General features: G+C 44.6%; 2 protein-coding genes across 3 annotated transcripts; both read right to left on the minus strand.

The window, feature by feature from the left end:
- Positions 1-13,620: 13,620 nt before the first annotated feature.
- Positions 13,621-60,940, minus strand: atg14 (autophagy related 14). 2 transcript variants are annotated; one of them, XM_038779413.1, is made up of 10 exons: positions 60,700-60,940; positions 49,609-49,671; positions 49,388-49,430; positions 45,298-45,379; positions 33,207-33,444; positions 32,040-32,269; positions 28,556-28,673; positions 26,374-26,464; positions 26,030-26,115; positions 13,621-14,884 (listed from the first exon to the last, which is right to left on the minus strand). In XM_038779413.1, exons 1-10 carry the CDS (start codon positions 60,921-60,923, stop codon positions 14,575-14,577), a joined length of 1,485 nt encoding a protein of 494 aa, XP_038635341.1. In that variant the 5' UTR covers positions 60,924-60,940; the 3' UTR covers positions 13,621-14,574. The 2 variants fall into 2 exon arrangements, with proteins under 2 accessions (XP_038635341.1, XP_038635350.1); XM_038779422.1 differs by lacking the exon at positions 13,621-14,884 and adding an exon at positions 16,884-17,291.
- Positions 60,941-62,815: 1,875 nt separating this feature from the next.
- On the minus strand, positions 62,816-107,159 carry tbpl2 (TATA box binding protein like 2). Its single transcript, XM_038779433.1, has 7 exons — positions 106,645-107,159; positions 100,747-101,156; positions 98,917-99,004; positions 94,903-94,994; positions 94,615-94,782; positions 66,481-66,575; positions 62,816-63,076 (listed from the first exon to the last, which is right to left on the minus strand). Exons 1-7 carry the CDS (start codon positions 106,687-106,689, stop codon positions 63,000-63,002), a joined length of 975 nt encoding a protein of 324 aa, XP_038635361.1. The 5' UTR covers positions 106,690-107,159; the 3' UTR covers positions 62,816-62,999.
- Positions 107,160-144,179: the final 37,020 nt, after the last annotated feature.

The following is a 144,179-nucleotide window of genomic DNA, read 5'->3' on the forward strand; positions in this document are numbered from 1 at the left end:
TTTGGAAAACTGAATACATTTCTCAATGACCTCTGAAATCTAGCCAAAAAACAATCGGACTCTGACCATCCAAGGTTTGGAGGAAAAAAGGAAAATTACTAGAGCCTCTAATTAGATGGTGACTGGACACAGTGAAAGTTTTCACTGATCTGGGAAAGCCATTGTGGATTTGTAGACAATAGGACTTGTCTGATGAACCTGTTTGAATCCTTTTTGAAAAGGTGACTGAAGTAGTGGAAATGTCGATATATTTTACCTGTATGGACTTTTGATAACATCCCCCATAATTAACGGAATTGAAGGCAGATTATTGACCTGGTTAGCATTATAGGATAAACAGGAGGAGACAGAGTAAGGATAATGAGCAGATACTCCAATTGGCAGAATGTGATTAATGGTATCACGCATGGTCCTTAACTGTTAACCATATTTATTAATGATATGGATACAGAAAATAAGAGTAGGCCATTTGGCTCATTGAACCTGCTGGTTCTATTCAGGCTGGTCCTATATTCCTCTATCTCAACGTTAGACTCCCATGCTCTCCTCGTACCCCATGACATCTTGGGAATCTAGAAATCTACTCAATTTCTTCTTAAGTATATTCAGTAATTTTTCCTCCACAGCCTCTTCTGGTAGAGAATTTTGCATGTTCGCTACCCTCTGAGTGAAGAGGTTTCTCATCTCAGACCTAAATGGCCGAACCCATTTCCTGTGACCTGTTGAGCAAGGCGCCCCCGCAAGAGGGAACAACATCTTTGCACCCAGACTGCCCAGTCCTGTCAGAATTTTAAAACGTTTCAATTAGATCTTCTAAATTCCAGGCCCAGTTGACTTGATCTGTCCTCGTACGGCAACACTGGCATCCAAGAAATCGGTGAGGTGAATCTTCGCTGCAGTCCCTCTATGGCAAATATACCCTTCTTTAGACAAAGAGACCAAAATTGCACACAACACTTGAGTTGTGGTCTCACCAAGACCCTGCACAGCTGCAGTGACATCCTTGCTCCTGTATTCAAATCCTGTTGCAATAAAGGCCAACATTACATTTGCCTTCCTAACTGCCTGTTTTATACCTGCATGCTTGCTTTCAGTGCCAGCCTCCCCGGACAGGCGCCGGAATGTGGCGACTAGGGGCTTTTCACAGTAACTTCATTGAAGCCTACTCGTGACAATAAGCGATTTTCATTTTCATTCATATACTAATACCCTGCCATTCTGTTTCTCCATCTGAAGTGGATAACTTCACATTTATCCACGTTATACTGCATCTGCCGTGTATTTGTCCACTGGCTCAACTTGTCTAAATCACTTGAAGCCTCCTAACATCCTGCTCACTGCTCTCCTTCCCACCAAGTTTTGGGTAATTAGCCAACTTCAAACTATTTGTTTTGGATGAGTGAACCAAATGTTTGATGTATGATATGAATAGCTGGGGCCCAAGCACAGAAACCTACGGGGCCCCAATAGTCACCTCTTCCACTTTGAAAAAGACCCATTTATCTTTGTTACTTGTCTGCAAACAAATTCTAATCCCCTGCACTTTAATGTTGCACACTAACCTCTTATCTGGGCTTCATCAAGAGCTTTCATAAGAACTGGGAGGAGTAGGTCATCTGGCCCTTCGAGCCTGCTCCGCCATTCAATGAGATCATGGCTGATCTTTTGTGGACTCAGTTCCGCTTTCCCGCCCGAACAGCATAACCCTTAATCCCTTTATTCTTCAAAAAGCTACCTATCTTTATCTTAAAAACATTTAATGACGGAGCCTCAACTGCTTCACTGGACAGGGAATTCCATAGATTCACAATCCTTTGGGTGAAGAAGTTCCTGTGAAGCTCAGTCCTAAACCTACTTTGCCTTATTTTGAGGCTATGCCCCCTAGTTCTGCTTTCACCCGCCAGTGGAAACAACCTCCCCACATCTATCCTATCTATTCCCTTCATAATTTTATATGTTTCTATAAGTTTCCCCCCCATCCTAAATTCCAATGAGTACGGTCCCAGTCTACACAACCTCTCGTCGTAATCCAACCCCCTCAACTCTGGGATTAACCTAGTGAATCTCCTCTGCACACCCTCCAGCGCCAATATGTCCTTTCTCTGGTAAGGAGACCAAAACAACACAATATTGCAGATGTAGCCTCACTAACACCATATACAGTTGCAGCATAACTTCCCTCGTCTTAAACTCCATCCCTCTAGCAATGAAGGACTGAACTCCATTCATCTTCTTAATCACCTGTTGCACCTGTAAACCAACTTTTTGTGACTCATGCACTAAGATACCCAGGTCCCTCTGCACAACAGCATGTTTTAATATTTTATTTAAATAATCCCTTTTGCTGTTATTCCTACCAAAATAGATAACCTCATTTGCCAGACCCTAGCCCATTCACTTAAATTATCCAAATCCCTCTGCAGACTGTCAGTATCCTCTGCACGTTTTGCTTTATCACTCATCTTCGTGTCGTCTGCAAATCTGGACACGTTGCACTTGGTTCCCAACTCAAAATCATCTATGTAAATTGTGGGGCCAACACTGATCCCTGAGGAACACCACTAGCTACTGATTGCCAACCAGAGAAACACCCATTAATTTCTACTCTTTGCTTTCTATTAATTATATTCTGAGCAAGTTTCCTCTCATAATCTATCTTACTCTTCTTTATAGCTTTTTTTAAGGAACTTTCTGTTGCCCCCTAAAGATTTCCCAATCCTCTAGTCTTCCACTAATCTTTGCCACTTTGTATGTTTTTTCCTTCAATTTGATACTCCCTTATTTTCTTCGATATCCACGGTCGATTTCCCCCTCTTTCTACCGTCCTTCCTTTTTGTCGGTATAAACTTTTGTTGAGCACTGTGAAAAATCGCTTGCAAGGTTCTTCACTGTTCCTCAACTGTTACACCATAAAAGTCTTTGCTCCCAGTCTACCTTAGCCAGCTCTTCTCTCATCCCATTGTAATCTCCTTTGTTTAAGCACAAAACACTAGTGTTTGATTTTACCTTCTCACCCTCCATCTGTATTTTAAATTCCACCATATTGTGATCGGTCCTTCCGAGAGGATCCCTATGAGATCATTAATCAATCCTATCTCATTACATAGGACCAGATCTAGGATCGCTTGTCCCCTCATAGGTTGCATTACATACTGTTGTCGGAAACTATCGCGAATATATTCTATCAACTCCTCAAGGCTGCTGTGACCGACCTGGTTAAACCAATCGACACGTTGATTAAAATCCCCCATGATAACTGCTGTACCATTTCTACATGCATCAGTTATTTGTTTGTTTATTGCCCGCCCACCATAATGTTACTATTTGGTGGCCTATAGACTACTCCTATCACTGACTTTTACGCCTTATTTTTCCTGATTTCCACCCAAATGGATTCAACCTTATCCTCCATAGGACCGATGTCATCCCTCACTACTGCCCGGATGTCATCCTTAAATAACAGAGCTACACCACTCTCTTACCATCCACTCTGTCCTTCCGAATAGTTTGATACCATTGGATATTTAATTCCCAGTCGTGACCATCCTTTAACCATATTTCAGTAATGGCCACTAAATTATAATCATCAACTCATTTACCTTATTCCAAATACTACGAGCATTCAGGTAAAGTAAAAAATGTTGGCTTTACACCTCCATTTTGAATCTCAACACCTCTATCAATAACCTCTCTCAAGTTATTTTTCCCTCTTAACTTTTCTCCTAATTTTCCTTATCGTTGAACACATATCTTCATGTATTAATCTTCTGAAAATCTAAATAGACCGCATCCACTGGCCATCCTTCGATCTGCAGGGACTGTTACAGAATCTAAAGAACTTTGGAAGATGGCAACCAATGCATCCTTCAATGTAGATTATAGGCCCTGGGGATTTATCAGCCCCATTAATTTCCCAAGCATCCTTCAGTAATATTAATTTCCTTCAGTTCCTCCATCTCACAAGACCCTTGGTTGCTAAGCATTTCTTGGAATTTTTTGTGAAGACAGAACTAAAGTAGTTTCATTGCTCTGCCATTTCCTTGTTCTGTGCTATAAATTCTCATTTTTTGGACTCTAAGGGACCTGCATTGTCTTCACAAATCTTTTTCTTTTCATATCCTTGCGGAAGCTTTTACAGTCCCCTTTTGCTTGCAGGTTTTCTCTCATGTTCTATTTTCCCTCTCTTGGTCCTTTGCTAAATTTTGAAGTGCTCCTAATCCCCAGGCTTGCAAATTTTTTCTAGCAGCTTTATATTGTGGTTCTTTTGCTCTAATCCTGTCCTTAATTTACTTTGTAAATTGGGCTGCTTTTCTTGTGTTTTTGCACCACAATGTAATCATTTTGCATCATTGCAATGTATATATTAGTTCCTTAAATATGATCCATCGCCTATTCAATGTTGCTGTTCCCTAAAGGACCCGGACAACAAGATTATTAATTAGCCCCATCCCATTGCATAATACCCGATTATACTAAAATAATCTTGTACACACTCCAGGAATTTATCCCGCACGGTATTGTTGCTACTTTGGTTTGCCCAATCGATGTGTATTGGATGATGGGATGGCGAGCCACGTGTCCAATTCTGATGATGAGAAAAGGATGGGTTACTTTTATCAAAAAAATGTAGATGGAAGTGCAAAATCACATATTAACAGATTAAGTGAATGAAATAAACTCTGCAAATGGATTTCAACATATGCAAGTGTGATTATTTTTTGGTCCTAAAAAGGATAAGTGTTTCTAAAGGGTAAGTTACAAAGAGTGAAGGTCCAAAATAGGTACCGATAATAATCAAAAATGGCAATACCCAGTGGACACCTGACACTGGAGGCCAGAGGAAGCAGTTGGGGGTTAGAGTCAGAGGGGAGGTGAAGGGGATAGCTGAACATAAAGGTTAGAGGAGATTTACAGGGCTGGGTGTTAACCATTAATTAAAGTCCCTGTATTCTGAGCCAGAATCTGCCAAGGTGTCAGCAAAGTTAAAAGGTCAGGTGAGTGGAAGACGTACTTCTATTGCAGTGGTTCTCAAACTGGGGTCTAGCGCGACTTTCTCAGGACCATGAAATAATATGAAAGCACTGACTTAACAGAGTTGGCTTAATGCGTGGGCGACCACCCTGGGTGCCGTTATCAGGGCTTGAAACTCCTCTTGATACGTGTGGCTATTCCTTTTCTTCAGTGAAACCCTTCATCCGCTCCCATAAGGGCAATTATCTAATATTTGCTCCCTGAAGTACAAGAGGTGCACGACCGACACAAAAGTTGATTTAGTTTTTTTACATTATTTCAAGGGATGCAGGCTAGCCGGCATTTATTGCCCATTCCTAATTGACCACAAGGTGGTGGTGGTGAGCTGTCGTCTTGAATTACTGCAGTCCATATAGTGTCGGTAGATGCACTAGGATTTGATCCAGCAACCGTGAAGGCATGGCAATGTATTTCCAAGTCAGGATTGTGTGTGGCTTGGAGGGGAAGTTGCAGGCGGTGGTGTATACATGCTTCTGCTGCTGTTGTCCTAGGCGGTAGAGGTTGTGGATCTGGAAGGTGTAGTCCAAGGAGTCTTAGTGAGTTGCTGCAGTGCATCTAGTAGATGGTACACACTGCTACCACTGTATTGGTGGTGGAGGGAGTGAATGTTTAAGGCTGCTTTGCCCTGGATGGTGTCGAGCTTGAGTGTGGGAGCTGCAATCATCCAGGCAAGTGAGGAATGTTCACCTGACCTGTGCCTTTGTAGATAGTGGACAGGCTTGGGGAGGGGTTTAAGGAGTTAATCATCACAGGATTCAGTCTCTGGTCTACTCTTGTAGCCTTCCTATTTATATGCTCGGTCCAGTTAGTTTCTGGTCAATGGTAATCCGCATGATGTGATTCAGCTATAATACCATTGAATGACATCGGCGATCATCAGACCTGGCTGGTCCATATCAAGCACTTCTAGGCCCTTTATCATCTGCCAAAATTGCCCATTACTCTAGAAATATTGTGGAGAGAAAAAAATAATCCCCAATTTATTTTATCCACTGGCCAGTCCTTTCACCTGCAACAACGCGCCAGTTCCCTTCAGCTTCAACACGCATGCCAAATGGCGTGTCTAAAATCAAAAGTCAGTTCCGCTACCTCCGTTCCACTCTACCCCCGCCGCTTCCTTTGCATTGTGCACAAATTCTGCCCTGACTCTGTCCATACCCTAACCCTGGATTCCATCTTCTTTATTAACTTTTCTCTTTGCGCCTTCCTTCTTTCTCCAAGCTCATTTGGCCATGAGACTTGCCTGTTTTGATTATATTCCCATTCGGAACGCGTATCTTCCTTCAGTGAAAATGGTTTCCTCTTAAATATTATCACCCTCCTGTTAAATGTTATCTCCCTCCTGTTAAATGTTATCTTGACACCATTCTTTAAAACCGCCCTTGCAATCTCTCTAACCTCACTTTCTTCAAGTTTTTGAAAGACCTCAAATCCATGCCCATCTTCCCGATAATCACAAACTTGAATCCACTCCAATTCGATTTATGCTGCTCCTCCAATATTGAAATGCCCCGAACAGAAGCCACAAATTACATCCTTTGACTGTGGTGCATTCTCTCTCCTCGCCCCGTCTGCAACTTTTGATACGATTGACCTTCTTCAAAATCTCTCCCGTGTTATCGAACTGTCCTGATCCCACTCCTGTCAATCAAGCGACAACTACAACAATTATGAATCTTTCCACTATCTACCTCTGGTGTCCCATAAAGATCCATCCTTTGATCCTTTCCTTCATTTTCATGCTGCTAGTTGGTAAGAGCTTCCAACATGTATATTATACTGGTGAGACTAAGCTCTATCTTTCCACAATATCCTCCGATTACTTTATTGGACTAATAATTCAGAGGCCTGGACTAAAGACCCAACAATATAAATTCAAATTATACCTCAGCAGCCCCGGGGAATTCAAATTCAATTAATCAATAACATTTTAAATAAAAAGCTCAGTATTGGGAGCCATGAAACTATTTTTTCCCTATACTCTCGCTTCCTCCCCCCCCCCCCCCCCCCCCCCAAAGTCCAATTCACTAAGGTGCAGGAAAACCATCAGTGATTCTTCCGCCTATCCTTGGGTTAACTGTACTGCAGACCTTCAGTCAGAAAAACCACCTTTCATCACACTTTTTTTTCTCCAATTTTGTATCCGTGCTGCTGCTTCTCTCTCTCCTCTCCCCCCCCCCCCTTCCCTTCATCGAACACCTTTTGGAAGCTTAATTGGTTCTAGTTTCCTGTACTTGAGTTCTATATTTAAAAGGAAGGTAGAACATAAACTGCCTGATATTCCAGCACTATGCTAATGATTTTGTAAATGTTACAGCGCCTCTGCCATCTCTTCCCCAACTTTTAATGTACACAAATACAATTTATCCAAACTTAATTTTGATTTGGTTTCATCAATTATCTTCTACCCATCATAGGTTTTTTAAAAATATATAATTTTTAAAGTGTCCTACCTCCCAACGGCAAAGTGATAATTTCTACAATTTAACCGTGCGAGTTTATGTGCATCTCTCCGTGGCACTGGTCCTTATCTGATTTTTATTTTGTGTTTTAGAATACTTTACTATTTTCTTTCATCATCATCATGCGTGCTCGACCCAAAGGTAAGTCTTTGCTGCTCTTATTTCACTCTAAACTAGCACCACAACGGAAGATAATGGCTACCATTGAAAACCACTCATGGTGGGATCAGCACAAATAAACACCAACAGCGTGGACAAAGGACCAATCCTTTGGCAAGGAGTCTGCCTTCTCAGGTCGCCGTCCAGAGAATCCCTATATACATTACACACGTACATACAAGCTTGGCCGTTATCAAACGAATACGATGTGGAATACACAAACCATGAACAGGAAAGCTAAAGAAATGGAAAGGGAGCAATTAAACATCCTATTTAGGTTATATTATGTATGGTGGTGAGTTACCGACTTCATGAGTGATAAAGCGAGAATGAAGAGGTAAAGAAAGGAACAAGAAATAACAGTAATGCTAGACAAGGAATCTGCCACATGCATGAGAAGAGGGTCAGACTGATGAGTGAAACTAAAGGGTCAGCCGGTAGACATTACCGTCATTCAAGTATATATGCTCACAAGTGAACGCCCAAGTGATGAAATGCATTAGAGCTAATCAACTGGCGTAAAGAGCTATGTGGTCGTTATGGGTGATTGGGACAGTGTTGCTGAAGGAAGAGTTGGCAGAAGTAGGGCCGTATGGACTTGGTAAAGAAGCAAATGAGGCCACAACGGTTAATCTTTGCGGAAGAAACAATAACAAGTACACGGTTGAGGCATAATAAGACAATGTCCATGGAAACTGTTTGGCGCGTCAGGAAGATTTGACTATAATAATGAGACAAAGGTACAGGAATAGCGTCAAGAACTCAACTAGGGAGCCTATCATAATTTCATTAAAATGGAACAGTACTCTGGCGAAGATCATCCAAAGTGGAATGCATAAACAGCAGACCTAAGAGTGGTTTCTTTTAATATTCTTTGACAATTTAATTTTGTTTTTCTTTGCCTTCTAGTTTTGTTGATGTAGTTCCTACTGTGTTCCCTTTAGTCATCCCGTTTTTGTTTTCTTAGTTTGCCTTTTTTCTTCAGTTTAAATGTTGCCATTTCACAGACGAACTTGCTTTTTAGTGATTTCCATTTATCGTGGACAATCTTGACCACTATTTTAAATGTTTCCCACTATTGCTCTATTTCTTATTTCCTAAATAATCTGCAATGCCCAAATTATGCTGACAACTAATTTAAGATCATCGAGGGTCACAGTATGGCACATTTGCGTGTACTGGAAGCTACAAGTACTAATACATAGGGCCCTAGTCTTTGAAACACGTTTCAGCTAAACAAAGTAAGTGATAGTCATTTCCTGATTCAATCCCCAGGGCAATGCATGGAGTCAAGCTGTTTGGTTCAAATTTCCAACCATGCTTGGTACTTAACTGTCAGTTACTATCAACTGGCACATTCTCCATGGCAACCACTCTACCAATGAGTCCACTTGCCAACCCATCAGCACACTCTTCTCGTAGAATATAAATTGGTATTTTCCTCATACTGGTATTCTTGCAAGGTGTCCTGATGAGTGCAAGAATAAAAGCTTTGACATGCATGTCTTTTTTCAGCATAAATATTGGGCAAAGATTAAAGTTTATTCTAGGATCAGTGTGAATCAAAGCCAGGTGTGAAATTTGCTGCAGGGCAAAAATCAAATAAAGATGGAATTTGGTGATCACAATAGATAAAAGTCAACGGTAGAGGGACCAAACTTTTGATCATCACAACCAGATTGTGGGAGAACCAAGGATGGGAATGAGTCACAGGCCAGGAATCAGCCAATCTGGGTGAAGTAGAAGATTGCATTTTTAAAAGCATGAAAATCATACATGAAAATAATACGCTTTTATTGTCACAAGTATGAAGTTAATGTGAAAAGCCCCTAGTCGCCACATTCTGGCGCCTGTTCGGGTAAGCTGGTACGGGAATTGAACCCGCGCTGCTGGCCTTGTTCTGCATCATAAATCAGCTGTCTAGCCACTGAGCTAAATGATGGAAATAAACATATCACAACACTTGCTTCCCAACTGTCATTTACTTTGCCATATACTCAGATCACATTTTGTTGATCGACTCAAAGTAAAACTGCAGCAAATTCAAATATTGGAAAAACATCAAGAAAACCTAAACAAATAAGACCCAAGAGAGAACAACCGATCCTGAAACTCAATCTGGGGTAAATTCAAAACTAATCTGCAGAAACTCAGATGACTCCCTCAGGAAACGATGGAAAGAGTTTGTATTGATTCATTCAAATGCAAATTAACTTTAATTCAGAAAATAACAATTTGGAATTCAGCATAAAATGTTATTTGAGGCATGTGTTAAATATAAATAGTATATTTTGCAGGCAAAAGCACTCGGCTTTTCATTGCATCATTTCTGGGTCTATTCTTGTCTGAAGGATAAGAAACTGATTGTGATTACTCAACAATTCCATCATTATGCTGCCATACAACTATCAGGCCAACTAGATCTTTATCATCTAACAATTCCCATGTTCCCAACTGCCCTTGGTGTTGCCTAACTATCCGTTCTGCTCTTCATTTCAAATTAGCATAAAGTTATTACTAGCATTGTCACAAATTATTTTATTTGTTGATCTTGGACAGACTGATTCAATCAAGTTGAAGCAGAGAAAGGAAAAATCACAATGCTTTGTCAAAAAAATTTAACTCAAGTTGGACTTGCAAGATTGTCGAGGATGATTCTTGCTCCAGGAATTAAGATATGTAATCTTTCACCTTGATGTTTAACAAATGATTTGGCAATTCCTTTAAATTATAAATTCATTCTCAATTTATTTTTATGTAGCGTACTAAATTATAAATATAGAAGTATATATTTTTTTTAGCAGCTCATTACAATTGCTATTAGCGGAAAATGAAAAGAACACAATAAATAAAGCAGGAGTAGACCATATGGCCCAACCTGCCTGCTCCATAATTCAATAGGATTATGGGCTGCAGTTCTAATTTCTCGCCCACTCCCCATATCCCTTAATTCCCTGAGACACCAGAAATCTGTCTACAAGAACAGGAATTTAACCCATGCAATTAATGTTAAATGTTTTAAATGCAAGATCAATTCTAAGGACTGATCTTTAGTGTTTTCACAAGTTGGATCATTACGCCATTCTCTGACCACTCTTGTGGATGATCTTGTGGACAAGTGGGCTGTGCCTGATTGAACACTTCAACAGTTATGCTAAACTTGGATTCAGGCTTTACAATCTTCTAAACATTTTTGATGTAAAAAAATTCTCACGGGCAATTGGGAATGGGCAAAAAATGCTGGCCATGTCAATTAATAATAAAAAAACTCCCTATCAAACCAGTTAATTAAAAATAAAAATGTGAATATTAAAAAGTTTGATATTTTCTGTCAACTGTGCCAAATATCTAAAATATAACTCAATTAGACTTTTAACCTGCCAGCTTAACTACGTAATTTTACTGAATGCTGCTAACTTTAAACTTAGTTTTGTCATTATTTAACACAAGTGATTTATGCAGAGCTGTGTAAAATTTTTAAAGTGAAATTAATCATTTGAAATTAATGTCGATCAAAACTCTGAAGCTTTGTCTTCATTCCATCTGATCACAAGGAGTGATGGTAATCAACATGATTCAAAAGTTAAATGTTGATTGACTCATGCAATTGCTTATACTTAATTAGCAAACGTTTACATGCTTCATTGCCTACAGCAAACTAAATTGACCCAGTAAAACAGATGGTGGTAAAATATCAGAATAGGCCTATTCTTTAAAATGTACTTTGGCATAATTCTGTCTTGTAGGGAAATACATACAATTTCACATTGGGTTTGATTTTTGAAAGAAAGAGAAGGAAACTGGAGGCATAATACTTTTTATGCAAAGTATGATTCCTTCAACTGGAGGGGGGCTAATTTCAGTGGGTTGAAAAGTTACCCCGGTGGATTAAAATCAAAGATTGACTAGTAAAACAGCAGTTGAGCAATGAGAGGCCTTCAAAGAGGTAAATTGGGTACATCTAGACACCTTTCCATGAGGGGATGTAGTAGGCATCCTGGATGACTGCAATTATAAAGACTAAAATTAAACAAATAAAGCTTATGATGTCAGGTTGATAACTCGTCAAGACATTCTGACTGAATACAAGTACAGAGTGAACTGAAGAAGAAAATCAAGACAAAAATAGTGTATGAGAGAATAGTTGGTAATATAAAAGGGCATCCAAAACTTGTCTATAAATATGTATAAAAACAGTCCAAACGTGGGGTCAATTGGGGTTTGAAAATTAGATCTTGTGGAGAGCAGAGAGCATGCCTGAGGCCCAAATGAGCATTTTTCATCTGTCCTCATTAAAGAAAGGAATGTTGCCAATGTCACAGTAAAGGAGTAGGTAGTAGATAAATTGGATCGGACAAAAATAGGCACAAAGAAGGTACTTAAGCCGGCACTCTAATTGAAGGGTCGCCCAGTCACTATGGGATACATCTTGGGTTCCTTAGAAAAATACAGGCGGAAGAGGCTTTTGGCCACAATCTTCCAATCCTCCTTAAATATGGAAGTAGAGCTATAGGAGAGCAAATATTATACTGCTGTTCAAGGAAACCAAGCTATTACAGGCCAATAGCTTAGAGATGGAGATAAGCTTGGAGATACTTTGAAACATTAATCCAGGACACAATTAATTGGCACTTGGAAATATAAGGGTGAATAAATGAAAGCCAGCACAAATTTGTTACTGACCAATCTTGTTTGACAAATGAATTCTGAGGTGTGAGGATGGATTAGCATGGTACAGCTGATGTCAAGACATTTGATACAGTGCCTCAAAAGATCTGCTGGCAAAATTGAAGCCCATGGAATTGATTAGATACAAAATTAGTTGAGGAAAACATTTCAGCAGCGGTAAACATTTTTTCTAGGAAAGAATGAAGAAATAATGCATTTATACTAACCATAGTCCAGGGTTCAGTGTTAGAACCACTGCTTTTTGAATATGGATCAAGAACCTGAACTTGAGTCAAGAAGGAAAAAATTCAAAGTTTCCATATAACACAAAATACAAATGTTGTAAACAATGAGAAGTATACTAACAGAAGTATGAAGTGATTCATTTTGGTAGTAAAAATGAAGAGAGGCAATACTAACTTGATAGCACAATTTTAAAGAGCTGCAGGAACTGAGACCGGGATGTATAAAGTTTTTTTGAAGGTGACAGAACAAGTTGAGACAGCTGTTGAAAAGGAGATGTGATATATATTATATAAATAGAGGCATTGGTTCCAAAAGCAAGGAAGACAGTGCACTTTAGAAACAATGGTAATAGCATAAAGAGTGCTAAAATTTAATAGCATGGAACTAGGGATGAAATACTTTAGTTATGCGGAGGAACTATAGGAATTAGATATAGATATAGAACAGTACAGCACAGAACAGGCCCTTCGGCCCTCGATGTTGTGCCGAGCAATGATCACCCTACTTAAACCCACGTAACCCGTATACCCGTAACCCAACAATCCCATTAACCTCACACTACGGGCAATTTAGCATGGCCAATCCACCTAACCCGCACATCTTTGGACTGTGGGAGGAAACCGGAGCACCCGGAGGAAACCCACGCTCACACGGGGAGGACGTGCAGACTCCGCACAGACAGTGACCCAGCCGGGAATCGAACCTGGGACCCTGGAGCTGTGAAGCATTGATGCTAACCACCATGCTACCGTGAGGCTCCATGAATTGGAGTTGTTCTCCTTTGAGGAAATAAGGTAAAAGGAGATTTGATGCGGTAAATAAGGAGAAATTTTCACCTGTGGCAGAAGGGTTACTAGTCACATTTAAGGGTGTGGACAAAAGAATTGGAGGCAAAATAACAGCTGGTTGTGTATTCCCCTTAGAGATCTGCACTCTGGGTGGCAACAATTCAATACATTTTCAAATACTTGGAAAGGAAAAAATGAATGGGATATGGGATAAAGCAGGTAATGGGGATTAATTGGAGAGCAAAATTTTTCATACAAGAAAATAATGGCTATAGCACATGCTTCTTTATTGTTTTATTTATAAAAGTAAATTTTATCACTGACCTGCTGTTTCAGAGACAGCATTTCAGGTGTCTGTTGTGATGATAATTATAGGAAGCATAACTGGGCAGAGGTTAAGTGCCAATGGAAACATCCCAAGAGGTAAGCAGATTGCATCTAATTTGATGAAACTACATTCTAAACTGGATTCCCCTTGCTCAAGGTGACATTCATAGAATCATAAAATTTACAGTGCAGGAGGCCATTCCACCCATCGAGTCTGCACTGGCCCTTGGAAAGAGCATCTTACTTAAGCCCACGCTTCCACCCTATCCCCGATATCCAGCAACCCCACCTCACCTTTTGGACACTAAGGGGCAATTTAGCATGGCCAATCCACCTAACCTGCACATCTTTGGACTGAGAGAGGAAACTGGAGCACCCGCAGGAAACCCATGCAGACACCGGGAAGAAGTACAAACTCCACACAGTCAACAGAGGCCGGAATTGAACCCAGGTCCCTGGAGCTATGAAGCAGCAGTGCTAACTGTCGCCCAGAACTTGCTAATGAAGTTACACACTGCCCAGCAACCTCCTTGTTCTGCCAATGCAGTCTATTATAGAAGGTCTGACTTATGGATCACAATGTCAGTAATAAAATTGATTTTTTAAAAAACAAAATTTACAGAGATCACTATTTTTCTATAAAAACGTGTAATACTCAACCAAAAAGTGCTCGGAGCAATGCCAATCTCACTTTCCATCACGCACTAATTTACTCAACAGAGAATATCGTTCCACATACTAAATTTGGCCACTTGCAGCTTTGTGGTTTTATGCTTCCAATTCATATAAACACAATTGTCTAGTTTTGTTATTGTGTTTTATAGGCACTATTCAAGTGTTGTTTTCACATGTTTTCTTTTTACTGGAAGTTTATCTTGTAGTTCAGCAAGTCATCAGCGGTGCCCATAGTATTGTTTCCACCATGATGTAACAGAAGCTGCCGCAGAAGAGATCATACCACCCGTACTGTTGCTATTGCTGATTGGCTGAGATGCTTGCATGGCTTGGCTTTGCAATACTTCCACTGGCTGAGAAGGAATATCATAAAATTTGGGACTGGGTACAGTCTCCCAATCTGTTCCCAAATCAGTCTCTTCATCAGTTACATATTCATCACCACTCTCATCTGTCTGAGCAGCAATATTAGGATCTACCAACTCCATTGAATCTTCAAGATCAGCACTGATTTCGAAAGGTCCGGATCTAAATTCAAAAACATTACAGTTTACACACAATGTACGGAATCTCAAATATTGATTTTCTCTTCTAAGCAATGTTGCAAATTATTACAATCAAATGTACAATTATTCAAATTTATCTATGGCAGTATAGTTTTAAAATATCAATGACTTCTGCTTGCCAATGGATGAAAATCACATTTTGAAATATTGAATATCTGTTCACATGTCTAAAGTACATTTCATTGTGGGCAAATAAAAATCATGATATAGTTTCTCATGTATATTCAATCTGTACCAAAGGAAAATGATACTTGGTGTGAAGTTTACATCTTTCTTCTCTGACCTGCCAAGAGCCAACAGAAGATAACATCTTGAAGGAATATGTTCAGATAAGGGCAGAACCAAAGCAGACATGAAAAGTCTGGAGCTCTCGATATTCAGAAACTATAGGGGACAAGACATTACCAATGCGCATATTCAAACTGAGACTTGAGTGAGGATAATGCAAAGTAGAAATGTAGAGAATTGATCATTTAGTGGGGTAAAGCTTTTCTTAATTCTTTTCTCCAATTTCTTCTAGAAAGATTGGATGCCAATCAAGATTGGAAATCCTGGCTAAATTTATAATGATTCACTCACTACACCTAGTGAGTTACTTTAAAAACATCGCATATATGGCAAGTAATACAATGGTTTTTTCTGACTGGCTGGCTGCAGTCCATGTCTGTTGCATTCACATAGAACATACAGTGCAAGAGGACATTCGGCCCATCGAGTCTGCACCGACCCACTTATGCCTCATTTCCACCCTATCCCCGTAACCAATAACCCCATCTAACCTTTTTGGTCACGAAGGGCAATTTATCATGGTCAATTCACCTAACCTGCAAGTCTTTGGACTGTGGGAGGAAACCGGAGCACCCGGGGAGAACATGCAGACTCCGCACAGACAGTGATCCAGCGGGGAATTGAACCTGGGACCCTGGCGCTGTGAAGCCACAGTGCTATCCACTTGTGCTACCGTGCTTCTCTTTCATGGTAATAATATTATTGTCACAAGCAGGCTTACATTAACATTGCAATGAAGTTACTGTAAAAAGCCCTCAGTCACCACACTACGGCACCTGTTCGGGTACACTGGGGGAAGAATTTAGAATGTCCAATTCACCCAACAAGCATGTCTTTTGGGAATTGTGGGAAGAAACCGGAGCACCCGAAGGAAACCCATGCAGACGCAGGGAGAACGTGCAGACTACGCACAGACAGTGACCCAAGCCAGGAATTGAACCCGGGTCCCAGGCACTGTGAAGCAACAGTGCTAACCACTGTGCTGCCATAAAACACATTCAAAAACACATTTTATATTACTGCCTGTTCCTGCCTATCTGGCTCCAGATGCTGCTTCTCCCTATTCATTGAGCTCGAGCTGTGCACCCCTCACCAACCATCTCTTCTCCACCCCCAAACCAGTTGTGATGTGCTTCCTGTGAAACTATGGGGAAGCATTGGCGCAACAAATACCTCAAGTTCAAAAATGGTATCAGTGGTGTGCATGCCCCTTGCGGACGAATCACACTGGACACTATATTAGTGCACTTGCAAAAAAATGTCTGCTAAAAGTATCATGACATCAATCAGTGTACAATGCTGATTTAACCCAAAACACATTTTCACCTCACACGTGTGAAAGCATGTTCAAGGCCCCACTCAACCTGCTGACTACACCAGCACTATTTAAATAGATCAACAAGTTGAAGGTTAGTTTCTGTTGATTTCTTCTGACTTGCTATGATTTCTACATTGCTATCTGTCTCCCTCCCTTTAGGCAGCTTTCCTTAGGCAGCAAGATGGCGCCGGAGCGAGGCGACTCTCTGCAAGCTCTCCCCAACAGATCCACTTTTAACTTAACTTATACTCGTTCTAACCTTTTAAAAATTAATTCTAAAGCTAACATTATTACTAACCTCTCTCTTTTATCTTCTCTTGCCCCTATTATGTATTCTCATGTATTTTCTTGAATTTTGTTTAATTCCCTTTTCTTCCATGTACTGAATGATCTGTTGAGCTGCTTGCAGAAAAATACTTTTCACTGTACCTCGGTACACGTGACAATAAACAAATCCAATCCAATCCAATCCTTAGCTGCTTAAAATTGCAAAAGTCTACATAGATTGGTGTATAATGTGCTGACGGGCTATTTGCTGAGTTCAAGGCTTCTACAGAAACTAGTTCCTCCTGGACATGGGTGCAATACTAGACACTCCTCTTGGAATACTGCATGACTTAACAGAAAGAGCAGAGGAGCTAGAGAGCAGGTGGGAAGGAGGAAGAATGGATGTAACCTGTAGAACCTCTCTGTTCAGGTTGTTTGGTATTTCACTTGGATGAGTTCTTTACAATCACTGTAACCCCAATTGTCCGACAGTCTTCTATAAAAGCAAAAACAGAAAATGCTGAAATACTCAGCATGTCTAAAGTATAGTTAATGTTTCCAGTTCATATAGCGCTTCTTCAGTGCCAAAGAGGTGGAGAAATGTGATAGATTTTACACTGGGTAGGAATGTATGGAGCAGATGGAGCACGGATTCTTGTTCTGCTATTAACACATTCTGCTATCTTATCTTTGTCACTATCAATACCATCTTTAGTTGTAAACTCCTTTGTCCTGTGCCGATGATATCTTTGTCAAATATCTCCCGAGTCCCACCTATCCCTGACCACCTATTTTGCTTCACAGATTTCCAGAGGTTTGCTAGATTTGGGGAAGATTCCATTTGATTGGAAATAGCAAATGCAACTCCTTCATTCAAAAAAGGGAGGGAGAAAGAAAGTAGAGAACTACAGGTTAAATAGCCTAACATCTATCAGGGAAAATGTTAGAAACTCTTATTAAAGAGATTATGTAGCAGGGCATTTAGAAAAATTCACGGCAATCAAGCAAAGTCAACACTGGTTTTGTGAAAGGAAAATCATGTTTAACCAATTTATTGGAGCTCTTTGAGGCAGTCACATGTGCTGTGGATAAAGGGGAACCGGTGGATGAACTGTACTTACATTTTTGAAGGCATTAGATAAGGTGCTGCATCAAAAATTATTGCTTACAATAAAAGCTCATGGTGTAGGGGGTAACATGACCATGGACAGAAGATTTGTAAGCTAACAGGAAACAGCTACCATAATGTAATGACTGGTGTGCCAGGGATCAGTGCTGGGGCCTTAACCTTTTGTGATTTATATAAATGACTTAGATGAAGTTACTGAAGGTGTGGTTGCAGAATTTGATGGATACAAAAATAGGTTGTAAAGTAAATTGTGAAGAGGACATAAGGAGGCGACAAAGGGACATGGGATAAGTGAGTGGGCAAAGATCAGGCAAATGGAGTATAATGTGGACAAATATAAATTTGAAATCTAAACGGTGAGGTTGCAGAGCACAGATTCCGAGGGATCTGGATGTCCTAGTGCATGAACCACAAAGGGCTAGTATGCAGATAGGAAGCTAATAGAATGTTATTGTTTATTGTGAGGGGAATTGATTAAGAAAGTATGGTTTATGCTTCAGTTGTACAGGGCGTTGGTAAGATCACATCTGGTGTAGTGTACAGTACTGACCTCCCTATTTAAGGAAGGATGTAAATGGATTAAAAGCAGGTCAGAGAAGGTTAACTTGACTAATTCCAGGAATGATTGGACAGGTTAGGCTTGTATTCATTAGAGTTTAGGCGAGTAAGAGACAACTTGATTGAAACCTTTAGGATCTCAAGGGTTCTTGTTAGGGTGGATGTGGATAGGATGTTTCCTCTTGGGGAAGGATCTAGAACTCGTGCCAGTGTTTCAAAATAAGGATTGCTTGTTTAATGAGATGAGGAGAATTTTTTTTTCTCTTGATGGTCATGAGACTTTGGAACTCTTCTTTGTTTCTATTGCATTGTAAAGTTCCAGAGTCTTTGAATGTTTGGAGGTAGAGTTAGATAAATTCTTGTTTAAGAAGGGGGCGAAAGGTTATCAGGGGTAGACAGGAATGTGGGGTTGAGGTTACGATTCGGTCAGCCATGATCTTATTGAATAGCACAGCAGGCTCAAAAGGGTAGAGTGGCTGACTCCTGCTCCTAATTCATATGATAAATACAGTAATACGAGCGAAGATCAAAGGCTAGGAATTCTCCATAGAGTAACTCATCTCCCGGCTCCCCACAAGCATTCACTTGGTCACAATATAAAAGTAAACAGCACCACAAAATAAATGAACCTCCAAAACTAAATTTATAAATGAAACCCTGCCATTTTGTATACACAATCAATTAATCGCTCTTGTACATTTTCTCAATGGCAGTCTCAGTGTGCCTTTGCCTATGCAGTGTTATTCCAGTGATTGCAGGATAGCTGGGAAAGGCTGTTGAATTTCAGTTGCGGGGGACTGCATCAACTCAATATGGGTTCCAGCAATCCAAGCTGGCAGATTCCAAACAACAGCGAGGGGCATTGGTGGATGGCCGGAGAAATGCAGTCTTCCTGAGAGATAACAGGTTTGTGCTCCGTGGAATCACTGCCACTCCCCCAGGGCGGCACCTCCATAATCATCATAACGCAAAGGAGAATTGATTTCTAGACTGTTGGGACACCCTGCACATCTCTTCACATACTGTAAATCTAGTCACAATGGTGGCACTCTGAACTTGTATGAAGAACCTACATCATTATCTTACGTAGATGTTCATAACAGCCATTGCTATTTCTATATTATCTGCTGGTTTTAAAATATTTTCTTTCATCATTTAAAAAATGTTCTTGGGATGTGAGCATTACAAGGCCAATGCATTTACTGCCCATCCTCAATTGCTCAAGAAGGTGGTACTGAGCCAACTTCTTGAACTGCTGAAGTCCATGAGGTGTAGGTATCACACACTAGTATTAAGAAGGGAGTACCAGTATTTTACAAACAGTGCAGATCCAACAATATAGTTTAGTGTGTTGACTTGGAAGGGAACTTGCAGGTGGTGCTATCTCCGTGCATCTGATGCCCTTGTTCTTATAGGCTATGGGTTTGGAAGGGGCTCACAAAATAACCTTGGTGAGTTGATGCAGAGTATCTTGCAGATATTGCACACAGCTGCCACTGTGAACTAGTGGTCAATAGAGTGAACGTTTAAGATAGTGGATGAGGTGCGTTGTACTGGATGGTGTAGAGCTCAAATATTGTTGGAGTTGCACTCGTCCAGGCAAGTAGACAGTATGCACTCATCCAGGCAAGTAGACAGTATTCCATCATACTCTTGACTTGGTTTCTTAAGTGGTGAACAGACTTTAGGGAGTTAGGTGGTGAGTTACTCTATGCAGAATTCCCAGCCTTTGATCTTCTTTTGCATTACAGTATTTATATGGCTAGGACGGTTCAATTTCTGGTAACCCCAAGGATTTTGTTAGTGCAGACTTGAGCGATGGTGATGATATTGAATGTCATGGGGAGATCTCAATTTGATTATCTCTTGTTGGAGATGGTCATTGACTTGCATTTGTGTCGTGTGAACAGTACCTGCCATTCATCAGCCCAAGCCTGAATATTGTCCAGGCTTTCCTTCAGCAGCAAGGAGTTGCGAATTTGTCTGGCTGGTCCAGTTCAGTTTCTGGTCGATGGTAACCCCCAGGATGTTGATTCTGGGGGAATTCATTGGTAATGCCAATGAATGTCATGGGGAGATGGTCAGATTCAGTCAATTGCGATGGTCAAATGCCTTGCACTTGTGTGGCATGTATGTTACTTTCCACTCATCAGCTCAAGCCTGAATGTTGTCTTGCTGCCTATGGACAGAGATTGCTTCAGTATCTGAGGAGTCACAAATTATGCTGAATATTAATCTTCAGCAAGCATCCCCACTTCCGACCGTATGATGGAAGGAAGGTAATTGATGAACCAGTTAAAAATGGTTGCGCATAGAGCACTACCCTGTGGAACTCCTACAGCAAATTCCTAAAGATGAGAAGTCTGGCCTCCAACAACAATATTCCTCTGTATATTCCAACCTGTAGAGATTGTCTCCAGTAGAGACTTAAATTTGTCGTGGCTGATTGAGAGTAGACTGAAGGAGCAGTAGTCATTGATTGGATTTGCCCTGTTTTTGTGGACTGAACATAGTTAGAAAATAACATTGTCGGATAGATGCTAATGTTGTAGCTGTACTGGAACAGCTTTGTTAAGAGCATAGCTAGTTCTGGAGTGGAAGCCTTCAGTGCTGTAGCCCAAATGTGGTCAGGGCCCATTGCATTTGCTGTATCCTGCACCTTCATCCTCTTCTTGATATCATGTGAAGTGAATTAAATTGGCTGAAGAGTGGCATCTATGATGGACCTGGAGGAGGATCAAGATGGACCAGCCAATTGACACTTTTAGCCAAAGATGGCAGCAAATGTTTCAGTTATGTCTTTTGCATTGACATGCTGGGCTCTGCCACTATTGAGGAAGGAAATGTTTTTGGGGCCTCTTCTTCAGGTTAGTTGTTTTATTTTCCAGCGTCATTCACAATTGGAATGCCTGGATGAATGCAGTCCCAAGAATACTCAAGCTTTAAACCATTCAGGACAAAACAGCTGGCTTGATTCGCACCCCTTCCACAAACATGCACTTCCTTCACCACTGAGGCACCGTGGCAGCAGTGTGTATCATGTACAAGATGCACTGCAAGAACTCACCAAGGCTTCAGAGACAGCACTTTCTAAATTCATGGCTGCATAAAGATACCACCTGGAAGTTCCCCTCCAAGTCACTTACCATCCTGACTTTGAAATATATTGGGCGTTGCCGGTTCGGAGAGTCGTCGGAGGGGGGGGTGAATCCGGCACCGGCAAGAATCGTGCCGCGCCGGTTGGCGGCTGCTCGCAGCGGCCCCCCCGGCGATTCTCCAACCCACGATGGGCCGAGGTCCCGTTCACGCCACTCTGTCCCGTCGGCACCCCCCGCCCCGCCGGGTACAGGAGAATCCCGCCCATTGTCTTTCCTTCACTGACATTGGGTTAAAATCCCAGAACTCGCTTCCTAATAGCACTGTGCATGCATCTATTTCACATGGACTGGAACTCACCATTACCTTCTCAGGTGCAATTGGGGATGGGTAATAAATGATGGCCTAGCTAGCGATGCCCACATTCCTTGAATGAATTTTGAAAAACTGGATGTGGCAGGACTGCGTGCTTTGATCTGATCGGTTACTACATTTAAAAGAAATTATTTTTAATTTACCACGCCATCCTTTGATGCTTCCGTTTACTTTTAATCTCATTATTTAACCATGGAAATGTACTATTTGATGTATCCCATCTTATTTGGTAATTGACCCATCATCACATCTTGCACTTATTTTCCATCAACCCGTTTTCCAGCCAAGTTTTTAACCTCTTTCTTCAAGACCTCAAATGTACTTCTATCTAGGTTATTAGTTCCAATACAGACCATGATCTGGACTGTTCAGTGTGCCTTTCCAGAAGAGGTACTACCTATTTTGCTGAACTTCACATCAGAACCAGGCAAAATACTAATTTGAACATCTAGTCCTAAGTGCAAAAAGGTTGACTATAGATTCTCCCTCTATTATTTTGGCTGTCTATCTGTCTCTTATCTACCAGGTAGAACCTTACTCCACGCTGACCACAATACTGTCGAGAACCACCTCAGTCAATATCCACTGTGTATTTGTCCAATTCCAGCAACTCGAGATCCCTACACCTCTGAATCCCGTCTCCATCTGCTGTAACTGAGAATAGTCATCCAAAACTCTTAACATTACCCTGAAATATCCAGCATTGCTTCTTGGATGATGACATTCTGAAATGTAGTCTAGAAGTCCCTCATCCTTTCAGATTTATTTGTTGTTGTGTTTCTGTTCCAGACTTCATTTTCTAATAGTGCAAATACCCTGTTGTTGACACTCAATTCAAAATGTTCAGCAAAAAGACATTCCATTGAAAAACAAAGCTCAGCAAGAAAGACCCATCCCATGCACGGCTCACTCAGCAAGTTAGGGGTAGACTTAGATTGAAAGAAAGGCTTCCAACTTTGCGGATTTAGAGCATTTTAGAAACAAGCAAAGGGTTTCAAAAAGTTGCTAAAAAGGAAAAAAATAGAATGAGAGTAAACTGCCAGAACAGATTGTAAGAGCTTTTCGACAAGTTTCTTCCGGGTGCTGGTTCCTCCCACAGATGTGCAGGTTAAGTGGGATTACAGGGATAGGGCGAGGGAGGTAGGGTGCTCTTTCAGACTTGATGGGCCAAATGTAACAGACTTGATGGGCCAAATGGCCTCCTGCACTATCGAGTCTATGGATATGAAAAGAATAGTTAAAGTGAGTATTGACCCCTTAGAAGCAGAGGCATGAGGAATAAGGAAATGGCAGAGGCATTGAACAAATATTTTGTTTGTCTTTACAGTTTAAGACATATCTTTCATACCAAAAATTGGCAGTAACCTAGAAGTGAGAAAATTAAGTAATATCAGCAGAGGAAAAAGTGTAGGAGAGGCTTAAGGGACTAAAATTTAACAAACCCCCAGGTCCTGATGGCCTACACCCTTGGACCTAAAAGAGATAGCTACAGAGACAGTGGATGTGCTAGCTATGACTTTCCGAAATTATTTAAATTTGGAAATGGTCCCATCAGATTGGGAGTTGGCAAATATTATGCAGCTTTTCAAGAACGGAGGGAGAAAAAACAGTGAATCATAGACCAGTTAGCCCAACATCAGTTGTTGGGAAATGTTGCGAACTATTATTAAAGAAGTCTTAACAGCATACTTAGAAAAGCATTGCATGATTAGAACAAGCCAGTACGATTTTACAAAATGGAAATCCTATTTTATCAATTTATTGGGTTAGATGAGAAGAAATATTTTCTTGCACATGGTTGTGAATCTTTGGAGCTCTCTTCCACCAGACAGCAGTGGAGGCAAGGTCAATGAATATTTTGAAGGCAGAGGTAGATAGATTTTTGACCAACAAGAGTCAAAGGTTATCGGGGTTAGGTGGATTGTGGAGTTGAGCCACTATCAGATCAGCCATGATCTTACCGAACGGAGGAGAAGGCTTGAGGGGCTGAATGGTCTACTCCTGCTCCATGTTTGTAGGTATGTATTTTTTCAGGATGTAACTCAGTGTAGGTAAAGGAGAACCAGTAGATGGGGTATAATTGGATTTCCAAATTGCATTTGATAGAGTATCATAGAATTTAGAGTGCAGAAGGAGGCCATTCAGCCCATCGAGTCTGCACCGACTCTTGGAAAGAGCACCCTACTTAAGCCCACACCTCCACCCTATCCCTATAACCCCAGATAATCTTTGTTTTGGACACTAAGGGCAATTTAGCATGGCCAATCCACCTAACCTGCACATCTTTGGACTGTGGGAGGAAACTGGAGCACGCGGAGGAAACCCGCGCAGACACGGGGTGAACGCGCAGACTCCGCACAGACCATGACCCAAGCCGAGAATCGAACCTGGGATCCTGGAGCTGTGAAGCAAAGGTGCTAACCACTGTGCTACCATGCTGTCCAGCACTACACAAAATGTTAATAGGCAAGATAAGGGTTCATGGGGTTAGCATGGAGGGGGGATTGGTCAATTGTTAGAAAGCAGAGCTGGTATAAACAGAGCATGTTCAAGTTGGCAGGCAGTGAATAGTGGAGTGCTACAAGGATCAGTGCTGGGCTCTCAGCTATTTACAATTTATGTTAATGACCTGGATGAAGATGATGTATCTAAGTTTGCTGATTATGCAAAGCTGGGTGAAAATGCAAGTTGTGAGGAAGACACAAATATTGCAAAGAGATATGGAAAAATTGAGTGAGCTACAAGATGGCAGATGGAGTTTAATGTTGGGAAGCATGAGGGTTATTCACTTTGGTAAGAATTGAAAAGTTGAATATTCTATAAATGGTCAGAAACTTGTAAGTTCAAAGAGACTTGGGTGCGCTTGTACAAGGAATGCAGAAAGTTGTACAACAAGCAATTAGAAAGGCAATTAGTTGGCCTTTATTGCAAGTAATTGGAGTACATGAAGAAACAAGTCCTGCTACAATTTTGCTGGAAAAACTCAAGTCTGGCAGCATCCTTGGAAAGAAAAACATGGAGTCTGGATGACACTTCAGCTCTAAAGCTTCAGAGTTTTTCCAGAATTTTGTTTCTATTTTGGTCTTCCAAACATCCTCCAGAGGTTAGAGGCATCAGTGACTGATCCGTGTTATTAACTATCACCTGTATATCTCACTTACAGGTGTCCTTGGACGCCCAGGAGATAGTGACTCAATGACCGATTCAGTATACAGGTCTCTGTGTAGATGGCTGCCATCTATCAGATGAACATGGCCAGCACAGATTCCTTTTTAGTAGAATCCAGTATTTTCCCAGTCTGGGTGCTGCTTCCCAATATCACAATTTTAATTGTTTTCTTGAAGAAAGCAGGTAATACTACTTACGACATTAAGTATTTTCAAATCTTGTACCACCTTTACTCAAGATCTGAAAGTGAATTCTGCCAGAGTCTTGCTATTTCTACCCTAGAATTTTCAAGTACTCTTGAATGCCCACCATTTGGTTACTGGACTTTTGCCCTGGGAGAGTTGGGTGCTCCTGGTTAGAAAACAGATCCCATTACAAGATCAGAAAATCATAATCCATCTGAATTATACAGGCATTTACAGATCAAAATAACACACAAAGTGTAGTTTGCAGATCAGTCCACTCCATCATGGCACACAACCCAATCTCCAACATTTGTTTACACAAGTTACAAAGAGTGAAAATGGAAGACAATCATGGAACCTGACTGGAATATATTATAGTGAGGACTGCTTTTTAACGAGAATTCAACATAAGCTAATACATCACTTTTCCTATTGCTGCTGACCATTCTAAAGCAGATATGTCTCAATGAGTCTTGCAGGAAAGATTTATTCGACCCACTGCCCTCCCCCAATGTATGTTGCATAACCGTTGCTCTTTACATGGAAAGCATTTAATACCATTAATTAAGCACTTTTTAAAAAACAAGTCAATAGATGCATAATTTGAAGAATTGTACTTGGAGGAGTAACAAATTCATTAGAATCAAACTTTGAAGAATCATTTACCTGAAGTTACAAAGACTTTAAATGTTTGTTTTCAAACCTACTAAAGATCCAACTTACCTCCCCAGGTTTTTATTTTCAGGACTGACCAAATGCATAATATTTCGGAGTGTGTGCAAGGGATGCAACAGCTCTGGGTTAACATGCTGTGTGACAAGAAAATGTTCCAGAAGATTAGCAAGATTTAGAAATTAAGTTAATGTGAACTAAGAATTTTGAAATGTTGTAAACATGGTTTGAACAAAAAACTGAATGACTGCATTGCTGCAATTTTCAGCTTTTAGTAACTCAAAACTGTGCTGAGATACTGAAGACCAATACAATTACTCAGTGCAAAGCCAGTTAAGAATTGTTTTAAAAACAAATTGTAACTTTAAAAATTATTCAGCATTGAACTGTGGTACCTGGGAAAAGCAGAGATGTAGAATGTTTGTGTTTAGCTTATTCACTGCTCGAATGAACTTCTTCCTGCTCATATTCTCTTCACAAAACTCACTGCAGAAGACAAATCATCTTAGTAATACAAAACCTCTTATTCCATTTTTGCGAATCTATGATAAACAAGAAATAATTTTGTTTTCTGAAAGTGATCAAAATAGGGAACACAGGAATTAAGAGCAGAAGTCGGCAATTCAGCCCTTCGAGCCTGCTCCGCCATTCAATCAGATCATGGCTGATCTCCTGGTCTCCCTACCTGTTCCCCATATCCCTTTAACTCTTTTTTAAAAATCAGAAATATATCTATCTCCTTCCCATACCAGCCTCCCCGGACAGGCGCCGGAATGTGGCGACTAGGGGCTTTTCACAGTAACTTCATTGACGCCTACTCGTGACAATAAGCGATTTTCATTTCTTGAAGGCATTTAATGAGGCAAGATTCCATTGCACTATTGACAGTGAGTTCCACAAATGCATCACCCTCTTTGAGAAGTAGTTCCACCTTATCTCAGTTGTAAATCTACCGTCTCTCAACCCACATCTGTGACCCTCGTTCTAGATTGCCCTACAGGGGGGAACATTTGGTTTACATTTACTTTATCAATTCCTTTAAGTATGTTATTTATCTCAAAATCCCCACTCATCCTTCTGAACTCTAGCGAGTACAAACCCAAATGGTTTAATCTCGCCTCATAAGTCAACCCTTTCATCTCTGGTCTATCTCCTCCGAACTGCCTCCAATGCCACTACGTCCTTCCTCACATAAGGGGAATTAGTTCAAACTATTAGCAACATTGCCTTTATGCAGTGAAATTAGTTAATCCTGTAAGTTTAAGGAGGCAGATATATTGATGCTTCACACAAGTGGAGTTGGACTAAAAAAAACTGGGAACAATTACGAAGCCTGTGTTAACCTTGACAGGTCAAAATCTGAATTCCTTTCCACACGATTCAACAAGGGCACCATATAATGTGGAACTGAATTGTATATACCAAAACATATACCAAACAGTAAATACTAGGTTAACTGATGCACACAAAGATCGTTTGAGAGCAAATACACTTCAGTCTTCCCAGCCTGGAAAAGGGAAAATGAGCTTGGATGCCAGCTTCTTTTGGAATCAAGTACCATGTTCTCCATGTGGATATCAAGTGACAACAAGACTGATGCAAAAGTAACGTACTGCAGGTGCTAGAAATCTGAACTAAAAACAGAAAATGCTGGTAGTCTTCAGCAGGTCTGGCAGCATCTGTGCAGTGTAACAGGGGTCTGAGGCATTTCATTCTGTTTCTTTTTCAAGATGCTGCCTGGTTTGCTATTATCACCAGCATTTTGTGTGTATATTTTCAGAGCAGGATTCAGTTGGCTGTAATGTTCCCCACAGTAGGATAGCCTAGTGCTCACTGTCCAATCGCTATCAAAAATGGTAATGTCACGAATGTCGTGGAGGGTGCTAATGCTTATTGAATCACATCCCAACCATAAGGGATCACCTACAGGAGAGAAAGTGTAAAGGAGAATATATTAGAGAATTCCATTTCTGCTACATTTAATTTAGTACTTTTAGCACAATCGTTTGCCAATTCCATCAAGTCATCAAAAGAGGATGAATCTCTCTCAAAATGACTTTTCTTGTCAGAGGACGTTTTTTTTCGTATTTCTTCTTAGTCACCCTTTAATACATTAATTTTTGATTTTGAAAGTCAGGGTCAAGGCATTTGGGGCGGCACGGTGGCACAGTGGTTTGCACTGCTGCTCGAGTGCCAGGGACTCAGGTATGATTCCAACCGTGGGTGACTGTGTGGAGTTTGAACTTTCTCCCTGTGTATGTGTGGGTTTCCTCCAGGTGCTCCGGTTTTCTCCCACTGTCCAAAGATGTCAGGTGAACTGGCCATGCAAAATTGTCCTCAGGTGTTCAAAGGTTAGGGCAGGGAATTGGACCTCGGTAGGGTGCTCTTTCAGAGAGTCGGTGCAGACTTGATGGGCTGAATGGCCTCCTTCTGCACTGTAGGGATTCCATGATTTCTAGTTCAACTGCCATTGGATTGGTCTTAAAATAGTAAAACAGACTATATGCTTCTTGGCCAGTTTAATTTCCATGCTTTTGAAGATTCACCATTGTCATTATTGAATTTTAGGATACTTGCCTGTTACAAAGTCTTTTGGGAAGATTTACATCAAGAATGTGAGAAAGTATATTTGCCAGTTGTGTAGCATAGCACAATGCTGCACTGATAGTATAGGCTGGGTTACTTTGCTCCATATCTGTATATAAACAACACAGGGCAAGATATAAATTGAAAAAGATCTACAAAAATGCACTCCAAAATCTTTAATATCACAAAACTAGGGGCTTTTCACAATATCATTGAAGCCTACATAAGCGGTTATTATTATTTTGAGAGCATCAACTTACATAGCGTCTTTAACACTATAAAATGTCCGAAGCATTTTAGCAGGAGCATAACCAAAAAGCATTTATATAGTGCCTTTAACGTAGTAAAATGCCCCAATGGAATTCAACAAAGAGTTATCAAACAATATCAGAGATTGACCAAAATCTTGGTTGAAGGTGGTTTTAAGGAACAGGGTATAATAATGCCTGATAACAAAAGAGGTCTGAAAATTAATGGCCAAAGACTAAAAGATCTGATTTTTGATTTGTGACAATCAATCATGTACACACTAACACATAAGCAGCAATGCCACTATTTAAAGAGCCCAAAGGTTCTAGCACTTATAATTATCTGTAGTGAAATACAAATGCCTTAAAGGCTTCATCAAGCTATGTTTCTATTGGTAGGGTAAGCAAGTAGTTATCAGATCCTGAAGGGAGGTACTCGTCAGGCACAAGATAATAACAAAGTCATCCAGACTCGAAACGTTAGCTCCCTTCTCTCTCCAAAGCTGCTGTCAGATCTGCTGCGATTCTCCAGTATTTTTGTACAAGATAATTATGCATGTTTAAGTCCGAGACCAGAGATATTTTGACAATGTAAATATCATAACATGTTTATTGCAAATTGTAAATATTAACCTTCATATTAACAACTGAAAGGACAAAAGGAAAAATCACAGCCTCCAACAAATCATTTCAGTACATTTTCTCTGCATTGTGAGTAAAGCTATTTTTATTTTGAGGGAGCATTTCTGTCCATTTTTTGCTCGTGATTAAAGACAATTTCTAGACAAAATGTTCAAAAATGTTTTCTCAACGTACAGCTGCTCATGAGGACGAAGTATTTTACAAATAACTTGACGTGAAAAGAGTAATCAGCAAAATCATGGGAAATATTTGTATCTGACCACATTCCACACATGGGTAACTGGGTTGACTGCTCTAAATACTGGTGGCAACCATTTAATGACTGCTGCAGTTGCAAGTGATTTGACAATTAGTTTTGTTCAACTATTAACTACTGTAAACTGGTATATTTTAAACAGCAAACCTTGGAACAACACAAAAGTAACATGTGACACATAAGGAATTGTAAAAGTACCATGAGACGATAACATTTGGGCTTATTTTTGGACTCTAAATCCAGCAGCCATCTGATCTGGCTAAGATGCTGACTTTCTAGTTATCTCATTATAAAGGAACAGAACACATACCCTACTAAGTATCAGTGATACCTGAAGAGGGAGGAGTAGAAAGTGGGAGGTGCATGAGAAGAAATGGAGGAAGAGGAGAGAGGAAGATGTGGGATTGAGTCCCCTGTGGTCATTGCATATTAGCCACAATGTGAGCACTCAGCACATCTCCAAGTGAATGTTGTGCACAGTCCTGTGTGGGAGGACAGGCAGGTTTGGGATTTTGGGAGTAAAGGAGTTAGGAACAAACCGCCTCCTTCTTTCCTCCCTCACTAAACCACCGCAACCCCACCAAGAATCTGCATGGCCGACCCTGTACCTGAGCAGTCTAAGTCCCACAAAGTGCCACAGCACTCACCCTGCTCAATATCCCCACACCAATGAATAAATATTTCACCAGTGGCTTAACCTGGTATCACCGGAAGTTTTTTTTTCTTATAAATTTAGAGTACCCAATTCACTTTTCCAATTAAGAGGCAATTTAGCGTGGCCAAGGGCAGCACGGTTTTGCAGTGGGTGCCCTGCTGCCTCACGGCGCTGAGGTCCCAGGTTCGATCCTGGCTCTGGTTCACTCTCTTGTGTGGGGTTTGCACATTCCCCCCGTGTTTGCGTGGGTTTCGCCCCCACAACCCAAAGATGTGCAGTGTAGGTGGATTGGCCACACTAAATTGCCCCTTAATTGGAAAAAATGAATTGGGTACTCTAATTTTTTTTTTAAAGTTAGCGTGGCCAATCAACCTAACCTTTGGGTTGTGGGGGCGAACCCCACACGAACACGGGGAGAATGTGCAAACTCCACACAGACAGTGACCCAGAGCCGGGATCGAACCTGGGACCTCAGTGCCGTGAGGCAACAGGGCTAACCCACAGCGCCACCGTCCTGCCCTGTATCACTGGAAGTTAACGGTAGCAATTAGTGACCTCAGATTCACAAGGAATGGCTTGAGCTGTGGCTACAGATAGCAGCCTGTTTCAGGCTTCTAGGAGACTGAATAGCAGCAGTCGGATCTGGCCATGAAGCTGGGTGTGGATCCCACAGGCCTGCACCTGGCCCTGTTACAGGCTTTTGCAATTCTCTTCCCAGCTTTCACTAGCAAGGAGGAGTTGGAAAGGAAAGAGAAAGAAAGAGAGAAAGAAAGAAAGAAAGAGAGAAAGAGAGAGAAAAGGAAAGAGAGAAAAAGGAAAGAAAGGAGACATCACTTTTAAAAACTGATTACAAAGGTTTTTGAGAAACACTTCTGTATTAGTTATCCATACGTATTCTTCACAACTTGTAACAAACCAAGATTTCATTTATCGTGTAAGTTTGTAACCAGGACAATATTCAACTTTGAATTTGGGTGCACAGGGCATAGGCTTATGAAACTAGGTGCTTCATATGGGTTTATACATGCCCCTTTATTTCATCGATGAGCAGCATCATGGGGCAGCCATTTACCATTCCTATATGCAATTTACACATACAGAATTGAACTAGAAATAATTAAATGTAGTCAAACTTGAGAATAATTTCTCAGCTGAATACCATCAAATGTTCATTGCTTTGAGAAAGAATGGATTTTTCTGATTAGAAATCAGAGCAATAGAAAGCTTTTAAACTTTTCACAGCCTGTTTCAGACATTCCTAGTTCGATGGAGGTTACGCTCGATCAAAACAGTTAGGCGCAAAGGAGCTACATTACTGCTTTTTGGTATTTCAATTTTGCACACCATCAATGCCGATGGCCACCAAATGAGACCGAGGGTCTTGCCCTTTAGTTTAAGCTTGCCAAATGTGCTTCACTAATGGCTCTTACAGACAAAAATAAATGATAGTTTATTACTGAATCAGTCTCCGTGAGATACTACACATACATAACTTTTTAGTGCATCATTATCTGAACTCCTACTGCATTATATTGAACATATAGAATCAAAACAACAATTTACTACCCTGAAGATTGTGATAATGAAAATATTAGTGACTTTCAGAGTTACTAAACCAACTTGAAAATTGAATGTACAGCCTTTAATACACAAAAGCACACTTTAAAACCTCACCTGGCCCTTGTGCAGTTTTCTTCTCTTCCACCCAGTTATAATAAGCTGAATAATCCCCATTGCTGGGCAGATATATCCAGCGGCCTACAATCCCTATGTTGGTTTCTCCATTGTTATCATCACAGATCCATCTTCCAGAGAGATAAGTAGTTCTTCTTGCCTCTGCCAGTTCACTCACGGTACTGGAGGTCATGCCACTGTCAGATTCAAATGTTGCATCTGCTGAATCTCTAGCAGAACAAATAAAAAAGCTCATCAATAATGCATATTTCATTACAATCCCTAATTAATTATTATGGATCACTGTGGTATATCAATAAAATATAAAATCATACTTAAGCAGATTATATGCATACAAAAAGAAAATCTGTGAGAATAGAAAGGAAGGATTTACACTAATATCACTTTTTGTCAATTTATTTAGTTACTAGGTATCCCTTTCAATTCGAAAGCAAGTTGTTATTCAAATCTAATATTAAATTCTGACAACTTAATGAACTAATTTTAACAACCCAATTTCCAAAATTCATAAAGTGTTTAATTGATCCAACATTTTTAAAATAATTAACCCTCTTGAGTTATCAATTGTTAACTGTGCAGTCTTGTGTGGAGACAAATCCATGGAGGCCAGGTACTCCTCTACATGTAGGGATTAAAAATTAGTTGCATAGTAATTCAAAACTAGATTTGTGCATATCATCGTGACCAATCAGAGAGTGAAAATTAAAAGGTACTGGGAAAACCACTAATAACCACGACTGACATGTGGCATCAAAATTAAAGGAAGTAAAATATTTTCTCTTTACAGTGTTCAAATTGTGCCATAATTTAGACCAGCTAAGTTGTTACGGTCACAAAAGAGCACTAGGTTCATCTTTAGGATGCAAACTAGTTTCTACCCATTCAATCATTTTAATGCTCTACATTTTGAAGTTGGAGAAGGCTGCTGCAGCATTTTAACCAAATTATTTAAAATGCTATACATTTATGTAAAAAATATATATGTGGGTATTAACTATATCTATATACTGTACTGGGGTATTAACTATATACGTGGGTATTAACTATCAAAGTACATGTAACCTTGAAGTTTGCAAAGAGCATTTAGTGTCCTTAAAGGTAAAGAAACATTAAAGCATTTCTAATTCTTGTTTTAATCATCCCTACCTCATTCCTATTTTCACCTCTTGTAAAGGGAAAATCACACGTGTTAGTTCCAGGATGTGTGTCCAACGGTTGCGGGCTAACTGTTCTTGTCGATTCCAGAACTCAATATTTTTCTTCTCAACCAAATCATTAAGTTTACGGATGAGTCTCTGAATTTTGTCCTTTTTTTCTTGATGCCGTTGGGCCCGGCGTTGCAACTTTTGGTTGTCTTCCTGATTTTTAAATACCAATTCTTTCTCTGAATTTAGAAACAAAGTTAAATATTAATAGTGCTACTTTATTCTTCATTTTCCAATGTTATAAACTTCTACTAAAAGTATATTTTAGTATTTCCCTTCTATGTTCGAGGCACATTTCCTGACCTCAGCAAATGATATTTTAAACCAGGAGATGTGCAGTAGCAACCCAGGATTATGTTTTTTTGTACTATAGCACTGTTAGAACTTCCTTGTCCTATATTTAAAGATTTCTGTTAAAAATGTAATCTTTTAACAGATAATCACAAAGCATGATGGATAACCTCAGCTGAATGCAAGTTAAACTTGAATCCCCAGGTACCTAAAACTCCCTTTCACCACTTTGAACGGCATCTCCCTCAGTCTCCTTTCTTGCCCCTGAGCGTGGATCACAAAAACCTCACTCTTACCCATATTCAGCTTGTATCCTGAGAACCGGCCAAATTCCTCCAGTATCCCGGTAATTCCTGCAATCCCCCGGCAGCGGGTCTGTTATATAAAGGAGCAAGTTATCCGCATAGAGCGAGACCCTATGCTCCATCCCCCCTCTCACTATCCCCTGCCAAATGTGCGATGCCCGCAGTGCCATTGGCAAAGGCTCTACGGCCAGGACAAACAGTAGTGGGGAGAGTTGCACCCCTGTCTCGTTCCCTGGCACAGACTAAAATATTCTGATCGAATAGGTGTGGGGGAGAGAGAGAGAGAGAGAGCGAGAGGGAGAGAGAGGGAGAGAGAGAGGGAGAGAGAGAGAAAGAGAGGGAGACGTTTTGGCCTTTGCCGCCCTGGTGGCCCGGAGACTGATTCTGCTGGGATGGAGGGACTCGGAGCCTCCAAAGTCGGGGTTTTAGGTCAGTGACATGGCAGGGTTTCTTAGGCTAGAGAAACTTAAATTTGCCTTAAGGGGTTCATTACAGGGGTTTGCTCAGAGCTGGCAGGCGTTCAACAACTTCTTTAAGGAGAACTGACTGTCAGCAGGAATGGGGGGAGGCAAGGAAGTGACGAATAAGGGCAGTGAATCTAATGTATGGGTAGTTATGTTATTGTTTGGTTTTTTTGTGTGATGGATTTCTTTGTTGTTTAAAACGTTAAAATTATAAATGCCTCAAAAAAATATTTTCTAAAAAAAAAAAATTTCACATGCCACTGTTTTGCTCACTTAAAATAAAATAGAATGAACATACAAATTAGGAGCAGAAATAGGCCAATCAGCCCTTCAAGCCTGCTCCACCATTCAATTAGATTGAATGTGGCTTCAACCACATTCCTGTCTAACCCCTACATTTCAACCCTTGTTAATCTATCTAGTTCTGCCTTAAAAATATTCAAAGACTCTTTCGCAAAGGCTATGGAAGTAGAGTTCCAGGGTCTCACAAACCTCATTTGTCTTAAATAAGCGACCCTTTATTTTTAAATCGTGGCCCTTAAGATTCTCCGACAAGAACATAGGAACGAGTAGACAATACAACCCTTCAAGCCTGCTCCGCCATTCAATCAGCACTGATCTCTCATTGGTCTCAAATCCACCTCACTGGCTGTTCCCCAAATCCCTTTAACCCATTTTAAAAAGATGAGAAATATGTCTACCTCCTTTTTTAAACCATTTAATATTTCAGACTCCACTGCACTATGGGGCGAGTTCCATAACTTCACCATTATCTGCAACAAGTAGTTCCTCCTCTTCTCAGTTTTAAACCTACCAACTCTCAACCTGTGTGTGTTCTGGATTGTCCGACAAGGAGGGAACGTTTGGTCTTTACTGTCAGAAGTAGGCTTACATTAACACTGCATTCCGACGCCTGTTCGGGTACACAGAGAGAGAGTTCAGAATGTCCAAATTACCTAACAGCATGTCTTTGGGACTCGTGGGAGGAAACCGGAGCACACTGAGGAAACCCACGTAAACACAGGGAGAACGTGCACACTCCAGAGAGTGATCCAAGCCAGGATTCGAACCTGGGACCCTGGAGCTGTGAAGCAACAGTGCTAACCACTATGCTACCGTGGCCAAACTGTTCAATCTCTCATATGTCAACCCTTTCATCCCCGGAATCAATCTGATGAACCTCCTCTGAACTGCCTCCAATGCCACCACATCCTCTCTCAAACAAAGAGACCAAAACTGTTCACATATTCCAGATGTGGTCTTACCAACACCCTATACAATTGCAACAACACTCCTCTATTTTTCTCCTCCAGTCCTTTTGCAATAAACACTAAAATTCTATTTGCCTTTTTAAAAAATAAACATTTTATTAAGGTATTTGGTATTGTAACAAAAACAAAATAAACAATGTACATGAAACTATAAACATAGAGCCGTGTCCCTTCCTTATAGGTCCCCCCCTTTATTAACCCCCTACTCTTAAGCTAAACTAACCCACCCCCCTCACCTTCTGCTGACGATTAATTTTCCGCAAAGAAGTCGACGAACGGTTGCCACCTCCGGGTGAACCCCAACAGTGACCCTGTCAAAGCGAACTTGTTTTTCTCCAAACAGAGAAAGCTAGCCATGTCCGATAGCCAGGTCTCTGACTTCGGGGGCTTTGAGTCCCTCCAAGCTAATAGTATCAGTCTTCGGGCTACCAGGGAAGCAAAGGCTAGAGCGTCTGCCTCTTTCTCCTCCTGGATTCCCGGGTCTTCTGACACCCTGAAAATCGCCACCTCTGGACTCGGTGCCTCCCTTGTTTTTAACAGCGTGGGCATGACATCTGCAAACCCCAGCCAAAATCCCCTAAGCTTTGGACATGTCCAGAACATGAGGACATGGTTCGCTGATCCTCCCACACATTTTGCACACCTGTCTTCCACCCCAAAGAATCTGCTCATCCGGGCCACTGTCTTGTGAGCTATTTTGCCTTTTTAATTACATGCTGTACCTGCATACTGACTTTCTGCGATTCATGAACAAAGACTCCCAGATCCCTCTGCCAAACCCAGTTTGAATCTGTTTTCCATTTCTTTCGGTCAAAATGGATAACCTCACACTTATCCACATTTTACTCCATCTGCAACATTTTGGTGCATTCTCCTAGCCTAGCCATGTCATTCTGTAAACTCTTCATCTCCTCTTCACTGCCTGCTTTCCCATCTAATTTAATATAATCTGCAAACTTTGCTGTTACACTCTGTCCCTGCTTGCAGATTATTTATATAGATTGTAAACAGTTGAGGTCAGAGGACTGACCTCTGCGGCACCCCGTTAGTTACAGTTTGCCAGACAGAGAAGGACCCATTTGTCCCAACCCTCTGCTTTCTGTCAGTCGGCCAATCTTCAATCCAATCTAGTACTCTACCCCCAATTCCCTAGTATTTGCCTTTATGCTCTTTTTGACTTCCTTGTTTAGCCATAGAATGTTTTTCACCCGCTTACAATTCCTCTTTCTCTCAGGAATATACTTTAATTGAGAGGTATTTAATATCTCCCTGAACCTCTGCTATTGTCCCGCAACTCTCCTACTCTCAATTATTTGCACCCAGTCTACTTGGGCCAACTCTTTCCTTAGGCCTGTATAGTTGCCTCTGCCCAATGCTAAAATTCTAGTTTGGCACTCTGTCCTCTCTCGTTTAACCTGAATTTGAAATTCTAGCATGCTGCGACCATGCCTTCCAAGAGGATCCTTAACAACACGACTACTTATCAACCCTTCTTCGTTACATTACACTAAATCTAAAATAGCGTGTTCCCTGGTTAGCTCCATAACATATTGTTCCAAGAAATAGTCCTTCATACGCTCTATGAATCCCTATTGAGGCTACCTTTGCCAATTTGATTAATCCAGTCAATATGCATGTTAAAATCACCCATGGTTACCCGTTGTGCCCTTCTCACAAGCCCTTGTTATTTCTTGGTTTATACTATGCCCCATTTTGGTAGCATTGCTCGGGGGCCTGAAAATTACTCTTACCAAGGAGACTTTTTCCTTTAATTTTTATTTCCACTCAGGTCAATTCAACATTTCGGCACTTAGTGCCAATATCATTTCTTAATACAGCCTTGAGGTCATCTTTAATCAATAAAACAACTCCACCTCCTGGCTACCCTCCGGCTTGGACATTTAACTCCCAGTCCTCCTACAACCATGTTTCAGTAATCCCCACCAAATCATACCCATTTGTTTCTATTTGTGACGTCAGCTTATTGACCTTATTCAAAATACCACGGATATTTAGGTACAAGGTTTTTAAGTATGTCCCACTGATTTCTTTCCCTTGCAGGAATTACTTGTGCACTATGCTTTTTCACAAATTCTGACCTTCTTTATTCATCTCTGATAACACAGTCATCCCCAACTTTCACTCACGCATCATCTTACATTTTGAGTTAACTTTCCTGTCCCCTCCGCAGTTGCTTGAGAAAACATCCTTTCCACATCAACCCTGTCAATAAACCTCTCAGTTTAAAGGTTTCAATCCAGTTGCCTCTTACTCTTCTAAACCAACCAACCTTTCATCATAAGACTACCGCCTATTCCTGATATTAGTTTGGTAAACTTTCTCTGAACTGCTTCAAACACATTTACATCCTTTCTTAAATGAGTCCAATGCAGTCCACAATACTCCAGATTTTGTCTCATTAATGCCCTGTACAACTGAAGCATAACTCCCCCCCACCTTTGTAATTAATTCCCCATACAATAAATTACAACATTTTATTTGCTTTCCTAATCCCCTGCTGTACCCATATATTAGCCCGTGATTCATGAATAGGCACCCAGAACCCTCTGCCGCTGAGCTTTGCAATTTCTCACCATTTAGATAATAAACTTCTCTTTTATTCTTCCTGCCAAAATGGACAATTTCATATTTGCCCACATTATACTTCATTTGCCAGATTTTTGTCTACTCAGCGTATGTCCTTTTGTAGCCTCCTTCCGCCTGCTTCACAATGTACTTTCCGACCTACCTTCATGTTGTCAGCAAATTTAGCAGCCATACATTGTAAATGGTTAGAGCCCCAGCACTGATCTCTGTGACATGCCACTCACCACACCCTGCCAACCAGAAAGACATTTATGCCAACTGTTTCCTTTTAGCTAGCCAATCTTCATTCATGCCAATATGTTATCCCCAACACCACCAGCTTGTGAGCTAATAATGAAAAAATTCTTATCATGATATCCAGTCACAATTTATAATCACTAATAATGACACTGCAGCGGAAACTTCAAACAAACTGTCTTCTCCATAACTGACTTTAGCCACCAGATAAACCTTACGGCAAATATGTGGAATATACTTTTCCTTTAAGTAAAACAAAAAAGCCAACATACATTTAGAAATTTAAAAACTATGAAGTAAATTATTTCAGTTCAATTGGGCAAAATTCTTAAATTGCTGTACCGTGCGGGCGGCACAGTAGCTTCACCACTCCAGGGTCTCAGGTTTGACTCCCGGCTTGGGTCACTGTCTGTGCGGAGTCTGCATGTTCTCTATGTATCTGTGTGGGTTTCCTATGGGTGTTCCGGTTTCCTCCTACAGTCCAAAGATGTGCAGGTTATGTGGATTGGCCATGCTAAATTACCCTTCGGTTAGGTGGGGTTACGGGGATAGGGTGGAGGTTTGGGCTTCAGTGGGGTGCTCTTTCCAAGAGCCAATGCAGACTCGATGGGCCAAATGGCCTTCTTCTGCACTATAAATTCTATGATTCTAGGAGTTTAAAAAATGGAACATTTTATAGACACTGGCTACTCAAGAGCAGCCAGGTATTTGATTAACTGATATTCAAGAAGAAGGTGGGCAGCACAGTGGTTAGCACTGCTGCCTCACGGCACTGAGGACCCAGGTTTGACACCAACCCCAGGTCATAGTGTGTGGAGTTTGCACATTCTCCTCGAGTTTGCGTGGGTCTCACCTCCACAACCCAAAAAGATGTACAGGATAGGTGGATTGGCCACACTAAATTGCCCCTTAATTGGAAATAAAACTTGAGCACTCTAAATTTTTAAAGAACAAGGGACAACTTGGTAGGTTTTTGGAAAATGGGTAAGAATAGATGTAAAAATTACTTTTGTTCTGTAATGTCTTAGTCTTGTTTTATTTTAAAGCTCCCTCTTTACTGATATCATCTTTTTATCTACTGAATCAAGTATTTTGTACAGATTTCTCTGTACCTGAACTATACTTAAAGTCATCCCAGCTCAATTTCTATAAAAGCTGGTACTGTATGCCACATCGCCCAATAGCCATAACCTCTCAATCAACTTTCCACCATGACACACTTCCATTTAGTCCCACCTTCCATTTATTCCAAAATCCCGACAGTACTTCCAAATCTCATATTAACCGTCCTGATGTTCTGAGATTCAAACGGTAATCTACATTTCCATTCCCCAAGATTTCTACATGCCTCAAAATGAACACAGTAAAATTAATAGGTGCAATAATGGCAGAAAATATGATATATAATGTCCTGGAACAAAGTAGCACCAAATTTAGTCTGGTACAGCAGCTTGTGATAACATAACTAGACCAGTAACCTAGAGCTTTTTAGTTCAATGCACACCATGAAATACATCTGGTCATTAGCAACTAGTACTGGAAAAATAAAATGGTGCTAGGTGCCTCAGCAGGAGACTACTTCTAGCTGGAGATGGTTGCAAATGCTTCAGATTTGACTTCTGTACTTACACCATGGTGGATAGGGATGTTCATGGCGCCTCCTATCATTATTAGCTGTTTAATCATGCACTAACATTCAAGACTGGTTGTGCCAGGACTGCAGTTGGTTGTGGGATTGCTTATTTCTAGCATGCTGCTTCTGCATGCATGTATTCTTGTGTTGTGGTTTCAATTAACTACAAATGAGATTGGCTCATTTTTAAGTACATCTGTGATGTTGTTCCTGGAACCTTCTTCTACAATTATTGAGCCGGGGTTGCGCCCGAGTTTGATGGCAATGGTAGAGTGGGGAATATGCCAGGCCATGAGGTTACAGATTGTAGTTGAATATAATTCTATTGGTCACAGCAACTCATGGATGCCCAGTTTTGAGTGACTAGAACTGTCTCATTTAGCACTATGGTATTGTCACAGACACTTGCCAGTGGAGTGGACATAGTCTGCTGGATGGATGGAAAACGTTTCAACCCCAATCTGTTGAAATCCAAGAAGAAAACGATATACATCACACTTAAGCGTGCGGATGACATTGCCATCTCCACTCTCTCAGAAGAGAATCTCCAAGCTGTGCTTGACATCTTTGTGGAAGTATATCAAGAATCAGTCTCGGTCTCAACCTCAAGACAAAATCCTTTACCAACCCGCTCCAGGGCAAGATCCGGTCTCTCCCTCCATCAAGATCAATACAGAAACCCTACCAAACATGGAACATTTCACCTAACTGGAGAGACACCTCTCATCTAAGGCTGGCATCAATGCAGAGATCCAAGATTGTGTACAATCCATGAACGGCTCCTTTGGACACCTAAGGACATCTGTGCCGACGCCAAGATCTCAAGTATACGGCAGCTGTCCTTCCAACTCTGATTAGTAAGTCTGTGGATGACACAAAGGTTGGTGGAATTGCGGATAGCGATGAGGACTGTCAGAGGATACAGCAGCATTTAGATCGTTTGGAGACTTGGGCGGCGAGATGGCAGATGGAGTGTAATCTGGACAAATGTGAGGTAATGCATTTTGGAAGGTCTAATACAGGTAGGGAATATAGAGTGAATGGTAGAACCCTCAAGGGTGTTGACAGTCAGAGAGATCTAGGTGTACAGGTCACTGAAAGGGGTAACACAGGTGGAGAAAGTAGTCAAGAAGGCATACGGCATGCTTGCCTTCATTGGCTGGAGCATTGAGTATAAGAATTGGCAAGTCATGTTGCAGCTGTATGGAACCTTAGTTAGGCCACACTTGGAGTATAGTGTTCAACTCTGGTCACCACACTACCAGAAGGATGTGGAGGCTTTAGAGAGGGTGCAGAAGAGATTTACCAGGATGTTGCCTGGTATGGAGGGCATTAGCTATGAGGAGCGGTTGAATAAACTCGGTTTGTTCTCATGGGAACGACGGAGGTTGAGGGGCGACCTGATAGAGGTCTACAAAATTATGAGGGACATAGACAGAGTGGACAGTCAGAGACTTTTTCCCAGGGTAGAGGGGTCAATTACTAGGGGGCATAGGTTTAAGGTGCGAGGGGCTAGGTTTAGAGGAGATGTGGGAGGCAAGTTTATTTACACAGAGGGTAGTGGGTGCCTGGAACTTGCTGCCAAAGGAGGTGGTGGAAGCAGGGACGACAGTGACGTTTAAGGGGCATCTTGACAAATACATGAATACGATGGGAATAGAGGGATACAGACCCCGGAAGTGTAGAAGATTTTAAGTTTAGACAGGCAGCATGGTCGGCGCAGGCTTGGAGGACGGAAAGGCCTGTTCCTATGCTGTACTTTTCTTCGTATTTTGTTCTCTTCTATGCAGCTCAGAAACTTAAGACTACGTACAGATGCTACCAAAAGCCCTGGAGATGTACCATCAATGCTGTCCAAGATGGATTCTCCGCATTAGCTGGGAGCACAGGTGTACTAACATCAATGTCCTTGAAGTAGCCAAGAGCACCAGCATCAAGGCCATGATCATCCTAAACCAACTCCGCTGTGCCAGCTATGAGCTTAGGATGTCAGAGTCCTGACTGCCAAAGCAAATATTCTTCGCCGAGCACAAGGAAAGCTGCGAACAAAAGGAGGACAAGAAAGTGCTTCAAAAACACCCTGAATGCTTACGTCAAGAAATACAACATAGACGTCAATGCCTGGGAGATCTGAGCTCAGAAAAGACCTACTTGAAGAACCTCCGATTGAAGGGACACACATCTTTGAGGACACCCTATGGCAAGGGAAAACCTGGAAAAGGAGCCCAAGAAAAGAATACCAGCGATCTCGAGTCCAAGGGCTGATCTCACCTCCCAAAAACACCCGCCATGTGTGCGGTCAAAAATATGGCTCTAGGGTTGGGCTCATCAGAACCCATAGAATCCATGACCAGTAACACAGAGTTTCTTAGGTGGACAATCACTCTCGTTAGCCAGTGATCACTGAAGAAAATAAGTGTCTCAGAACACAATGCAGTGCCCTCAGCGTGAAGATGGGATGTAATCGCAATACAGGCTACTTGGTGGCCTTGCGCATCAATCCTGTCATGGACAGATGCGTCTGCAACAGAGATTGGGTTTTCCTTCGTGTTGGTTCTCATTACCTACTGCAGGAGCAGTCTGGCAGCCAATGTCCTTCAGGACTCAACCAGCTCATTCAGCAGTGATGTCACTGAGCCACTCTTGGAAATGGGCATCGAAGTTCCCACCCAGTGTACCCTTTCTATGCCTTTTCTACCCTCAGTGTTTCTTTCAAGTTGCTTCAATATGGAGCAGTACTGATACATCAGCTGAGGATGGTAGAGAGTAACCAGCAGGAGGTTTCCTTACTCATGTCTCACCTTATACCATGAGATTCCATGGGATTTGGAATCAATTTTCAGGACACCCAGGGCCACTCCCTCCTGCCTGTATCCCAGTGTGCAGCCACCTCTGGTGGGTCAGACCTGCCCGTGGGGCTGGACATACTCTGGTATAGTGGTGCAACACTAGCTGAAAGTCTGCAGGGATGACTGAAAGACATTGTTCTGATACAAGATGTCAAACTGTTGCTCGACTGATCTGCGGACCAACTCTCCCAATTTTGGTACATAGCACACGTTACTGAGGAGACCCTTTCAGGATCTACTGGGTTGTGAGCCTCTTTGGCGTATCTGGTGCCTAAATCAGCTGTGTGGTCCATTCGGTTTTATTCTTAGTCTTTATCATAGTGCTTTGGTACAACCATGTGACTTGCTTGGCCATTTCCAATAGAAGCTCACAATTAACCACATTGCTCACGAGTCACATACATCATAAGTGTGGAAGGGTTCCTTCCCCAAAGACATTAGCCAATTTGATACGTTTTTATGCTAATCTAGTAGTTTCATGGTCACCATTATAATACTGGTGTTTTATCCCAGATTTATTTAATTAACTGAACTTTCCTCAGCTGCCCTGGTGGGATTTGAATTCATGTCACTATCATTAGTACAGGGCTCTGGATTATTAATATAAGAACAGAAAACGCAGCAGGTCTGGCAGCATCTGAATGGATAAACAGCATTTATGTTTCAAGTCTGTATGACTTCTTCAGATCTGGATTGCTACTTCAGTAACAATCACTATCCTACCATATATTTTGAAGTCTGCATCTGTTGGACTTAAGGGAGCAGAGATGAGGGTCATACGGGGAGAATAGTCATGATGGCTATAATGGTGTTAATGAGGACTAGGGCATCAAAGATGGCTAAGCAGACCGGCAGCTACAGAAATGTTGCGAATGGAGGACCAAAGGGAATTTGAAAGCACAATACTAAATTAATTGGAAGAGCACTTTCCATGACGCAGACGCAAAAGGAAATAGGGCAAGATGAATAGCCAGCCTACTTTCAAGATTTTGTTTGCTGGACTATGTATGATTTTTCTAAATGTGGCAATTGATCAACCGGTTTTCCAATTTGTAAATAACTTTGATTAATTTCAAATTAATCATGTGAGGTTATTAAAAAGATAACTACAAGCAACACGGTGGCACAGTGGCTAGCACTGCTACCTCACAGCACCAGGGACTCGGGTTTGAAATTGACAATGGTTTTCCTGGAGGCGTGAGCATCTCTTTCCTATCTCACCAAATCTTGAAGAATGGGAACCATCCAAAAATAGAGACTTTTAAATGGTTAATTATCTTGGCTAGTTACCAATAGATGGAACTATACTCCCAGACCTGGCCTAACCCTATACCTAATATGGAAGAAAGATTTGACCAGGTGGGAGAACACCCATTTCAAGCTTTGAACTGTATAAAAGTTTGTCTGAGAACAGCCATTTTGTGCAGAGCACCCAGCAGATCTCTGTAAGACTGTTTTGGTCCACAATTCTCAGCTGGAATAACTGTGAACCGCATGAGAGAGGTGGATTTTCTCTGCCAATGGGAATCATAGAGGAAGTTGTCCAGCAATCATCAATGTTCTGCTGAAAAAGGAACCCAGGCAGTCTTCCAAGTGTTGTACCGCCAGAGCCACTAGAGAAAGGGGACCTTCACTTGCTGCCCAAACCTACTGAGTCCACCTGGAAAGGCAACCTCTAACTATTCGACTATAGAAGTCATTACAGCAACACTATTAATTGTAAGCAATGAGCGTGTAACAACATCTTAAAGGACTAAACTGAATTTCATCTAAGTATCATTTATCCATATTTGCATTTAATCTTTGTATGTATTTTGTTAGTAACTGTATTTCTACTTAAGTAACATACAGCAGCATTTTGTAAAACGATAACCTTTTCTGGTTCAAGACTAAGGCTTTGCTGCTGGTTTATTATTGAATCACTCACACATTAGAAAGAGGGCTACATATAAACACAAATTCGTAGCTTACTACTGGCCACCTTGAGGAAACAGCTTGTGTGTGGTTGTATCAAAAATGCACAGTAGAAAGACCAGATGCAAACCTCTGTTCATAATTTCCCATTTTCAATTTTCCAACAATGTCATGCCAAGTACCTAGTCATATTTTAATACAAGGACATCCTGAGTGTCAGCAGGAAAGGAAAATCAAAAGCATGTTAACTTGACTGCTTTCTTGCATCCGCATGCCATTGATTATAGATGTAACTGACAAGTAGGTGTTGAGGCATTGCTCCAGTCAGTAAAGTGCATAGGGAAGCAGCAGGTAGAAAAAAAGATCAATACTGGATTCAAGATCAATACATCAACCAAAACAATAATTTATTCACAATTATCTTCATAATCTAAAAAGAAACTTTTACTAAGCTTCTGTACCTCTTTGTACGTCCTCATTTCCACAACAAATTGCATCCTTTAACTGTTCAATCCTTATTTGGCATGACATAATCTTCCATCTCTGAAAATAAGATAGAATTTATTATCCCATTGCTAAAGTACAGTTGTGGACTTCAAAGTGGCAGATCAAATCAAACACAAGATGTAACTGCTCAACATAGAAAATAGGAGTAGGCCATTTGACCCTTCGAGCCTGCTCCGCCATAAAATTATCATGGCCGATCATCCAACTCAGTAACTTGTTCCCGCTTTCCCCCTCATATCCTTTGGCCCCTTTAGCCCCAAGAGCTAAATCTAACTAATTGAAAAGATATAATGTTTTGGCCTCAACTGCTTTCTGTGGTAGCAATTGCACAGGCTCACCACTCACTGCATGAAGAAGTTTCTCCTCATCTCCGTCCTAAATATCCTTAGACTGTGACCCCTGGTTCTGGGCTCCCCTGCCATCAGGAACATCCTGTCTAGTCCTGTTAGAATTTTACAGGTTTCTAGGAGACCCCTCTCATTCTTCTAAACTCCAGCCAATATAATCCTAACCAACTCAATCTCATCTCATATCACAGAATAATACAGTATAGAAGAGGCCTTTCAGCCCATCAAGTCTGCACCAACACATGAAAGACAGCTGACCTGCCTAAATATCCTTGCACTGTGATGGCCAACATACCTTTTTCATTCTTTACCGCCTGCTGCACCTGTGTGCTTACTTTCAGCGACTGGTGTACAAGCACATCTAGGTACTGCTGCACATTCCCCTCTGTCATTCCCCTCTCTCAATGTATAGCCATTCAGATAATAATCTACCTTCCTGTTTTTGCTACCAAAGTGGATAATCTAACATTTATCTATATACACTGCATCTGCATTGCATTTTCCCACTCACTTAATTTATGCAAATCACATTGAAGCATTTCTGCATTCTCCTCACAGCTCACCCTCCCATCCAGCTTTGTGTCATCTGCAAATTTGGAGATATTATATTTAGTTCCCTTATCTAAATCATTAATATATATTGTGAACAGCTGGGGTCCTAGCACATATCCCTGCTGTACCCCATTAGTTACTGCCTGCTATTTGGAAAAATAACCGTTTATTCCTAAACTTGCTTCCTGTCTGCCAACCATCTCAATACACCAGTACTAATCCAATGTCCTTACATTTTACATACTAATCTTGTATGTGGGCCTTTGTCGAAAGCCTTCTGAAAGTCCAAATAAATGACATCATTGGCTCCCCCTCATCAACTCTACTATTTGCACTTGCGAAGAATTCCAGTAGATTTGCCAAGCATGATTTCCCATTCGCAAATCCATGCTGACTCTCTGATTCGGCCACTGTTTTCCCAAGTGCTAGAGTCATAGATTCTGCTATTGAATCTTTTATAATGGACTCTAGTATTATCCCCACTGCTGACGTCAGGCTGACTGGTTTATAATTCCCCGTTTTCTCTTTACCTCCCTTTTTAAATAGTGGTGTTACATTAGCTATCCTCCAACCTATAGGAACTATTCTAGAGTCTCTAGAATCTTTGGAGATGACCACCAATGCATCCAATTTCTTAGCTCTTTCCTCTCCTCACCTCACAGATGCTGCCAGGCCTGCTGATATTTTCCAGCATTTTCTCTTTTGGTTTCAGATTCCAGCATCCGCAGTAATTTATTTTTACCCCTATTTCTAGGGGCACTTTCTTAAGTAATCTGGGATGTAGATCATTAGGCCCTGAGGGTTTATCAGCCTCCAAGCCCATCAATTTCTCTTACATTTCCCTACTAATCCTGATTTCCTTCAGTTCCATCCTCACAAAACCCTCTATTGCCCAACATTTCTTTGTGCCCTCCTTTGTGAAGGTAGAAGCAAAGTATGTATTTAGTTGGTCAGCCATTTCTTTGTTCCCCATTATAAATTCTCCTGTTTCTGACTGTAACAGACATTTATCTTCAATATTTTTCTCACACATATCTATAGAAGCTTTTACAGTCAAGTTAATCTCTGGTGTAACTCCGTGATTAACAAGTGTAACTGAACTGAACATCACAATCATGCACCCCCTCTCCCCCACCACATTTAATATTGTAACCCATGGTCAGAAGGTATACTGCTTTAACTCAGGCAGCTAAATTCCTTTAAAACTGATGTCATTAAAAAGTAGTGAAAGTTGAAACAATTTTTGATATTGGATGCTGTAGAGATGTTGAAATTGACTGGACGGCTTTTTGCTGTTTTATTAATAAAATCAGTGTTTACGAGTTTAAAATTAAACTCATTACGAGTTTGAAACTATTCTCAGTAATTGACTTATTTGGTCCCTTTGCTGATGCTTTCCGACCTCTGGGAGTTCCAGCATTTTACTGTAACTTCAGTATTCTGTTCTGGTAGAGTTTTCTTGCTCTTCGAATCACAGAATCAAATCTCTACAGTGCAGAAGGAAGCCATTCGGCCCACTGAGTCTGCAACGACCCTTCAAAAGACCAACCTACCTAGGTCCAACTCCAACCATAGTCCTGAAACTCCACCCTTAGGGTCAATTTACCATTGCCAATCCACCTAACTTGCACATCTTTGGTTTGTGGGAGGAAACCGGAGCACCCGGGGGAAACCCACACAGACACGGGGAGAATGTGCAAACTCCATATGGACAGTTATCCGAGGTCAGAATTGAACCCAGGTCCCTGGCGCTGAGGCAGCAGTGCTATCCAGTGTGCCACCCTTGTTGCATTCTTGTCACAGTGTTTTTCTGCAGACTAATTTCTATAATACCAGTGGTGAATTAGAAAGTGCATGGCTTTACAAGTACAGAAAATGGTATGTTTATTTCTCTTCAATCTTGAAATGAATAAAAGATTCACTTAGAATTCAAGTTGCTGGTGATACAATTTCAAAGTATTGAGGGAACAATTCAAAAATCTGGAAGTTTTTTTTAAAATTTAGAGTACCCAATTCATTTTTTCCAATTAAGGGGCAATTTAGTGTGTTCAATCCACCTACCTTGCACATCTTTGGGTTGTGGGGGCGAAACCCACGTAAACACGGGGAGAATGTGCAAACTCCACACGGAGAGTGACCCAGAGACGGGATTGAACCCGGGACCTTGGCGCCGTAAGACTGCAGTGCTACCACTGCGCCACCGTGCTCTGGAAGTTAGTTTGAATGTGCCGGTTCTGAAATGTTGACTCGTGGGTGTATTTTGAGAGGGATTCCTTAGACCTTGGAAGAATCACAGTGTAGTTCAATAGTCTGGAAATGCTGTTGCAAGTTCAGTAGTAGTGGTGGGAAAAGGATGTGTGGGGCATTGGTGATGGGGTGATTGTGAAATATAGAAGCACTGGGTGATGGTTGGTATGACAGTTTTGGGGAAGGTGTGAGAGAAAGTAGTTTGAGAGAATCCTAAGGAGTAAATATTTCAAGTTTTTGGAGCTATGGTAACAGTCAATTGTGGGTCTGGAAGTAGAATTGCAGAATTTTAAACGAGCCAAGGTGTTAATGAAACTACCAAAAACTACTACTGATCAGGGAACAAACAAATAATCTGTAACAATTGTTCAAAGCAAGAGTTCTGAAGAGGTTTGTGCAGTAGGAGAGGGGTGGGAAATGATTACCACGCCCCCACAAAGTCACTACTGCCGTGTCCTCTGTTCAGCCGTGAAGGGCTTCTCCTCTATCGTTAGATCGGGGTGGAATTGTTCAGTGATGTATCTCCATTACTTTCAGTTGCATTCTTAATATCTCCAATAATGATGTAGTTCATGCCGCTGAGAGCATTGAAAACATCCAACATCAGGCTGATACATGGTAAATCGGATTCACACCATGCAAATGCCAGGTAATGTCCACCTCCAACAAAAAGAAACCAAACCACTTCCAGTGACCTTCAATAGCTCCAACTTCAATAAGTTACTCACCAGGGGTGGGGTGAGAAAATTTAAGTGATTATAGCAATGAAACATTTAATGTCCAAATTCATGATTATAGAGGCAGATCTGAACGGTCATTCAGCAATCTGAATGACACACACACATCAAGCTACTCAGTTGTTACCAAGTACCAGACTGCATTGTATAATAAAACTTACCAATTGATCGGTTTTCCACTTGCCTTCAATAGCTTTTATAACTCTGCAAAATAAAATGAACAAAATTGAAAACCAAACTCATCATACATATGTATGAGCATTAATGCCATGCTAAATATATTTTATTTGCTCTTGAATATAGGGAATTAAATGTCAATAGTAAAATTTCAGCCATATATTCAAGCAAAATAAAGTGTCAGAACTAAAACATCAATTCTTACTGTTGCTGATAGTTTTCCTTCTCATTCCTCAAATGTTTTAACCGTTCCATCTTGTCAGCATACCTGTGAGAAATCAAATCTTAGATTCTAATGATTGACTGCTCAGAAATGCACAATGAAATTATAGATTTAATATACAGAGTTCAAAATGCTTTTTAAAAACAAACTGTGGACGTTGAAGAATTTTATAGCAAATAAACTGCCAAGTGACAGTTTTCCACAGTAAATTTCTTGGATACTTGTATTTAATTTTTAAAAGCTATGTTAGGACAATTTAACCACAAGTCGTTAAACTTGAGGTAGCCTGAAACAATTTCCTGACATTTTAATGATATTCATTGCAACCTTCCACATCCTGTGCGTAATACTGCTCACAAATGTTCTTACTGTTTTTTGAAATTAGACTTGACCTTTGTCAAAATATAATGAAAATAATTACAACAGGAATCAGTTGTGAATTGTGTACAGGAACCTTATACTTCAGAACAATTATCATTGTATTTATTGCTACCCCAACTTCTCTTGCACATTTAGTCTTACGAAATAACTCAGCCTGGTTGTACATTTTAGCTGTTTATAAAAGTCAGAGCACTCATGAGATTTCTATACTGTCCTGCACAACACACATTGAATGTTTAAATTTTGGAGCAAATTGAATCATTCAATCAATGACACCAATTACACTTGTCTCTTGTTCTAAACAGTCAGAATCATTGAAAATAGTGTAACGGGATTTCAAACCACATGGAAGGATGTCAAACCACAAGTCACCCCCATGATATGAATATCTAAAATCAGTGGCAATTTGATGAAGGTTTTTTTTTTAAAGTTTTTTTTATTGGTTTGCATTTATAATAACATTGCAAGGAACATCACTCAGTAATGAAAATATATCTACAGATTGGGTTCACAAGATGAAAAAATAGGGACATAAACAGGTATGTATAGGTAACGTGTTTACAGGGACCCCTAACTTTGCACCCAGTGAACGGTTACCACAACCGTGCCATTGTTGCCTCCTGGTATTAAAACATACCAGGGGCTTCTTTGGCACCACCAGGGTGCTGTTGATGTGGTCTCACCCAAGTGCTTCCTTGCCCGTTGCCCCCTCTGACTTGCTTGCTCTGTTTCCTGGTTGGTGTCTCTCACCCCCACCCCCTCTTCATGTTAAACCATAAACCATTATTTCAACTGGATAGGTTAGGGAGAACCAGAGTAATGCTTACAGGTTACTTAAGGGCAGAACAAGGTTTAATATTAGGCACAGTGCTCTTCACCCAATGAACAGAGAACCCATGGAACACATTGTCAGCTATTATAGAGAACATTTATATGCTGTCTTCCTTCAAAAGAAATTGACTGGTTTCTGGTTGAAATTACTCTGCACAAGAGATACATCGCCCGGAACATAAATCAGGTCCAATATGAATAGTAATGATTGCATGAAGGGGTCAGGGAGAAGTTATCGATGTTTCAACCCCCCACCAACCAATTGGTCTGGATTTGTGAAGTGCCTGGAGACTTTCAGTGAAGACACCAAATTGTTGTTTTTTACCTGGTTTATCACCTCTCCCAGGAGATCACATGCTCTGAGTGGGATAGGTAGTGTCTATGGCAGTGTTTTTGAAACTTTGTTTCCTGGAACCCACTTTTACTAACCGGCCAACCTTCGGGACCCACACCCGCCAGCTTTCAGAACTCTCGCCAGCCAACCTTTGCAACACACCATTTTCGCTTCCCTTAAATAAGACAGGTAAGCCTGCTTAGTCCTCATTCCAATCAGGTTCACAGGAGGGCAATGCGCATATCAGGTGTTGAGTTCAGCCAGTTCCTTTGTGCGGTCTTCACACTCAAGGGCGTAAATCCAACTTCGCACATGTAGGTCGTTATGAAGGGCATCAGCGACAAAATGCTTGTTTGACTCAGCACTGGATACTCATCGGAGATGCTACTTCAGAATGCTGACAGTCTCATGGATTTGTGGGATCTTTTTAATGTGCTGTCACGGGTGAGGCATAAAAGTTCAGTCTCATCATTTGGAATCAGCTGCAAGTTAGTTTTTTTTTAAAATAATTTTTATTCAAATTTTAACAACAACAAATTTTCTCCCAACAATAAACTAAACAAGGTGTAGAAATAAACAGAAAGAAGGACCCCCCAATACAAAGCAATAAATTAATAATACAAAAAAGAAGAAAATAGCAAACACACCGTCGCAAAAACAAACCCCCTTGACAGCCCACTAACTCCCCTCCCTCCCCCCCCCCCCCCCCCCCCCCCCCCCCCCCAAACCCGGGTTGCTGCTGAGATTGACCACCCTCTAACCCTCCGCCAGAAAATCGAGAAAGGGCTGCCACCGCCGGAAGAACCCTTGTACCGACCCACTCAGGGCAAACTTGACCTTCTCCAGCCTGATGAACCCGGCCATGTCATTAATCCAGGCCTCCGGGCTCGGGGGCTTCGCATTCCTCCACTGTAAGAGAATCCTACGCCAGGCTACTGGAGACGCAAAGGCCAGGGTACCGGCCTCTCTCGCCTCCTGCACTCCCGGCTCCGATGCTACCCCAAAGACCGTGAGCCCCCAGCCTGGCTCCACCCTGGAACCGACCACCTTGGACAAAGTCCCCGCCACCCCCTTCCAAAACCCCTCCAACGCCGGACACGCCCAGAACATGTGGGAGTGGTTCGCCGGGTCTCCCGAACACCTCCCACACCTGTGCTCTCCCCCAAAGAACCGGCTCATCCTAGCCCCAGTCATGTGCGCCCTATGCAGCACCTTCAGCTGAATTAAGCTGAGCCGTGCACAAGAAGAGGACTAGTTCACCCTCCCCAGGGCGTCCGCCCACGTCCCATCATCGATCTCCTCCTCTAGCTCCTCCTCCCACTTTGCTTTCAGCTCTTCCACCGAGGCCTCCTCCTCCTCCTGCATCACCTGATAAATTGCCGAGATCCTACCCTCACCGACCCACGTCCCCAAGAGCACCCTGTCCTGCACCCCCTGAGGCGGCAGTAGTGGAAACTCCGCCACCTGCCACTTGACAAACGCCCTAATCTGCATACACCTGAAAGCATTCCCAGGGGGGAGGCCCCACTTCCCCTCCAACTCCTCCAAAGTCGCAAACTTCCCATCGAGGAAAAGGTTCCCCATCCGTCTGATGCCTGCCCTATGCCAACTCAAAAACCCACCATCTATTCTCCCTGGTGAAAACCAGTGATTGCCCCGTAACGGGGCCCACACTGAGGCCTTCACTTCCCCCCATGCCGCCTCCACTGCCCCCAAATTTTGAGGGAAGCCACCACTACCGGAGTCATAGAGTACCTTGCCGGGGGGATTGGGAGCGGGGCCGTCACCAATGCCTCCAAACTCGTACCCACACAGGACGCCACCTCCAACCTCTTCCATGCGGCACCCTCCCCCTCCATCACCCACCTACGTTCGCAGCCCAGTAATACCCACACAAGTTGGGCAACGCCAAGCCGCCTACCTCCCTGCCTCACTCCAGGAAAACCCTCACTCTCGGGGTCTTCCGCGCCCAAACGAACCCCAGAATACTTTTATTAACCCTCTTAAATAAGGGGGCTGGTTTAGCACACTGGGCTAAATCGCTGGCTTTGAAAGCAGTCCAAGGCAGGCCAGCAGCACAGTTCAATTCCCGTACCAGCCTCCCCGAACAGGTGCTGGAATGTGGCGACGAGGGGCTTTACACAGTAACTTCATTTGAAGCCTACTCGTGACAATAAACGATTTTCATTTTTCATATGGGGAGGCACTGGAAAAGAAACAAAAACCTCGGGAGCACCGTCATCTTAACTGACTGGACCCTACCCGCCAAAGAGAGTGGCAGCGCATCCCACCTCCTGAACTCCTCCTCCTTCTGTTCCACCAGCCTCAAAAGTTTAGCCTATGCAGGGCTCCTCAGCTCCTAGCTATCTGGACCCAAAGATATCTAAAGCTCCTCTCTGCCCTCTCCTATCTCCCTCTCCTGGTCCCCCAGGTGCAGCACAAACAGCTCACTCTTCCCCACGTTGAGCTTATAGCCCGAAAAATCCCCAAATTCCCCAAGTATCTTCAACACCTCTGGCATCCCCCCTGCCGGATCCGCGATGTACAACAGCAAATCATCTGCATACAGCGACAACCGGTCCTCTGTTCTCCCCCCCCCCCCCCCCCTCCCCTCCGCACAATCCCCCTCCAGTTCTTCGAATCCCTCAGCGCCATGGCCAAGGGCTCAATCGCTAACGCGAAGAGCAGGGGAGACAAGGGGCACCCCTGCCTCGTCCCCCGGGAAAGCCGAAAGTCTCCGACCTCCTCCCATTCATCACCACACGCGCTACCGGGGAGCTATACAGCAGCCTCACCCAGCTAATGAATCCCTCACCAAACCCAAACCTCCTCAGTACTTCCCACAGGTAACTCCACTCCACCCTGTCAAAAGCTTTCTCCGCATCCATCGATGCTACTATTTCCGCCTCCCCATCCGCCGACGCCATCATCATAACATTAAGAAGCCGTCGTACATCGACATTCAACTGCCTCCCCTTCACAAACCCCGTTTGGTACTCATGGATAACCATCGGGACCACATCTTCCACCCTCCTGGACAGTATCTTAGCCAACAACTTTGCGTCCACGTTGAGGAGTGAAATCGGCCTGTAAGACCCACACTGGAGGGGGTCCTTATCCCACTTCAGGATCGGTGAGATTATGCCCTAGATATCGTCAGGGGCAGAGCTCCCCCCTCCCTCGCCTCATTCAGGGTCCTCACTAACAGCGGGCCCAGCAGATCTGAAAACGTCTTATAAAACTCCACTAGGAACCCGTCACGTCCCGGTGCTTTTCCTGTCTGCATGTTCCCCAGCGCCTCCATCAGCTCCTCCAACTCGATTGGGCCCCCCAGACCCTCCACTCGCTCATCCTCTACTCTTGGGAACTCCAGCTTATCCAGAAAGCGGTCCATCCCGCCCATCTCCCTAGGGGGCACCGCCCGGTACAGCCCCTCGTAAAAGGATCTGAACACCCCATTAATGTCCCTGCCACTCAGCACCAAGTTCCCTCCTGCGTCTGTGACTCTCCCCGTCTCTCGCTTCCGGAGCTAGTGGGCCAGCATCCGACTTGCCTTCTCCCTGTACTCGTATACCGCCCCCTGCGCCCTCCTCCACTGCGCCTCCGCCTTCCTGGTGGTCAGTATATCGAACTCCGCTTGGAGACTGCGACGATTCCTCAAAAGCCCCTCCTCCGGGACATCCGCATACCTTGTCCACCCTTACCATTTCTTCCACCAACCTCTCCCTCTCAACCCTCTACCCCCTCTCCGTGCGCCCGAATGGATATCAGCTCCCCTCTAACCACCACCTTCAGTGCTTCCCAAACCACCACCTCCCTGTTATCATTAGCTTCCAAATACCCCTCTATACCCATACGGACCCACCCACATACCTCCTCCTCTGCCAGAAGCCCCACATCTAACCTCCACAGCGGGCGCTGATCCTTCCCCTCCCTCAGCTCCAGGTCCACCGAATGCAGAGCATGGTCAGATATGACTATCGCCGAATACTCCACCCCCACCACTCTCGGGATTAGCGCCCTGCTGAGAACAAAAAAGTCAATCCAGGAATAAGCCTAGTGGACATGGGAGAAAAAGGAGAACTCCCTACCTCCCAGCCACAAAAACCTCCAAGGGTCTACCCTTCCCATCTGATCCATGAACTCCCTCAGCACCGAGGCCGCCGCCGGCCTCCTGCCCACCCTAGACTTCGAACGATCCAGAGCTGGATCCAACACAGTATTTATTTATTTATTTTTTTAAAAAAATTTTAGAGTACCCACTTATTTTTCCAATTAAGGGGCAATTTAGAGTGTCCAATCTACCTATCCTGCACATCTTTGGGTTGTGGGGGTGAAACCCACGCAGACACAGGTAGAATGTGCAAACTGCACACGGACAGTGACCCAGGGCCGGAATTCGAACCCGGGTCCTCAGCGCCGTAGGCAGCAATGCTAACCACTGTGCCACCGTGCTGCCCTGATCCAACACAGTATTAAAGTCCCCTCCCAAGATCAAGCCCCCCATCTCCAGGTCCGGGATCCGGCTCAACATTCGCCACATGAAGCCCGCATCGTCCCAGTTGGGGGCGTACACATTAACCAGAACCACCCACTCCCCATGAAGCCTACCACTCACCATTACGTATCTACCTCCACTGTCCGCCACCACATTCGACGCAACAAACGACAAGCTCTTGCCAACTAAAATCGCCACCACTCGATTCTTCGCATCCAGCCCCAAGTGAATCACTTGCCCAACCCAGCCTCTTCTCCGCCTCACCTGATCCGCCACCTTAAGGTGCGTCTCCTGGAGCATAGCCACATCCGCTCCCAGCCCCTTCAGGTGCGCCAAGACACGGGACCGCTTCACCGGTCCATTCAGCCCCCTCACGTTCCATGTGACCAGCCAAATCTGGGGGGTCTTCCCCCTCCCTCTGCACTGGTCAGCCATAGCTCTCCCTTGGCTCACCACGTGCCCGCAGAACCCCCAGGCCCGTTCCCCACGGTGGCGGACCCCCCCCCCCCCAACCTCCCCGTTCACCAGCAGTTCCCCTCCGGCCCCTGCAGCAGCAACCCGGTACCCCCCCCTCACCCACCCAAGCTAGCCCCCCCCCCCCCCTAGCTGCGTAACCCCTTCCATTGTACTTCCGTAAATCAGCCAATTCCTGCTGGCCCCGCCATCCCAATGACCCCCCCCCCCCCCCAATGCAACACAACCACCATTCCCCCCTCCCAGTGCTGGCCCCGCCCACTGCTCCTCAAGCACGAGAAGGAAACCCGCGCTTCCATCCCAATCCCCGCCCCCCCAACACGTGGGAAAAAGACGGGCACATGACCCAGCGGGACCGCGAACAGCTCCCCAACCCTCCACCAGTGAAAAAACAAAAAAGCACCCAAATAAATAAATAACAGCCCCAAAAAGCGAAAAAGGAGAACAGCAAAAAGGCAACATCAAACACAGCCAATAAAAACGAAAGGATACCAAGGAAGACTGAGCCTCCGGACTATGTACATCATTCCCCAGCCCCCCAGTCTTCAGTTCGAGTCCAACTTCTCTGCCTGGACAAAGGCCCAAGCCTCCTCCTGAGAATCAAAGTAGAGCTGGCGGTCCTTGTAAGTGACCCAGAGGCGAGCCAGCTATAGCAGGCCAAACTTGACCCCCTTCCTGTGAAGCACTCCCTTCGCCCGATTGAAACCAGCCCTTCTCTTCGCCACCTCCGTGCTCCAGTCCTGATAGATCCTGATCTCTGCATTCTCCCAATTGCTGCTCCTTTCCTTCTTCGCCCATCTCAGCACGCACTCACGGTCAACGAAGCGGTGAAAACGGACCAGCACCGTCCTAGGCGGCTCTTTCGGCCTGGGCTTCCTCAACAGCACTCGATGGGCACCCTCCAGCTCCAAGGGTCCTTGGAACGACCCCGCGCCTATTAACAAGTTCAGCATCACAGCCACATAGGCCCCCAAATCCAAACCTTCCAGCCCCTCCGGGAGGCCCAGAATTCGCAGGTTCTTCCGACGGGAGCGGTTCTCCATCTCCTCCATCCTGGCCAGCCATTTCTTGTTTAGTGCCTCGTGCGACTCCACCTTCACTGCCAGGCCCAGGAGTTTGTCCTCGCTCTCAGAGGCCTTTTGCCGTAGCTCTCGGATCTCCGCACCCTGAGCCGTCTGAGTCGCGATGAGCTTGTCCAGCCAGTCAGATTGGCTTTCCCATCACTTGTGATTCCTCTGCAATGAACCCAGTCGAGCCCACACTTTCCAACCACAACTATTCAACACTTCATAAATCTGTGTTCCAGTTGCGCTGGTTGGTAAGATCAGGCTGCACAGCAAATCCTCCATTAATTTCTTGTGCCAAACATACCCAATGTAAACTAGCAGGTTTGCACAATCCAAAGTGTCTATATTTTCATCCAGTTGTATTGAGACCTCCTGTGCGGACTTTAAACAAGAAATAAGCCAGAATTCTAAATTCTCAGCAATATTACAAATTCAGCAAGCCACTGTTATCACTGGCTGCATTTCAGTCAACTCGGACCATACAAGCCATGTCTAATGCTGCAGGGAGAATATAGTGGGGCATTTTCTTTAGCTACACCATAAGCTACCACGTAAATGACTAATTGTGCTTTGTCATTCAACATTACATTACTGCTAAGAACTTCAGCTGATGATTTAAGGTTAAGTTCTCGCTGCATTCCTTGAAAAAAAATCAAGAGGTTTAGTCCTTGAATTTGCCATTCAAGTCTTCAAAAGCCTTTGAAGTTTTGGCGATTTTAAACTTTCATTTAGCAGTACTTACCTGCATAGAAGACACATAGGCTTTGCATCCGCACAATTAACGAAGCCACACCTCAAGAAATCATCTTTCTACTGCATTGTTCCCGATTTCAGTTTATTTTTAGTATACTGTTCACTAGAGGCCCTGGAGCTCTGTATATAGCTCAAACTAGTACTGCTTTGTCTTGCCGTGGACTCTACCGCGCAACTCACTCCAGCAGATTCAATTGTGCGATCCTGGCCTGTTTGTGTCTCTGATCCTCTCTTCCTTATAACAAAATGACCCATCTTCAGCTCTTCACAGTTCCATTGCTTTCTTGCTCGTAGCGAGAAAAGGGATGAATCCCTCCTCTGTGATTTTGCACCAAAAGTACGGATGTTCAGGGCCTGTGACATCAGTGTATGTGCAGGTGTAGGCGGCCTGCTTTCTGCTGCCACTTCTGGTGGGTAGACTGCATTGTTTGCATTTAAAGGCCCATCATAGAACATACAGCGCAGGCGGCCATTCGGCCCATCGAGTCTGCACCGACACACCCGGCATTCCTAAAGTCAGTCGCAGCCTTTGGACGCTTCTGCCCGCCATCGGGAACGCTGCAACCAATTGTTCCGTGACCCGCCCGCAACCCACCCAGGGGTCGTGACCCACAGTTTGAAAAACCCTTTTGCACTACACAACTAAATGTTTAATTTCCAAGACCAACTGGAGCACTCAATGTATTGCACAGATTGTACTTTATTGTCTCATCCTACAATGAAACCTTTTGCCATTTAATCTCTTCTTACCTCCACCCCATCACCAACCTCTCTTTTTTTAGTTCTTATCACACTCCCTGATTTTCCATTTGTTCAAAACCTATTACATTTCTCTAGCCACAGATGCTGGCAAACCTGAACATTTTCTGCTTTCATTTCAATTTCCAGTAGTTGCAGTATTTTGCCTTTGTATTTGTGCCTACACATTGTGATGGATATCACAAATATAAACAACATACTGAATGGGCAATCCAATCTTTCCCTATCATTTTTGAAATTAGTTTAAATTGTGAAAGCAAAGGAACACAACTGTAAAATAAAAAGTAATTCTGCGTAACTTTAATGCTTGCAATGTCAATTTTGGAAACAAATTGATTTCTATAGGCCAAGTACATAAACTATCTTTCAGAAATGATAAATTGCTTAAAGCTATATTTTCAGTTGTGGGTGATTCAGTCACCTGGCTCAGTAAAGCTGCAATAACAATGTCCCCATAAACTGATAAAAGAAAACAAAACTAGTGGATCAAACTTCACCAGGAAGACAAAAAGTAAGTCTGGTTGCAGAACAAACCCTAAAGATACGAGAGTGGAGACCATTATAATTAAGAATAGTTTTTTTGAACCTGTTGCTTTATGTGCGGACTGATCACCTCAGCTAACGTTAAGATGGTAATGATAAGTTGCATGTATCCAATTTGTATCTATTGTCATACGATCAGTATCGAAGTACTAGAACTGTTGGTGTTAGTTATTGGAAGTTTCCTAATTTGGCCATCTAGTGACAATTTCAAGCATGGTGTTGGCGTATCACAGTTGGAAGTCATTTAGCTTGCGCCAGATCTGTCACAGCAGTCGCAAACCAAGAGCACTGTTCATTCTATCCCATAACCCCTCTATCTGTGTCTGCTTTAAATATATTCATCCAATTGTTCCTTAAAGATGCAAATTTCTTGAACTCAACCAGTTATGGTTCCTCTTCTCCACTTGATTTCCCCAAATCCTTCCTTCTACCTCTCTCGTCCCACAAACAGCACTAGGATGAATGTCCAGATAATCTCCCTTAATTCTGCTGGTAGTGGGGTGGTCCAGACCATGGAGGGAACATCCGAAAGGTGGTACCTCCAACAGTATTGCACTGCACTAAACTGTGAAGCTAAATAATGCGCTAAGTCTCTGGAATAGTTCTGATAGAGGTAAGAATCGCAATTGAAAGTGATCACCTTTTGCCTACACTATCTTTCAATTGTGGGTATGTCCTGCAGTTCCAGATAGGCATTATAAAACGTTAATGTTTCTTGCACTGCAAGTCTAATTTTTAAAGTTTAATTTTACATTATTTGAAAAGTATTTTTCATGACTCCTGCAGCAACCCAGCATAATCATGATGAAAAAGTTCGAAAGGGATAACCCGTCATATGCTTTTAATGAAGTGGAATACTCATTATGGCGATATATCTAAATCAAAGCAGTGTAGGGTGATCAAACTGTGATTAATCTTTATGTTTGGGGGTACTGACTGGCCCTCTGGCATATCCAACAGTGTGTTTCAATTTCCAATAATTCTGCTTTGGATTTCATGGTATCGAAATTGGAACAACGTTAAAATCGAAAGCATAAAATAAGTTCCATATATTCAGAATGCTTGGCAGCTCGGAGTCTTTTGGTCTTCCGCAAGAGTACAAAAATTGATACATGCCCAAAATTGTACACATTAGAGAACTGTGCAACTTGGGAGCGGCAAGGGATTGCACAACAGCAAAGTCGTATTCTTTCTTCAGCCAGGCTCTTGGCAGAATTGGGATTGAGGAGGGTGGGAATGTCCCGCTGAACATTCGTGTAAGACATGTTTAACCAGAGATCCTTACCCAACCCAAGAAAACACCGCTGTGATTTAATGCTGCATTTTGGACAACTTGGCCCAGGGGGCTTGTGAGGGGCCTTTAAGCCGGCCGCGGGCCGCCCTGCTCCTTTTGCAACAACAACATTCGCGGTCTCACTGCTGGTAAACAATACCTCTCCGAGTTCCTGCTGTCGAAGTAAACAAAATCTCCGGCCAGGATGCATTTGGCGCAGGTGAGGCGCCTTCTGGCGGTGTTGCAGAGCGGGCACCGCTCCACGGCCACGTACAGCCCCTCGGCATCGTCCACCGAGTCGAGCAGTGGCGGCGGCGGCGGTTGGTCGCGTGTCTGGCCGGCTCCGGCTCGCGGCGCCCTCCTCCGCTCCATGGAAGACGCCATACTGAGCGCGCGCGCTGCAGTGGGTGGGTGGGGGGGGGTCACGTGGTTTTGTTTAACTAGGGTGCATTGTGGGTGCAGTTGGCTGGTGTCACGTGCCATCGCCCACCAATTGCCTTCGGCGCGCGGGAGCGCGCCAAGCGCTGAGTGGCTGGGGCGAGAGGCCGTTTCTTCCCCTCCACATAGCGCAGGGACAATTAAAGACTAGTGAACGTTCATAGTGTTGTGGTAAAAGCGAATTAACTCTACCGTGGGATATAATCTCCCTCTCTCCACCCCTCGATTGGAGCCCCGAAAAGCTCAGGGATGGAGCTTCTGCCATTTAAAAGTTTTGGAAGGGGACACAGCAAGTATAAAGCCCAAGTTAAAAATTGAAGCTGCTGCAAGTACACACGAGGTCGACTAACGTCTGAAAGACGAAGATTTACAAGGTGGATGTAACCCTCTCCTCATTGTAATTAAAACGCAATTTTTAAACTTCATTCATACGAGTAACTCCACTGGTCACTTTTACCATTATCAGTATTACTGGGCGGCATTTAGGACAGATACAAGAAGAATTTGAGAGTTGTGCACTTTTGGAATTCTCATCCTCAAAAGCAGTGGGTATTTAATATTTTACAACACCAGGTTAAAGGCCAACAGGTTTGTTTCGAATCACTAGCTTTTGGAGCACTGCTACATCCTCAGGTGCAGGAGCAGTGCTCTGAAAGCCGGTGATACGAAACAAAACTGTTGGACTTTAATCTGGTATTAAGAACTTCTTACTGTGCTCGCCCCAGTCCAATGCCAGCATCTCCACATTAATATTTTGCAGTGGATGTAGAAGTAGGCACGGGAAGCAAAGTTTATGGGGATAGACAGGAATGTGACATTCGAGACAAGCACATCAATCACGAACTTATCGAATGGCAGAGCAGGGTCTGAATAGTATGTTCATATGACTCTGGCACAACTACAATAATTCAAAAGTATTGTGGCCTGTTGCAATACCCATACCAGAGTTAAACCCAGACTGGGGATTGAATGAGGGATGTAGTTTGTATGTTTCAACTATTCTTTGTTAACATAGAGGTTGAAACCTCTGTTTCTGAAGTTACGAGACTGGCCATTTGCAAAAGCATACTCTGCATACAAAAGTGATGCATGCTGAAGAGGTATTGACTGTAAATGATTGCAAGGATGATTTGGCTGGATGGGAAGACAAGGAAAATTAAAGACATTTCTACTTGGTTTAAAATTTCATAGTCTTGCCAGCAAATTGGCCTAGGAAAAATTGCAACAAAACCAAATTTAAAAAATTTGAAACAAAATACAAATCTAGAATATTTACTCATTTATTTTCTGCAACAGATTGCTTTCAAAATACAAATTTTCATCTAATCTGGATTCTTAAAGCCATACAAATAATGTACAATATACTGAAAATACACTTTTCCTCCACCCATACTGAAATCAGCAAAAATTTGCATTGTTTTATAATTAAATAATTTATTCCACAAAAAGGACATTTTATATCTGTTCAAGCTGTTTGAATGTGCTGCTTCATAGAATGAGATTGGAATCTCATTTAGAAACTCACTGCTAATTACTTAATTTGAACACAGCACTTTATTAGGAACGACAACTGACAAATAAACTTAGGAAATATATAAGTGGGTAAAATAATGACATATGGAGAGGATAAACACGTCTCAAAAGGAGGAAACACTGATCTCAGTAGTTATACAGGATAGCAATTAGTATAAACAAAGTTAATTCAAATTAAGCTGCAGGAGTAAAGTTGGGGACAAGTTCAAACGAGTAAAAGGAAAGTATAGAATTGCCACTAGTAAGTTGTTCAAACAAGGCAGAGTGATTAACATATGGAATGGAAATACTTGCTATGAAAACTGTAGATTTGTTTGGTTGGTTGAATTAAAATTCCAGAAGACCCATCCTCTTCAATCTTGTGTTATAATTTTGCACATTGCAAAATATGTAGTAGCAAGGAAGTGATTACTTTCATCTGTGCTCATCCACATATCAGTTCTTGTTTAGAGATATACGAATGTCCGTAAAGGAATTTTGGCTTTGCGACTAGCCCTTCTTAAAGCCCTTCAAAATGGGGTAAATGTTCTCAAATGCGTCATAGATCTCTGAACGGACTTTGGCACCTACAGGATAAACAAACATTTTTATTTTGAGTACTACATAGTTGATGTTCCTATTCAGGCATGTCATGAATGCAGGATTTTAGATTATTAGTTTATAAATATTTTGCAATTCAAGGGTTAACAGCCTGGGTTAGTGTGTTTGACCACAGTACTTATGCTTTAAAGGAACCTTGTTCTGCAAAACCAGAAAACATTTAGGGGCAGCACGGTAGCATGGTGGTTAGCATAAATGCTTCACAGCTCCAGGGTCCCAGGTTCGATTCCCGGCTGGGTCACTGTCTGTGTGGAGTCTGCACGTCCTCCCCGTGTGTGAATGGGTTTCCTCCGGGTGCTCCGGTTTCCTCCCACAGTCCAAAGATGTGCGGGTTAGGTGGATTGGCCATGCTAAATTGCCCGTAGTGTCCTAAAAAGTAAGGTTAAGGGGGGGGTTGTTGGGTTACGGGCATAGGGTGGATACGTGGGTTTGAGTAGGGTGATCATTGCTCGGCACAACATCGAGGGCCGAAGGGCCTGTTCTGTGCTGTTCTATGTTCTATGTATGAAACAAGAGGTGAAATTGATCATTGCAAAAGCCTTGGCAAATGCACTGTTGTTTGATGCTGAGAGTTGATGTGTTTACAGTCTGGGGAGGTTGCTGGGTGGGGCCAAGGTATTCAGACATTGAGGAAGTTTTTGAGTTGAAGTCTGATCTGGCTACTAGTTTCTTTTTATTAATTATTTAAAGCTACAAAATTAAAGCTGTTAAAGTCAAGGGGGAAGCTGAAACAAACCAATTGAAACAGCTTTTTGAAGATATCAAGCCAAAGTCTGCAGAGGTTCTAACAGGAGCCAAATTTGTTCTGGAAAGCAAGTATTGCTGTGCTATTGGAATGAGAGCTTGTGTTTTTTTCTTTCTTGTCGTCTTAATTGGGAATACAAATAGTAATGAAGGGTATTTTACTTACTGTGTGGAGAAGTATTGTTTAGTAAAACGTAAAGTCGCCTTGGTCCCAGATGACCATAGGCTGCTTTCCTCTTGGGAGGGGGAAAGCTGACTGGTGGTGATTTAACTCTAGGATCATCATACCTCAGGCGAGTGGAAAGGTTGAGAACGTGGGCCTTCATGAATAACCTCAAGCTTGTATGGTAATTGAACCCACGCTGTTGGCCTTACTCTGCATTGCAAACCAGATGTCTAACCAACTGAGTATTGTTTAAGGGGTAATGGTAAGCTATTTTCAGGCGTGATCATAGAATCCCTAGTGCAGGAGGCCATTCGGCCCTTCCAGTCTATACCAACCCTCTGAAAGGCCAACCAGGCCCACTCCCCACCCTATGCACATAACCTCACCTAATCTGCACATCTTTGGACTGTGGGAGGAAACCCACACAGACACAGTCAGCCAAGGCCAGAATTGAACCCAGGTCTCTGCGCTGTGAGGCAGCAGTGCTAACCATTGTGCAACATTACCACTTATGATGTTAAATTTTGTTTTCAAATACCAAATCCCTATTTCTTCATGCAATCAATCCTGGAGCAAGTATTCTTTCCGCACAGTCTTACAAATAAACTAAAGTACTGGGGTTTTGGTCCAGCCATTGTTGGGTTCTGGTCTGGGATCATAATGGGAGTCAGTTATTACAACTAAAGCATGAAGCTCATCAGGGATAGGCAGGAATGTGGGTTGAAGTTACAATCAGATCAGCCATGATCTTACGAATGGTTGAGCAGACTAGAGAGGCTGGGTGGCCTATGCCTGCTCCTAATTTGTATGTTAAAAAAAGATATGTGTATAGAAATATTTTGAGTCAGACAAAGTACATACAAATGAATAAAAATCAGCTTTTTCCATTATGATTTGGTTGTGTCAATAGTATTTCAGTTCATTGAAGTGGCATGCTTAGGAATTAAACATTTGCACAGGGCTCAAATTAGGGGCAAGATTCTCCATTTGGGAGACCATGTTCGACTGCCAGATCAGTTCTGGTCAGCGCTGGTACTAGGAGTGGCGCCCAAAAGTGAGTCACCCTCCCCTTGACATGCAGTTTTATGCATAGAGGGGAGCTCGAGGGATTCCATTCCTGCTATCTAGCTGTGAATTCCTTAAGCAGTTAAGTGCCTTCTGTTGAGGAAAAAAAAGTGAAAGCACTTAACCATAGTTAAGTTCAAAGCAGGGTACTTGAGATGCATTCAAGCGTAAAGGGAAATGGAAATAAACCATCCAGTGACCTATCTGTCTGGAAGCTATTACTCTCTCAATTACAACTGACTAAAAGCTATTTCTCTTTTAAGGTGAATAGAAGTCTAGCAAATCAAAGGATCTGACGGGGTTTAAAGCCTTTTGATGTATTTTAGGTTTCAAATTACAATAGCTGCCGCTTCTTACCATCTGATGAGGCAGCAGGTGTAAGGATAGGCAAGTGAAAAAGCAGTGCTTTATCACTTTCTGCCTGGACTGCTTTTTTGCTTCCAGGCAGGCGTGACTGATTTTTTGGGGGGCAGGGGGCTCTGATGGACATGGGGCACCTACGTTAAATACTTATCCACTTGGCCCACAATGTCAGAGCCACACGGACAAATCCATGCCCATGTTAATCCCAGCCAAGGGGGCTGGAGCATCATAGAGGAGACATAGAAAGTCCGGTGTCCAGCCGGTTAATAGGATGCAATTGACCCATTTGTAACCCCCGTCAGTGAGGGTGTGAACCTTAATGCTGTCATCTGCAGGGAGCAGGTCCAGTTTTTTTGCCCATTTTCCACCACATTGAGAACTCCGCTACGAGCAGGGGGCAGATAGTCCCGGCCTAGATATGGCGAGGTTATTTTATTGACAATTACTTGTATAAATGACAAAATGCTGCTGGAATATATAGTCATTTCCTTACTGCATAATATTCACTAAATCTGTGTAAAATTAATGATCTCCTATTTTCCGAAATTAGTCTTGTAGTTTCTCTCATAAATCATTATATAGAATTTATAACACCAAAAGAAAGTAGGCCCACGGTAGCTCAATTGCACAAATACAAATTCATCTTAAAATCTGATTTCTATACACCTTAAATTATTCCTTTCTAATTCAGAGTAATTTTAAAAAGCCATGAGTGAAACTTGGGGAAAAAAAGTTTATTTAAGGTACATGAATTCAAATGGATCAGTATATAAATTGAAATGGATAAAGGAGAAAATTTCATCGACTATGTTAGCAGGTGCAAAGGTGTAAAAAAAAAGGTACTTTGGCTGAGATGCTTTTAAATAGTTGCAACCAGAGAGAGCAGAGTTTGAAGAAAAATATTTTCTTTTGACAAATAGAACAATTCAAGTAAGCTTAAACTGACCAAGTACAAAATTCAGTTTACATACAAATTTATCAAACAATGCAATCGATCAATTTAAAAATAAAAGTGAACCAGATTTGTTTTACCTGTCAAAACAACCTTTCCAGAAACAAATATAAGCAGAACAATTCTTGGTTTGACCATTCTGTAAATAAGCCCTGGGAATAGTTCTGGTTCATAACTGGAAGTGAAAAAAAGTTGCATTAAAAAAAAATGTAAATTTGCAGAGATCTTAAATTTAACACTCCTTGGGTCTCAACTGAGACCCATATATTTAAGTTGAACCCATTCCTGTATTGATACACAGTAATTCAATTATTACAATGGCTTTGTTCTCAAACATATGAACTGGAAACACCACACACGACCCATGGCCTGATGTGGAGAATAACCAGTGCACTGTTAGGAAGTTGGAATAATAAAGAGAAGCCGATAGAGATTTAGCTGCATTGGGTGAAACAGATACTTTGTTAAGCCAAGTGGACTGTAGCAGTCTAGGGACCTAGATCACAGCCACACCCAGTTGCATTGCAAAGCAGTGCTCTCAGAATCAAGCTGATCAACCGGTTGTGCAAAAAACAAAACAGAAGTCCGTCTGTGGCAGACTATTTATTAAGTTCTACTAGAAAAGGTGCCCAAAATAAAGGTTTAGATCCTGTGTGGTAATTATTTGCTGGATCTATCACCGGTTTTAAAAAACGATGGGGTATTGTTTTGGGAAGATGTATGCTTGGAGTTTAGTGAAGTAGATAGATTTAGATTGGGAGGGGTGTAACTTAGGTATACTATCTGGGAAACTATTATTGTATAATTGTTCTTTACTGTTGCCTTTCTTGTAGTTTAATAAGCATTATTTCAATAACAATGTGTAAATCAAGATTAACCCCATTCCTCATTGGGTTTAATCTCATGTTTTCTCCAAATCACAAAAAAAATTAAGAACCAGCATTCCAAGTTTATCTTCTGGGATTTTGGGCACCCTCGCATTGAACTTCAGTGGGCTGCATAACAACTGGTGACTTTTAAACATCAAATAATTGAAGGACAATGTCATTTTTATACAATATTTTCTGATGATCACTGGCCGAGTCCTTGAGCTCATCATGGTGTCCATTCAGTTGACAAAATGGTGAATATTAATTGCAGCAAGAGATAATGTATTTAAAATTGCGATGAGGAAATTCAATAAATATGTATAGTTTGTAAACAGCGGAGAAACCCTCTGGTTGTAAAGAATGTAGGATCAGAAACGTAATTATATGTAATCCACATCCCAAAAGTTAGTGCAATGTAAACACATGGCCAATGGGAAGAAAACATTTTTTAAAAAGGAGCAGAACACACTGATTTAACAGTATACAGAGATTGAAACACAAGTGACTACAGCCGATTAACTGACCAGAACGCTCCATGTAGGACTGCAATCACCAGTCATTTACATTGTTCCCATCTGGATGTGGAAAGATGGATTTAACTTCACTTCCAATTTCCACCCCCCCTATCATGTTCACATGGTCCATCTCTGACATTTCCTATCCCCAGAAATGGAGACAGAGGGGCTGTCCACCAGTATCCAAGCCCACAGAGAAGAACAGAGGCGAAGGTACTGGGAGAATGGGATGGAGTCCTTAAAGGATATGGGTTATGAAGAGCTGTAGTCGAGGTAGATGTGGGAGTCAGTGGGCTTGCAGGACCATGAGACGAACCCTGGAAAGATCCTCCAGACCGCCCGGGCCCACAACCTGACCTACAAGGAAAATTGCGTTTTCCACACAACCCGAATAGCCATCCTCGGCTACGTCGTGGAAAACGGGGTCCAAAGTCCCGACCCCGACTGCATGCACCCCCTTAAGGAACTTCCCCTTCCCCGTAGCCTCAAGGCCCTCAAACGGTGCTTGGGTCTTTTCTTCTATTACACCCAGTGGGTCCCCAGATATGCGGACAAAGCCAGCCCACTCATAAGGACCACAACATTTCCCCTGACGGCTGAGGCCCGGTCGGCCTTCAGCCGCATCAAGGCCGACATCATCAAGGCCACTATGCACGCGGTGGACGAAACCATCCCTTTCCAGGTAGAGCGCGATGCGTCAGACATCACCCTGGCTGCTACCCTCAACCAGGCAGGCATGCCAGTAGCATTCTTCTCCCGGATCCTCACGGCCTCAATTCGGCACTCTGCAGTCGAAAAGGAGGCACAAGCCATTGTGGAGGCTGTGCGGCACTGGAGGCACTACCTAGCCGGTAGGAGGTTCACCCTCGTTACCGACCAAGGTCGGTAGCCTTCATGTTTGATAACACACAACGGGATAAAATTTAAAATGATAAAATCTTGGTGTAGCATTGAACTCTCACCTACACATACGATATTAAGTATTGTCCTGGGGAGCTCAATGAGCCCCCAGATGCCCTGTCTCGCGGCACGTTCGCCAACGCACAGGAGGATCGCCTGCGGGCTATCCACAATAACCTCTGTCACCCGGGGGTCACCCGGCCCGCCTATTTACTTAAGTCCCGCAACCTACACTACTCCACTGAGGAGGTCAGGGCCATGACCAGGGCTTGCCAGATCTGCGGGGAGTGCAAACTGACCGGCCAGACAAGGCTCGCCTTGTAAAGGCCTCGGGGCCCTTTGAGCACTTAGGTGTGGACTTCAAAGGCCCTCTCCTGTCCACCAACCGCAATACCTACTTCCTAACTGTCATCGACGAGTTCTCACACTTCCCATTCGCCATTCCCTGCCCCACATTACCTCGGCCACAGTGATATAGGCACTGCAGAGCATCTTCAACCTGTTTGGTTTCCCCGCTTATATCCACGGCGACCGGGATACATCGTTTATGAGCGATGAGCTCCATCAGTATCTGCTCAGCAAGGGCATCGCCTAGAGCAGAACGACCAGTTATAACCAGCGGGGAAACGGGCAGGTGGAGAGGGAGAACGTGTCAGTTTGGAAGGCTGTCCTTCTGGCCCTATGCTCGAGAAGTCTCCCAACCACCCGCTGGCAGGAGGTCCTACCCGATGCCCTCCACTCCATTAGGCCGCTCCTCTGCATGACCATGAATGAGACCCCTCACAACCGCTTGTTTGTCTTCCCCAGGAAGTCCACCTCCGGGGTCTCGCTTCCACCTTGGCTGACGACTCTGGGACCTGTTCTTCTCCGGAGGCACGTGAGGAGCCATAAAACGGACCCCCTGGTCGAGAGGGTCCAACTGCTACATGCGAACACCCGACACGCCTATGTCGAGCACCCCGACGACAGGCAAGATACTGTTTCCCTCCAGGATCTGGCACCCGCTAGTTCCCCCACTACTGACGTTCCCCCCCCCCCCCCCCCCCCGCAGTTTCCCTACGGGATCTGGCACCCGCTGGTTCCCCCACTGATGCCCCCCTGGGACCCCCACCCCGTCGGTAGACACCCACCGTACCCCCTCCGGCTCAGCTCACCAGGGAGCTGGATACAAGGTGACGCCCTGTAGGCGGCACTCAGTAAGCACACGTCTCGGTGACTGGCTAGTTCTCTGCTTATTAAAGCCTTCATTTACCATTCCACACTCTCGTGTCGTTATTGAGGGGAGTACAACACATGCGCCTCTATTAGAAACTTTCTTAGCCTTGATCATCACCATTTACATTCCCTTTGTCCACAACATCTTTGTCAATCTCCCTCTATCGCTGGCCCTCTATCCAGCCCCACAACAGTATAAATCTGATCTTGGCTTTGACAAAGAACCATCCAGACTCAAAACATCAGCTCCCCTTGTTCTCCACAGATGCAGTCAGTCTTGCCAAGTTGTCTAGTATTTTCTGTTTTTGATGCAAGAAACCTGAATGGATTAAACGCAATACTGCATACATTTGAAATGTTTAAGTATCTAATGGAGAATTAAAAATAACTGGAGAAAGAAACACTTGAAAAAAATACTTCCCCAAAATAACATACCAATACTTCCCATCTGTACTTCCATCTCATTTGACAATGACCCAGCATGAATTTGCACCATTACATTGACACTTGCCATTGTCTGGTTCTTCAAATACCCATGTGACATAGATAAGGAACAAACTTGCCTTTATATAGTGCTTTAACACCTTTTAGATACCCCAAAATGCTCCATAGCTAATAGTTGATTTCAAGTGATCGATAATGATAAATTATCGAGTTATGTCATTTAGGTTGTGCTTGTTGTGGGACAAATGTGGAGCAGAGACAGGGAGAAGACACCTTATCTGCAATTAGCACCATGGGATACTTTACATTTACATGAGCAGACTGAGCAGAAGTATGTACCAACACACTAGTTTCTTGCATGAAAACATTTGCACCTACAACATTTTGACTCAAGAGCACCACGACTGAGCAAAGACATCCACAAAATTCAGTAAATCCAGAACCGCACAAGTTGAAATTTTATGCACTAGTGCAAGTGAAAGTAAATAAAGTGGTCATTTAAAAAAAAACCTGGAGGCAGAAATAGCTATTTAAAAATGTCAATAAAACATTTGAATGTTTCTACTTAACATTAGATTATTTGCAGATCTTCTTGCTAGTTTAAAATAGGCCTGAACACAAAAATGATTCTAGTCCATGAACAACAAATATACCAGTCAACCAACGATGTCACTTCTCTTCTAATATCTTTGTATTAATATCCCAAGTTGTGGGAAAACAGGACAGAACAGCACAGACGTTGAGCAATCCAGCTAGCTTTTGTAGGATAAGCCAAGGGGTACAGCTTTTCTTCGTCAACCTTATCGAAATCTGTCATAATCATGTACACCTCTATCAAATTTCCTCTTGATCTCCTTTGCTACAAGGAGAACGACCCCAGCTATTTTCCACTTACTTTGTAGCTAAATTACTTTATCCCAGGAACCAATTTGGTTTTCACCCTCAAGGGCCTGACATCCAAAAGTGTGACAATCAGAACTGGGTGCGGACTATTTTGGACTGCACCAGGGGACAAGACAGGGATGTCCCCTCTCCCCACTGCAGTTTGCATTAGCTATAAAGCCACTGGCAATTGCTCCATAGAGCTTAAAGGGGCTGGTTCAGGGGGGAGGGGGGGGGGAACATAGGGTCTCGCTGTACGCGGACGACCTGTTCTTTTATGTAGCAGATCCAGGGGCAGAGATGGGTGAAATCATGGCAACGTTCGGGGAATTTGGCCGGTTTTCGGGATATAAACTGAATATGACAGAGAGCGAGATGTTTGTAGTCCAGGCAAGAGGTCAGGAGGGTCATCTGGGGGAGTTACCGTTTAGGTTAGTGGGGGACAGTTTAAGGTACAGAGGGATACAAGTGGCACGCGACTGAGGCCGGTTACACAAGTTGAACTTGTCCCAGTTGGTTAAGCAGATGAGGGGCGAGTTTCGGAGATGGGATGCAGTACTGCTGTCGCTGGCTGGGAGGGTGCAGACGTTAAGGTGACGGTCCTACCGAGATTTTTATTTGTGTTCCAATGCCTCCCAATTTTCATCCCGCAGTCCTTTTTTTATTTTTGAAGAGGATTAACAAAATCATTCTGGGCTTTGTCTGGGCGAGCAAGTCCCCGCGGGTGAAGATAAAGCTAGAGAGGCATCGGGGGGAGGGGGGCTTGCCCTGCCAAACTTCAGTAATTATTACTGGGCGGCCAACATTGCTATGATAAGGAAGGGGTGGTGGGGGCGGGGTCGGTTTGGGAGTGGATGGAGGCAGCTTCATGTAGGGGCACCAGCTTGGAGGCGTTGATAACGGCACCTCTACCGTTCCCACCGGCGAGCTATTCCACCAGCCCCGTGGTAGTGGCGGCCTTGAGGATCTGGGGTCAGTGGAGGAGGTACGTTGGGCCCTTGGGAGCATCGGTTTGGTCTCCAATTTGTGACAACCACCAGTTTCCCCAGGGAGCTTGGATGGGGGGGGGGGGGGGGGGGGGGGGGGTTGCGAGTATGGCGAAGGGTGGGAATTGAGGGGATGGGGGACCTGTTTCTGGAAGGGAGCTTGAGGGCGCTGGAGGATTAGTTTGGGTTGGCAAGAGGGAACAACTTCAGATATCTTCAGGTGCGGGACTTCCTGCGCAGGCAGATATCATCCTTCCCACTCCTGCCACTAAGGGGGATCCAGGATAGGGTATTGTCTGGGGAATGGGTGGGAGAGGGGAGCGTCTCGGACATCTACAAAGAACTAATGGGGGCGAGGAGCTGAAGTGCAAGTGGGAGGAGGAGCTTGGGGGAAGAGTTGAAAGACAGCTTATGGGCGGATGTGTTGAGCAGAGTCAACGCAAACGCTACATGCGCAAGGCTCAGCTTGATCCAATTCAAGCTGATCCACAGTGACCAGGATGAGTAGATTCTTTGGGGTAGAGGACAGGTATGTAAAATGTGCGGGAGGACCGGTGAAATATGTCCACATGTTCTGGGCGAGCCCAAAACTTAGGGGATTTTGGCTGGGGTTTGCGGATGTCATGTCCACAGTATTAAAAGCAAGGGTGGCGCTGAGTCCAGAGGTGGCGATTTTCGAGGTGTCGGACGATCCGGGAATCCAGGAGGAGAAAGAGGCAGATGTTCTGGCCTTTGCTTCCCTGGCAGCCCGGATGGTTACTGCTAGCTTGGAGGGACTCAAATCCCCCGAAGTCGGAGACCTGGCTAAGAGACATGGCGAGCTTCCTCGGCCTAGAGGTGGTCAGGTTTGCCTTGAATGGGTCAGTGTTAGGGTTCGCCCGGAGGTGGCAACCATTCATCGACTACTTTTCGGAGAATTAATAGTCAGTGGGGGGGGGGGGGGGGGGGGCACGCAAAGGTAGCATAGCATCGGGGGTTAAATAGGCGGGTCTTGGAGAGATGGGAGTCGATGTTTGCATTATGTTTATTGTTTTTTGTACATTGGCATTACAAATAACAGTATAAAAACAAAAATACCTCATTAAAATTGTTTGTTTAAAAAAAAGAACCAGAACTGCGTGTGTTGTGGTATAACTGGAGCTTTATAAAAGGTTCAACATAACTCCCATGCTTTTATAGTCTATACCTTTGTAAAATCCAGGATTAACTCCCATGCTTTCATAGTCTATACCGTTGTAAAATCCAGGATAGCAACTGCTTTGCTAAGTATGCGGTTCTACCATCCTCAAATATCTATGCAACTAACCTCCAAGATCCTTCTTCCCTGCACCTTAGGCAATGCCATTGCCTCTTCCTTTCCTTTCTGCTAAAATGCATCACCTCACACCACATTAAATCAGCCACTGATATGCCCATTCTGGTAGTCCTGTTGCAGTTGGTTGTAACATCCTTACCGTTTGCCACACCTCCTAAGTTTGGTATCATCAGCAAAGTTTGTATTCCTCTAGACATGTATAGTAAAAACGCAACAATCCAAGCACAGATCCTGGAGAACCAACTCCAATCTCAACAACCATTACACGGATCCTGGAGAAACTCAACAACCATTACCAAAATTTAATAAAAGCAAAATACTGGAAAGCAGAAATAAAAAATGAAAAATGCCAGAAAAACTCAGCAGGTCTGGCAGCATCTGTGGAGAACAACAGAGTTTCAGGTCACTTTAACTGGTTTTAAGATTGACAGAAACGTGGGGTTTTTTTGCCCTTGGACCAACTTTTTATGTAAGTGGACACTGACCCTCCTATTCCAACAGCCTCAAAACAAAGCCTTGTGGTACGTTGTACAATGCTTTCAAATTCCATATTGGAACATAGGGCTGAATCGAGTACTTAGAACATAGAATTTACAGTGCAGAAGGAGGCCATTTGGCACATCGAGTCTGCACCGGCACTTATGAAGAGTACACCACTTCAGTCCAACACCTCCACCCTCTCCCCATAAGCCAGTAACCCCACCTAACCTTTTTGGACACCATGGGCAATTTATCATGGCCAATCCACCTAACCTGCACATCTTTGGACTGTAGGAGGAAACCGGGGCACCCGAAGGAAACCCACACAGACACAGGAAGAATGTGCAGACCTCCGCACAGAGAGTGACCCAAGCCGGAAGCAGACCTGGGACCAAAGCGCTGTGAAGCAACTGTGCTAACCACTGTGCTACCCTTTGCTTTTACTTCTGCTCCTAATTCCTGTGAGCCTACTCGCCATTCTATCAGACCATGGCTGATCACTTCCTGGCATCAAATCTACCTCCCTGCCTGTTGCCCATATCCTTTTAGCCCGTTTTTGATCAGAAATATATATCCTTCTTGAAACCATTTAAGAATTCAGAATCCACTGCACTATGGGGCAGCGAATTCCACAAATTCATCATCCTCTACAAGCAGTAGTTCCTCCTCATCTCCGTTCTAAATCTACTGCCTTTCAAGCTATATCTGTGTCCTCTCATTCTAGATTACCCTACAAGCGGGAACATGGTCTACATTTACTTTTTCAATCCTTTTAGTATTTTATATACCTCAAACAGAACCCCTCCTCATCCTTTTAAACTCGAGAGTTTAATCCCTCATACGTCAACCCTAGACAACATCCATTGCGTTCCCTTCATCTGGTCTTACTTCACCAAAAGTTAAACTGGATTAGTCAAGCACAATCTGCCTTATATCATAGAATTGAGTGCTGATCTCTTCCATTCAGCCCACTGAGTCTGCACCGGCCCTTGAAAAGAGCATCCTATTAAGCCCACACTTCCACCCCCATAACTCAGTAGCCCCACCTAACCTTTTTGACACCAAGGGGCAATTTAGTATGGCCAATCCACCTAACCTGCATATCATTCGACTGTGGGAGCAAACCAGAGCACCCATAGAAAACCCACGCAGATACAGGAGAAAGTGCAAACACCACACAGACAGTCACCAGAGGTTGTAATTGAACGCAGGATCCTGGAATTGAGGCAGCGGTGCTAACAGATTTCCTTCCCAAAAGGACATTAGTGAACCAGATGGGTTTCAATTCCAGATTTTTTATTGAATTCAAATTCCACCATCTGCCCAGGTGGGATTCAAACCTATGTCCCCAGAGCATTACCCTGGGTCTCTGGAATAATAGCCCAGGGACAATACCACTACACTACTGCCTCCCCTCTGGCTTTAAGTTCCCTACCTTTCACCCTTGTTGGAATGTACACAGCCTGCACCAGCATCTCCTCAAAGATCACCCATTTTTTCATTACTGTTTCTTCCCATCAATCCTTTCCCCCAGCTGAATCCTCCCATTCCATTGAAGTTATTGTTCCTTGCTCTTCTCCAATACCAATCTAAACCAAACCTTCACTCTTCTCCAAGTGTTTCCCACAGCCACTTGGCCCATCTCATCCCCTGCACCATGTCCACCAATGCTGTCTTGAACCACTGTAGGTCCACATAGTGTAGGTACACCCACAGTGCTGTTAGGGAGGGTACAGGATTTTGACAGCGAAGAAAGGGCAATATATCTCCCAGTCAGGATGGAGTGTAGTTTTGAAGAGAACTTGCAGGTGGTGGTGTTCCAATGCATCTGTTGCCCTCGTCTTTTTTAAGTGGTAGATATCACAGGTATGCATGGTGCTGCTGAAGGCAAGAATTGCTGCACTGCATCCTGCAGATGGCAAACCGCTGCCACTGATGGCGGAGGAAGTAGACTGAAGGGTGGATGGGGTACTGATGAAACAGGCTGCTTGGTCCTGGATGGTATCAAGCGTTTGTTCTTGGAATTGCACTTATCCAGTCCATCACACCCCTGACCTGTGCCTTGTAAATGGTGGACAGGCTTTGTGGTGTGGGGGAAGAAAAAGGAGGAAAGGTCAAGAAGAGACTTGCCCTGCAGAATTCCATTCCATCACATTCTCTGACCTGTGCCTTGTAAATGGTGGACAGGCTTTGGGGAAATCAGGAAGAGACTTGCTCTGCAGAATTCCCAGCCTCCTGATCTGGTCCAGCATTTATATTATTTCCAGTTCGGTTTCTGGTCCCCCCCAGGATGTTGATAATAGGGGATTCCCAAGAGGAGAGGCTTGGGTTTTCTGGTTGGAGATTTTGTGTTACTTGCCACAAATCACCCCAATCTAGAATGTTGTCCATATGGACATGGGGACTGTTAGGAGTCATGATTGGTGAACATGGCAATCAACAAACATTCCTGTCTGGCCTCACGATGGACAGAAGGTCATTGATGTTTGGGCCGAGGACACTATCCAGAAGAACTGCTGAAGCAGTGTCCTGGGACTGAGAAACTCTGCAATCTTGGACTTCAGCTCGTCATGTGCGGCTGGATTCTCGATTGCCTCACCAACAGATCGCAATCTGTCAGGATAGGCAACAGCACCTCTTCCACAATAGTCCACAACAACGGGGCCCTGCAAGGATGTGTGCTCAGTCCTCTACTGTACTCCCTATACACCCATGACTGTGTGGCAACATTTAACTCCAACTCAATCTATAAGTTTGCGGATGATAAGACTGTGGTGGGCCGTATCTCAAACAACGATGAATCAGACTTCAGGAGGGAGATAAATCACTTGGTTGCATGGTGTACCAAAAACCTCTCTCACAGAAATACTAAGGAACTGATCATTGACTTCAGGAAATGTAGCACGACACACACCCCCATCTGCATTAATGGCTCCGAAGTGGAGATGGCCAATAGCTTTAAGTTCCTGGTGGCCACCATCACCAACAGTCTGTCCTAGTTCACTCGCGTTGATGCAATAGTCAAGAAAGCCCAACGTCTCTACTTCCTATGGAAGCTAAGAAAATTCGGCATGTCTGCATCGACTCTCACAAACATCTACAGATGTGCGATAGAGAGCGTCCTATCCAGCTGCAGTACAGCTTGGTATGGCAACTGCTCAGCCCAAGATCACAAGAAACTGCAGAGTGTGGTGAACTCAGCCCAACGTATCACACAAGTTTGCCGCCCAAACATTGATTCTGTTTGCACCTCCCACTGCCTCAGGAAGGCAGACAGCATCATCAGTGGCCCCACCCACCCAGGCATTGCCTTCTTCCAGACCCTTCATCAGGCAGAACGATTCTGTTTGCACTTCCCGCTGCCTCGGGAAGGCAGACAGCGTCATCAGTGGCCCCACCCACCCAGGCATTGCCTTCTTCCAGACCCTTCATCAGGCAGAACGTTCAGAAGTCTGAAGACTCGCACATCCAGACATGGGAACAGCTTCTTCCCCACAGCTTCAAGACTCCTCACCGACTCCCCCTCGGGCTGATCTGTTCCCTGTAAGAACACTATTCACGATGCCCTATGCTGCTGTTGCTCACGTATTTGCTTTGTTTGGCCCCTTGTTCCTCACTGTAACCAATCACTTTGTCGATGTACCATTTGTCAATGTTCTCTGTTGATTTTTTTGTCTTTGTACGTTCCCTTGGCCACAGAAAAATACTGTACTTTGGTACATGTGATAATAAATCAAATTAAAATCAAACTGACCTCCAACAACAGTGCTATGTTCGACTTGAACCAGGGGAAGTTCTCTTCTCCTCCTCCTCCCCCCACCCCCAATTCCCATTGACTCATTTGGCTCCTTGATGCCACACACAATAATATGCTGCCTTGATGTTGAAGGCAGTCACTCACATCATCTCTTGAATTCAGCTGTCTTGTAAGTGTTTGGACCAAGGTCAGGAGCTGAGTGGCTCTGGAGAATTCAAACAGAGGATCAGTGAGCAGGCCCATAAGAGCAGCAAGAGCATTCTACCTGGTCCCACTCCCTGCCTTATCCCCATCACCTTGCACGTGTTTCAGATAGCAATGAAATTCATTTTTGAATGTCCTGATTGAATCTGCCTCCACCAACATCTTGGGAATTTGTTCCAGATGTCAAGCACCCTTTGGGGTTTTTCCTCACCACTGGGTTCCTTTTAATTATTTTGAATGTGCCCTCTAGTACTGGATGACCTCTTTTGAATGGGAACACTTTCTTACTGTTTACCCTGCCCTTTCACGCTCGAGAACTTGAATACTTCTATCAAGTCTTGGCTCAGCCTTATTGTCCATCATAATTAGACTGGCGAGGTTGGATTTGTCCTACTCTGGGCACATAATGGAAAGTGTGTCATGTACTGGAACAGCTTGGCTAATGGTGCAGCTAGTTCTGGAGCACAAGTCTTCAGTACTATTGCTGGAATCTTGTCAGGGCCAATAGCCCTGGCTGTACCTCGTGCCTTCAGCCATTTTCTTGATACCACGTGGAGTTAATCGAATTGCATTAAAACTGGCCCGGTGATACTGGCAACCTCCCAACAGAGATGAATCATCAACTCAGCACTTCTAGTCGCTGCAGCCTTCTCTTGTGCATTGATATGTGGAGCTCCCCTATCATGGACGGTGATAATTGTGGAGCTTCCTCCCCAGTTAAATTGTCCATCACCATTCACGACTGAAATGGACAGGACTGCAGAGCTTCGATCTTATCCGTTGGTTGTGGAATGGCTTAGCTGTATCAGTCGCATATGCTGCTTATGGAAGTCGGGTTGTAGCTTCACCAGGTTGAAAACTCCCTTGTAGTGGTAATCGACAGTTTGTGGATTTCCTTCCATGCCTCTCACCCGATCTTCTGACTCACGCCAGCCATAATCCAGACCAAGGCCCAGCGTGAAGTCGAGCTCAGATGGATTGAAGAACAAGAACTGCTGCAAACTAGGTTAATTTTAGAAAAGGTCTCACTGAAATGGACAAGCCAAGGGGGATGGTTAGTAGGTGGTCTGAAGTGGGCAGTTGGCAGGGTGGGTCAAGGTCCAGTCAAATAGAGTTGGGGGAAATCCCGTGGTTAGTTGAGGCGGGGATCTGGATATGTAATCCTGTTGGAACTTTCCAAAGTTATGATTTAAAAATCAAATTTTCGGTTGGTTCCCAACACAGATGAATTACCCAGAAGGTAGTTTACACTTCTGGGCAGTTGCCATGCTTAGCTGGAGAGATGCCCCTGCATATCTTAGTACCCTCAATCTAACTGGGGAGTTCAGAAGTTACAGCCCGATTTTAGGTATGCCTGGTGCACTCTCCTGCACTTATTAAACCTGGCAATGGTAGAGTGGGGGATATGCGAGGCCAAGAGGTTACAGATTGTGGTCGAATAAAATTCTGCTGCTGATGGCCCACAGCAATTCATGGACGAGTTAGGACTTTGCAGTGGTCACTCCATTCAATATTCTCACGGACAGGTGGATTTGAGAAGTCAAGGTCAAGGTAGCACCTGCCATAGACCCAGTCTAACAGTTATGTCCTTTAGGACTGAGCCAGCTTGGACTGTGGTCGTGCTACTGAACCACTCTGGATGGTAGACATTGCATTTACAGTCCCCCAACTAGAGTACATTCTGTGCCCTTCCCACCCTCAGTGCTTCCTCCTAGTGGTATTCAATCTGGGGGAAGTAAATCATCAGCTGAGGAGAGTGCTATGAGAATTTCCTTGTCCATGTTTGACTTGATGCCGTGCGACTCCATGGAGTCCAGAGTCTATGTTGGAGTCCCAGGAGTTTGTCCTGTCATAGGACATACCCAGAGATGGTGATACCCATGGCATTGTCTGTAAGGTATGATTCCATGAGTATTCAGGCTGTTGCTGACTGGTCTGTGGGACAGCTCTCTCAATTTTGGTACAAGCTCCCAGAGAATGACTTTGCAGGGAGATAACAGAACTGGGTTTGGCATTGTCATTTCCAGTATCTAGGTCAATGCTGGTTGATGTGTTTGATTTAATTTGTGTAGACTTTTTGCAAGGCCATTTCATACAGCATTGCTGGTAGGGTCCACATTGCTGCAGGTCTGGAGTCACATGAAGGCAAAACCAGGTAAGGATGGCAGATTTCCTTTCCTGAAGGACATTAGTGAACCCAAATGTTTTCTTGGTCACCGTTACCAAGATTAGTTTTTTCAAATTCCAGATTTAACCAAATTTGAATTCCACCAGCTGCTGTAGTGGGACTCCTGTCCCCAGATTTGCATGCACCTCTGAATTGTACAGGCTCCCGGAATTACTAATGCTAACTCAATAGAGAAACACATGCACAAGTAGATCCACAAGTACAAATCAGAGGTAGTAATCTTCTATGTAGGATTCAGGAGGATTGCACTTGGATGCACTCTGGGCAACTCTACCACAAGCTTCCTCCAGACTAAAAAACATCCATTATTCACTTACGCTGTTTCCCGTCACCAAGCCAATTTTGTACCAGTGACTACTGTCCCTTCTATTTGTGAGCTCTAACTTTTAAGTCTACTGCGTGGCACTTGTATCAAGTCCATGTACACCACATCAATAGAATTCCACTCATCAACTCTTCAAAACATTCCAGCAGGTTTATCCTCAACAAATCCATGCTGTATTTTCTGATAACCAATTAGAAAAAAGGGGAAAATTGCTGAAAGTTTAAACTGACTGGCATCATTCTTGTTAATTCAAAGTTGCTACTGCAGATGTTAATTATTCACAAATTAAAAGTATTAAATGCCCAATTTGTAGACACCTCAAATCAAAATGTTTTAAACTGAATCTACAATAAATGACCTTTGTGAAGTTGTTAAAAAGGCAAAACATACTTGAATGGAGTGCATTTGAAGACACTCAGTGCTAAAGATGTCAGGAAGCATTACAGAATGGTTACAGCACAAATGGTCATTTGGCCCCTCATCTGTACTAATTTACCAATCCAGCCACTCCCTGGCCTTCTCTCCATAACCCTGTTCATTCTGCAGATTATTAAATTCCTGGATTGAATTTTGCCTCTACCACACACAGGCAGTACATTCCAAATCCACATGAAGAAGTTATGTCCCCGTCGTTTCAAATATCATGTGTGCCCAAGACCCCTCGTGGTCTCTCTCTACTGAATCTCCTCTCCCAAGGAAAAACAGTTGCAACCTAAGCTCCTCATCCCTGGAACCATTCTGCCTTCACACCTTTGCTAAAGTGGGGTATCTAGATACTGAAACTGAGGCCAGACCAGTGTTCTATACAAGTTGAACATAACACATTTTTGCTTTTTTTAAAAATATATTCATGGGCATCGCTGGCTGTGTCAGCATTTATTGCCCATCTCCAAATGCCCTCGAGGGGGTAGTTAAGAGTCAACCACACTGCTGTGGGTCTGCAATCACACGTAGGCCTGACCAGGTAAGAGTGGCAGATTTCCTTTTGCTTGTATGCCAAGTCCCTATAATAAAGCCTGTACACTTGCCATACTCAACCAGTCCTGACACCTTCAGATGATTTATGTTCAAATATACAAAGGTCAGTCTGTTCTTCCATCCCCTTTAGAATTCTACCCTATAACGTCAATTGGGTTTCTTTATCCTTCTTACCAAAATGAACCACTTCACACTTTAAATCTGCTCCTTGTCGGTCTTTTTGAAGTTGTTTGCAATGCTTCAAAGTTTTGGGTCAGCTGTGAATGTTGAAATTGTGCCTTGTACAGCGTACACTAAAGTCTAGGTCACTAATATATAGCAGAAAGAGCAAGAGTCCAAATACCGCTGAGGAATTCTACAATACACCTTCCTGCAGACCGACAACACACCTTCCTGCAGACCGAAAACATTCATTAATCACATTTCTAGTAATGCTGCCAATTTTTTTTTTTTAAATCCATGTTGGTACTACAACCTCCCCCCACCCCCATGAGTTGAGTTATGAAACTTTGCTGATAAGTTTACTGTATGGCCCTTTATGGAAGTCCTTGTAGACTACAGCATAGCAGCACAAGTGGATAGCACTGTGGCTTCACAGTGCCAGGGTCCCAGGTTCGATTCCCCGCTGGGTCACTGTCTGTGCGGAGTCTGCACGTTCTCCCAATGTCTGCGTGGGTTTCCTCCGGGTGCTCCGGTTCCTCCCACAGTCCAAAAATGAACAGATTAGGTGGATTGGCCATGATAAATTGCCCTTTGTGACCAAAAAGGTTAGGAGGGATTATTGGGTTACGGGGATAGGGTGGAAGTGAGGGCTTAAGTGGGTCGGTGTAGACTCAATGGGCCGAATTGTCTCCTTCTGCACTGTATGTTCTATATACAATAACGACATTAGCATCAACCTGCTCGGTTACTCACCTAAAAAACTCCAGCATGTCAAACAATTTGCCGAATCCATGTTGGCTTTCCTTAATTAACCTTCTCCACCAGAGCTTAAACTGACTGGGCTGTAGTTGCTGGGTTATCTTTACACCCTTTATAATTTCATGATTACATGAAACAAAAGAAAACTCAACAATAAATGTAACTTGGAATTGATTTTACTGCCATCATACAGACTAGACTGCCATCTAGTGAAATTTGGTTGATGGATTTAAAGTATTCAACAAGCGAGGGAGGGATACAGGTGCTATATTGAATTGACAGCAGTACAGGAAATAATGTAAGGATTAAAGAGATTTGAAAGACTGAAACAGTCATTCAGCACCTCTCAGTCTAGAGTTAAATAATGGAAAGAAAGAAAAATATAGAGGGCAGGAAAAAAAGATTGGGTTGAGAGAGAAAACCTATTTGACAATTTAAAATCTCCTATAATTCCCTATCTAAAAGGAATGAAACTCAGTTTGAATTGTTCTGGACCAGAGAGACTGATCAGTAACCATCAAAAAGATACTCAAACAGTTTTAAATTTGGTTATTTGGAGTCAAGATTTTAAATTTTCACACAATTTGTCCATTAATCAGTTCTTTAAAAAGAAACACAGGAAAAGCAGCACAGTGGTTAGCACTGTGCTCCACCGTGCCAAGGTCCCAGGTTCGATCCCGGCTTTGTGTCACTGTCCGTGTGGAGTTTGCTCATTGACCCCATGTTTGCGTGGGTTTCCCCCCACAACCCAAAGATGTGCAAGGTAGGTGGATTGGCCACGCTAAATTCCCCCTTAATTGGAAAAAATGAATTGGGTACTCTAAATTTAAACAAAAACAATAAGACTAAGCAAAAGATGGTATTCACGTGAAGCAAAATCTAAATCGAATAAATCAACCATGGAGTAAACCGGGTACGTACTTAAATCCACCAAAATTACTGCCCAGTTTACACAGGAATAGTATGTGTTGATCTCCACCGCCTTCTGGCTTAATATCCAAGTTATGTATTGTAATATAATAGTGTAATGTATTTCTGATAGAAAATGTACAATGTATTGCATGCAGTCAAGTGGAAAAGAGCTGGGGATCCAGACAAATTGGATTTGTTTGTGAGGTTCTTATAAAGATGAAGAGCATTTAATTGCAGTTTGCTTTAACCAGATTGTTCAAGTAAACAGCTCACAAAAAACTTGGGATTATGTAAACAAAAGTGGAATGAAACCTCAATCATTATGAGAAAATGGCTGATTCTAAAAGCAGATGGTTGCCAGTTTAAAGAGGGGGAATATGCAAACATATGAACATATTGTCAAAAATATGCCATGGTTGTGGGGGACAAAACATTAACACTGGGGGTCCTCAAGTTTTGCCTATTTGCACTGAGGGGTGAAGTGAAAGATAAATGGTGCAATTATATTCAATAGTTCAAACTTTTAAAATGTACAGGAAACGAATGCAAGGAAAATAGTCTTCATCAATCAACAAGTCACGTTCATGAACTAGTTTGCGTTTTAAACCTAAAATAAAGATAATATAAAAATTGAATACAGAGAGTAGGGATGATGGCCGATATGCCAATCGGTCATTCAGCATTCTGGACAGGAGTCAGCCTTAAAGCAGACCCCTCATCCAGAGGATGAATAGGGGTCTCTTAAATGAGACATGTGTGTGTTGCAAAGTTGGAAACAAGTCAACTATTTATCCTAAATATTGTAAACCAATAGCTGACTCAGACAGGCACACTGGGACTAACCACCTGGCTAATATGATTTGGAGGAGGAGAATTTGTTTTTTATTTCAGATAGCTCCAGTGGCCTGTGTGGGATTGTTCCAGTTAAACTAGTGTCAACATTTGGTAAATTGCAGTTTCATAGAACATAGAACAGTACAGCACAGAACAGGCCCTTCGGCCCTCAATGTTGTGCCGAGCCATGATCACCCTACTCAAACCCACGTATCCACCCTATACCCGTAACCCAACAACCCCCCCCCCCCCCCCCATTAACCTTACCTTTTGTTTTTAGGACACTACGGGCAATTTAGCATGGCCAATCCACCTAACCCGCACATCTTTGGACTGTGGGAGGAAACCGGAGCACCCGGAGGAAACCCACGCACACAGGGGGAGGACGTGCAGACTCCACACAGACAGTGACCCAGCCGGGAATCGAACCTGGGACCCTGGAGCTGTGAAGCATTTATGCTAACTACCATGCTACCCTGCTGCCCCTAGTTTCAACTGCTTGAAATGCAGTATTATTCCAGCAGACAATTGCGGTTTTTAAAAACTTAACCTGTGGCCAACTTCCCCAAAGTCAGTAGCTGGATATACAGATGTTCTTGTTTCAATTAACCGAACAGTGTTTAGCAGTGCCGTTTCCCATGAGTGCGCACACAGGCATTTCTAGTACTATTCAATGGCCTTTAAACAATTATATTCTAGCAGAAACTACAAATATTGGATTCACATTGCTTGAAGATGATAGCGAAACATTGCCCGATGGTTTCACACAAATACAAATGTAACCACACTAATGAATGATTGTGAAGTACAAATGAGTTAGATAAAAATTTCTGGGGCACCGGCCTAGCTATAACTTATTTAAAAAAGCGCCAGGGAGCAGGGGAAATAAAACGCAATCAGTAAACATCAAAAATAATTTATATTACCGACCATGAATGTCAAGTCAACCACTGAAGCCTCAAAATCGCTCGTGATCTTCTATTTGAAGAATGAGGCACAGGAGGCAGAGTGGCCTCCTTTTCAGCCATAGATTTAGTACATAGAACGATACAGCGCAGTACAGGCCCTTCGGCCCTCAATGTTGCACCGACATGGAAAAAAACTAAAGGCCATCTAACCTACACTATGCCCTTATCATCCATATGCTTATGGATTTCATGGTACAATTGGGAGGCTTCAGTCCCTGGGTGAAGAAAAGGTTTAGTGACTGAATAATCTAGTTAATTAGGTTACTTTCTGCCCGTTTCTCCTCAATTATTTGTCTTTCCCTTTTTAGCCATCTTTAGAGGTTTGTTTTCCTCATCCTAATTAAAGCAGCATTGCCAAAATTCAGACAATGGGTGGAACAGCATATTTTCTGGCACTGCATTCAGAAAAGGTTTTTTAGAAATTCATTTTTACAGGATGTGGGCTTTGCTGGTTAGGCCAGCATTTATTGCCCATCCCCATTTGCCCTCGAGAATGTGGTGGTGAGCTACCTTCTTGAACTGCTGCAGTCCATGTGGCGTAGGTGTCATAATATCCACTCATATATATAATGAGATGCAGGCAGGCAGTGATTGACACATAGGATGACCAGTAAGCATTCAACACTGTACAGCCAATCACCAGACAGGACACTACCACTATAAAGCCAGAGGGCACTAGGTTTCCCGCTCTCTCGGGTCCCAGCTACTGAGACAGTCACAGTCCACGAGCTAGCAAGTGCAAACACCATGCTGTAGCTAGTAAGTCTGGTCAGGCTACTACAAGATCACCAGTCAGATCAGTATAGTGTCGACCCACAGCCGAATATGTATAGCAGTTCTATAGTTGAATAAAAGTGTGTTGGATCTTCTCCAGTGTTAAACGTCTGTTTCTAACTTCCCTGCATCGAGTGCAGTCCACATCGAACCAACCTGCCTAACACATCATGGTACCAGAGTGTTCTGATCTTGACGGACCTACCTCGAGTGAATCAGCATTGACCAGCAAGCAGCCATCCGGTGAAATGGAAAACATCCAGCCTCCTCCACAGCTCCGGCAACCTCGGCGCCACCTGGAAAATCTTCAAGCAAAAGTTCCTCTTGTACATGGAGGCCTCCGACCTAGAGGCAGCATCGGATGCCAGAAAGATCGCGCTATTTCCCTCCACTGCGGGGGATCACACCATCCATATCTACAGCTCCCTTGCGTTTGCCAACGACGAAGACAAAACAAAATTCAAAACAGTCCTGAAGTTCGACAGCCACTGCGACAGAGGTGAATGAGAGCTTTGAACGGACATCTTCCAGCAGAGGATTCAGGGTAAGGATGAATCTTTTCATTCCTTCTTGACCCATCTCCACATCCTAGCGCAGTCATGCAACTATGACTCAACGGCTGTGTAGTAGATTACGGTACCTAACAATGCCGAGACACCATTGGTGGATAAGGCTCGCTGCTTATTGGTCCATTGGTATGTAATACTTGTCATCTATTGGTTAAGGCTGTAAGGTAGCTCCGCCCAGTAAAGGCGGGGTATAAGAGCCTGTGTATCCTCCGCAGCTTCCTTTCTGTACCCGAGCTGCTGGGGGAAAACATCTAGCCTATTAAAGCCTTCAGTTCGGACTACAACCTCATTTGTGGTCATTGATTGTGTATCAATTTAATAGGCTAGATTTTAAAGGATGGAGCTCCGCATCAAGCCGGAGTGTCTGCAACTCAGCCCCCACGCAGCAAACGCAGCAGCGACCTTTAAGCACTGGCTAGCGTGTTTCAATGGCTACCTTGGAACGGCAGAAATCGCACCCACGAGGGAACAGAAACTGCAGATCCTGCACTCGAGGATGAGCCCAGAAATATACATGCTCATCGAGGACGCGGACGACTTCGATTCAGCAATGGAGCTACTAAAAGGACATTTAATTCACCCCGTGAACCAAGTCTACGCCAGGCATCTACTGGCAACGAGACGACAGAACCCTGGTGAGTCACTAGATGAGTTCTATCGTGCGCTCCTTGTGTTAGGGAGAAACTGCAGCTGCCCGCAAGTTTCGGCAAATGACCATACAGAACTGTTGATTCGGGACGCTTTCGTTGCGGGTATGCAGTCCTCACAAATCCACCAGCGGCTGCTTGAAAACGAAACTCAGCCTCAAGGAGGTATGGGACCTCGCCAACTCGCTGGACGTGGCCTCTCGAAACGCCCGCGCCTACGCCCCCGACCACGCGGCGGCCCCCTGGGCAGCGTGGAATCCCCCTGCTACGGACTCTCACCCCTGGTTTCTCCACAAGCTTGCGCTGCAAGATGGCCCGGCTACCCCGGAGGGCTCCGTTGTTATTTCTGTGGGCAGGCGAAACACCCCTGACAGCGCTGCCCGGCCCATTCGTTGACCTGTAAAGGGTGTGGCAAAAGGGCCACTTCATGGCGGTCTGCCAGGCCTAGGCGGTCGCTGCGGTTCCCGGCAGCGAGTGCGGATCGCCGCTACAACTCTCCATGGGCCCCATGCGGCCAGCGAACGTTGCCGTCTTCCTCCCCTAGTGCCATGTGGGGACTCCGGGCGCCGCCATTTTGTTCCGCCGACGCCACGTGCGGTGGATGGGCGGCACCATTTTGTCTACCCTCAGCCATGTGCGACCAGTGGGCGCCGCCATCTTGGATGGACTCCAAGGACCTCAGCGCAGGTGACCACGATGAATCCCAACTTCTGCCACGGTTAGCCTTGGTGACCCTGGACCAATCTCGACTTCGAACACTTTCAACCGCTAAGATAACTGTATTAATCAACGGGCACGAGGCGTCTTGTCTGATCGACTCTGGGAGCACGGAGAGCTTCATACACCCCGACACAGTAAGGCGCTGTTCTTTCCCCCGTCCACCCCGTTAATCAAAAAATCTCTCTAGCTTCCAGTTCCCACTCGGTAGAGATAAAAGGGTTCTGTGTAGCAAACCTCACGGTCCAGGGAAGGGAGTTCAAAAATTACAGACTTTACGTCTGCCCCCACCTCTGTGCGGCCTCACTCTTCGGGTTAGACGTCCAGTGCAACCTCCAAAGTCTAGCTTTCAAATTCGGCGGCCCTATACCCCCTCTTATTGTCTGCAGCCTCGCGACCCTCAAGGTCAATCCACCTTCCCCGTTTGCGAACCTCACCCTGGATTGCAAAACTGTCGCCACCAGGAGCAGAAGGTACAGTGCCCAGGACCGGACCTTTATCAGGTCTGAGGTCTAACGGCTTCTGAGGGGAGGGGTCACTGAAGCTAGCAACAGCCCCTGGAGAGCTCAAGTCGTGGTGGTAAAGACCGGGGGAAAGAATAGGATAGTCATCGACTACAGTCAGACCATCAACAGGTTTACGCAGCTGGACGCGAACCCTCTGCCCCGCATATCCGACCTGGTCAACTGGATCGCGCAATACAAGGTCTTCTCCATGGTGGACCTCAAGTCCGCCTGCCACCAGCTCCCCATCCGCACGAGTGATTGCAAGTACACTGCTTTCGAGGCGGATGGGCGACTCTACCACTTCTTAAGGGTTTCCTTGGGTGTCACGAACGGAGTCTCGGTCTTTCAGCGAGAGATGGACTGAATGGTCGACTGATATGGTTTACGGGCAACATTCCCGTATCTCAACAATGTCTCCATCTGCGGCCATGATCAGCAGGACCACGACACCAACCTCCATAAATTCCTCCAGACCCCAAAGATCCTTAATCTTACATACAACAAGGACAAATGAGTGTTTAGCACCGACCGCCTAGCCATCCTTGGCTACGTAGTGCGAAATGGAGTGATAGGCCCCGACCCTGAACGCATGCGCCCCCTTATGGAGTTCCCCCTCCCTCACTGCTCCAAGGCCCTGAAGCGCTGCCTCGGATTTTTCTCTTACTACGCCCAGTGGGTCCCCAACTACGCAGACAAAGGGCAGCACGGTGGCACAGTGGTTAACATTGCTGCCTACGGCGCCGAGGACCTGGGTTCAAATCCCGGCTCTGGGTCACTGTCCGTGAGGAGTTTGCACATTCTCCCAGTGTCGGCGTGGGTTTCACCCCCACAACCCAAAAGATGTGCAGATAGGTAGATTGGCCAAGCTAAATTGCCCCTTAATTGGAAAAAAATAATTGGGTACTCTAAAATTTTTTATTTTTTTTTAAAACTACGCAGACAAAGCCCATCCCCTGATCCAATCCACAACTTTTCCACTGTCGACAGAGGCCCGCCAGGCCTTCAGCTGCATCAAAGCAGACATTGCAAAGGCCATGATGCACGCCATCGATGAGTCCCTCCCTTTCCAGGTACAGAGTGACGTGTCCGACGTAGCTCTGGCAGCCACCCTCAACCAAGCGGGCAGACCAGTGGCCTTCTTCTCGCGTACCCTCCATGCTTCCGAAATCCGCCATTCCTCGGTCAAAAAGGAAGCACAGGCCATAGTAGAAGCTGTGCGACATTGGAGGCATTACCTGGCCGGCAGGAGGTTTACCCTCCTCACGGACCAGCGGTCGGTCGCCTTCATGTTCGATAATGCACAGCGGGGCAAGATAAAAAAACGATAAGATCTTGCGGTGGAGGATCGAATTATCCACCTATAACTACGAGATCCTGTTATCATCCCGGGAAGCTAAACGTGCCACCGCACAAGTGGACCGCCTCCGAGCCCTCCACAAGGACCTCTGCCACCCGGGGGTCACTCGTTTCTTCCATTTCGTAAAGACCCGCAACCTGCCCTACTCCATCGAGGTCAGGGCAGCCACTAGGAATTGCCAAATCTGCACGGAGTTCAAGCCGCACTTCTACAGACCAGAGAAAGCACACCTAATAAAATCTTCCCGTCCCTTTGAACGCCTCATCATGGACTTCAAAGGGCCCCTCCCCTCTACCAATCACACCACGTACTTCCTGAACGTGATTGGCGAATACTCCCAATTCCCGTTCGCCATCCCCTGCCCCGACATGATCACAACCACCATCATCAAAGCCCTCCACAGCATTTTTACTCTGTTCGGATTCCCCACCTATATACACAGTGATAGGGGGTCCTCCTTTACGAGTGACGAACTGCGTCAATTCCTGCTCAGCAAGGGCATTGCCTCGAGCAGGACGACCAGTTACAACCCCCGGGGAAACGGACAAGTTGAGAGGGAGAACGGAACGGTCTGGAAGACCGTCCTACTGGCCCTACGATCTAGAAATCTCCCGGTCTCCCGCTGGCAGGAGGTCCTCCACTCCATCCGGTCACTGCTCTGCACTGCAACTAATCAAACACCTCATGAACATCTCCCCGTTTTCCCCAGGAAGTCCTCCTTAGGGACCTCGCTCCCGACCTGGCTGGCAGCTCCCGGGCCCATCCTGCTCCGAAAAAACATGCAGGTGCACAAGTCGGACCCGTTGGTCGAGAGGGTCCACCTTCTCCATGCTAACCCCCAGTACACCTACGTGGAGTACCCCGATGGCCAACCAAGACTCTGTCTCCCTACTAGACCTGGTGCCCACCGGATCCCCTCGCACACCCTCGCCACCAGTCCCACCCTCCACCCCACCGGTGCACCTCATGGCCACCCCCTTCCCTGGAGAATCGTTTTTTCTGCCGGCCCTGCCTGGGCCTCCCCGCACACCGACGCACTCTATAGACACTCCCTTCCCAGGTCAGTCAACCTCCCCACCAGCGCCATCTAGGGGTGTTGAAGCCGCCACGCAGACCGAGTCCACGCGCCCGGAGTTACAGACGCCTGAACCTCCACCGACGTCACCGTCAAAGCTCCGTCGATCGCAGAGGACAACCAAGGCCCCCAACCATCTGATTGCGTCACAGTAAAATGTACATAGCCAATTGTAATTTTGCAAGACTGTACTATATTGTTGTTGTAAATAGTTGTGACCAGTAGGGAAATGCAGTACGAGGTTAATGCAGTACCTCCATAACCTTTCATACTACCAGTTGTGCTATTCGACCCGTTCGTTGTGCGACCCCCGCCGGACTTTTTTTTTTTCCCCCAACAGGAGGTGAATGTGGTCGTATGACTAGAGGTATAACGGTACCCAACAATGCCGAGACACCATTGGTGGATAAGGCTCGCTGCTTATTGGTCCATTGGTATGCAATACTTGTCATCTATTGGTTAAGGCTGTAAGGTAGCCCCACCCAGTAAAGGCTGGGTATAAGAACCCGTGTATCCCCCGCAGCTTCCTTTCTGTACCTGAGCTGCTGGGGGAAACATCTAGCCTATTAAAGCCTTCAGTTCGGACTACAACCTCATTTCTGTGGTCATTGATAGTGTATCAGGCTGATTCCATGATCCGGGATCAGATCATTTTCAGGGTCCACTCCGACCCTGTGGCCCTGTGGCAGCAGCTCCTTAAAAATCAAACAGTTGACCCTCTGTCGCTATGGAGATGTGCATTGTCCATGAGCATGCCAAGAATCATTACTCCCACATCAGGGTGGCAGAAACTGCAAAGCTGGCCTCCCATGAGGCAGAAAGGGTGCAGGCCATCGCACAGATGCAGGGCCTGAGCATCGAGGAGTGGCCGTTTCGTGCGCTTTTCCCGGATCCCTGCGCAAGCGCGCCACGACCGAGTGGATGACGAGACCGACAACCTGACTGCGCAGGTGCGTACGCCGCCCAATCGCACTGCGCATGCGCGATGGCGCACGGAACGCGCTGACTTCAGCGTTATGACATGTCCGAATTGTGGCGCAGTTCTATAATTGAATAAAACAGTGTTGGATCTTCTCCAGTGTTAGACGTCTGTTTCTAACTTCCCTACATCGAATGCAGTCCACATCGAACCAACCTGCCTAATACATCAGTAGGTACATCCACTGTGATGTTAGGGAGGGAGTTTCAGGATTTTTGACCCAGCGACAATGAAGGAACGATGATATATTTCCAAGTCAGGGTGGCGAGTGACTTGGCGGATATATCCAGGTGGTGATGTTCCCATGTGTCTGCTGCCCTTGTCCTTCTAGATGGTAGTGGCCATGGGTTTGGAAGGTGCTGCCCAAGGGAGTTCGCTCAGTGCATTTTGTAGATGGTGCACATTGCTGTGACTTTGCATCTCGATGGAGGGAGGGAATTAATGTCTGTCGAAGGGGTGTCAATCAAGTGGGCTGCTTTTTCCTGGATGGTATCAAGCTTGTGCTGTTGGACCTTCACTCATACAGGCAAGTGCTGGAGTATTCCATCACACTCCCAACTTGTGACTTGGTGGCAGGCTTTGGGGAGTCAGGTGGGGAATTACCCGCCGCAAGATTCCTAGCCTCAGACCTGCCCTTGTAGGCACATTATTTATACGAGTACCTGAGGAGACATCAGTGATGTACATTTTCACTTAAAGCAATGCTGCATTTACTGTCTACCAAACACATCAAGAACAAAAAAAATCAGATGACTTTATGGAAACATGCCTTAGGAAATCAGTGCAGGAGCCGACTCATTTAATGCTCAAATCCATCATGGTCTTGACCCTACCCAATTGCGATAACCCCTCAAACGTCTGTATTTCTTCAAGCTCCATTCTCCATCTCATTGGCAACCAGGTTTTTTGCCATCTATTTCTCAATATCTCCCTCCCTTCATTTCATCCATAGAACTCAACTCATTTGATTAAGCTTTTAATCACCCCTCCAAAACCACCAGGTGCACAAACACGCCCTTGTCCGGCCCAACGCCCTAAATCAATCAGGAACCATGCAACAGGATTTTCAAAGACCAAAAATAGGTCCCCACCAAGCAGACTGCCCTATCAACTGACAGGATTCTCCGCTTCATCCAGTCTAAGTATATCGTACAGTTCAATGTGAGCACCAGCAACCCATGTCAAGGAGCTGAGATCGTCATGCACAACTTCATTCACAGTGGTAGCCATCATATCAACACCCAACAGCTCAAAGTGCAGGCTCACTCACTGGCAGACTGCCACCTCTGACACATCAATGATTTTTCGACTTGGCTCCTCGCAGAAATCTAGCTAGGAACACAGCACACGATATACACACCAGGAACAAATAATTATGGGTTGTGCTGATCAGTGCTAGAACTAAAATGCAGCTGCTCCCATGCTCACATGACCCCCATCCTCCCATTTCTAATACCACCTCCTATCCCCTGCACCCTTCATGCCTCGGACTCTGCCCACCTTTGCATTCTCATTTGATTCACAGCCTTCGGGACTCAACATGACCCCATACACTGGAACATTTTATTCAACCTTTATTTAACCAGACAAGTCATGAGAGCCAATCATCATTTACAATAATCTCACCATGAGGCCAATCCCACAGGAACAGAAATTACACAACACAATTTAAAAACACCAAAAACAATTAAAATACAAAGATCCAATTTTCCAGAAAGATCTCTGTAGCGAGCAGGAACTGCCGCACACTTACCAGCGCACTGCCCAACGAGGCTGGCAATGCTATTCAACATTGGTCCACTTAAACGATGCTTCTCATTGCAAATGAAGGTTCGCCAGGTCCCTGCTAACAAGGTCGAGCAGCACTTAGTCAGCATTAGCTTGCAATAATGGCGCCCAGGAGACTGACCCCACGATTAGGAGACGTAGATCTGGGGAGGCTCCTGGACTTAGTGGAGGATGTTCTGTTCCCCAGAGGGCCCTGGAGGGTCAGCCGTAGGGCAGCCAGTGTTGCCTGGGGTGAGGTGGCAGTGAGCACCAGGAGGACTGCTCCCCACCCCCACCCCCCCCCCCCCAAACTCACTCCCCCTCCCCAGCTATTACGAACCAGACTGTGAACCAGCCAATGACACTAGCCCATCCCAGGTGGCCCCCTCTTCAACCTCCCATGAGAGCACCTTAAGAGCTCAGATCATGCCACCATAATAGTCGCAGCACAGCTGTCATCCCCACCCTTCACCAGTGCAAATACGTGCAACCCGTTGGGAAACATCAGTGGCCAGCAAATGAAGGTTCGTCTGGTCCCTGCTAACCCCATGTCTGTTTCACGTCTCGTTTCCTCTCCCCAAAAACCTCTTCTAATAATAATTTAATAATCTTTGTCACAAGTAGGCTTACATTACCATTGCAATGAAGTTACTGTGAAAAGCCCCTCGTCTCCATATTCCAGCGCCTGTTCGGGTAGCAGAGGGAGAATTCAGAATGTCTAAATTACCTAACAGCACGTCTTTTGGGACTTGTGGGTGGAAACCAGGGCACCCGGAAACAATCCCTGCAGACACGGGGAGAACGTGCAGACTCCGCACAGACAGTGACCCAAGCGGGAATCGAACCTGGGACACTGGAGCTGTGAAGCAACTGTGCTAACCACTGGGTTGTTTTATCGCAGTAAAGGAACACCTTGAATCCCAAGTTGTTTAAGCATACCAGGATCACCCAGGCTGACCATCCAAATTGATACATCCTTTGGCTATTTCAATCTCCAGACTTACAGAACATTATAACAGCCACCATAACATCTTGTTCAAAAACATATGAAGTGATGCAAAACAAATCCTTTGACAGAAGACTAACTGGTGGTGATTTACAAAAAAAGCCAGTCCTGGAGTATTCTGTACCTGCTGAATTGTTGATGTGTAAGAACCAAACCTTCTAATCTGATGGGAAATTTCACATCACAGCTTCCAACCATGTTCTGGATTTTAAAATCAAGAAACTTTGCTGGAAATCCAAGTTTCTGAACAACACGTGCGTATTTCCTAGCTGCTAATCGAGACTGTTCCTCACTGTTGGGTTGGAAAAAAAAAATCTACGTTAATTAAAATCTTGTACATGCATCACGAGTAACCTTTCCAAAATGTTGTTATATTCTTAATGTATTTCAAATTAGGAACATGATATCATACCTCTTCGCTCCAGTGCAAACCATCTTGCCTGAACTGAAGATTAGTGCTGTAGTTCTGGGTTCTCTTATTCGCATTATCACTGCAGCAAACCTCTAAGCACAAGCCAGAGCAAGCTTAGGTCAAAGTTATTAAATCTGCTTCTCCAACAGCAATATCTTGTAAAGTGAATGGCAAGGGCTGCAGAAACTTCAATCAAAACCCATGAAAAGCAAACAAAATATTGTAGGTTGTAGGATGTTGAGCTTCTAGAAAAATTTTTAAGCTACAGGTAAGACATTCCAAACATTTTGGAAAGGGGCCCTGATGCAAATAGAAGGTATATTCTGTCTTTTTAGAAAGCAACTGGGAAGTTAGAAGAGCCTTTGTGACCCTCTTAATTGATAACAAGGAACACCGCCCCCCCCCCCCCCCCCCCCAACCTATTCTGGTTCAACATCATCGGGGTGCAACGCAAAACTATATACTCCTCTACTGGCACCAAATCAGTGTTACAATTTTTTTCGCCTGTATTTTCAAATTCCTTCACTAAGGCACAGTTCCACAGGCAACACTTGCCATTTCACAGCTCAACAGCTCACCCAAGTTATTATTTGAGAGAGTTTTTATTGCTAGTGCAGCCAGACTGTGGAAGGCACCAGTTTAATCGTAGCCTCAAATAATGTCTATATTTTCTAATTTACAAGCACGCTGATTGGATTGGGAACTCTGATGGATATTTTCCTTTCCTAGCTTCTGGAAGTGGGGCAGTATCTGCAGTAACCCCAAGCAGGAATGGGTAGAGCAATGGAAGGAATAGGTTTAGGGCAGCACGGTAGCACAAGTGGATAGCACTGTGGCTTCACAGCGCCAGGGTCCACGGTTTCGATTATCCCACTGGTCACTCTTGTGCGGAGTCTGCACGTTCTCTCCGTGTCTGCATGGGTTTCCTCCGGTTTCCTCCCACAGTGCAAAGATGTGCAGGTTAGGTGGATTGGCCATGATAAATTGCCCTTAGTGACCAAAAAGGTTAGGCGGGGTTATTGGGTTATGGGGATAGGGTGGAAGTGAGGGCTTAAGTAGGTCGGTCCAGACTCGATGGGCCGAATGGCCTCCTTCTGCACTGTATGTTCTATGTTATGTAAATTGGGGATTATCTGGGATCTTTTCCGTATGCCCTGCAGAGCCTTTACAAAGTTGTGATCTCAGGAAATCACAGAAACATGCCATCAAACTCCAAATTTCTCTATTACACTGTTGTGTTTGCTGGTTTCCTCCAATCAAAACATGTGCAAGTTAGCACGGGCTTTCGAGTTGTACCCTTACCCGAACAGGCGCCGGAATGTGGCGACTAGGAGCTTTTCACAGTAACTTCATTTGAAGCCTACTAGTGACAATAGATGATTTTCTTTTCATTTAATTTTCATGGGAGATTAACCAGGCTGTTTAAATAGAAATGGAGTCAGAAATTGTTATCTAATATAATTTTGTGGCAGTGATAGGTTATTTAAAAATCTGGTTTAAAATACATACAGGCAGTGTGCGTGCCAAAGATAAAATTCAGGGGTCGTAAAAGAATCGTTGACTCTAACCATTATTTGTTTTCACAGATGGCTAACGGAATATTTCTTTTACAGAAAGGGATTCCCTGGGATGAAGATAATGAGGGATTGTGTTTAGTCCTAGCTAAACATGTCATGGCACATCTTAGTGGGGTACAGATGATGTGATAGGGGAGGGGGTGGCCCAGTGGTATTATGACTGGACTAGTAATTCAGAGACCCAGGATAATGCTCTGGGGTCCTGGGTTCATACCTCACCATGGCAGATGGTGAAATTTGAATTTTTTAAAAAGTGGAATTAAGTCAAATGATGACCATGAAACCACTGCCAATTGTTGTAAAACCCCATCTGGTTCACCAAGTCCTTCAGGGAAGGAAATATGCTGCCCCTACCCGGTCTGGCCTACATATGACTCCATACCCACACAGCGATGCAGTTCACGCTCAGCTGAAATGGTCTAGCAAGCCACTCAGTTCAAGGACAATTTATGGATGTGCAACTAATGGTGGCCCAGCCAGTGACACCCACATCCGGAGAACAAATATAAAAATAAAATAATGGGAGGAGCCAGGTCTGTCATCAGTTTGCACTAGGTTTGGAGTCTGACAAGACAGAGGATTTTCAGGTTGTTCCTGAAAGGCTCTCTCTCAAAAGGTCTGCACAAAGACAGCAAGTAACCCCAATTGTGAACTTTAGGAGTGGATTTTGAACTGGTTGCTTGGCGGAAAACATCTAGTGGCATGTGTTGATTGTTAAGCTATTTCTTCGGTTAATTCTGTACTTAAATTAAAATTAAAGTTTGCTTTAACATAAAAGATATCTATTGGTCAGAGTCACCCCTCCTGGGGTGAAGTATTCTTTCCTTAGTTTTAAAAATGTAGTTTCTTATCTGAACAAAAGTTGGGGTTTGGTCCAGTATCCTAATAAACCTCAATTCATGTGTGATATTAAGCAAAGTAAATTTAAGAAAACAAAGGGATTTATAATGGTAAACATTAGAGAGGATAGTTAATTTAATGTTTCTGTGCTTCGAAGGTAAACCTGTAGTTAGATTCACGTTGAACAAAGGTGTTTGTACATGTGGAGGTTGGTGGGAGTTCCAACTTTGTTTTTATTGTGCTTAGAGAGGGCTGTGTCATAAAGAATAAACAAACCAGCAGTGGTCTCTCAGCAACTGGGGCCTTATAAAAGGTAGAGAAGCTTTTAAGATTTAGCTTAGTTAATCTGATTGCAGTTGAAGATAACTAGGTGAGAAAAGGCAGCACTCACAGCTCTGCTAGAAGCAGTTTTATAAGGCCAGAGGGGACATCTGACCTCAGACTTGCTAGAAAAATAGCCATACTATTGGTAATTGTTAAAACAAATTCCAGAAATCTTAAGTCCAGCTAGTTAAGGAAACTAGAGAATTGAAGAGAAGTTTCCAAGAAAGTTAATGGAACAGAGGAAAACTGGGAAGGCGAACAGATTACTGTTCAGAGGAATTACTGCAATTTGAGAAACATTATTTGAAATAATTGCGGAAATTGGTGGCTGGGCCTGTTTGTGTAACAGCCTTTAAGACAAAATAAATCCTTCTTAAAGCTGGAGCGGAAGCTTGTTTAAAAGTGTAATTTGGAAAACGTGGCACTAAGGGAAAGCATTGATTTTAAAGCGATTTTTAGGAAGAGTGTGTTTGGAACTTGTCATGTGGCAATTATTTGGGGGATTGAGGAGAAATCCACAGACACTAACTTGGGTTTAGGGCAGAGTATGTATTTGACCATCTGTCTGCTTAAAGGGATTTTGTGGTAATGAGACCACTGGAGCTTCAAACGCACTTTTTAATTATTGTTGATCTTAAAATCTGCATGTATTTGTTAAGCTGTGAGGGGTGGAAAGGAGTATTTTTTCATACTACAAATTGTTTAACTTGTTAATATTAACAGTCCTGTGACTCATTCCTCCACCACATTTTATAAAATAACTTCCAAAAAAGTTATGGTCTTTAGAGGCAGGGTTCCATTACATCAACTGGGAGTCTGGTATCCCTTGTATGATACCCATTGCTTCAGTGGTCCTAAATTCCTATCAATGGCATACAAGATGGTCATAAGAAAAGGGAGCAGCTGTGTCCTGGCAGAGAAACCTCTGCAACCTTCCATATCTCTAGTGATCCAGCCGAGACCACTAACCTGCACACATAGCTGCTTTTAGTAACCTCCTTTGGTCCATTGAGGGAAACATTTACTTTAATACAATAGATTTGCATACATTAATTGATATCTGGAATCAGGGACAGTTATTATTTGGATTAAAATGCAGTGCGTAATAAATTGTTGCGGAAAACCTACTGTAGTCAGTTGAATTGACCAGAAAAATAAACCTTTTACATGAAATTTCGCAAGAGTAAAACGTGTGCAAGATTGAAGCTGGTGATGGAAAAAAATCAACTCACTTTTTAACACAATGGAAGTATATCTCGTATAAAATAATTACCTTTGGATTATATTCTGCATTTCTTGCACATAGAGCTATTCTCTTGAGGTCCAATTTGCAGGCCAAATTAACAGTCGAAACAATATTTCTGTGAAAACATTTCAAGCAAAAGTCAAGTGCTCTATTTAATAAGCATTCACCAACACGGTGTTCTTAACTGTAGAGTACACTAAGTCGGAAGATTACTGTTTTTAGTGTATTTATACACATGAAAACCAGGACAAACTTCAGTTTCCTGTGACCAAATTGGTAACTTTCAAATGCAAGTCTCAAATTAGCTCAGCAATAATTCTCTTTTGAGCAAGGTTGAGGCTTAGAAATTCTGGCACTGTATGGCCAAAGTCTCCAATATGAGAGAGGGAACCAGAGTTTGCAAGTATTGGGGTTGTGTTGGTGTCCATTAGTATTGGAGAGAAGATCAGTATGTGTGGAAACAGTGGGGATGGGGGGGGAGAGAAGAGAAGCAACACTGTCGGAGGTATGGTTGCTGGAAGAGGAGCTGGTCCCATAATTTGAAAATGTGAAAAGAATGAAAATATTTTTCTAAAAGACAAAGATGCGCTTTGATTATTTTTACCCCTTTCCACCCCTCGTGTGTGTATATTATATGGGCGTGGAAAGTTAAGAATTAGTTAATAGTTGACTAATTGTATTTGCTGTATAGTTCATTTAGTTATCATGAACAAACAGTAATGGTGTTTAAATATTAATTATTGGCAGGCAAAGGCCGAGACCTGCTGTTATTTTTCTAAGAATTATTGATTAATTTACTTGCGACTTGGGGACAATGGGGCTGGAATTGGCCACACATTAGCCCATGGGGTCATAACATCAGGCCCTCTGCACAATATCTCAATTTTGTTTCTCCACATTTACATTAAATTTAAAAAAACAACAATCCCCCAGAAACACCCTCCTCAATATATCTACTCGTGCATTCCAGGTAAAAGTTGACAGTCAATCAATAAGCAGTGCAACAAATAAACAATTAAAAAAAATAAAAATAAATTTAGAGTACCCAATTCACTTTTATCAATTAAGGGGCAATTTAACATGGCCAATCCAACTAGCCTGCACATCTTTGGGATGTGGGGGTGAAACCCACGCAAACACGGGGAGAACATGCAAACTCCACATGGACAGTGACCCAGAGCCGGGATCGAACCTGGGACCTCTGCACCGTGAGGCAATGCTAACCACTGCGCTGCAACAAATCAACAATAACCCCACCCCCCCACCCAATGTTCAATGGCAACCAGTTCTGTATCAGTTGTAGAGTTGGGAGAGAGTATGGAGGAGGGGTTTTGGTGTGAGGTGCTCCGGAGAGTGAATTCCTCCACCTCATGTGCGAGGTTGAAGCTGATATAGCTGAAGGTGGTAGAGTTGCCCACATACTCCTCAATCACTTTCCCAATCTTCTCACAATGTTTGGTCTGCCCAGCAACCCCACATCTCTTCTTCACCCCGCCCTCTGTGTTCCCCCTTCTCCAGGATCATGTCCACCCAATGCGGTGCATGATCCATGATCACCCTCCCCGCCACCATCATTACTCTGGGTCCTGCCCACTGGGCGTGGCCCACCCAGTCCCTTTGTTGCCATTGAATTCCTCTCTCCCTCCTCCCCATCCACAAAAAAAAAATCAAGAGGCAAGTTCAAGCATGACATACTGGCAGAGCAGCATCATAACAAAATAATGTTACAGAAAATGCTGACAAAGAAAAAAAAGGTTGTTCCAGGAAATACGTACAATTCAAAGTTTAATGCATTACATAAAGAGGTATAATCTATGAATGGAGTGAACCATGGCAAAAAACATGTCTCGCACTTACTGTAACTGAGGGCATATTCCAGAACTTTCTACTGGAGTCATTGGTGTTACTGGAGTCATTGGTGTCATTGGTAAAATTGAAGGCGATTCATTGTTAATTGGGGTGGAAATGGTGTCATTTGCTGACTGGTATGAAAACTGGGTAGCATTTTCAGGTCCAGGAACACCGTTGTTACTCTGCGACTGTGACAGCAGTTGGTCCTGCTCTCCCTTTGGTTCTTTATAGTCTTCTGCATCATTATCCTCTTGGTCATCACTGAGAAAACTAAGATCTGCTGAAGTAAGCTCTGTAGTGGGTTCTGGAGTTTGATGATGAAGTTGAAGAGTGTAACAAGGGTCCTCAATTATCAAGTCTGAGTCATACGGAATCATAGGATTGGAGATGTGGGAATCATTTGTTGGGAGATCATCCTGAAAAATAGCAGGTAATGTAAAATCATGGTTCTTTCCAAATAACTTTTTGAAAAAGTTCATACAGGACCACATCCTTTCCATAACACTGGAACCCTCATGTCAAGGACATTGGAACATTTCTTAAAATTCATCCCTTTCCACCAACTGCAAAAGAATCTCCTGATGATTGAGCTGGTTCTGAACAAGATGACTGATTAGGGGTATCCGGGATTGGATTCCCCAGTTTGCAGTTATTAGGGGTACCCTCAGTTTTGAAGTAGCTGGGATGGTGGTAGGTGTACTAGGATTTGGTTTTTTTAATTAAAGGGGCAATTTAGTGTGGCCAATCCACCTACCCTGCATATCTTTGGGTTGTGGGGTTGAAACCAATGCAGACACAGGGAGAATGTGCAAACTCCACACGGACAGTTACCCAGGGCCAGTATCGAACCCGGGTCCTCAGTGCTGTGAGGCAACAGAGCTCAGGAGAAGAATAAATTCACAATGGTTCTGGCTCAACACTTCTTGTATTTTCTGCAGTTAAAAAAAGTCTGGTTTGCAGATAGATACTGGATTGAAGTACTAGAAGGCAACCAACTTCCCAACAAGGAATCAATGCTGTTCTGACAAAAGATCATTGACCCAAAAGATTAACTGTTTCTTGCTCCAGATTCTGCCAGACTTGCAGAACATTTCTTCGGTTTGATTTCAAAATTCCAGCATCTGAATTACTTTGCTCTTGCACTAATGAATGCATCAGCATCCTCGAGTTGCAGGAAGATAGCAGAGAAAAAAATAAGCCTATCAGTATTATTTTAAATCTGTATAGATACTGTTGAGAATAAACAAGACCACTATTCACACTATAGATACCAATAACCAGCTGTGAGATTAATTATTGTTGAGTGGAGAGAACAACATTGGTATTACTCTTCTCTAGTGCGAGGGGACTTCATCACTATCTGCAATTGAAAGCCTTGAGTTGACATCTTGACTGAAGGATTACACTTCAACAAAGCAGCACTCTGATTATATGCTTAAATCCTGAAGTGATGCTTATACCCACAACATAGAACATAGAACGATACAGCGCAGTACAGGCCCTTCGGCCCTCGATGTTGCACCGACATGGAAAAAATCTAAAGGCCATCTAACCTACACTATGCCCTTATCATCCATATGCTTATCCAATAAATTTTTAAATGCCCTCAATGTTGGCGAGTTCACTACTGTTGCAGGTAGGGCATTCCACGGCCTCACCACTCTTTGCGTAAAAAACCCACCTCTGACCTCTGTCCTATATCTATTACCCCTCAATTTAAGGCTATGTCCCCTCGTGCTAGCCACCTCCATCCGCGGGAGAAGGCTCTCGCTGTCCACCCTATCTAACCCTCTGATCATTTTGTATGCCTCTATTAGGTCACCTCTTAACCTTCTTCTCTCTAACGAAAACAACCTCAAGTCCATCAGCCTTTCCTCATAAGATTTTCCCTCCATACCAGGCAACATCCTGGTAAATCTCCTCTGCACCCGTTCCAAAGCTTCCACGTCCTTCCTATAATGAGGCGACCAGAACTGTACGCAATACTCCAAATGCGGCCGTACTAGAGTTTTGTACAACTGCAACATGACCTCATGGCTCCGGAACTCAATCCCTCTACCAATAAAGGCCAACACACCATAGGCCTTCTTCACAACCCTATCAACCTGGGTGGCAACTTTCAGGGATCTATGTACATGGACACCGAGATCCCTCTGCTCATCGAGACTTCAGCTGGGCAGACCTCGACAAAAAAAAGTATGGAAAAATTAATTCTATGATTCAATAGAAACTCAAGGCTTTGTACAAGAAAAAGACTGAATCCGTAACTGCATAGCAAATTAAACCACATTTTACATGTGTAACACGAGGGAGATTTGATCCACGGAAAAAGATAGCTTCCTAAATGCAAGAATTGCCTTTTCCTGTGTAAGTGGACCGAGAGCTCCATGTTTATGCAGTGGTACTAAATGGGAAATAGTGTGTTAAGGTTAAGAAACTGCTTGTAATCCGTTGGTGTTAGAGTTGAAGTTTAAATATTGTTTTATTTTAATAAAGTTTGTTTATAAAATGGCCACGCCTCATTTCCTTATGGCATTACTCCTGGAATGAATCGCTCTTTCCATATTGTCTTAAAACTTAAAAAGTTATGGTCTTGGTCTAGTCTTTTAGCCACTGTTGAGAGATGACCAGGCATCTATAAAAATGGTGGGAAGAATATCTACTTCCAAAGAGTGAGATAGTAAACAAGAAATGTTCTTGTTTAAAAGATGAAATTCAAATCCCAAGTGCAGAGAGTCAAGAATAGAGGCAGGCAGGCAGGGTCTGAAGGTAACCACTGTGATAATTTGAGGCCTGGAAGGGATACCCACCCCACTCTTAAGGTGGACAGCTACAAGGCTTAATAAAAATGATTAAAGGAGACCGACGCGGGTTTTCCAGTCAGCCTCCTATTTCCTATTGTGATGGGGGGGGGGTTGCTGTTTAGTAGCCTGGAAGGAAGCATCCAACAGCAGGCTGGGATGCTTGCATTGCATGCAGGCCTTTGGCCCTCCCTGCCAGTGCGCAGGTGCAGCCAAAGGCTGCCTGTACAAAGGATCCCCACCATGACCCCACCCCCTCACCTCCCATTTTCTCAATGAAAGGTTTTAAAAGTTGGTGAGTTGAATGAAGCACCCTCTGTTACTTACCAGTTACCTGCTGCTCTGCTCAAGCTGGAATGTTACAAGCCCCTGCCATCTGCAATTGGAAAGTGTACCTCATGTGAAAAATCCCAACTCAGGTGATTGCCCCACCATGGGTAGTTTGGAGTCCTCCCATTTGCCACCCCAAAAAAGGTGAATGTTTGGCCCCAACTTGAAGATTGACTGTAGCAGTTCAAGAAGGCAGCGCACCATCACTTTCTCAAGGGCAATTAGGAATGGGCAACAACAGTTGGTGTTGCCAGCAGTAACACGCACATCCCATAAAACAAATGTAGGATGCACTTGTGACTGTCAAAGGGCAGGGTTCAGAGAAGATGATAACAGCATTTGGATGCAGGATCGAGATCTATCAAATAATCCATAATCAGGTAGGTGCAAAGACAAATTAAATTCTCACAAGATGCATCTTCATAGAACTTGCAGTGCAGGAGGCCATTCGGCCCATCAAGTCTGCATCAGCCCTTGGAAAGAGCACCCCACTTAAGCCCACAGCTTCACCCTATCCCCGTAACCCGAGGGTAATTTAGCATGGCCAATCCACCTAACCTGCACATCTTTGGACTGTGGGAGGAAACCCACACAGACATGTGGAGAACGTGTAGACTCTGAACCAAGCTGGGAATTGAACATGGGGCCTCACGGTAGCATGGTGGTTAGCATCAATGCTTCACAGCTCCAGGGTCCCAGGTTCGATTCCCGGCTGGGTCACTGTCTGTGTGGAGTCTGCACGTCCTCCCAGTGTGTGCGTGGGTTTCCTCCGGGTGCTCCGGTTTCCTCCCACAGTCCAAAGATGTGCGGGTTAGGTGGATTGGCCATGCTAAATTGCCCGTAGTGTAAGGTTAATGGGGGGATTGTTGGGTTACGGGTATACGGGTTACGTGGGTTTAAGTAGGGTGATCATTGCTCGGCACAACATCGAGGGCCGAAGGGCCTGTTCTGTACTGTTCTATGTTCTATGACCCTGGAGCTGTGAAGCAACTGTGCTAATCACCGTGCTGCCCACTTGTCCAATAAAAACAGCACAATGAAGCAAGTGTTTAAACTGTAAGAAAATGGTGCAGGGATAAAATCAAACTGAAGCATCAAATACAAGGGACCAAAGTTTAAAAAGAATACATCAGTGACTTATAACTCAAAGCAAGAGTAACTTCTTCATATGAAAAGGTGTGGCTGTGGAATTCAAGGTTTGTGATGGAAGCAGAAACAATGTCAATATTGAAGATTAGCTCAAGAGAGGTGGATGAATAATGACTGGAAGCGATGCAAGAACAGTGTGCAAACGTGATTAAAACTATTATTTATAACAGAGAAAACACTATTGCCATGTTGCAAATTCTATTTCAGTGGACAAAAATGGCCTTCCTTGTAAGTTTGTAATATTAAAGAATGGGCTTGACAGATGAGTAATCAGTGTTACTAATCATCCACTTGAGTCTTTCAATACAATTGCAGGTAAATCTCTCAAAAGGTCAGTGGAGATGAAGTCTTCACAAGTTCCAGTCCTGGATGACGTTTCTGTTTGAAATATTGAATTTTAGGGACATGCCGACAAAGCCCCAAACACTCCTTCGAAGCGAATGTGATTTGTAGTATTTATATCTGTAAATTTAGTCACTGCTCATGGTGTGGTCTAAACCATAGAGCAAATTCGGAGTGGGTGACCGCTTTGCAGAAAACTTATCAGTCGACAACTATGATCAACTTTGCAAGTCATTTCAATTTTCATCTTGCCACTACTGGGTCGCAGTCCTTGGCCTCCTCTGATATCCAATGAAACTAGAATGACACTTCATCTTTTGACTCGGCACACTACAGCCTATTGGACTCCACGAGTGCAATAATTTGAAAGCCCTAATCTTTGCCTCCATTTTGTTTCATGTCTTCTTTTTGCTGGTTTGTTTCTTTATTGCTGTAGCCAGCCACTCAAGCCTCACCTAAACATTTGGTTTTATTTGTTTCTTCACTACCTGTTACATTTCTATCTTTCCTCTGCTCTGATGAAGGGTCATCAACCCAAAATGGTCACCCTGTCTCTCTCCACAATTGTGGGGCCTATTGAACATTTCCTTTTCTTTAAGAACACAAGTTTAGAGTACCCATTTTTTCCAATTAAGGGGCAATTTAGTGTGACCAATGCACCTATCCTTCACATCTTTGGGTTGTGGGGTGAAACCCATGCAAACACGGAGAATGCGCAAACTCCACACGGACAGTGACCCAGAGCCAGGATCAAACCTGGGACCTCTCTGTGCTAACCACTGCACAACCATGCTGCCCCCTATTGAACATTTCCAGCAGTTTTTTCCCCTCTGCCTCTCTCTCTCTCTCCCCCCGCCCCGCCCAAATGCTACCTTCCAAATGTATGTACACAATTGCAGTTACTATCTTAGTAGAAATACATGGACCCAATTTACTTTGGTCAGTGCTGATATATAACTGAAGTATGTGCTGTTAAAAGCGTATATAGCAAAGCCATGGGGAAATAAATCCGACTTCACACAAGGTATTCAATCCCTTCGCTAACCCAACAAATACAAAGATAAATATCTTGTAATCCCTCCTTCCTCTTAGTAAAGTGCAACTATACTAGACAATATTTAACTACTAACTGGTCTTGAAAAGCTTTACTGGGAACAGTTTCACTGACGTGATACGTTGAAGAAAACTTTAAAAACTGTAACAAAACAAGATACTTAAGTTTCCCTCACGTGACACCCTTTCTTACAGCGATTCTTATTACTAAAGGAGAAATTACACTTACATTTTCAATGGACTCGTCAAAATAACTTTCCAAGGATGCTTCCATAATGATGTTTAAAGAAGTTGCCAAAATCTCAAAGCAGTAAGTGTATAAAGCACCGTTTCTGCTTTAGGCTGCTTCTCTGCACTCCCGGGTGTTGCTCATCCCAATCCCCATATGGCCTTTGGTTGCCTATTAGGCACGGGAACTGCAGTTTACAGAAATTTATATCTAGTCCTTAAGGGTTAACCTTTACATCAAATCGATTTCCAGCAAATAAGTATCCATTAAGTACAATGCAATCAAACGTGATTTCTTCCTTGACAGGCAAGTGGTAATTAACCATCTTTCTAACCAGATCTGGGCACCATTCCCTTTCTTTAAGTCTCGCAATGACATTCGATTCATGTCTCTTTTTAACCTTCGAAGTTTCATCTTTGCTTCCTATGTGTTTGGTGTGAGTGGGTCATTTTTCCGATACGAAGGAGTGAGTACATAATAGTGTGTACTGGTTTGGACCAGTTCAGTCCAATGATGTGACGTGAGAGAAATTACCCTGTTCTCCTGGACAATTAATACAGGTACTGAAAAATAACCCCAAAAGGACGGTCAAATTACCACTGTGTGCCTGTTATTTAAATGACTGTCACTTCAATGATAATTTTAAAGTTGACAATGGCATTGTGTCGTGCGACTTCACAGCCACTCTGACATAAACTAACCAATCGAATATGGGCAATGAGGGAGCCCCCTTAATTATACTCCACATCTGACCCATCCCGGCGAGTCTCTTTGCTTTGTGCAATGAATGGGTGATTAAAAATCAAGTGTGGGAGAAAATGCAGTCAAAAACCGAGCGACAGCGCCCTCTGGTAGAGCAATCGGAATTACAGCCTCTGGTATGGCTCAAAAATGGGCTTTCATTCCAGCTATAAAATGGCAAGGAAAATATTATTTCTTTTTTAAAAATGCATGTTTATCAGATTTTTATTAATAAATATTTTTATTTTCCTCTTTTACATTTTCATCAAAATTTACAACAACATAGCACTGCGGCCTCACGGCGCTGAGGTCTCAGGTTCGATCCCGGCTCTGGGTCACTGTCCGTGTGGAGTTTGCACATTCTCCCCGTGTTTGCGTGGGTTTCGCCCCCACAACCCAAAAATGTGCAAGCTAGGTGGATTAGCCACGCAAAATTGCCCCTTAGTTGGAAAAAATGAATTGGGTACCCTAAATTTATTTTTAAAAATTTACAAAAACAGAGAATCAACAATAACAACAATGCAATGGCAAACCCCAGCCAACAATCCTCTTATCCCACCCACCCTCAAACAGCTCCCAACATTTTGAATATGAAACAATGAAAAAGAATCATCAATAACTTAGACATTCCAAAACCCCCCACCCAGCTGCCCCCTAATGTCCAATGCCATCCAATTCATGAAAATGCACGATAAATAAAATTGTGATGAGTTTTAGAACCCTTCCATCCTCCCCCTCAACTCGAAATTTACTTACTCGAGTGTTAAGAACTCCAGCAGATCCCCACGCCACACCGAGGCACAGGGTGGAGAAGCCAATCTCCACCCCAATCCCTTCGGGTGATTAGTGAGGCGAAAGCTAAGACATCTGCCTCCGTACCCACTTCCAACCCCGGCCAATCCGACATCCCGCATATGGCTTCTAGGGGGCCCAGTTCGAGTCTCACATGCACCACCTTTGAGATTACATTAAAGACCTCCCTCCAATACCCCTCCAGTTTTGGACAGGACCAAAACATATGAAGGTGATTAGTGGGCCCCCCAAACACCATTCACAAACATCCTCCACCCTTTCAAAAAGTCAGCTCATCCTTGCCCTTGTGAGGTGCGGCCTATCACCACCTTCAACTGTATCAGCCCCAACCTCATGCACAAAATTGACACATTCAATCACATTTTTGTTTCTGATAATCAACACAAACAAGAACATAAGAATGCAAAAAATCACAAGCAAATATAAAAGTATCTAAAAACACACAATGCATAATTAACTTTAATGCTAAAACTAACCTATACTCCCTAAACAACTTTAGCATTTAAGTTAATTGTGCCACCAACGAACATGGATCTAAATCTACATGGAGTAATTTAGCACAGTGTGTTAAACAGCTGGCTTGTAATGCAGAACAAGGCCAGCAGCACGGGTTCAATTCCCGTACCAGCCTCCCCGAACAGGCGCCGGAATGTGGTGACTAGGGGCTTTTCACAGTAACTTTATTGAAGCCTACTTGTGACAATAAATTATTATTATCTCTGACATGGTATTAAAGAATGAAGCCCAGTTTGGCCAACAAGTTTGGGGCAGGACCAGAACATATGCGTGAGGCTAGCTAGGCCAAGAGAACAGCGATCACACCTATCCTCAACATTTCGGGATAACCCACTCATCCTTGCCCTAGTTTACTTTTAATGGTAGCCATCGTGTGATTGGTCGCACACAAGGTGGCTCCTGCATGGAGGCGGTGGTTTTTGATCTTTTTACCTGATTTTCTGGGGACTTTGGTGGACAGTTGTGAGGAGAGTGAAGGGTAATTAGTTCCCTCCTGGACTGGAATGTCAATGGGGCAGCAGAACTTGTTAAAGGCAGTGAGAGCCTTGGCTCAAGAGTTGTAGTGGACTCTTTGCGCAGCACAAGCTGAGAAAATGGCAGAGGGTTGTCATCGACGGCGAAGCTGCCAATGGAATAGTTGATTAGTTTCATCAAGGAGGAATTTCGGCAGCAACGGAAGGAGATGCAGGGGATTGGTCGAATTAAGGGGGCATAAGCGCCTCTTCGCGGGACCTTGGATCAGCTGGAGAAGCGCTTGGAGGTGCAAAGACCGATCCAAGAGGTGGAGAAGTTAGTGTCTGACCAGAGTGACTTGATCGTGTCGCTGGAGGCATTGGTTTTGGATCTTTTTCCTGATTTTTTTGGGAACTTTGGTAAAAAGTTGTGAGGAGAGTAGAGGGTGATTAGCTCTCTCCTGTAGGCTTGCTGGAGGGAGTTGATGGAACATGTGCCAGAAGCTGTGCCACGAGGTGTTGGCGAAGTTGGTGGAGGAGAAGGTTCGAGACAAAGCCCTAGAGGTGGACTGGGCCCAAAGGTCCTTAAGGCAGAAGCCGGGAGCAGAGGAGCCGCCGCAGGCAGTGATTGTACGTATGCACAAAGAAATCGGGTCCAGATATACCAGGACATTGGTGTGGACCTCACCAAGAGCCGGGTGGAGAAGGCCAAGGCAGCGCTATATTGGTGCAAGATCCGCTTTGGGGAACTGTACCCAGCCAAACTTTGGGTGACATTTGAGGGCCGTAAATATTTTTTTGCGATGCCAGAAGAGGCAAATGACTTTGTCAAAGAGCCTGGGTTAGGGGAGGGCTGAATGGTGGACTTTGGTACCAGTTGTATATATTTTCACATGTTCGCTCGCTCATTTGAGGAAATTTGTATGTTATATATTTGATGTACCCTTGTATAACTGGCAGAAGACACTGTGCCTTCTGGGCTTTTCAATGCCAGGTGAAGACTGGTTAACTTTTTTGCATATTTATGTGCTTTTTGTATCCTTGGTACAGTTCATGGTTGGTTAGGATCTCGTTTGTGTGTGTCCTTAGGGCAATTGGGAATGTACAGTATGGGGAAGGCTTTGGTATGTTTTCTTCTTATTGGTTTAGGACACTGGGGGTGGGGTGGGGAGGTGGTGAGTAGCTGAGAGATGGGGGGACGGGCGAACAGGAAAGGGTAGGCGGAGCTCTTTGGGCATCCAGGTGGGAGTTGCCAGGCCAGCAGGCAATGCTAGTGAACGGAAGTGGAGTGGGGGCTGTGGGGTTAACCAGTGTGGGAGGAGCGGTGATGGGATGGGGGTGGGGGGAGAACAGGGGTGGGGTGGGGCGGTTGGGAGGGATTGGGGGGTGCAACATGGTTGGTATGGTGGACACATTTGTGAGGACGGAGGGGGTGGCCATCTTGGGTGGGCCCACTTTAGGTTGGGGAAGGGGGGCTGGGCAGAGTCCAAGTTGAGTATTAATAGCGGATTTTAGGATAAGGGGGTGGCAGAAGCCTCCGGTAAGATTTGTGATGTGAAATGTCCATGGGTTGAATGGACCAGTCAATCGGTTCGAGTGTTCATGTAGAGTAATGGGTTAAGAGACATTCCAATTAGTTGTCTCATTTATGTTAAGTATCAAATAATTGACACTATTATGTGAAGGGGCTTCAGGTGGCCTTTGTGTCAGGTGATGTAATGATAGAATTTTGTGCAGCGTCGGTAAAAGTAAAATAAAGATGTTTGTAGAAAAGGGGCAGAGCCTTTGACTCTTTATACAACAGCAGCCAAACATCTAACAAATGGTAGCAGAGAATGGTTGCTGTGCAAATGTGAAGGGTTGAAAGATACAACTTTTCCAGACCAAACCAAGGAGTGAGTGAGAAGAAAACCACCACCCCCCCCCCCCCCCCCCCACATTGCTCGTTGGAACACCAAAACTCCATTCGTGACGCCAAAGGGAACCCGGAGGAAATGGAAAAGGCGGCCGTCTGCCTCGAACGCCGTGTAGTGGCGGTCCTCCGGGCGGATTGGGAGCTGGTGGTATGCAGACGTCAGATCCACCGTGGAGAAGATGCGATACTGAGCGATCTGATTTACCATGTCTGCAATCCAGGGGAGGGGGTACGCATCGAGGTGCGTGAACCGGTCAATGGTCTGGCTGTAGTCAACCACCATCCGGAACTTTTCCCCGGTCTTGACGACCACCACCTGAGCCCTCCAGGGCCTCTATGACTCCCTCACGTAAGAGCCGCTGGACTTCGGCTCTAATAAATACCCTGTCCTGCAGGCTATACCTCCTGCTGCGAGTGGCTACGGGTTTGCAGTTAGCGGTGAGGTTAGCGAAGAGTGGAGGGGGGGTCGATTTTTAGTGTTGCTAAACTGCATATAGTGAGAGGGGAGGAGGGGTCCACCAAAGCTGAGTGTTAGGCTCCTGAGGTTACACTGGAAATCCAGTCCTAGGAGGAGAGGGGCGCAGAGGTCTGGGAGTACATACAGTTGGAAGTTGGTGTAGTTGACGCCCTGTATCGTTAGTGTTGCAATAAAGCGCCCTTGTATCCGGACAGAGTGCGACCCCGAGGCGAGGGAGATAGTTTGCTGTGTCGGAAATATTGGAAGCAAGCAGCGCCTTACCAGGTCTGGGTGAACGAAGCTCTCGGTGCGCCCGGAGTCGAAGAGGCACGGTGTCTTGTATCCGTTGATTTGAACGGACATCATCGAGCTTTTGAGGTGCTTTGGCCGCGACTGGTCCAGCGTGACCGCGTTGAGTTGCGGGTAGTCGGTGGCTCGATCAGCGGTGCTGGAGCGGCCCCGTGATGACTGTCCGCGGAGGTCGTAGTCGTCGAGTGGCACATCGGGTGATGGCCAAGGTGGCGGCCCCCGTTGATCGCACGTGGCGGGTGGCGAGGAAGATGGCATCTAAGATGGCCACCCCCGTTGATCGCATGTGGTGGGCAGCGAGGAAGATGACGCCCAAGATGGCGGCCCCCATGAATCGCACATGGCCATCCTCGTGGGGGAGGATTGCCAAGATGACGACCCCATGAGTCGCACATGTCGTGCGGAGGCGGAGTCGGCAGGCATGCTGCCACATTGCGGGGTCTGCGGGCCTGTGAGTTGGAGGGGCGAGTGTTCTGATTAGCGTTCGAGTTGCAGTTTTTAGTTTTAGCCAGGCAGACCTTCGCAAAGTGTCCTTTCCACCTGCAGCTGCTGCAGATCGCGTTGCGGGCCGGGCAGTGCTGCCAGGAGTGTTGGGGCTGGCCGCAAAAGTGGCACAATAGCCCTCCGTGGTGGGCGGGTGGCCGCATGGCGCAGGCCTGGGGCAGTCTCTGGTCGGGGGTCCATGATGGGGTCGCGTGATCGGCTGAGAACGAGTTTAAGCTTTGAAAAGCGACCTCGAGCGTTACCGTGTCTTCCAGGTTCTGGGCCCCTTTTTTGAGGAGACGTGGCGCACATAATTGGACCGGACCCCTGCAACGTACACATCTCGGACGGCGAGTTCCATGTGCTGGGAGGCTGTCAAGGCCTGGAAGTTACATTCTCGTGCTAGAGCTTTAAGGTCGCGCAGGTAGTCTTCTAGCGACTCTGCAGGGTACTGGCGGCGGGTTGTAAAGATGTGCCGTGCGTAACCTTCGTTTACGGGCCGCACGTACAGGTGGTCGAGTATCGCGAGGGCCTTGGTGTAAGAGTCAGTAATATCAAGTAGAGTTGAAATACGATGGCTCACCCGTGCGTGTAGAAGACTGAGTTTCTGTTCTTCTGTAACATCGGAGGTAGTCGATGCAGCCAGGTAGGCCTTGAAGCACCGAAGCCAATGCAGAAATATTTCCTTCGCTTCTGCGGCCTGTGGATCGAGTTCCAGTCGATCAGGTTTGAGGGCTGATTCCATGGTAATTTTTTTTTAAGTGGATTAAATTGATGCGACCATCAATTCACTCAGAGTCACGAGTTGAAGTAAACTATGCCTTTAATCAACTTACAACTGAGCCTGCCTGCGACTAACTGAACTGAAGGCAGGCTCGCAAGACCGCAGCACTTTATACTTCCGGTTGTGGGCAGAGCCAAGGGCAGAGCCAAGGGCGGAGCCCTGTACATGCTCCTCACCTCCCCCTGTGGGCAGAGCCGTGCAACGGCTCACGGATGGAGCCCACAGGGACACAGTGATACACAGTGTGGATTTATATGTTATACCTTCACCACAGCATGAAACTGGAAATGGAACAGGATATGGCAACAGTTTTTGGAAAGACGGTGGACTTACAATTTACACAGTCGGGACACTATTGTATTCCATTACTGACAAATAATATTTCCAGTACAGTTGTTAAGGATGTGTTCATGGCAGTTGAAAATGGGACTTTAGCTGATAAAAAGCTTGTTGTAGTAAAACTGCATAGGCAATTTGCGCATCCATCTCCTCGGAGGCTGAAAAAAATTATTGAAGGTGCAGGGGTAAGGGATGAAGACTATACTAAACTGATAGAACAAGTTAGTGATCACTGTGAAGTTGGTAGGAAGTACAGAAGGACACCAGCATGACCAATAGTGAACCAACCTTTGTCCAGTGATTTTAACGACATTGTGGCCGTGGACCTTAAGATCTGGGATAAAGCCAATAATATATTTATTTTGCATTTTGTAGATTTAGCAACCAGATTTAGTCAGTCAACGATTGTACGAAGTAAAGAAAAGAGTAATTCTGGATCAAATCATGGAAAAATGGATCGGGACAGGAATCGGCCCACCGGCAGAATTCCTTACGGACAATGGGGGAGAATTTGCTAATGATGAGTTTAGGGATATGTGTGAAAATGTGAATATCACAATTATGAATATGGCTGCAAAAGCCCTTTTAGTAATGGTGTGTGTGAATGAAACCATACTGTAATTGACGACCTGCTCTGGAAAAGTTTGGCAGATCGACCGAATTGCAAGCTAAATTCAGCTTTAGCATGGGCGGTACATGCAAAAAATTCATTGCAGATGGTTGGGGGCTATAGCCCTATCAATTAGTGTTTGGTAGAAATCCTAAAATTCTGTCCATTTTGGATGACCAGCCTCCAGCTTGGGAAGGGACTACAATTAGCTCTGCCTTTGCTGAGCATTTAAATGCATTACATAGCAGTAGAAAAGTTTTTTTGGAAGCAGAAGTCTCTGAAAGAATTCACAGAGCCTTAATGCATAATGTATGGCCATCATACATCATTTAGGGCAGCACGGTAGCACAAGTGGATAGCACTGTGGCTTCACAGCGCCAGGGTCCCAGGTTTGATTCCCTGCTGGGTCACTGTCTGTGCAGAGTCTGCACGTTCTCCCCATGTCTGCGTGGGTTTGCTCCGGTTTCCTCCCACAGTCTAAAGTCATGCAGGTTAGGTGAATTAGCCATGATAAATTGCCCTTAGTGACCAAAAAAGGTTAGGGGGGGTTATTGGGTTAACGGGGATAGGGTGGAAGTGAGGGTTTAAGTGTGTCGGTGCAGAATCGATGGGCTGAATGGCCTCCTTCTGCACTGTATGTTCTATATCCTATATCAAATACCGTTTTCAGGAAGGAGACATAATATACTATAAGAGAGACAATTTCAATTAATGGAAAGGCCCAGTGAAGATCGCAGGCATAGATGGCAAAACAATTATTTTGCAACATGGCAATCAAACTGTTAGGGTACATTCATTAAGGATAACGGGTACAGATTACAAATTTTCAAATTTAGACAGAGCAGACAGACATGACGAGGAACCAGGGTCATATGGTGTGCACGTGTTACAGAATTATGAGGACCAGTTAACTGATATAGGCAGGGTTTATGTAGAGGAACACAACACTTCTGATGAATTAGAACAGACAATTTTTCTGAAAGGACAACTGCCAAAAGTTGGCACAAAAGTTGGCACAAAAGTGTCATACTTGCCTGAAGTCTAGTCAATGGAAGGATGCAACTGTTATTTGTAGAGCAGGGAAGGCCACTGGAAAGTATAAACATTGGTTGAATGTACAGCATTCAGGGGAGGGAGTCAAGACAATGGATTGTGAACACAAAGTTCAAAAATGGAAGGCACAGAAACACAGTGCCAGTTCAGATAGTACATCGGATAGTAAACAGGTCTTCAGGAAAAGGTCGAGAACTATTGCAAGGACATCCCACAGCAGAAGGGAAATATCAAGCAGTAGCAGTACAGAACGAGAAACCAGGTGGGAGAGGGGACTTAATTTATCAAGGTCTTGAAACATGAGTAAGACTATGAATACTAATAGGAGTAGAAGCCCACATGCACGTGAGATTTTGGTGGCTTCCAATAAATTAGATGAAAAAGTTAGCAAAGATGCCAAACAGCAACAACTGCATAGTTGGAGTGAATTTGGGGTATACACGGAAGTACCGGATAGGGGACAAAGAGCTCTATCCCACAGATGGATCTGCATGGAAAAGGTTCTTCCGGATGGAACTTATAAGGCAAAGGCCAGGCTTGTGGCAAGAGGATTTGAAGAAAACTTAGAAGATCAGGATTTAAGGGTAGATTCACCTACGGCAGGAAAGGTTATTTTAAAGATCTTGGCTCTATTAGCCACAAAGGCATGGGAATGCAAATCTATGGATATAAAAATTGCCTTTTTGCAGGGGCATCAGCTCCAGAGAGACATTTTTCTCCATCCTCCTAAAGAGGCAGCTAACACAGAAGAGGTACTCTGGAAATTGAACAAATGTGTATATGGATTAAATGATGCGTCTAGAGTCTGGTATTTTTCGGTAAGGTCGGTTTTGTTAAAGTTAGGCTGTTGCCAGTTGAAAGCAGATCCAGCAATGTTTTACTGGCACTATAAAGGAAATCTTTCTGGCATCTTTATGATGCATGTCGATGATTTTTTTGTGGGGTGGGACTAGTGATTTCAAAGTCATTGTAATCTCTGGTTTGAGGAAAGAATTCAGGGTTGGAAGTCAGGCTTCCGGTGCATTTAAATATATTGGACTGGAAATCGGACAGACTAAGTTAGGGGCAACTTTACATCAGCAATCTTATTTGGAAAGCATCAGCCCAATAGCAATTAGTCGTGGCCGGGTTTCACAAAAAGACACAATGGTTTCAAAGATGGAAAAAGAGCAATTGCGAAGTTTAATTGGGCAACTGAATTGGTTAGGTTGACAGGCTAGACCGGACGTGAGCTTTGATGTCCTAGAGTTGAGTACAAAAATGAATGATCCCAAAGTGGAAGACATTATAAGAGCAAATAAAGCGTTGGCCAAACTAAAAATGCAGGAGTGTGTTTTGAGGTTCCTGGTTTTAGGTGACCTTACGCACTTGAAACTCGTAGTTTATAGTGATGCGTCTTATGCAAATTTATGTGATGGGATTTTAAGCATAGGAGGGTTTATAATTTTCCTTTTGGGGAACACTGGTAAATTTTGCCCTCTTGTGTGGGAAACAAAGAAAATAAGGAGTGGTTAAAAGCACTTTGGCTGCTGAGACATTAAGCCTTGTCGAGGCGGTGGATATGGCCTTTTATATATCTCAGATATTGACAGACAGTTTGGGATTAGGGGATTTGGGTAATATACCTATTGACTGTCCCATTGACAATAAATCCCTGTGGGAAAATGTGCACTCTACTAAAAGTGTCAATGAAAAAAGATTAAGGATAGACATCACAAGTTGGAAGCAGATGTTGGACAGAGGGGAAATCGCAAAAAATTAAATGGGTTGACAGTAGCTGTCAATTGTCAGACTGTTTTACAAAAAGAGGGGCTAGCTCACAGAAACATTTGGACATTGTTAATGAAGGGCGCCTGTTTCTGTGACTGTTATTTACTTCCAAAAATGAAAAAAAAAAGTAGGGGGGAAATTGCGTGTGTGTTTTCGAGTTTCTTATAATGTTGTTTTCATCTAATTATTTTTTCTCTCCAAGGAAGGGGAGACTGTTAAGTAATGAGTAAAGAGACATTCCAATTAGTTGTCTCATTTATGTTAAGTATCTAATAATAATAATAATAATCGCTTATTGTCACAAGTAGGTTTCAATGAACAGCGCTCCCCGATTTGTTATACCTGTCTGGACCAGAACAGTGGGCGTTTGGGAGACAACTGCGGGCAAAGGATCTCCCCCCTTCTGTTGTCGAGATGGAAGACATATTGGACTTGGAGAGAGTGAGTGGGAGGGGTGTTATAATCCCAGAGGTGGTCAAGGCATCTGTAACCTCCGAGTCCCTGGGACCTCACTTGAGTACGATCTACCTAGATGAGGGAGGCAGAGCTGCCCCTTTAAACTAGGGGCCTCTGGGACATAAATACCCCAGCCCAAGTGTGGGCAGATGCGGGAGACCCTTCGGGGAGTTGGAGGTGTAATATAATAGATATAAATAAATAACTGAGCAGGGCAGCACGGTGGCGCAGTGGGTTAGCCCTGCTGCCTCACAACGCCGAGGTCCCAGGTTCGATCCCGGCTCTGGGTCGCTGTCCGTGTGGAGTTTGCACTTTCTCCCTGTGTTTGAATGGGTTTCGCCCCCACAACCCAAAGATGTGCCGGCTAGGTGGATTGGCCATGCTAAATTGTCCCCTTTAATTGGAAAAAATGAATTGGGTACTCAAAATTAAAAAAAAATAAAAATAACTGAGCTTCTTACAGTCTTTGGTTCCGAGTGATCACTTGCCTGGGACTTCACAGTTGGAGTTCCCAGAGCTGGAGGAGGGAAAGCGGCAGGGATTGGAGGAACCACTGATTGCAGTTGGTCATGGAGTTCATTGGAACGATGCAGTTGGGAAAGGGGCCAGGATCAGATGGCTTCCCGGTGGAGTATGATAAGCAGTTTGCGGCAGAACTGGCTCCCCACCTTCTGAGTATGTTCAATGAAGAGGGGTAGTTACCAGTTACACTAGCGGAGGCATCCATTGCTAATTCCAAAGAAAGGGAAGGACCCGATGTAGTGTGGGGTCGTATAGGCCCATCTCGCTGCTGAATACGAATGTGAAAGTCTTGGCCAAGCTGTTGGCGAGATGGCGGAGGGGGTTTCAGTAGATTAGACAGGGTTCTTGAAGGGGAGGCAGATTTCCAGTAACATCAGGAGGTTATTAAATATGGTAATGACCTCTTCGGTGGGGCGAACGCCGGAGGTCATCGAATGCGGAAAAGGTCATTGACCGTGTAGACTGACAATATCAGTTTGGGATTCTTGGGAGGTTTGGGTTGGAACAAAATTTGTGGCATGGGTGCGGCTACTGTATGCATCCCCATGGTATGTGAGGATAAATGAGATTAACTCAGGATATTTTGGGCTGCATAAGGGAACGAGACAGGGGTGTCCGCTTTCACTGTTGCTGTTAATTGAGCTGTTGGCGATAGCTTTGCGGGTTTCCACCAATGGGTAAGAGATTGTGAGGAGGGGTAGGGGGCACAGGGTGTTGTTTTATGCTGATGATTTATTATTGTTTGTGGCGAACCCACTGGAGAGTATGGGGAGAATTATGGACCTGTTGGGGAAACGTAGGGCCTTTGAATGTTGGGAAAAGTGAGATCTTTCAGGTCAATGCTTCGGAACGGAAGGCAAATCTGGCGGCCCTGCCATTTATTGTGGCAGGATTAGATTTAGGTATTTGGGTGTTCAGGTGGCACATGATGAGGCCATTATGCACAAATGGAACATGGCGGCTTGGTCGAGGAGGTTAGAGGGGACTTCAAAAGGTGGGATACCCTGCACTTGACACTGGCAAAGAGGGTACAGGTGGTAAAAATGAATGTACTGCCAAGATTCCAGTTTGTTTTCCAGTCCCTCCCAATGTTTCTCCAGAAGGCCTTTTCCCGGAGGGTGGACAAGCTGATCTCAGAGTTTGTTTGGGCAGGCAGGGTGCCAAGGATTAGTGGGGCCCTGTTGCAAATGTGGAGACAGGATGGTGGTTGGCTCTTCCAAATTTGCTGCATTATTGGGTGGCAAATGCTGAAAAGATGCAACAATAAAGGGGGGGAAGTGGGGTTGGATTGGGCCCGGTTGGAGGAGGACCCGTGTAAGGTAATGAGCCTGAGGGCCCTGGTGACGGCCCTGTTGCCGTTCTCCCTGGGGGAAGTATTCGAGCAGCCCAGTGGGGGAATCATCAATTAAAGTCTGGAATTCGCTGAGGATGCACTTTAAATTAGTGCTGTTAGAAATTGCGATTTCTTTGTCGCGAGGGTTGAATTCAAACTGTGTGTATTATGTTTCACTAGTGCTTTATGGGTGTTTTTTTGAGTGTGTCTGGGGTAAAATATATATTTTTTTAAATCATTGCCCTAGTCAAGTGCATTCCTGTATTACACCTTAAACTGAATTAGGCTCAACCGAGCACATGAGGACATGGAGTTGACCCTATGAAGGGCCTCACTCCAAATCTCACCAGTAAGACTAGGGCCCAATTCACTTTCCCATTTCACCCTCACAGAGCTTAATGGAGCAGAATGCAATGAGAGAATATGGCCATATAGATCCAAAATAGAACCCTTGCCAGGTCGAGCCAGGGGCAGAATCCTCTTCATCAAGGGAGAAGGCGGCGCCAACGAAAAGGAAGGAAAAGACTTCCATGAGAAGTCACAAACTTGAAAGCACCGAAAAAGGCTGGAGTTGGGCAGCTGGAAGATACCAGCTAACTCTCTAAAACTGGCAAACCATGAACAGGTCCCCAAAACGCTCCAGAACCTTCACGTCCCAAGATTTAAATGCTGGGTCCAAACTGGGAGGTAGGAAAAGGTGATTATTGCAAATAGAGGACCGGGAAAGGAGCTTAAAATGCGGTCTAAAACGTTTCCCAATTCGAAGGGAGGAGAGCACCACTGGGTTTGAGGAAAATCTAGCCAGGGGAAAGGGCAATGCTGCAGGGACTATGGCAGGAAGAGTAGAAGTGGTGCTGGAGCGAGTCTTCATTTGTTCCCAAATAGAATCGGGAGCACTGATCCGCAACAACATTTTTTGAATGTTAGTAGCCAGTAATAAAACAATAACCTGGGAAGGGCCTCGACTGTCTGTCCCTTTGGAGCAGTATGCTTTGGATTCTGGGATTCTTATCCATCCAAGTAAAATAGGAAATCAATTTTGTTAACCTTGATAAAAAAGGATTTGGGAGAAAGATGGGAAGACATTGAAAGTAAAATAAAACCCTGGATGCATGTTCATTTTAAAAGTTTGAATCCTACCCGCCAAGGATAGAGGAAGGTTGTTCCACCTCTGCAAATATATTAATCAGGCTTGTGCAATTCAACTTACGAAGTGAGACCCAATTGTGGGCCACCTGGACTCCCAGATAGTGAAAGCTTGTATTAATTAAAAAGGCGAAAAGGTAACGTCCCCAATTGGGCTTGCCTCCCAGGTGGGTGAACTGGCAAACGTTCACTCCTGCCTAAATTTACGTTGTACCCAGAGAAGGAGCCAAAGGTGTTCAGCAACTTTGTTATGCTGTCAATGGAGGGGCCGGGTCTCTAGTATCAAGAAGTAGGTCATCTGCACAGAGAGAGAGAGAGACACCCGATGCTCCACCCCATCTCGACTCATACCCCTCCATTGACTGGAGGACCTCAATGCTATAGAGAGCGGCTCTATTGCTAGGAGCAAATGAGCGTGGAGGAAATGGGCAGCCCTGCCGAGTGAAAATGATCAGAGTTCAGAGCAATTGTACAAACACTGGCTGTGGGAACATTACATAATAGTCAAATCCAGGAAGCAAATTTTAAGACCAAATTCAAACCTCCCGAGAATTTTAAACAAATACTTCCATTCCCCTCTGTCAAATGCCTTTTGAACATCAAGACACACTGTCACCTCAGGTTCGGGTACTGGGGAGGGGAAAGGATGATATTTAACAGGTGATGTAATGCAGCCGACAATTGTCAGCCTTTCACAAAGCCTGTTTGAGCCTCCAAATTTATATTTGTGAGGCAAAGCTCCAACTGGAATAGAACATAGAACATACATCCACCTAATCAGCACATCTTTGGACTGTGGGAGGAAACCGGAGCACCTGGAGGAAACCCACGCAGACACGGGGAGAACATGCAGACTCCGCACAGACAGTGACCCAGCCGGGAATCAAACCTGGGACCCTGGCGCTGTGAAGCGATAGTGCAAATCACATGTGCTGCCCAATGGCAACACCTTAGCAAGCAGCTCGACATCTGCATTCAAAAGCGAGATTGGACTATATGAACTGCATTCATGGTCCTTGTCCATCTTAAGAAGTAAGGAAATAGAGACTTGAGTAAGGAAGTCGAGAATCGAGTATCTGAGGCAATGGCGCCTGGGATAGGGAATCACTGAACATGACCAATAATAAAGGTACAAGCGAGGGTAGCACTGTGGCACAGTGGGTTAGCCCTGCAGTCTCACGGCGCTGAGGGCCCAGGTTCAATCCCAGCTCTGGGTCACTGTCCATGTGGAGTTTGCACATTCTCTCCGTGTTTGTGTGAGTGTCACCCCCACAACCCAAAGATGTGCAGGGTAGGTGGATTGGCCACGCTAAATTGTCCCTTAAATGGAAAAAATGAATTGGGTACTCTAAATTGAAAACAAAGAAAAACAATAAAGGTGATGGAACCATCAATTCACTAGACACGTGCTTTAAGATATGAACAGTGGTTTTAATCTACTTACAACAGAGCCAGCCTGTTCCGCGTTGAACTCTCAATGAACTGAACGACTGGCTCTGAGCATTGGTATTTATACAGCAGTCCAGGGGGAGGAGTCATGGGCGGAGCCAAGGGTGGAGCCCTGTACAAACTCCTAAGCATTCCCAGCGCTACTCCCCCTAGTGGTCGGGCAACGCAACTGCGCTTACAAATGCATGGTCTCATGTATATACAATACAGTGTGAATTACGGAGTTACATTCACCACAAAAGGTACAAGCTGCTCTGAGAACTTCCTGTAAAATTCAAACAGAAAGCCATCCGGACCAGGGGCCTTGCCAGAGCCCACCAGCCCAATATATTTTAGAATCTTGTCGGGGCCTCCAACTCACTGCTCTTATCCAACGCGACTGCTGGGATGGATAGACTACCCAGAAAGTCAGACATGACCAATTTATCTGCAGGGACTCTGATCTGTAAAGATTGCGGTAAAAGGGTTCCAAAGCCGCATTGACCTGGAGAGAGATGGAAACGAGGTTGCCACCCAAATTGAATATCTGGGTAATCTCCCGGGAGGCCACTTGACGTTTGAGTTAGTGAGCCTGAAAACACCTGGCCTACTCCCCGTTCTCATAAAAAGTGCCCCTGGAGTATTGTAATTGACTGCCCTGATAGTAGACAATAGCTCGAACTGGGTCTGTAAATTTCTTCCTATTTGCCAATAGCTCCGGCGTAGGATCAAGCGAGTACTGGTGATCCACCATTAGAATGGAATCCAGCAGCCTCTGCCCCTCCCCCCCCCCCCCCCCCCCCCCCCCCCCCGGGGCTCATGTCCTGATACACCTAATGGAGTGGCCTTCCTACTTGAAATCACGGTGTTCCCTTGCCCATCGCAGAACCCTCTCTTTTTCATTAAAACGGTGGAATCTTAGGGTCATCGCATGTGATGGATTTTCAGAATGAGGCGTTAGTCGAAGTGAGCGATGCGCCTGGTCTAATTCAAGTGGGGATGTGAATCCACCTTCATCCACCATTTTGAGTAGCATGTCAAACAAATATTCCATGGGGCTATGGCCCTCCATCCCCTCCTGAAACCCCACAATCTTCCGCATCCTGGACTTGTTTTTCAGGTCATTCAGCTAAGCCCTTAACAACTAACTTGTTTCAGCCACTGCGCGGCAATCTGATCACTGTGGTCCGATAAAGCCGCCTTCATGCTCTTAATCGTGACTCCATGGACTTTGACAGTCTTACTAATTTTTTCCAGAACCCCATGAATGGGGGCCACGGCCACTTCGATTGAGCCCTGAGAGGTTTCAGGCTCCGACGAAGAGTTTCTGTTCAAAACCTTCTTAGCTTTGTTTTTCCTGGGCATCACAGCAAAGAGAGAACTCTACCCCGATAACTGTCATGAGATTCCAAAGACTAAACAACATGTGGCGCCAAATGAAAGGGCAAAAACATTTATTCTCCAGCGGGAGTCACCTTGTGCCCATCTTCCCCTTGCATCACACCACCGGAACGCGTCTTAATTTCTAAAGTGAATTATTAAATGTTTTGGTCAAGGAGAAGAGGCAGATTGCCAAAAAAGTCTCATGCAACTATTTTAAAAACTGATTATATCACTATTGATGAGAAAAAGACAATTTGCCAGTTGAAGTCATGAGGTTTCCTTAATATTGTAAAATGAAAGAAGGTGAAATGCTTTAGCAAATAACGTACCAAGCAAATAAATTAAATTTCATCCAAATGTTGCAAATAGGGAGGAATTTAATTAAACCTGCCGCTTTGAAATTATAAAGTAATTTTGAACAGTGAGCACTTAGAAAATAGTGGCAGGATCAGACAGAGTCAGCATGGATTTATGAAGGGGAAATCATGCTTGACAAATCTACTGGAATTCTTCCGAGTATGTAACTAGTATTGATGAGGGAGAGCCAGTGGTTATGGAAAAATGGACTTTCAGAAGGCTTTTGATACAGTTCCGCATTAGGGATTAGTGTGTTAAAATTAAAGTGCATGGGGCTCGGGGTAATGTGTGGAGATGGATAGAAAACTGGTTGGCAGCGAATAAACAAAGAGTAGGAATTAACAAGTCCTTTTCAAATTGGCAGGCAGTGACTAGTGTGGTACCACAGGGATCGGTGCTGGGACCCCAGCTATTCACAAGATCTATTAATGATTTAGATGAGGGAGCAAAATGTAATAACTCCACATTTGCAGATGACACAAAGCTGGATGGGAGGGTGAGTGTGAGAAGGATGCAGAGATCCTAAAGTGTGATTTGGACAAGTTGAGTGAGTGGGCAAATGAATGGCAGGTGCAGTATAATTTGGAGAAATGCGAGGTTATCCAGCTTGGTAGCAAAAACGAGAAGGCAGCCTATTATCTGAATGGCCATAAATTAGGAGAGGAAATGTGCAACGAGACCTGGGTGTCCTCATGCACCAGTCGCTGAAGTTTAGAACGCAGGTGCAGCAGACGATAAAGAAGGCAAATGGTATGTTGGCCTTCATAGCGAGAGGATTCGAGGACAGGAGCAGGGATGTCTTGCTGCAATTGTACAGGGCCTTGGTGAGGTCACACCTGGAATATTGTGTGCAGTTTTGGTCTCCTTATCTGAGGAAGGATGTTTTTGCTCCAGAGGAAGTGCAGAGGGGGTTTACCAGACTGATTACTGAGATGGCGGGACTGACGTATGAGGAGCGATTCGGATTGTATTCGTTGGAGTTCACCGGATCCCTACAGTGCAGAAGGAGGCCATTCAGCCCATCGAGTCTACACCAGCCCTTGGAAGGAGAACCCTACTTAAGCCCACGCTTCGACCCTATTCCAGTAACCCCACCTAACCTTTTAGACACAAGGGCCAATTTAGCAAGGCCAATCCATCTAACTTGTGGGAGGAAACCAGAGAACTCAGAGGAAACCCATGCAGGCACGGGGAGAGCATGCAAATTCCACCAAGGTAGTCACCTTTTCGTCATCCTTTTGGGCCTGAACCCGGGTCCCTGCAGCTGTGAAGCAGAAGTGCTAACCACTGTGCCGTTCAGAAGAATGAGGGGGGATCTCTTGGAAACCTATAAAATTCTAACAGGACTAGACAGGGTAGATCTAGGGAGGATGTTCCCGAAGTAAGTGTGTCCAGAACCGGGGATTGCAGTCTGAGGATACGAGGTAGACCATTTAGGAGAGAGATGAGGAAAAAGTTCTTCACCCAGAGATTCAATTGTAAGGGGAGTAGACAGGCGTTTCTGTGGTCGAAAACGAGACTCCCGAATGGTGTGTTGCCTCCCGGGTGCTCGGGTCAGGGATGTCTCCAATCGGCTGCAGGACATACTGAAGGGGGAGGGTGAACAGCCAGTTGTCGTTGTGCATATAGGCACCAACGATATAGGTAAAAAAAGGGATGAGGTCCTACAATCAGAATTTAGGGAGTTAGGAGATAAGTTTAAAAAGTAGGACCTCAAAGGTAGTAATCTCAGGATTGCTACCAGTGCCACGGGACAGTCAGAGTAGAAATTCAAGAATAATCAGAATGAATACGTGGCTTGAGAGATGGTGTAGGAGGGAGGGGTTCAGATTTTTGGGACATTGGAACCGGTTCTGGGGCGGTGAGACCATTACAAACCGGATGGTCTACAACTGGGCAGGACTGGAACCAATGTCCTGGGGGTGCTTTTGCTAACACCGTTGGGGAGGTTTTAAACTAATGTCGCAGGGGGATGGGAACCAGATTAGTAAGTTAGAGGTCAGTAAAGAAGCAGCAACTAAAGCCGGTAAGGTACGAGACAATAAACTCAATGTGACTAAGGGGAAGAGTAGACAGGGAAGAGATGATGAACGCAAAGGTGGTCTGAGGTGCATTTGTTTTAATGCGAGAAGTGTAGCAGGTAAGGCAGATGAACTTAGGGCTTGGATCAGTACCTGGGAATATGATGCTATTGGTATTACTGAGACTTGGTTGAGGGAAGGGCAGGACTGGCAACTGAATATCCCAGGGTAGAGATGCTTCAGGAGGGATAGAGAGGGAGGTAGAAGGGGTGGAGGAGTTGCATTACTCATCAGAGATGATATCACAGCTGTGATTAAGGAGGGCATGATGGAGGATTCGAGCACTGAGGCAATATGGGTGGAGCTGAGAAATAGGAAGGGTGCAGTAACATTGTTGGGACTTTACTACAGGCCTCCCAAAAACGAGCATGAAGTCGAGGTACAAATATGCAGACAGATTATAGAAAAATGTAGGAGCAATAGGGTGGTTGTGATGGGAGATTTTAACTTCCCCAACATTGAATGGAATTCGTGTAGTGTTGGAGGCGTAGATGGAGCAGAGTTTGTAAAGAACACCCAGGAGAGTTTTTTAGAGCAGTATGTAAATAGTCTAACTCGGGAAGGGGCCATACTGGACCTGGTATTGGGGAATGATCCCGGCCAGGTGGTTGATGTTTCAGTCGGTGATTACTTTGGGAATAGCGATCACAATTCCGTAAGTTTTAGAATACTCATGGACAAGGACAAGAGGGGTCCGAAAGGAAGAGTACTAAATTGGGGAAAGGCAGAGTATAAAAAATTCGGCAGGAGCTAGGGAATGTGGATTGGGAGCAGCTGTTTAAGGGTAAATCCACATTTGAAATGTGGAAGTCTTTTAAGGAAAGGTTGATTAGAGTGCAGGCCAGACATGTTCCTGTGAAAATGAGAGATAGAAATGGCAAGATTAGGGAACCATGGATGACGGGTGAAATTATGAGACTAGCTAAGATGAAAAAGGAAGCATACATAGGATCGAAGCAACTCAAAACTGATGAAACTTTGGAGGAATATCGGGAAAGTAGGATGAATCTCAAACGCGCAATAAAGAGGGCTAAAAGGGGTCATGAAATATCTTTGGCTAACAGGGTTAAGGAAAATCCCAAAGCATTTTATTCGTATGTAAGGAGCAAGAGGGTAACTAGAGAAAGGATTGGCCCACTTAAAGACAAAAGAGGGAATTTATGCGTGGACTCAGAGGAAATGGGTGAGATTCTTAATGAGTACTTTGCATCGGTATTCACAAAGGAGAGGGACAAGACGGATGTTGAGGCTAGGGATGGATGTTTAAATATTCTCGGTCAAGTTGTCATACGGAAGGGGGACGTTTTGGGTATTCTAAAAGACATTAAAGTGGACAAGTCCCCAGGACCGGATGGGATCTGTCCCAGGTTACTGAGGGAAGCGAGGGTCGAAATAGCTGGGGCCTTAACAGATATCTTTGCAGCATCCTTGAGCACGGGTGAGGTCCCGGAGGACTGGAGAATTGCTAATGTTGTCCCTTTGTTTAAGAAGGGTAGCAGGGATAATCCAGGGAATTATAGACCTGTGAGCTTGACGTCAGTGGTAGGCAAAACTGTTGGAGAAGGTACTGAGGGATAGGATCTATTCACATCTGGAAGAAAATGGACTTATCAGTGATAGGCAGCATGGTTTTGTGCAGGGAAGGTCATGTCTTACAAACCTAATAGAATTCTTGGAGGAAGTGACAAAGTTAATTGATGAGGGAAGGGCTGTAGATGTCGTATACATGGACTTTAGTAAGGTGTTTGATAAGGTTTCCCATGGCAGGTTGATGGAAAAAGTGAAGTCGTATGGGGTTCAGGGTGTACTAGCTAGATGGATAAAGAACTGGCTGGGCAACAGGAGACAGAGAGTAGTGGTGGAAGGGAGTGTCTCAAAATGGAGAAGGGTGACTAGTGGTGTTCCACAGGGATCTGTGCTTGGACCACTGTTGTTTGTGATCTACATAAATGACCTGGAGGAAGGTATAGGTGGTCTGATTAGCAAGTTTGCAGATGATACTAAGATTGGTGGAGTTGCAGATAGCGAGGAGGACTGTCAGAGAATACAACAAAATATATATAGATTGGAGAGTTGGGCAGAGAAATGGCAGATGGAGTTCAATCCAGGCAAATGCGAGGTGATGCATTTTGGAAGATCAAATTCAAGAGCGGACTATATGGTCAATGGAAGGGTCTTGGGGAAAATTGATGTGCAGAGAGATCTGGGAGTTCAGGTCCATTGTACCCTGAAGGTGGCAACGCAGGTTGATAGAGTGGTCAAGAAGGCATACAGCATGCTTGCCTTCATCGGACGGGGTATTGAGTACAAGAGTTGGCAGGTCATGTTACAGTTGTATAGGACTTTGGTTCGGCCACATTTGGAATACTGCGTGCAGTTCTGGTCGCCACATTACCAGAAGGATGTGGATGCCTTGGAGAGGGTGCAGAGGAGGTTCACCAGGATGTTGCCTGGTATGGAGGGTGCTAGCTATGAAGAAAGATTGAGTAGATTAGGATTGTTTTCGTTGGAAAGACGGAGGTTGAGGGGGGACCTGATTGAGGTCTACAAAATTATGAGAGGTATGGACAGGGTGGATAGCAACAAGCTTTTCCCAAGAGTGGGGGTGTCAGTTAAAAGGGGTCACGATTTCAAGGTGAGAGGGGGAAAGTTTAAGGGAGATGTGCGTGGAAATGTTTTTACGCAGAGGGTGGTGGGTGCCTGGAACGCTTTACCAGCGGAGGTGGTAGAGGCGGGCACGATAGCATCATTTAAGAAGCATCTAGACAGGTGTATGAATGGACGGGAACAGAAGGAAGTAGACCTTGGAAAATAGGAGATCGGTTTAGATAAAGGATCTGGATCGGCGCAGGCTGGGAGGGCCGAAGGGCCTGTTCCTGTGCTGTAATTTTCTTTGTTCTTTGTTCTTGTTCAGAGAGTGGTCGGTATCCAGGTATGGACCGCCATTTCCACGGCCTGCAAGGCAGACGTATTGCTGCACACCCCACTGACCACCCACCTTGGCCTTGGTTCTGCAGAGTGTCACCGGTCATAAGGGTGACTCCACCCCACCACCCCCGTGTCATGATATGCAGACATGCAGATAGTGATATACAGACAGGCAGCTAATGAACACAGAGAACAGGACATGACCAATGAGCTGGAAGGACACTTAGGGGTACTTTCTCACTATAAAAGGCACAAGGCACTCACACCGCCTCTTTCCACTGATGAACATCTACAGAGTGAGTCAGGGTGTATTTACAGTATCACACCTCCAGCACGTGGCTAAGAGCTAGTCTGGTTCAGTCAGACAGAGTAACCACACTTAGATTAGCAGAGAGTCGAACTCACAGAGAACTGTGCTAACTGTGCTACTGGTTCAATAAAACAGATTGAATTAACTTCAAGGTCTGGAGTATCTTTTGGTTAAAGCTGCATCCAGTTGCAGCCTGTGCTGTCCCAGAGTACATAACATATCACCCCGCACCCATTCCCCACCCTCCGCTTTAACAACTCTCCCCCCCCCAAAATGGCCGCCACCCACCGGCGGGGCATCATGCGGCCACGGCATGCCCAAGGGCAACACCCAAGGGCAACGGCCACAATAGCCCCTACAAGGGGTGCTGGACAGGGACCACGGAGTGTACCGCTGGCATGGGCAGCGGCAGCCAACAGTACCCCTGGCAGCAGGGACGGGCGCCATGGCCAGAGGCCCCCACGGTGCCAGACACCGAAAGGGCCAGGGGTGGGGGTGGGGGGGGGGGGGGGGGGGGGGGGGGGGACATGCGGGTACAGAGTCCGCAATGCAAACCGTGGCCACTGTGTAGCCCGGTGGACCTGGTTGGGCATTGAGGTATGCACCATGATAAGTTCTCGGCCTTTTTCAAAGGATGTGTCACATGAGGCCTTGTGTGTCCCTGCATCACCTGTCATTCGAAGACCTGCCGGGCCAGGCATAGACCACCTCATCATGCTGTGACTGTGCCACCACCTTCTGGGTCTGTGCCACGTAAGGCAGTGTCTGTGCCATCTCCCTCTGGGACATGACCACCTCCCTCTGTGTCTGCGCCATGTCAGCTAGCGCCAGGGTAATGAAGCCGATGCTCTCAACTATAGCCCACTGTGACTCGGCCATGCTCAGGATCTCTGCTACAATGTCCAGGTGGCTCTGGCACATGACTGCCTATGATAGGTCAGCCCTGACCTGGGCCTCGGCCGCCGCCTGCACAGATTGCCCCAGGCCTCGAGCATGCTAATGCATGACTGAAACCCTCACCCTCAGGGCCTCCATGGGGACGCCACCCATGCGGTGTTGGCTGGGCGACATGCATGGCAGGTACCATCTCCTGCTCCTGCACGCGGTTGGACTCCTCCACCTGTGCCTGCAGGTGCTGAATGCTCGCCAACAACTCCTCATGTAGTCCCTGGCTCTGTGACTGCATCGCTACCATCTATGGGACTATCTGGAGACAGCTGTGACGGGAAATCTATATCATCCTTGAACTCGAGCTCTGGGGTGTCCCTGGTTTCGGGTCTTTGGCTCCCGTCCGCATCGGTGTCCTCGTTTGCTGGTCGTAATCTGGAGCTCTGGTTCTGGTTGGGGACGGGGGACACCAGAAGGACTCGCCCCATCACCAGCAGTTCCTGCAAGATGCTAGATTGCAGGCTGTGGGGGAGAGTGGGGATGGTGAGGATGTGTTGGGGAGGGGAGATGTGGATGTAATTGGGAGCGGATGGTGGGGGTGTGAGGGTGGTGTGGGAATGAGGGAGGTGTGAGTGTGTTGTGGCTGTGAGGGTGGTGTGAGGGGGGTGTTGGGAGGGGTCGACACATGTGTCAAGGGGGACCGCATCTCAGTGGGGTTTCGCTTCCTCGCCCAACCTGAACTCCATCCCAGCGACTGTTCGTTCCTCGGGCCCACCAATCATGTCCAGGGCCCGCTGCTCTGCTCTGCCGCGGTGAGAGGCCAGAGGTCCAGCTGATCCCCTCCAATGTTTTCCTGATCCCGGTGGTTATGGCCAGTTTTCTCCTGGGAGTGGGGGGGGGGGGGGGGGGGGGGGGGGGGGGGACAGAAAACGCACATTGTTTGACAGTCTGACGCATGCAGCCCAGGGGTTGGGTAGCTGGTGGTGGCAGTGGCCAGGGCACATACCGGTATGGTATGGGTACCGGCATGTAGTGCAGGGTGGGGGTTTGGATGCCCTCTGGGAGTGGGTAGGGTTACAGATGTGAGGGATGAGGGTTGGTGCCAAGGGCACCGTGCTGCCTACTCACCATGGCTGCCCTGAGGAGATCGTGCAGTTTCGTACGGCGCTGCTGGCAAATCCAGATGGTTTTGCTGACAGCACTTACGGCCTCTGCTACCTGCGTCCAGACACGGCAAACAGAGGCTGGCATGTCCTTTCCTGGTCGGGGTACAGGGTCACCCGCTTCTCCTCCACGGTGTCCAGCAGGGTCTCAAGCGCAGCGTCAAACGGGGTGCCATCTTGTTGGCTGGGATGGTGTGTGTGGGGAGTGCAGTGTGTATATGCGGCTACAGCTTGTCAGCCTCCTGAGTGTCAATCACAAATCCAGCGAATCCCCGCACCATTCCTCATTGGAATCGATTGTGTTCCATGTGGCGCCAGTGCTCGGCCCTTAACGCTTGGCGAATCGGTCCAGGTGCGGCGCCAGTTTTGCTGTCGTAGAACCTGCCCCGGCGTCAACACTCAGGAACGGAGAATTCTGCTGATTGAGTTTATTGGAGGTGTGCGGGTCAGTAAAGTTTGTTTAGTAATGCATTGCATTCTCCTGAAACTAATTTAATTACCTTATGATGTCCGAGTTTAAGTTACCAATGTTCTGCCTGCAATTTGTTGTTTTTGAATTTATTTTGCCAGAAAGTGTAGAGCACTAGTGGAGGACAGATAAGGGAGATAAAAAGCGCAGCAAACAGCTAAAAAGCAAAAGAAGGGGTGGGCAACCAGCCAGTTTTTACGAATAAGAGTTTGATTTGATTTTTACGTAAGGGTGTTTGTCTTTAAGGTGTGGGAATTGGAATTTGTTGAATATCAGCAGAGAACAATGCAAGCAAGCGTAGTGAATTTTTCAGTATGTATTCTAATTAAATACTTTGAATGACACAGCAGCTTGCATTCTGAGGCAAAATATCCCAAAACTTTATCAGAAAGAACTGACACTGAGTCACAGAGGAGATATGAGGACAGGTGACCAAATTCTTGTTCAGAGAGGTAGGTTTTAAGGAGTGTTGTAAAGAGGGTGACATAGGAGAGGCACTGAAGTCTGGGTGGGAATTCCAGAGTTTAGGGCTTAGACAGCCTAAAGCGTGGCTGCCTGTGGCGCAGTGATTAAAATCGGGAATGTGCAAGAGTTCAGAATTTAACAAGTGCCGAGACCTTGGAAGCTGATGGGACCAAAGGAGTTGACAGAGATTAGGAGGAAAATAGTCTTGGAGGGATTTGAAAACAGGATGAGAATTTTAAAATTGATGTGTTGCTGCGCCGATAGCTAATGTCGGTCAGCAAATCATGGGGTGATGGGTGAATGGGATTTTGTGCTAATCGGGATCCAGGCAACCAGGTTTTTGGATGAGATTAAGTTTATGGAGCGTAGAAGGTGGGAGGATGACTGGGTGAGCACTGGAATAGTCAGATATAGAGGTAACATAAACAAGTATTGGTGTTTCAGCAGCGGATAAGCTAAGATAAGGCAGAGCCTGTGCAGTTACTGAGGTGGAAGCAGGCAGTCTTCTGGGTATGTGGTGTTAGGATACTGGACCAGATCCCAACTTTTGTCAGGATACCCCACACGATTTTTCTATTTGCAAAATTGTGAGGAAAGGATATTTTACCCCAGGGGTGATGATTCGGACGAATAGGTATCTTTAATGTTAAAATAAACTTTAATTTAAACACAGAATTAATCCAATAACTTCAAAGAGATAGCTTTATAATTATCAGTTAAACAGTTCTTAAAGGAAAATTTTGAACTTATTTTTTATCCGTGCTACTAATTCCATTAAGCAAACCAATTTAGTTCAAATGCTACATATAAATAAAGTTAACAAAACAGGTTACTTGCTTATCTATGTAGTTCATTTAGAGAGGGAACCTTTCAAGCACAGATCCAGTGCAGTTCTGTCTTTTCAGACTCAAATCCTACGGCAAACTGATGTTCAATTTAAAACCTCATAACAGACTTCAAAACTACAGACAGACCTGGCTCCTCCCATTAATTACATCATCTGTAACCCACTGTCTTTCACGACCTGCTTAGCTAGGACTAAATACAATCCCTCATAAATTATCTACATTCCAGGGAAATATAGACAATGTTCCAGTGGCTCTTTATCTGTAACCAACTAAGTGGTTAGAATGAATGTTCACCTCACCTATTATGACACTTTAATTGCAGTTTTAGCAAACATACTGCCTGTATGTATTTTAAACCAGGGTTTTTATAAAACGTTACTGCCACAAAATACAATATATAATGGGTGCAATTTAACGGAAGCGAAACAGAGTCCTATGTTGAGTCGTTTAGCCGGGGACCCACTATCAAATGGGACTCTGTCCCATTTCCCACTCAATAGTGAATGTCAGATAAGCAGTCTGATAATTTAGCAACAGTGGAGGTGTTGAGAGAGATGGTGGTGAGGAAGAGCTGGATGGGAAGCGCTTGCAACCGCGCCGCTGCCGCTCCCTCTGACGAGGTATACCATGAGCCCGGTGGTGGCAGCTACCCTCAAGATTTGGGGGCAATGGAGGCGGCACAGGGGGGAGGTGGGGGCCTCGATGGGGTCCCCGATACGGGGGAACCACCGGTTTGTTCCGGGGAGAATTGATGGCGGGTTCCTGGGTTGGCACAGGGCAGGTGTCAGGAGGCTGGGGGACCTGTTCATAGACGGGAAGTTTGCGAGCCTGGGTGAGCTGGAAGGGAAGTTCAGGCTCCCCCGGGGAACACCTTTAGGTACATGCAAGTAAGGGCGTTTGTCAGGCGGCAGGTGGTGGGGTTCCCCCTGCTGCCGCCGCGTGGGGTCCAGGACAGGGTGCTCTCGGGGGTGTGGGTTGGAGATGGGAGGATCTCGGAAGCGTACCAGGTGATGCAGGAGGTAGACGAGGCCTCGGTGGAGGAGCTGAAAGAGAAATGGGAGGAGGAGCTGGGTGAGGAGATTGAGGAGGGGACGTGGGCGGATGCCCTAGAAAGGGTGAACTCCTCCTCTTCGTGTGCGAGGCTTAGCCTCATACAGTTTAAGGTACTGCATAGGGCTCATATGACTGGGACAAGGATGAGCCGGTTTTTTGGGACCGAGAACAGGTGTATTAGGTGCTCAGGGAGCTCAGCAAACCATGTCCACATGTTCTGGGCATGCCCAGTGCTGGGGGAATTTTGGAAGGGTGTAGCAAGGATGGTATCATGGGTGGTAGGATCCGGGTCAATCCAGGCTGGGGACTCGCAATATTTGGGGTTGCAGTGGAGCCGGGAGTGCAGGAGGAGAAAGAGGCCGGTGTTCTGGCCTTTGCGTCCCTAGTAGCCCGGCGGAGGATTCTTCTTCAGTGGAAGGATGCGAGGCCCCCAAGCGTGGAGGCCTGGGTCAACGATATGGCGGGGTTTATTAAATTGGAGATGGTGAAATTTGCCCTAAGGGGGTCAGTGCAGGGGTTTTTCAGGAGATGGCAACCATTCCTAAATCTGGCAGAACGGTAAAAACAAAAGGTCAGCAGCAGCAGCAACCCGGGGGTGGGGGGGGGGGGTGGGGGGGGTGGGGGTGGGGGGTTGTCTCTTTGTTTTTGTTTTGGATTGAATATCTGTTTTTTGCCAATGACGAGTGTTAATTTATTGTTTCTCTTTTGTATTTACGGCGGGGGGGGGGGGGGGGGGGGGGTTCTGTTTTTTTTTTGTTCTTAGAATTTTCTGTTATTGTTTTCTTTTTTGTGAAAATGTGAAAATTTGAATAAAAGTTATTTTTTTTTAAAAGAGGAAGAGCTGGGTGTTGTAAACATGTGAAAACTAAAGTTGTGCTTTTAGATAATATTGCTGAGGGACAGAATCTGGAATAGAAATGGAAGGGAGCCAATAGTCAATCTCGAGGCTCACTAGAGGTAATGATGTGGGAGCAGGAAGAGAAGCCATTGCAAGCTTGTAATTCCCCTCTATCTCCTGGACCAATTCCTTTGATCATCTTAACCACCTCTATGCAGTCTGCCTTCATAACTTATTGCTGTTATCCCAATATCATTCTGGTGATTCTGCACTGTATCCTGCAAGGCCAATTAAAATTTCTTAAGGTGTGATGGGCAGACTGAACACAATACATTAAATATGGCATACCAGAACTCGGCTTAGCTGCAAGCACAATTTCCACCTCTTTGTATTCCAGCCCTCTTGAGATGTAGTACACTGAAGCAGACCGGGAGCATTGTGCATCAGGGGCGAGATTCTACGACCCCCTGCTGGGTCAGAGAATCGGCGGGTGCCGGCGTGAATCCCGCCCCCGCCGTCTCCCGAAGTCTCCGGCACCAGAGATTCGGCGGGGACGGGAATCGCGCCGCGCCTTTCGGCGCCCCCCCCCGGCGATTCACCGGGCCGCGATGGACCGAAGTCCCACCGCTGTCATGCCGGTCCCGCCGGCAGGAATCAAACCACCTACCTTACCGGTGGGACCAGGCGGCGCGAGCGGGCTCCGGGGTCCTGTGGGGGGGCGCAGGGCGATCTGGCTCCAGGGGGTGCCCCCACGGTGGCCTGGCCTGCGATCGGGGCCCACCAAATGGGCCTTTGCCGTGGGGGCACTCTTTTCCTTCCGCGTTCACCATATTCTTCATGATGGCAGACGCGGAAGTGACCCCCTCCCCTGCGCATGCGTGGGGATGACGTGAGCAGCCGCTGACGCTCCGGCGCATGCACGGACTTCTGCCAGCTGGCGAAGTCCCTTCGGCCCCGGTTGGCATGGCGCCAAAAGCCTTTCCCGCTGGCCGGCGGGGCACCAACCACTCCGGCGCGGGCCTAGCCCCTCAAGGTTAGGGCTTGGCCCCTAAAGGTGCAGAGAAATCCGCACCTATGGGGCGGCCCGACGCCGGAGTGCCCCGCTGAGTAGGGGAGAATCCCAGCCCAGATCTGTGAGTCTGAACTGAACAGAAAAGGAAAGGAAAATAATCGTAAAGTGACATCGCAGGACAAGGGGTTGTGGGGATAGGTTGGAAGTGTGGGCTTGAGTGGGGTGTTCTTTCCAAGGGCTGGTGCAGTCTCGATGGGCTGAATGGCCTCCTCCTACACTGTAAATTCTATGATTCTAATTGTCATTTGGGCTGAATGCACTGGAAAGCTTTTATTTTAATCTAAATTAACCAGCTATAAAGTTACAGTTGATTGATCAATTAGAATGAAAACTAAAACCGATTTGATAATTTATCATATCATTAAAATCAGAGCTCAATTAATCAATTAGATTGAGAGGATACAATTTATAATAATAATCTTTATTAGTGTTACAAGTAGGCTTACATTAACACTGCAATGAAGTTACCGTGAAAATCACCTAGTCACCACTTTACGGCACCTGTTCGAGTACACTGAGGGAGGATTCAGAATGTCCAATTCACCTAACAAGCATGTCTTTCGGGACTTGTGGGAGGAAACCGGAGCACCCGGAGGAAACCCATGCAGACACGGGGAGGAGAACATGCAGACTTCGCGCAGGCAATGACCCAAACTAGAAATTGAACCCGAGTCTCTTGCGCTGTGAAACAACAGTGCTAACCACTGTGCTACCGTGCCACCCTATTTAAATTAAATAACAGGGAATAATATAGAAGACGACTGCATTTTTAGTCAATTAAAATCTACGGTTTTTGGATCACAAGAGTTAAGCAAAAATATTTCAGTTACAAAATAAAAAAAAGATGCCATCAGCCTAGGGGAAGCAACTAATTATTTATTAGGTGGCACATCTTCATTTATTTATGTAATAAGTTTAAAAGTCTCATAACAGAGGCCTTGCAGAGCAGCTTAGACCTGTGAGTGTGCATCCTGTCCATGTACAAACTCCGGGAAGTATCTCATGTCCTGAAAAACCACATGTGCAGGACACGTTTACTGTTGGAGGAGCCCCAGCCTCAGGGTTTGGGGCTTGAGCTGGCGGCACTGCAGTACATCTGCAAGCTTCAGAGTTTCATGAATAGCACATTTCTCGATGTGGCCACCCCACAGTTTCCGGGTCTGCAGGCAGAGAGTGAATGGGTGACCACCAGGCCACTGAACAGTCCAGTGAATGCATCTCGTTCTCCAACTGGTGTTCCGCTCTGAATACGGATGAGAGTGATGATTCCTCTGGGGTGTGCAGCCACAACCTTGTCCATGGAATCAGCTGTAAAGAGGAAGATTGGAAAAGCAATAGTGAGAGGGGATTCTATAGTTAGGGGAACAGTCTGGTCTTTTTGTGGTCGCAGATGTGCATCCACGATGGTAAATTGCCTCCCTGGTGCCAGGTCAAGATTTCCGGGAGCTTTTGGAAGAGACTAGCAAGCTGAACCTCAAAGGTAGTAATCTATGAATTAGCCCAGTACTGTGTAGTATAGAAATGGAATAGATCAGATTGCAGGAGGGAGGTTTTCAAATTCCTGGGATTTTGGGACAGGTTCTGGTGGAGAAGGGCCTGTATAGGCTGGACAGGTTGCACCTGAACAGAACCAGGATCAATGTTCTTGCTGGCAATTTTCCATTGAGGAGGGTTTAAGTTAACTTGGCAAGTGTTTGGGGGCAAGGAGGTAATATTGGAGAGTAAATCCAAGGGATACAGAGAATTGGGAAAGATGGATGGCACGAGAGTAGGAAATAAAAAGGTTTTAGTTGAGGTCAGTGTAAGAGGGAATGTAGTAAGATCTAAATTCGGTTCACTGTGCATGTATGTGAATGTGCCAGAGTGCGGTATATAATGTTGTGAGCTGCAGGCTCAGAAAATCATGTGGAAGTATGATGTTGTGGTGGTAATGGAGACCTAGCTGAACAAAAGACAGGGCTGGGTACAGGATATTCCAGGATACAAGATGTTCAGGGAATAAAATAAAGGAGGAAGGATAGTAGTATTGATTTAAGGAAAACATGCAATGCTTTGGGAAGAGAATGTCCAAGAGAGGTTAAGGACCTCTTAGTTAGAGCTGTGAAACAATCATACCGTTACATTTCTGTGTGTATTCTATAAGCCACCAGTTAGCAGGAAAGATTTGGAGGAACAATTTGCAAGGGAATGTGAGAGGTCCAAGAATGATAGAATTGTTATAATGGTGGAACTTTAATTCTCCTATAATAGACTGGATATCATAGTGTGGAAGGAAGAGGATAGAGTTTCCAGTGTACTTTAGAGAATTTTGTACATTATATTTCCAGCCCAACAGGAAAGGAGGCATTGCTGGATCAGGTTCTGAGGAATGCAGTGGCCAAGTGGATCAAGTGACACTTGGGGAACATTTAGGGGAAAGTGATCATAGTGTCATAAGGTTTAGGTTCACTTTGGAAAAGGACAAGAAGCAATACAGGGTGAAAATGATTAAGTGTGGGAAGAACTAACTTCAATGGGGTGAGAATGGATCTGGCTCGGGTAAATTATATCAATGATTGGGAGGCAAAACTGTAGCTGCACAATAGTCTGCCTTTAAAGGTGAGAGAGTTTGGGTACCGTCAAGGTGCATTCCCATGAGGAGGAAAGGTAGGGCAAACAAATCCAGAGTTCCCCAGATAAGGAAAGAGATAGAGAGCAAGATGAAGCAGGAAAAGTGTGCATGAGACAGGTGTCATGTGAATAATACAACTGAGGACCAGGCTGAATGTATAAGGTTCAGAGGGAAGTGAGAAAAAAAACAAATAAGAGAGGCAAAGAGGGAGTGTGAGAAGAGATTAGCAACTAACATAAAAGGGAATTCAAAAGTCATCAGCAGGCATATAAACAATAAAAGAGTGTTAAAAGGAGGAGGGCGTGTGGATTAGAGACCTAAAAAGGCATTGGTGTATGGAGGCAGGGGCATTACTGAGGTACTAAGTGAGTACTTTGCATCTGTCTCTACTAAAGAGGAAGATTCTGCCCAAGTTCGTGAAGGAGAAGGAACTTGAGATATATGGGCGAAAAGTTGATGAAGAGGATGTATTAGATAGACTGGCTGTACTCAAAGTTGATAAGTCACTCGGACTGGATGCAATACTTCCTTCATGCAAGGGCGGAAATGGCAGAAGCACTGGCCATAATCTTCCAATGATCCTTGGATAGAGGGCTGGTGGCAGAGGACTGGGGAATTGCAAATGTTACACCTCTGTTCAAGAAGTGGTATTAAGAGAAGCCCAGCAACTAGCAGCCAGTAGATTTAACCTTGGTGGTGGGAAACCGTTTAGTAATGTTAATTTGGGACAAAATTAACAGTTAGTTATGCACATATGGATTAATTAAGGAAAATATGGATTTGTTAAAAGTAAATTGAGATTACTTGCTCGAGTTCTATCTGAGGTAACAGAGGGTTGATGAAAGTTATGCAGAGTATCTGGACTTCAAAAGGGGACTTGATGAAATGGCACATAACATGCTTGAAAGCAAAGTTATAGCCCATGAAAGAAAGGGGATGGTAGTGGTATGGATACAAAATTGACCTAGTGAAAGGAAACAGAGTATTGGTGAACAGTTGCTTTTCATACTTGATGAGGTTATACAGTGACACCTCCTCCACAATCGTCCTCGATACCGGGGCCCTGCAAGTCTGCGTACTTAGCCCACTACTATACTCTCTAAACACACGACTGTGTGGCAAAATTTGGCTCCAACCCACATTCACAAGCTTGCTGATGACATGATCGTAGTGGGTCAGATTTCTCACAAAGATGAATCAGAGTACAGGAGAGAGATACACCTAATGGCATGGTGTAACGACAACAATCCCTCCCTCAATGTCAGCAAAACTAAGGAGTTGATCATTAACTTCAGGAAACAAAGTATCGTACACACCCCTGCCTTCATCAATGGTGCCGAGGTGGAGATGGTTGACAGCTTCAAATTCCTAAGTCACATATCACTAACAATCTGTCCTGGTCCACCCATGTTGACGCTCCGACCAAGAGAGCACAACAGTGCCTACACCTCCTCAGGATACTAAGGAAATTTGGCATGTCCACATTGACTCTTATACATTTTTACAGATGCATCATCGAAAACATCTTATCTGGTTGCATCACAGCCTGCTATGGCAACTGCTCGGTCCAAAATGTAAGAAACTACAGAATCGTGAACACAGCCCAGTCCATCATGTGAATCCGCCTCCCATCCATTGACTCTGTCTACACCTCCCGCTGCCTTGGGAAAGCGGGCAGCATAATCAAAGACCCCTCCCACCCGGGTTATTCTCTCTTCCAGCTTCTTCCATCGGGCAGGAGATACAAAAGATTAAGAACATGCACTAACAGATTCAAAAACAGCTTCTTCCCCACTGTTACCAGACTCCTGAATGACCCTCTTATGGACTGAACTGATCTCTCCACGCATCTTCTCTACTGAGTAATACTACACTCCGTATTGTTTCACCCGATGTCTGTGTCTATGTATCTACATTGTGTATCTATCGAATGTCCTATGTTTCTCATCTGTGGAACGATCTGCCAGGACTGAATGCAGAACAATACTTTTCACTGTACGTCGCTGCACGTGACAACAAACCAAAATCCAAAATCCATTGGGCTGGTATTTGAGTCACAGCTTTCCCTGAAATATCTTAATGACCTATGCTTGGGTGTACAGGATACATTTACAAAATTTGCAAATGACACAAAACTTGGAAGTGTACTGAACCATGAGCAGGACAGTGAGAAACTTCACAAGGACATAGACAGGCTGCTGGAATGTGACAAATTTAATGATGTGTGAAGAGATTTTATTTTAGTAGGGACAATGAGGAGAGGCAATATATGAAATTAAGAATTCGAATCTAAAAGGGGTGCTGGAGCAGAGAGACATGGTGGTATATGTGCACAAATCATTGAAGGTGGCAGGGCAAGTTGAGAGTGCAGTTAATAATGCATACGGCATCTTGGGCTTGAATAATAAGAGCAAAGCATACAAAAGTAAGGAAGCTGCATTAAGCCTATGTACAATACTGGTTTCACCTCAACCACAGTGTTGTGTCCATTTCTGGGCACCGCATTTCAGGAAGGATGTGAAGGCATTAGGGGGAGGGGTTGCAGAAAGGATTCATGAGAATGGTTTTGGGGATGAGGAACTTCAGTTACTGGCACTGAATAGATTAGATAAACTGGGGGTCTTTGACCTGGAGAAGAGAAGATTCAAAGGAGATTTGAAAGAAGTATTCATAATCATGAGGGGTCTGGACAGAGTGGCTAGGGAGAAACTGTTAATAATAATAATAATAATAATAATAATTGCTTATTGTCACAGGTAGGCTTCAATTAAGTTACTGTGAAAAGCTCCTAGTCGCCACATTCCAGCACCTGTTCGGGGAGGTCGGTACGGGAATTGACCCCACGCTGCTGGCATTGTTCTGCTTTGCAAGCCAGCTATTTAGCCCACTGTGCTAAACCAGCCTCTTCCCATTGGTGGTGGGAGAACCGGACTACTCTGCTGATTGGCAAAGAAGCACCGACAACATGAGAAAAAGCTTTTTTTTACGCGATTAGAATTTGGAATGCGCTGCCTGAGGGTGTGGTGGAGGCAGATGTAATTGTGGCTTTCGAAAGGGAATTGGAAAATCATCTGAAGAGAAAAGAATTCCTATGGAGAAAAAGTGGGAGCATGGGACTTGCTGAGTTGTTCTTGCAGCGGGCCACCATGAACATGATAAGCAGAATGGCCTCCTGTTGATCTGTAACCATTCTATCATTCTATTCACTTAGCCTTAGTGGAGGAGATCTAGCAGCAAGTTGCCAGACATCACCCAGTTAGGAGGGGACACCACATAAATTAAAAGAGAAAATTTCAAACTGTATCACACAGATAAAGTTCTACAAAGGAAAATCAGTGAAATCACTCTCGCTAAAGCATTTTCTGTGAAAGAACCACGTGATGTTAACACCTCTGGCCTCTTCTGGGTTACGGGCTGTATTTTTTTCCATTATATTTTATGCACTGTCCTCCAACTGTGTAAATATGAACAGCAGGCCTTCTTCTAAATGGTATAAAGTTCACGCCAGGATGCATGACTCAAGTGGATTGATTCCAGTTTTTTAGATAAGAAACTTTTCAAAGGAGTGGCTAATTCGAGCTATGGTTGGCTAATTCGAGCTATGGTTTAATTGTATCAAAAGAGCCTGGTACAAATTGACAGATTTGCTGTGCCTTTTTTATGAGCTTTTAGTCAATAGATACAAAATGAGTTTAACAATATATTGTCAGAAGTTGTGTTATCAGTCCAAATACTTCCATGTGTTTCCTTACTCTGCGGGCCAACCGAGCACAATACAACTTTTGGAAAGTTTAATGAATTAATGTTCATTTTGGTCCATGTGACTGTGAACTTTGACCCTTAACTGATAACTCAAAAGAAACTTTGAGCTGGACAATTATGTTTTTACATTATTAGGTGTGCCTTGAACTTATGGACCCATTCTGTTGCTGATTACATCTCTTGGAGAACATTCAAAGGAAATTACTTCTGTGCCACTTGAATGAAAATAATGTTTCCACCTTTGTTGAAAACAATGGTCTTCCTCTTCAAAAGTGACAATTGTGCTACCATTTCAAGATCCAATAATTTGGGTTTGCATCACTATTTCCCGATAAATGAAAAATCCATGCAATTGGTTTAATTTACTTCCAAAATAAATTTCTTTTGCATTTGAGAATTTCAAACGGCATCACTTGTTTTGATGCTCAGTATACTTGACAGTTTCAGAAATACTTAAATTGAACAATTTTATGAAAATCAAAACAGAAAATGCTTGCTTGTGAAGTTCTGATCTCAGTCCATTGTTTAACATCTGTATCTTCTCCATTCTGACCGTGAACCAAACTATTTTATAACCACCATCTCGTAAACGATGTCCTATCTTCAGTCTGTTTACTTGCCCCATTTAATTGCCTGAAACAAGACCTAATTCTGGAGCTTTCCGAGCTAGACTAATAACATACTGACTGAGAAAATAATTTTGAATCTAAATTCTCAGCATTTGTCCACAATGGACTTGACAGGCCACATGGCTTTTGCCTATGTTTAACCATTTTATCATTCTATGATTCATTCTTTATTTTAGAAATACTTGGACACTTTGGATAGGACATCTCCCAGTCTTACAGAATTATTACTCTGTCAGACTCTATAGTCCAAGATGTGCAGGTTAGGTGGCTTGGCCATGCTGAATTGCCCAAAAAGATTAGGTGGGGTTACGGGGATGGGGTGGGGGAATGGGCCTAGGTAGGGTGCTCTTTCCAAAGATCGGTGCAGACTCGATGGGCCAAATGGCCTCCTTCTGCACTGTAGTCATTCTATTCTATGAGTTCGAGTAACTCCTCTATTTTTCAGTATTTGGTGATTTTGGTGTGCAGCTCGAGAAATCTGGCTCAGAGTTGATGAGCTGGAGTCTGAGCTTTGGACGCTGCGATGCATCGTGGTGGGGAAGCGGGGGAGGGGGAGGTTATCTTGGACTTTGGGCACGATTTCCTCGGAAATCGGTAAAGGCTGATGGCGAGCGGGAATAGCAGCGTTGAGCCCAACTACGGCATTGGCAGCTTTTTCCGCCACGTAGTCAAAAAAATGTTCATGCACAGGTTCCATGCCGTATTGCTGATGGAGGTGGCCTCTGATTTGCCTGCCCTGCCATCACCTCAGCGCCACAATCATCGGGGTGCTACTTTTAAAGGCCATCGCGTCACGAGTCGCCAGGAAATGATGGCTGCTAAGAAATCCGCACCCTGGTTTTTGGCTGCCTCCCTGGAGAGTCTGCTCGATGCGGCAAAGGCCCACCATGGTGTTCTGTACCCACACTCAGGAAGAAGACCAGCAAGCAAGGTAACCATCCCAGTATGGGAGGCTGTGGCCACAGTAGCCACTGCTAAAGCCCTGCAGAAGAGAACAGCCATCCAGCGCAGGAAAAGGATGAATGGCCTCTCAATTCACACACATCACACATCCAAAGGGACCTCACTCAGTGCCAGCTCAAGGGACACCAACACTCGCTTTCCGCACAGATCTTCAACTCCCTGATGCATCATGTGCTCATCACCTTGCTGGACCCACTCACCGTCCACACATGCGAGCCATCCTTAACATCTGCCCTGGCATGCATCCTGTTTACATTTTCTCAATCTGTTTTCATGCAGGACAAGCTGGCACACAAGAGGAGTGCTAAAGCTAAAGGTCTTCATGGACTTTGAGGGCAGAGCCCTTCAGTTGGCTGGGGAAGTTTGATGGCTGGTTAGGTGATTGGCCATGTTAAATTTCCCCTTAGTGTCCAAAGATGTGCAGGTTAGGTGGGCTTATGGGGATAGTGTGGGGGAGTGGGCCTAGGTAGGGTTCTCTTTTGGAGGGACGGTGCAGTCTCAGTGAGGCAAATGGCCTCCATCTGCACTGTAGGGAATCTATGATTCCAGATGTTGACCGCTCGTATGTTGATGTTGAGGTCAGTGGTG

This window comes from Scyliorhinus canicula, chromosome 2 (assembly GCF_902713615.1).
Source record: "Scyliorhinus canicula chromosome 2, sScyCan1.1, whole genome shotgun sequence".
NCBI classification, from domain to species: domain Eukaryota; kingdom Metazoa; phylum Chordata; class Chondrichthyes; order Carcharhiniformes; family Scyliorhinidae; genus Scyliorhinus; species Scyliorhinus canicula.

Bases quoted from the DNA above. Each gene is read 5' to 3' on its own strand.
- atg14 (XM_038779413.1), bottom strand. From the start codon at position 60,923: ATGGCGTCTTCCATGGAGCGGAGGAGGGCGCCGCGAGCCGGAGCCGGC. The intron at 33,445-45,297 runs GTACAGAAGCTT...TTCTAAATTCAG, and splicing joins AAATGAGGACGTACAAAGAG to AGAAAGAATTGGTATTTAAA. The intron at 28,674-32,039 runs GTGAGGTTTTAA...GTTTATATACAG, and splicing joins GAAAACTGCACAAGGGCCAG to ATATGGAGCAAAGTAACCCA.
- tbpl2 (XM_038779433.1), bottom strand. From the start codon at position 106,689: ATGGAAGCATCCTTGGAAAGTTATTTTGACGAGTCCATTGAAAAT. The intron at 66,576-94,614 runs GTACAGAATACT...TTTCACTTCCAG, and splicing joins ACACATCAACAATTCAGCAG to TTATGAACCAGAACTATTCC. The intron at 63,077-66,480 runs GTAAAACAAATC...TTTATCCTGTAG, and splicing joins TGGAAAGGTTGTTTTGACAG to GTGCCAAAGTCCGTTCAGAG.